Source organism: Leguminivora glycinivorella, chromosome 7 (genome assembly GCF_023078275.1).
Source record: "Leguminivora glycinivorella isolate SPB_JAAS2020 chromosome 7, LegGlyc_1.1, whole genome shotgun sequence".
NCBI lineage: Eukaryota > Metazoa > Arthropoda > Insecta > Lepidoptera > Tortricidae > Leguminivora > Leguminivora glycinivorella.
In genome coordinates, this window is record NC_062977.1 from 4,382,941 (window position 1) to 4,489,976 (window position 107,036).

Sequence of the window (107,036 nt, forward strand, 5' to 3'; positions counted from 1 at the left end):
GTCCTTTTGTATCATACCTTTACATCGGAAAGGGACAGATTATTAGCGGCTTGTTAACTTTAGCAAACGTTTATGAATATGAGGGTGAGTTTGTATTTTAAAATTGTCCGAGCAGAATTGAATACTTATACAAATTTGTACCTAACTAAATACAAAAGGTAGGTATTATATCTATGTTACCTTTTGTGCTGTCTCGAGGCAAAGTAAGTACAAAATTATTAAAAGCGTCTTGAGTTTTCGTAAACTGTAATTTCAAGATTTAAATACGTGTGACTTTTTTTTTAATTCTCAAAAGGTGTTGTTCAATGCTTAATATTTTCAGACAGCTCTTATAACAAGTACATTGAAGGCCTTGGAGTTAATGAGAGTAGATGAGGGTGGCAAAGGAGGAACCGTCATAAACATCTCCTCAATCGCTGCGCTGTCGCAATCTCATTGGGTGCCCATATATTTTGGCACGAAGGCCGCTGTTCTACAGTTCAGTAACTGCATTGGAGTAAGTGCTTAAATAGGCATAGGTAACACAATGCCAATGTGTATAACAATTGATATTACATACTCAATATTTAACCGAAACAGGGATAGTATGAAAAGCAAGGGACTTGAGATATAAATGGTGTTTACCCTAGTTGAATATTCTGATTTTCATTTTAAATCTGATTGGAAGCCGAAGCTAAAAAATGTAATGATACTTATATGGTTATTATGTATTTATTTTTCCTTAAGACAGTGTGCAGTCTCATAAGTATTGTGCATAAATGTGGAGGTAGGGAAATAATCAAAATGTTGTAAATCATTTTAACCTACTCGTAGTTTTGTGAATTAAATTATGAGAAAAAAAGTAATTTACCGTTATGTTTGAACATTTATTGATTACTATAATTACTAGAAATTGTTCAAATACCTTAAACTAATTAATAGAATGTAATTAACACATAACACACGGTTTTCTCTAACTAAAAATATTTTTCCAGAAAGAGGATTACTTCATACAAACCGGCGTGCGAGTGGTGACGGTGTGCTTCGGAGCCACGGCCACCGAGCTGGTCAAAGATACCAAGCTGGGGTCTCTCGACAAACACATCACGTCAAAGATCATGGCTGATGCGTTTGAAGCTAAATTATATTATCAGAAGTAAGTAAGCTTATAGAAGATAAACATAATTTTGACATGTAGCAAATTTATAGTGTAATTTTTATCATGAAATAAAGAAATCTAATCTAATCTATCTATTTAAAAGGAAAATACATTACAGATTTTATATTTTCTACCGTACTGCCGTGTCATGACTAATTGATGTAACTACAGATACATCAATTAGTGGTAACAAGGCTATATCGTATTTTTTTGGTCATATTTATCTACCCATGTCTACGGTAGTGAAAAAGAACGCCTGAAAGAAACAAATAGCATTATGAATATCCTACGGATAACTGTATCCGTAGTCACTAAGTCCCATGGTAATCTCAAGAAGGTTATTTTGTGTATGTACAAAAATACGTAAAATACAAAACACCCATGACTCAGGATTCCTGAACCAGGAAAAAGTACATATGTATATCTATAATTATGCTCATTACTTACAGAAATAAATGCTCTTTACTGAACCTGAAGCCAAAAGTATAATCGTTGACGATCGCTCCGTAGCATATTGTTACTTGTCTCTATTCCTCTTCGTATTAGTGCGATAGTACCAGTTGTGTATTATTCGCCACAGAGCCTTAACGACTATATGTATTCATGACTATGTACACGCCTTGGTATTCGAACACAAGACAAGCTTTACAGGTACAATCACTGGGTAGTCAATTACAAGGCTGAATAAGCAGGTCTGCCTTTTGTACTTGACCTCTAGAAGAGTGTTGTATGCATCATAGATGTCAGACCTCCGTTTGACTTTTGATCCTTTTAATATGTCTCCCAGGTTCCAAGGAACCTGAGATTGCCAGGATGAAAAGTGTTGCCATTCCCTCTACCACCCCCTTGAATATACCCTACAAAATCAGTTTTCTTGGAGTCTACGAGACTAATTTCAAGGATCAGAAGTCTAACTGCGGTCTTACATTTATGAATACTACACTTCTGGAGATCCAGGGTTAAGTGTAAATTTTCTTTTGTGCAATAGAGTTTAAATAAATAAATAATTTCCAGAGCAGAGTCGGCAGCAGCGGGCGTAGTGTCGGCGTACAAGCAAGCGGTCAGTGGCAGCACATGGCTGGCCACACGCGACCTGCCTGTGAGAGACATCACCGACAACGTCAACCGCGCCTACCAGATCCTTGGCGAATTCAACTAGCATTTACTGAACTATAAACAAGGTGCAGAGCAGACCTGTCGCTTGGGATATCACCGATGACGTCGTCCGCGCCTATCAGATCCTTGGCGATTTCAACTAGGATTAGGTGCTAAAGTATAAACAAGGCCCAGCCGGCCTAGCCGAAATGACAATCGTTGACGCTAGATGCCGATCGAAACGTAGTGTGGCTCTGTCCGGCCAATACGGAAGAATAGCGATATTATTACGATAATAAGGGTTTTTGAATTTGGCTATACGTACCCGAAGCAGACCTGCCCGCCATGGATAACACCGATAACATCGTCCGTGCATACCAGGTCCTTGGCGAATTCAACTAGCTCTTTACGGCGAATATTTAGAATAAATAATAATTATAACACTAAGACCACCCCCTTTCTTCCCGTGGGTGTCGTAGAAGGCGACTGTGGGATATGGGTTAAATTGTGGCGTAGGCGCGAGGCTGGCAACCTGTCACTGCAATGTCACAGTTTCGTTTTCAGTCAACCCCTTATTTGCCAAGAGTGGCACTGAAACTCGAGTAGTTTCATGTGCTCTGCCTACCCCTTCATGGGACACAGGCGTGATTGTATGTATGTATGTATGTATAACACTAAGAAAACAAAACTTATTTCGTTTGTTTTTTCATTACTGATCGGAGCCTACTTCCATTGTTAAGTAATTTCTTTTTTCTAGCATCATTCCAGAGTCCGCTTTTGGCAACGTATATCAGGATTTGAAATAACAGTAACAGTATTTTATGATGTGTAATTAATTATATGACAATATGACAGTTTTGTACAGTGAACTCTGTGATATGAATAAATATGCAAAATACGTATTTCATTGAAAGCTCTCATCAACCATGGTTGAAGGTCCTTGGTATGATACAAGGTTCCGGTATGATACGTAAATAAAATTCCCGGCATATGGATATAGGTTGTGGTTCCATTTTTATCACAACTCAGGTCTTATGATGGTATCCTGGAGAAATCAAGGGAACTTTTCAAATCTTAAAGGCCACGCTGTAACATGAGTAAACCGAATAATTTTAACAGCGTATTCTTGATCAAATTTGAAGATTAATATTTCGTAATTTATAAACGTTTCAAAGTAGAAGCATAATACTTAATCATGAATTTCGTGTAAGTATGTACAAAAAAAATTGCTTTTCCCTCAAGCAAAATAGGTTGCCTGTTTACTTGCTTATATTTTTGCACATCATCAAGATTACCATCATAATATTCATAATATACCTACTTATTACTTATTTATCAAATGCCTACCTAATGTGTGATCTCGTATCTCTAACGTATATTTTACGTCATATCCAGCAAAATAACAAAGAATCACAAACACAAAACATTTTAATGCAATAAGATTGAAAAAAATCTACAAAAATGTCGTATACAGGCTGCTTGGTATCTGAATACAAAATCGAAAATAAGCTATTGCTGCAGATGCAGATGCCTAAAACTGGTCTGCTATTCGGATCATAGCGGCACGGGTCGAACTATTCCCTCATAAATCTAATTCTGGCCTCTAGGATATACTTAGTAATAAATTATAATATCTCGTGTGCTGCATGTACAGCAAGTATGTCATACGCCTTCCTAATATCTGCGGTGATATCTTTGACGGGCTCGTCTCGTGTGGCTAACCAGGTACTGCCGCTCACTCCGTGTTTGTAGGCTTCTATAATTCCTTTGGCTGCTGATTCCATTCTGAAATTACAACAAATCAAGTTTCATTATTATTTAGGAAAATGAGACTTATAACAAATTATAAATTTTGGCGGAATCTAAATTCATTTTAGCACTTAGAAACTTACGAAAGTATTGTATATATTCATGCCGTATAGCATATTCATGCCATCTACATATTTAATTAATAGTATTAATACTATAAACTGTATTAATTTTGTATACCTGTAATATAACCAGGGCCCGTAACTTTCATGCCGATGACATCAATTTGACGTCACGCTGCATATAGGATGATTCAAATAGTTTTATTGTAATAAATTATCATTATTCATTAATCAATTTTTATCACGTACAAATTACTTCAAAAGTAAGCTATTCATCCGTGGAATAATTAATACCTACTTGATACATGAAACGAAAAGGAAACAATATGTTTTGTTTTAATAATTTATTCAAATATGGTAACAAACATATTTAATAAAATGAATGTAAAAAATAAACAAATAATTTAATTTACTTTTCACGTATCAAGTAGGTATTAATTATTTCACGTATGAATAGATTAGTTTTGAAGTCATGATTAAAATTATTGATGAATAATGATTAATTATCAAATAAAACTCTTGGATCATCCTATATGCAGCGTGACGTCAAATTTATGTCATTGGCATGAAAGTTACGGGCCCTAATATAACCCTTAAGTCTTTTTCTTCTTCTTACCCTTATCTCACGTTACGTGGGGTCGGTACAACTCGTCTTCCTCTTCCTTTCCTCTCTATCTTTTGTCATTTCAGCACTCACTTCCTTCTTTCTTATATCCTATAATTAAGAATAAGCATTCAAGCTCTGAAAACTTAATTTAAAGATAGTTAGAACTTGCTTCTGTAATTTCATAACGGGAAATAACTCCTCATATTGCGCGTCGAAGTATTTGTCAAAGCGGCCTGTCTTCTGCGGCTTGAGTAGCCCCGTATCGGTAACGCCTAGACATACAGTAATGACCCGTACGCCTGACCTGCTATAATGCTCCTCCATCTGGAAAAGGTTGTGGGTTTTAGTGTTATTTTAAAATGGAAATATGCCTTTTTTATTTTGAAGAACGCGCTTTTACCCTAAGATGCCATTTCCTTCATTGAAACTTAGGGTTTTGCTCAGACTTGTCATATGACTTCTCTACGTCATCGACCATAACGGGAGAGTTGCCTATACGAGTAGTATTTTTTGATTTTCGGGCAAACAAAGAGGCCCTTGATGACGCCTGCTCACATAAACTAATCATCTCCGATTCTGTAATCAAGCATGATTGGCAATTGTTCAGCTTATGGCAAATTTAGTTTAAATAATTTACGACGTCAATCCTAATCCATAGCAGTCAGATAAAAATGGGATATGTTCACTCACTCCAAGGCAGTTGCTGAATTGCAGGACCGCGCTTTTGGTAGCCCAGTAGACGGGCAGCGTTGGCTGCTGGCACAAAGCGACCACAGACGAGATGTTGATGATTGTGCCGCCATTACCCCCCTCATCGAGGCGCATCATTTCTAGGGCTCTAAGAGAATTGGTTACTAGGGCCATCTGAAATTATGGTTGGTCAAGTTAACAATATTAGTCCGGGCTCGATAGTATCTCGCGAGCAAGAGTATCAGGACAGGCTATCTCCTCTTCTCTTCCTTCTGGAAAGGGACTGGTTGTCTATCTTACTTATCTTAGCCGTAACGTGTTAGATCAACTGATGGGTTTATGGAGGATAAAATATTAGGGTGTTCCAGAAGTAAAGAGACAGTTGCGCCGTTGTGTTAGTTTCAAGCATGTACACCTCTGTTATCCTACATTTCTTTCGTATCCAGGTTATTAATAATAATAATATATTGTAGCCAATAAACCTGATCATAATAGATCGATCGCAACGCCGGGCCGTGCTCGTCGACATCACCATCCCCCATGATGAGAATCTCGTGAAAGCCGAGAAGGACAAGTCCAGTAAGTACCTAGACTTGGCTTACGAGATAACCGCCATGTGGGATGTTGATTCGACGATCATTGTCCCGTTAGTCGTTTCAGCGAACGGTCTCATAGCGAAGAGTCTCGACTAACATCTCGAGAGACTCTCGCTAGGTGGTTGGATCAAGGGTCAGATGCAGAAGGCGGTGATCTTGGACACGGCGCGGATAGTCCGACGGTTCCTCTCTCTGCAGCCCTAACCACCGGCAGCTTGGACCCTAGGTTAGGTTTTTTATAATGTGTTTATATATTTTGTATTGTTTTGTATGTGGTTTTGTATTTTACTTTTATAAAAAAGCCTAGCCTAAGAATTGAAATGAATAAAGAGAAAAATAATAATAATATGCCCGCAGGGCAGCTTGTGGCGAGCTGTTGGGGAGTGACGACCCCACGGACCCGAGTGTTCCCGAGAGTCGGTCAGGGTCTCCGTCTCCGGCGTGTCTTCGCCGGCCGGAGTGGAATCCCAAGGGGACCCGAAGGACTCTCAGCTCTGGCGTGCCTTCATTGGGTGTCCAGAGAGGAACGTCTGAGCTGTCGCTCCAGGGGTGGAAGTGTTAAAGGGCATAACGCCGCGAGTAACTTCGGAGAAAGAGCAGCACCACCTCTCGACACCCCTGAGCTACTCATGCCGGTGTTGCGCCTGGCCGTCTCTACGATGGCGAATCAGGTGCCCATCTACCGAGTGGCAAGTCACCGCCTGCCTAGATAACTTGTGCCAACAGTGTTATGGCAGGTGTCCGATTTCTTTCTGCAATAGCCCAGTCTTTTTTCCACCCAAACTTAAACCATAGACCAGTATTCTATCCATATTATTTACAATAGTTTCCAATGCCTGTTGAAACCGATTCACGGGTATCTATTCATGTACCTGTGAATGGGTTCCAGCAGGCGCTCTACATGACATCAAATATCTCCAAACGGCCTCTACGTGTTGGATCTATATCCCCACGCACGCCTTATAAATGACCGGGCTCGAAAGACCCGAGACTTTAAAAACGGAGAAACACATAATAATAATAATAATTGGCGTAGGGATGTGACGACCCCATCGCCCATTGGTTTTACCAGTGCAATCAGTCAACGCAGGGCAGCTTGTGGCGAGCTGTTGGGGAACAGCGACCCCACGTACCCGAGTGCTCCTGGGGAGTTCTGTTACCCGTAAGGCGGGTGGGTGGGACAGTACTCTCTACCTCTGGCTTGCCTTGGCTGGCCGTCCAGAGTGGAGTCGTTAGGGCTACATGCCCCAGGGGTGGAAGTGAAAATTTGCATAAGACGCGAGTTGGTACAGTGGCTTAACAGCCACTGGGCGGAAAGCGGTGTACACCTCTCGACACCCTTGAGTTCTCACACCGGTGTTGCCCTTGAGCCATCTTGGATGTCGCTTTTTGTGGGGGCCCATCTTGTGGGGACGAGTCACCGTCTGCCGGAAATAAAATTGGATACCGTTTTATTAGGCAGGCGTCCGGTTTTTTATCCATAGCCCAGTATTTAGTCCATCACTTTCATAAAAATAGACCAGTTCATTTTAGATTCCATTAACTCTCAAATAGTCCTTACACCCTGGCGGGTGTTGCCGCTGCGTGTGTCCCATGATACGGGCAAGGGCAACATCCGCTCGGTGTACCCCTTACATTTCATTAAAGTGTCGAAAGGGCCTCTACGTGTTGGCTTCGGCCCCGCGCACGCCTCCCAAAGGTCCGGAATACCATTGTTCCGTGATGGGAAAGACATAATAATAATATGGTTATGGTTTCAGCGAACGGTCTCATAGCGAAGAGTCTCGACCAACATCTCGAGACTCTCGCTAGGTGGTTGGATCAAGGGTCAGATGCAGAAGGCGGTGATCTTGGACACGGCGCGGATAGTCCGACGGTTCCTCTCTCTGCAGCCCTAACCACCGGCAGCTTGGGCCCTGCCCCGGTGCTGGCGGCACCCTAGGTTAGGTTTTTTATAATGTGTTTATATATTTTGTATTGTTTTGTATGTGGTTTTGTATTTTACTTTTATAATCATATTATAACAAACCTAGCCTAAGAATCAAAATGAATAAAGAGAATAATAATAAAATGCTTTAATTGCACACTACAAAAATAAAACATAAATGAAAACGGTTACAAAGTGGTAGGTAACAACAGGCGGTGTTATCGCTAAAACAGCGGTCTCTTACAGACAACCTTCAGATAGTCGAGTGGCGATAGGAGAGAAGATAACGGGTGGTGCAAAAGAGAGAGACGGAAGAGGAAATTAAATCAAATTAGTATAATATAATACATAAACTACAAATCAAATAAGATAGAAATAGAGATATAAATTAAATAGTTATTATGATGGCGATACAATTATAAAAGTTAGGCTTCAAAATAAAACCATCCAAGGTTAATAAACAATAAGTTAGTAAACAGTATACACACGAAACTAAACTAAAACCAAAACTAAACCAAATAAATATTTGGTTATGTCAAAGGCCGAACTAACGACATAACGATATTGTTGGTTATGGCTTTAATCCTAGATCCAACCGAATTAGCAAAATTTAATATCAGATCTAGATTAGTACTCACCACATTGAGAGATATTTCCTTCTTATACGTCTGCCAGCTGTCATTCATGATAGCAGCATTGTTGATAAGCAAGTCGACGTGGCCATGCTTGTTCTTGACCTCGGCCATGATCCCCAGGAATACTTCTTCATCAGTGACGTCACAGAAATGGAACGTAACTTTGTCGGGTCCGTACTTCGCGTTCAATTCGCCTTGGAAAACTTCACCTGCTTCTTTGGCTATGTCGAGGATGGCTACATGCTGAAATATACGATTCTGATTGTTAAGTAGGGAAATATAGTCACGGACTCGGAAAATGACACTTTTTTAAATATTTGCCAGTGAAACATCGCAAAATCAATTGTGTACATTGAGACTCTAGGCAAGCTAACAGGATGAATTTTTTGGCGCCTTCTAAATATAAATACATATTATTTTTAAGACTGTCCCGGTACGAAGAAAAAACTAATACATGAATTATATGTTACCTTCACTTCTTCATCCATCAGTTGCCTTACAACTCCTGAACCGACGCCGGAGGCCCCGCCAGTGATCAACACTACCTTGTTTTTAAAATTATGCATTTTGTTCTTTGAGTTTTTGTTGATCCTATCACTATCACAAACAACTTCAAAGATTCCAAATACGAAAAGAAAAAAAAGTCGCTCGCCGTCGCTGTCGAGATGGCACTGCCGAAGTGGCGCTAGCGCTGATTGCTCTGCCGTCCTATCACTAAAACTGCTCGAAGCTGCATATTACCAGTTTTCATTTGGAGAAATATTCTAAAATAGGAAAGAATTCCCCATCGGCTGGTCTTGGAATCATATTTTTATCATGTTTAGTTACCGAGATACAGAGTCGACATACCTCGCTAAGTGCACTATTTTATAACCCTTTCCAATAGTATAAAACCGCAAACCCACATTTGTCTTCTATAACTTATATTAAAGCGCTTAGCGGTTGTTTATCTTCATATTTTTATTACACGATACATAACTAAAACAAACAACCGCTAAGCGCTTTAATATAAGTTATAGAAGACAAATGTGGGTTTGCGGTTTTATACTATTGGAAAGGGTTATAAAATAGTGCACTTAGCGAGGTATGTCGACTCTGTATCTTCATATTTTTATTACACGATACATAACTAAAACAACGTTACTTGACATAACCTTCATAAATTCCCATTAAAGCCGTTTAATTCCGTTAAAATACTACGCTTAAACATGGCTAACGTCCTTTAACCGTGTATTTAAAGACTTTCATTATAATTTCGGTTACAAATACATCACTAAAACCTAGTTACTGCGCTTTACGGTGAATTTATTACTAAAAAATATTCATAATGCGACACTGAAACAGGACAAACCAGCAAAGCTACGCTAAAACCCCGCTAGTTGTAAAAGTATACAGCAGGTTGTGCGAAGGCTGTAATGACCGATGAATGAACATTTTCTCCTTAAAATGTTAAGAAACCGAAGGTAAGTGTTGAATATCTTTGTTTTAAAGTTTTTTTCAAGCACTACTTGCGTTTTGCTTACGTATTATCACACGTCTGCCGCAACAAGTAAACCTAGCTCGTAAGTTATTCTATCAAAATATTCGATCGCGAGCCCAGTTAAAACTATTGTGTACAAATAAAGCGTAAACAAAAAAGTAAATTGCAAAGAAATTACATTGTACCATCCTATTGCTATGTAGACATTGCCATAGCCACATACATTTTGTAAGCATTTATTTACCTTACAATGTTTTAGTACCTATGTATAAGATAAGATAAGATAGATAAAATATCATTTATTGTATAATTAATTATAGGTTTACATAATGGGTGATATTTTAGTAGGTATTTAGGTGGTATCACTATAATTTGCCTGTCAGGCGTACAATATTTGTTTACTTAAATCTAGATTAACTATTTACAATTCTATTTACAATATATGCTTAAACTAAACCTTACGCCAGTGAGAGGGAAAAAATATGTAGTGTACCTATACAAAGTGAGCTCTTGTATTAAAGCGTTGTATAGAAATCTATACTGAAAAAATCATTTATAGTGTAAGGCATCCTTTTTTTAACAGTTTTTTTAAATTATGTATGTATGGATTACTTGCGCAACATTATATTACCGTCAAGCTGATTTAATAATGCACACTTTACAGTCAAAATCAAACTAATAAATGTTATTTCTTTTAGGCTTGCTACGAACTCCAGAATACAAACGATAATAGAGATCTGCGAATTAAATAAATACCGAAAAACCGACCACAAGTCATCGCACCAGCAGCAAGTTTAAGAAATGTAGAACAGAAGGGGATTGCTAAACTCGATCTTTACCAAGGAAAATTCTATCGCTGTGTATTGTTTCAAGAATTTTTAACATTGATACCTCAGAATTCTTTGCCTAACTTAGCCACGTCGAACGTTTCTGCTTTAATTTTCAATGCTGACTAAAATACATCGAATTTAAAACTTCCTTTTACTGGTCCAAGCTAAAACCGTTGCTGACGATCATCGAATTTGGTTTATCCTTCGTTGTAACAGACTCGATCAACGTTTATTTTTTTAATAATTCGTAAAATGTTTCACATTTTGATATGTATAAGGAAAGAAGATTTTTGACCATTCCGTCGCAGCCGCATTAAAAGCGATGACTCAAAAGAAGAAGAATTTTATACCTAGCATGTAAAATTACAATATAATAATATGTATTATCCAAAATAAAACTTTATCTTGATTTATCCGCTCCAATACAAACAACAAATTCATACAAACAACAGAGGAACAGACTTAAATTCAACCTAGTTAATACAATTTTAAGCTACGATGCACCTGATTTACCTGCAAAAAGAAATAACATTTATTAGTTTGATTTTGACTGTAAAATGTGCATTATTAAATCAGCTTGACGGTAATATAATGTTGCGCAAGTAATCCATACATACAAATTAAAAAAAACCTATAACACAAGTGTTAAAAAAAGGATGCCTTACACTATAAATGATTTTTTCAATATAGATTTCTATACAACGCTTTAATACAAGAGCTCACTTTGTATAGGTACACTACATATTTTTTCCCTCTCACTGGCGTAAGGTTTAGTTTAAGCATATATTGTAAATAGAATTGTAAATAGTTAATCTAGATTTAAGTAAACAAATATTGTACGCCTGACAGGCAAATTATAGTGATACCACCTAAATACCTACTAAAATATCACCCATTATGTAAACCTATAATGCGCTAGGCCAGACGACCGGTCTGGCCTAGCGCGTAGTGACCCTGCCTGCTACGCCGCGGTCCCGGGTTCGAATCCCGGTAAGGGCATTTATTTGTGTGATGAGCACAGATATTTGTTCCTGAGTCATGGATGTTTTCTATGTATATAAGTATTTGTACATATATTATGTATATCGTTGTCTGTACCTGCAACACAAGCCATATTGTTGAGCTTACCGTGGGGCTCAGTCAATCTGTGTAAGAATGTCCTATAATATTTATTAATATTTATTTATTTATTATTATAATTATACCATAAATGATATTTTATCTATCTTATCTTATACATAGGTACTAAAACATTGTAAGGTAAATAAATGCTTACAAAATGTATGTGGCTATGGCAATGTCTACATAGCAATAAGATGGTACAATGTAATTTCTTTGCAATTAACTTTTTTTGTTTACGCTTTATTTGTACACAATAGTTTAGCGTAGCTTTAGCGTAGCTTTGCTGGTTTGTCCTGTTTCAGTGTCGCATTATGAATATTTTTTAGTAATAAATTCACCGTAAAGCGCAGTAACTAGGTTTTAGTGATGTATTTGTAACCGAAATTACAATGAAAGTCTTTAAATACACGGTTAAAGGACGTTAGCCATGTTTAAGCGTAGTATTTTATTTAAAAAAGTGAATGTTATGAAATGTAATAACGGAATTAAACGGCTTTAATGGGAATTTATGAAGCTTATGTCAAGTAACGTTGTTTTAGTTATGTATCGTATAATAAAAATATAAAGATAAACAACCGCTAAGCGCTTTAATATAAGTTATAGAAGACAAATGTGGGTTTGCGGTTTTATACTATTGGAAAGGGTTATAAAATAGTGCACTTAGCGAGGTATGTCGACTCTGTATCTCGGTAACTAAACATGATAAAAATATGATTCCAAGACCAGCCGATGGGGAATTCTTTCCTATTTTAGAATATTTCTCCGAATGAAAACTGGTAACGCTTTATGCCGATGATACGAGCATCTTTTACAGTGCAACATGTATTGAAGAAATCATGATAAATGTACAAAACGATTTAGATATTTTAAATGATTGGTTTCAGTCTAATCTACTTACCATAAACATCTCCAAAACAAACTTTGTAATTTTCTCTGCAATTAATAAAAAAATTAACGATTTTTCTCCACCAAAGCTAAACTTTCGTCTCTGACGGGGGCCCTCCGAAATATTGCACGATGTTTACCACGTAAAGTTAAATTCCTCATCTACAACTCCCTAGCTAAGCCACATATTGACTACTTAATTGAGGTGTGGGGCACCGCCGCTAAAACGAATTTAAATTAAATCCAAATAGCTCAAAACAAACTAGTTAAAACCATATTTCACTATAATTACCTCACATCTACTGAAAAAATTTATACTGAAACTAAAATAATGAATGTCACCCAAACATATATTTACCTAACTTGTCTACTAATACGAAAAATTTTAGAAAAACGGATACATACACAAATATCGTTCGTAAAAAAAAACCAATTTCAAATCGGATAAAAAAACTTCGAAATGCAAATAATCTAGTCTTACTTCAACACAGGTCCACCTACGGAAAGAGAAGTTTAGTCTATGAAGGGGCTCAAATATATAACAAGTTACCAAGAGACATTCGAGAATTAGAATCCATTAACCGTTTCAAAAAATACCTAAAGTACCACATAATAAATAATGTAAAACTTGTTAAATGATTTACCCTATTAAAATTATAAACTTTATGCCAAATAGTATTACCTAAATAAATAAACATTTAAAGCTACCACAAATATTAAATTATTACTATGCTACCTTACTCAATAAGTTTATTTATAGAAGCATGTAAGATATTAATTAGTTATTAAATATTGGCCCTTTACACCAGATAAAACAAAAAATTAAACTAAAAAAAATTAAAAAATATATTAAATAAACATATAAAAAAAATTGCAATAAATATAACATTCAAACTAAGTCAAAACACAAACACACCTAAACATAAAATAGATTACTACTTAAAATTTTACTACCACGAATATTAAATCAATATACTTACATAAATAAGCTTGTTGAATTTACAACAATTTATAAGTATATGAATATTTATCAAAGCATGCTAGATATATATTTATATATATATAGGCCCGTTACGCCTAAAAAAGAATTAATTACGTAATATATACATATTAAAAATTTAATAAGAAATTAACAATATAAAAATACTAGCCTCAAATATACTAAAAACTACATTTTATTAAATTTAAATTATTGTTACATTAAGTATACGATTAATTAAAAAAAAAAACAAAAAAATATGCACGCGAAATATAATAAAGAAGTAAAACTTTAAATGAACCTTTATATGTAACCATAATCAATTTAAAATAAGTAACCAAAAAATTAAAAGTTTGTACGCTCACTCTGCCGATGCCGCATCCATCACAATGATACGTTAATGTACGCCGGCGCCTTATCGCCGAGCGCTCGGCGCTGAGCCGCTGCACAACAACTAAACTTGTTCGCATGTCGCTTTTTAAAATTACCTACATATGTGTCGATTTTATATTAAATATTGAATTGTTATTTAAGGAATAACTTAATTAAGCACTGTGCGTTGAACTAGAATTAAGTTAAGTAGTAAGATATTATCATGTAAGTGAATTTGTAATTCTTATGGGAATAAATAATCTTTAACCGTAAAACTGGTAATATGCAGCTTCGAGCGGTTTTAGTGATAGGACGGCAGTTATGCGTTTGCGCCAGTTTTATTTTACACGGTAACCACCCTGGCCGTGTCAGTTCTTATCAGTTTGTTTTAGTGCTTTTTGAAACTGCGGCATAATGGACATTGGCCATGACCGCTAATGCGATGGTCCCGGGTTCGAATCCCGGTAAGAGAATTTATTTGTGTGATGAGCACAGATTATTGTTCCTGAGTATTGGGACTATTCTATGTGTAAATATTATTATTATTTTACATATATCTTTGGCACTGTGTCTGTATTCACAGCTGTGTTGTTGACTGTACGCAAGCTTGACAAGCTTGAGCTTACCGCGGGACTCTGTCAATCTCTGTAAGGGAGCCCTATAATATTGATAGTTATTTATATATTTATACTCATACGCAAGTTAAATAAATATATATTGTATTTTGTAATCTAATCATTGTCTAATCTAAATTTGACGATCCGGCCCCTAATATCAACTACAATACTACTTTTACTATTTATTATATTAGTAATGAATAGATAAAGATATTCATAAAAAATGAAAAAATATCTTTCTCGATGAAATAAAAAAGTTGATCAACCCAAATTCACCAGAAACTTGTCGAACCGATGTTACAATTAATTTCTATGAGTATATGTACTTAATACCATCGAATTTTTACAATGACGCGTGATAGTTATGCTATTCCTGTACCGTCACACTCAGTACAAAAACTACCGAGGTAGACTAAAGTAGCATATCTCATACGAAGGCTTCTGAGAAAATGAGTACGATAGCAAAAAATGCATTACATAATGTAATTTAGAGCTTAGTTTCAAATGCACTGGAAATTACTGACACACAGAACGGCAATGAGTGCACGTATAATATTGACACAAGTGAAACAGAACCAACATTCTGTTAGTATTAGGTTTATTTCGTTGCGAAGATGTCGTATGAGTGGCGGAATAAAGTGGTAATGATCACCGGGGCCGCAAACGGCATAGGAGCTTGTGTGGTGAAGTTGGTGTTGGAAGAGGGTGCTAAGGTACGTTGGCACGTATTTTGTTGCTAAGATGTCGTATGAGTGGTGGAATAAAGTAGTGATGATCACCGGGGCCGCAAACGGCATAGGAGCTTGTGCGGTGAGGTTGGTATTGGAAGAGGGGACTAAGGTACGTAGAAATAGGCAAATATTTCGCTGCTAAGATGTCGCATGAGTGGTGGAATAAAGAGCATGAGTGGTGGAATGAAGTGGTGTTGATCACCGGGGCCGCAAACGGCATAGGAGCTTGTGTGGTGAGGTTGGTGCTCGAAGAGGGGGCTAAGGTATGTAGACATAGGCAAATATTTCGCTGCTAAGATGTCGTATGAGTGGTGGAATAAAGAGCATGAGTGGTGGAATAAAGAGCATGAGTGGTGGAATGAAGTGTTGTTGATCACCGGGGCCGCAAACGGCATAGGAGCTTGTGTGGTGAGGTTGGTGCTCGAAGAGGGGGCTAAGGTAAGTAGACATAGGCAAATATTTCGCTGCTAAGATGTCGCATGAGTGGTGGAATAAAGAGCATGAGTGGTGGAATGAAGTGGTGTTGATCACCGGGGCCGCAAACGGCATAGGAGCTTGTGCGGTGAGGTTGGTGTTGGAAGAGGGGGCTAAGGTACGTATACATAGGCAAATATTTCGCTGCTAAGCTGTCGTATGAGTGGTGGAATAAAGTAGTGATGATCACCGGGGCCGCAAACGGCATAGGAGCTTGAGTGGTGAGGTTGGTGCTCGAAGAGGGGGTTAAAGTACGTAGACATAGACAAATATTTCGCTGCTAAGATGATATAAATGAGTGGTGGAATAAAGTGGTGATGATCACTGGGGCCGCAAACGGCATAGGAGCTTGGTGCTCGAAGAGGGGGCTAAGGTAAGGACATGGCAAATATTTCGCTGCTAAGATGTCGCATGAGTGGTGGAATAAAGAGCATGAGTGGTGGAATGAAGTGGTGTTGATCACCGGGGCCGCAAACGGCATAGGAGCTTGTGCGGTGAGGTTGGTGTTGGAAGAGGGGGCTAAGGTACGTATACATAGGCAAATATTTCGCTGCTAAGCTGTCGTATGAGTGGTGGAATAAAGTAGTGATGATCACCGGGGCCGCAAACGGCATAGGAGCTTGAGTGGTGAGGTTGGTGCTCGAAGAGGGGGTTAAAGTACGTAGACATAGACAAATATTTCGCTGCTAAGATGATATAAATGAGTGGTGGAATAAAGTGGTGATGATCACTGGGGCCGCAAACGGCATAGGAGCTTGAGTGGTGAGGTTGGTGCTCGAAGAGGGGGCTAAGGTACGTTGGCAGTTAGGCATGCATATAACATACTATGATCAATATATTTTTCCCCTCACTAGCTCGGAAACACGTGTTTTGTCGTTTAATACCAGCGGGTAAAAACGCATTTTATCCACTAGTGGGTAAAGTAATTTGACCTTGTATAAAGTTAAAATAACAGCTTTAAAATTGATGAAAGTAGGCGAATCTAGTAATAAAGATGATTTACTACCCGTGGAACTGCTGGAAGCAGTGATAAACGCATTTTTTGCGTTGTAGTTTCCTCGCTATAATGAGGGGAAAAGTTTTGTGTTACACTCGGGCGCAAATGTATTATACTTCTCGTGTGTTAAAATACAACTTTGCCCCCTTGTATAACAAATAACTATCAATGTTGTGTAGTAATTAATAAAAATAAATTGTTTTCTATATTTAAACCGTACTTACTCGTACCACAGTATAATAAAGAATACTATCGTACAGTATGGCCACTCCCGCTCCCCGCTGAAAGTGCCGCCCACCACCTCTCGGTTACCTCACAGTTACCGCCTGTCAAGAACTCGAACAGTTGTCCTGTCATGTTTCACTCATACAAGCATAGTATTTACGCGTTCAGTTCACCCACACGAGCTTAGACTGTGTGCTGCGCCTCTTTCATATGATCGCCAGTGTCCGAGGTGTGCTCGTACATACAAAAAACAATTTATATAATAATTACAGTTTATTATTCTTAAAATTACAAAACGTGACTTAATTGCGTAAAACTATGTTTTTAAACCAACCTCCGATGTAAAAATCGTGTGTAAAAATCGTGAATGTTTAAATCAGTGTTACAGTTTATTACTCCATAAATATGTACTCTACAAATTACTACATTAAAATGAAGGTTTAAAAGCAATTTTTGTACTAAACAAAGTATTTACATTTAACAAAAAATATTTTGAAGTACCTAGTTTCAAGTTTCATGCGCACATTTTTGCCTGATTTAATGAAATTAAATATTTTTGTTTGCTTATAACGGTTCACTATTATCTGGCAGAAACTTTTTACGCATATATTTGATTCGTATAATAATACTTATATAATAGTTCTTGGCAGAAGTCACGTTTGGCAGAAACACCTTACACAGAATATGCTTTGGCATAAATCATTCCGCAGATTTTTGTAATACCGTTTTGTCTGTTGTCATAATGTTTTATGAGCATAATAGTATTGCTGCATAATAGTATATCTGCAAAAGTATTGTTCGACTAGCGAACAATACTTTTGCAGATAATATTTGTGCATACTATTTACGCGGCATAAAGTTGCAATTTACTATTCGATAGCGAGTTGGATGTGTTGGGGATGCAAGATACCTAACACTCCTCCTCGCTTCGCTCGTCGTCGTACCTAACGGTGACTCTGGGGCAGTTTTTCTTTTTTGATAGCGTGTAATAATTCTGCTAATGTAATATTATGCTATAAGATTATTATGGTACACACAATTATGATATATCAAAGTCGACCAAAGTAATGTTCTGTAAAACAATATTCTGCCAAATGTGTCTTATGCGTGGTAGTAATAATGCCAACTAAGTTTTCTGCAAAATTACCATTCGACTGAAAGTGTTTCTGCGAAACATGTTATGCGACGTGTGATTCGGACTACTCCACTGAATACGCTTACCATTTATAACCGGTGGTGGACACTCTATTTAATAATGCAAACATTGTAAAACATGGAAAAAATAGACCAGTTACATTTTCCCCCCAGTCGAAATTTGCCCCGATGTACCTATTATTTATATTATTTATGTTTCGTCTACAGCACATTGCCATTCTTGACGTAGACGAGACGTCTGGGAATCTTCTCCAAGATGAGCTTAACACGAAGTATGGATTCGGCAAGACAAGGTTCTACTATTGTGACGTGACAAATGACGATCAGCTGATCGCCGCATTCCACTCACTGTTGGAAGAAAAAGGGAACATTGATGTGGTCATCAACAACGCGGCAATTATGAATGATAAAGTTTATAGGAAGGAAATCGAAATTAACCTGGTAAGTAGGAAGGTACTTACTTCGTTCTGTAGGTAGAGATCGTTTCACGAAAGCTGGCACGAATTGAAATAACAAAACTATGATTGTATGAATGACACCTGTACGAGTTTAGCTTTCTTCTCTTCTGTTAGTTGATGTGGGTCAAATGTTTTTGAAGATAAATGTGCGTGACGCACACTTTTCGATATCTGATTGGATTGAAATTTTGCATTACTTAATATCGAGTGACAATATATATCCACTCTCTGTACAAATTTAACATTACCTAAATATATTACAATAATTTATATTATTTCTTATTTAAGAAGTTCAACGACTTTTCTTAAAGTTAATTATTAAGTTTATGTAATTGAGAGACTTTTGATCCCACAGACAAACTCGTTCCGTTCCAGAGTTTTGTGGGACTATATGTTAGATATGTTTGACACTGTATTTTAATAACAATAAATAATAATAAAATAATAAACTCAGTTGCTTTTGGCAGCTCTAGTTACCAGCTGTCATCTTTATTTTACTTGACAATAGAGGCCATTGAATATTTTAAAGCAATTGAGTGGATATTAAGATGATGGAGCTGAACTAATGACGACTCTTTCGATGGAGACTCTTTCATAAACATAATAAACTCCATGTTTTTTTTTGGTTACCTACTTAGAATAATTTTGTTCAGTTTTCATTGACTATGGAAAGAAAGTACAGTCAGTGGCAAAAGATTGTACCTCCCAAAGCTATTACTTTTGTCAAAATGACGGGTCTGTATTCTTTCCAGACTTCATTAGTAACAAGCACATTGAAAGCATTGGAGCTGATGAGAGTAGACGAAGGCGGCAAAGGAGGAACTATCGTCAACGTCTCCTCAACAGCAGCGCTTCTACAATCTTCCTTGATGCCTGTATATTTTGGCACTAAAGCTGCAGTGTTACAGTTCAGTAACTGTATCGGGGTAAGTTTTTAAACACAATTACATATGTATATCGTTGTCCGTGTACCCACAACAAAAGTTTTCTGGAACTTACTGTGGGAGTCAGTCAATCTGTGTAAGAAGGGTAAATATCGATTTATTTAATATAATACTAATGTGTAAGAATGTCTTATAATGTTTATTTATATGTATATTATTCGGTTATTTGTCTCGATAGTTTATGAAACTCAGCTGCTCGTACCCGACTAGCATAAGGCACTGGTCCTACCGCGAGCTAGTAAGCTATGAGCTATCAGCTCAATTTTGACCGGTATATTTACTTTTCAATTTGTAGAATTGGAATATTTAAAGTTATTTTTGAGTACTGAGTATTAATACTTTCAGTATAGAAGTAAGTAGTTAATGTATTAGTTATACACGTCCAATTCTTACACAACGACGGTCGTTGTGTAAGAATTGGACGTGTATAACTAACCCATGAAAAATAAAAAAGGAAATGGAAACGTGTTTTAAGTTTAACAAGTTATTTACTTGCAGAAAGAAAAATACTTTACAAAAACGGGCGTACGAGTGTTGACCGTATGTTTTGGACCTACAACCACTGAGCTAGTCAAGCCTACCAAACTGGGCTCTTTGGATAAAAACGTTACTCCAGAGATTCTCGCGGGCGCACTGGCTACAAAAATCCACCAGAAGTGAGATTTCATTACTTAGATCCACATTTGGTTATTGCTTTCATACTCAAAAATATGTACCTGTTATAGATCAGCCATTTCAGATGTCTGCAGCTGGTAACATTGGACAAGCTTGTACCTTAATATTATCAACCAGTCATATTGTCATTATGCCCACAGCCCACCTTTTGATATAAAATTTGAATATTCTTCTTTGACATGCTATTTCTGTGGGCTTTGCCAAACGCGGATAATATTATCATATGATCGTTGTTTGTGCTAGAAAAAAAAAACATTGTGTCTATATTCTATACATTCTGAGCCCTCCAATATTATTCAAACAAAATAATTTTCAGGATAGAGTCGGCGGCGGCGGGTTTAGTGGCGGCGTATAAGCGAGGAGCCAGCGGCAGCACGTGGTTGGCTACCCGCGATTTGCCCGTTAAGGACATCACCGACAACGTCGTACGCGCATACCAGATTCTTGGAGAATTCAATTAAATTGTACTGATATTGCAATGAGGTGCAGAGTACGGGCGTACGCGTCTGTATGTCTACAAAAGCACCTGTAAAAGCATGTTGAAGTGTCTCCGACTAGAAAAACTTATAATTTAAGATAAGTATTAAAGTATAATTATATTAATATGATGATAAAATAAGACAAATACAATTCTAATTACTTCAAGGTGGTGCTCAGGGTCTGATGATGGAGCCAGATGGTGGTCACCAATACCAATGAACAATATGACTATACAACTTCGTGGTTTACATGTCATTCTAGCATTTTCACTTTCACATTTCAAGTGCATATACCACGAGTATAGGTTTTCGGGTGTGCTGATTTAAAAATTAATGACCGATTTGGAATCTGACATTGCTGACTGTCACTTTGACACAAAAGTCGTCATGGGTGTCGTAAAATAGGTTTTAGGGGTGCTGATTCCAAAATTAATGGCCAATGTGGAATCTGACATTGCTGACTGTCACTTTGACACAAAAGTCGTCATGGGTGTCGTCAAATAGGTTTGCGGGGGTGCTGATTCCAAAATTAATGAACAATGTGGAATCTGACATTGCTGACTGTCACTTTGACACAAAAGTCGTCATGGGTGTCGTAAAATAGGTTTTAGGGGTGCTGATTCCAAAATTAATGACCAATGTGGAATCTGACATTGCTGACTGTCACTTTGACACAAAAGTCGTCATGGGTGTCGTCAAATAGGTTTGCGGGGGTGCTGATTCCAAAATTAATGAACAATGTGGAATCTGACATTGCTGACTGTCACTTTGACACAAAAGTCGTCATGGGTGTCGTAAAATTGGTTTTAGGGGTGCTGATTCCAAAATTAATGACCAATGTGGAATCTAACATTGCTGACTGCCACTTTGACACAAAAGTCATCATGGGTGTCGTAAAATAGGTTTTAGGGGTGCTGATTCCAAAAATAATGACTAATGTGGAATCTAACATTGCTGACTGTCACTTTGACACAAAAGTCGTCATGGGTGTCGTCAAATAGGTTTCCGGAGGTGCTGATTTGAAAATTAATGACCGATTTGGAATCTTGACATTGCTGACTGTCACTTTGACACAAAAGTCGTCATGGGTGTCTTCAAAAAGGTTTCCGGGGTGCTGATTCCAAAATTAACGACTATTTTGGAATCTCACAGTGCTAATTGTAATTTTGACACAAAAGGAATCATGGGTGTAGTCAAATAGTTTTTAGGGGGCACTGATTCCAAAATTAATGAAATGATTTAAAAAGTAATGACCGATTTGGAACCTGACATTGCACAGTAAGTAAGTAAGTAAGTAAATATTCTTTATTGCACCATTTTACATGTTATATGTATACAGAATGTTTACAGTACCCCTGGAAAGGAAACCTATTTGACGACACCCATAACGACTTTTATGTCAAAGTGACAGTCAGCAATGTCAGATTCCAAATTGATCATTAATATTGAGATCAGTACCCATGAAAACCTATTTGAAGACACCATGATCACTTTTGTGTCAAAGTGACAGTCAACACTGTCAGATTCCAAATTGGTCATTAGTTTTCAAACACCTCCGGATACCTATTTGACGACACCCATGACGACTTTTGTGTCAAAGTGACAGTCAGCAATGTCAGATTCCAAATTGGTCACTAATTTTGGAATCAGCACCCCCTAAAACCTATTTTACGACACCCATGACGACTTTTGTGTCAAAGTGACAGTCAGCAATGTCAGATTGAACATTGGTCATTAATTTTGGAATCAGCACCCCTAAAACCTATTTTACGACACCCATGACGACTTTTGTGTCAGAGTGACAGTCAGCAATGTCAGATTGAACATTGGTCATTAATTTTGGAATCAGCACCCCTAAAACCTATTTTACGACACCCATGACGACTTTTGTGTCAGAGTGACAGTCAGCAATGTCAGATTGAACATTGGTCATTAATTTTGGAATCAGCACCCCCTAAAACCTATTTTACGACACCCATGACGACTTTTGTGTCAAAGTGACAGTCAGCAATGTCAGATTCCACATTGGTCATTAATTTTGGAATCAGCACCCCCTAAAACCTATTTTACGACACCCATGACGACTTTTGTGTCAAAGTGACAGTCAGCAATGTCAGATTCCAAATTGGTCATTAATTTTGGAATCAGCAGCCCCTAAAACCTATTTTACGACACCCATGACGACTTTTGTGTCAGAGTGACAGTCAGTAATGTCAGATTGAACATTAGTCATTAATTTTGGAATCAGCACCTCCTAAACCTATTTTACGACACCCATGACGACTTTTGTGTCAAAGTGACAGTCAGCAATGTCAGATTCCACATTGGTCATTAATTTTGGAATCAGCACCCCCTAAAACCTATTTTACGACACCCATGACGACTTTTGTGTCAAAGTGACAGTCAGCAATGTCAGATTCCAAATTGGTCATTCATTTTGGAATCAGCACCCCCTAAAACCTATTTTACGACACCCATGACGACTTTTGTGTCAGAGTGACAGTCAGCAATGTCAGATTGAACATTAGTCATTAATTTTGGAATCAGCACCTCCTAAAACCTATTTTACGACACCCATGACGACTTTTGTGTCAAAGTGACAGTCAGCAATCTGAGGTACTACATATTCGTAATCTGAAAGTAATCAAGTCAATAATTTCAGTTATTTTGAATCGACTATGATTCCGAATTATTGGTAATAGTAATGATTGTATAGATGATTAGTGATTCCTTTACATGTAATGGTAATTTACCGTTTCACTTGATTACATTACAAGTAATCTGACACCCAGTAGTGTCAGATTACAAAGTAAAATCAAGTAATCGTGTAATCCGGAATCGATTACGATTTCCCCATCTCTGGGTTTAGTTATATGGTTCATTGGTACTGGTGACCACCATCTGACTCCATCATCAGACCCTGAGTACCACCTCTTGTCAAAGGTCTTGTTGAGACGAACCCAACGAGCCTAAACACGAAGTCGTTTACTTACATGGTTCACTGGTACTGGTGACCACCTTCTGGCTCCATCATCAGATCCCGAGTACCATCTTGATGTGTCTTATCATCTTGACCGTATTGTAATTTTCACATTTTTATCATCACAATGTTGTAATACTTTAACATTTAAACATAACAAAGTATTACAAAAGCAAATATTTACGGATCTAGGATCAAACTCGTTGGTCGCTGTTTACACACACACAATGCGAGGATAGCCCGTGTAGAAACAAGGCGTCCGACCCACACAACAATAAATATTCTCGACGTTTGCGATGAAAACTCGGAGACCAAAGCGACATACGTCTTACCTCCTCGAGCTCCGGCGCGGCACTGAAATCGCAGGCGTCCGTCGCCGGTAAAATAGCGACAGGAAGGCTAGTTTTCAAAAAATTGGCAAAAAATCATGATAAAATATTATAACGACAAATGGATAACAGCAGTTTAAGCACATTGTGCAGATTATTTATATACTAAAATAACTTCGATAACATGTAGATTTTCGGAGAAATGATCACTTGTTTCGATGTATTTTCAAGACAAAATTGAGTTCGTTTTACTTTCAATTTCTCAATTTCAAAGGATTAAATGATAAATATTGTTTAATGGGCCTTAAGTACAAGATATTTGGAACTTAAATTTATCTCATTTATGAGAGTGATCTTATCAAATTGTACATAATAAGAGCTCCGAATTCTGTGCTTCACGCGGTTTTTCCTAAACTAGCATCAGAAAAACAATCATTACTAATTGAAAAAGCTTTTTTTTTCATATGTTTTTTATTTAACCGACAGTTAATAAGATGTTCTAACTGAAACAAGTACTTTCACTGTCTTTTAGTATGAGTAAAGTGTACAATTTTGTCGATAAATATTGTGCATTTTACAATATATCGCCTTTTTTTGTCATAGCGCTCTTAAGTGTAATGAGTAGGTACAGTGTTGTTGAAAAAATAAATAAGTTGGCATATCTGTAGTTATATATATATCGCATAGGTATTTACGATTGTTGGCGATAACCTTATAATCCTTACATGATGAATATAATTTTTCAGTATAAATTCGTCCGTAAATCAGTAATTTAATAAACGTGAATATGTATACAACTAAGTGTTTTGCTCAGGCCAACACCATCCTTTCTCATGATTCATGATTACTTTATTTTATAGATTTCATTCTACATTTATCTGGCTGGGTCAAAAAACAAAAATTACAATATGTAACTAAAAATACTGAAAGTTGTTCAGTTTAATTAAATAAATACTGGTAAAAGTTTTTTATTTATCGCCATATCTACCGATTTATGATAGCAACATTCCAATTTAAATAATTACGTAGCTGTAGAAAGTATTAAATTGATTAAATAACAAACCATATATACTGCAAGGAAAACATTTTTAGACACATTTAAACCTGACGCTTCAAATAAATTAGAGGGCCCACTCAGGAAAAATGTTTCCCTAAAACCTCAAGCAGAAACGAATTACGCGGGCACTACACAGGGGCAATATGTTGAGTTTATTTTGAATACACCCGGCGTTCGACAGCCACTTCAATAGCGATTGGAAAAATTACCTGCGCATTACGTGTGGAGTCGATTTGCGTCTTAATTTTGGTGAATTTTGGAGATACGGCCCGAGGGTGAAGGTTGTAGTAGGTAACTCGGTTTTTAGATGACAATTATTTTTTTCTCCTGTATCAGGTGAAATTTGCAAAAATTAAGGAACTACCTACTCGTGATGGTGTGTTTTCGACATCTATTCAAGTATCTAGTTACTTTATAAAAAATACTAGTACCTACCTAAATATGCGTTTCACCCTTTCGTAGTTACTCTTGCACTGATTTGCACTAAACTAACTGAGAAGTGGAACACAATTCCTGCAAATCTAGTCCAATTAGACATGATGATGACGATGATCAGATCCTGTTGTCCCTCATCAGGGGTATAAGGCTCTTAGGAAGGATATAAACTGTTCCCGGTCGTCAGCGGCCTCCTCCAGGCGCCAAAATGACATGGATAACTTTAAATCGAGATTGAATAGGTAATAGATCTCTTAGTTTAAGACCTTTTATGCCCCATTCTATACGCTTCCGATCAATTCAATGGATATTGTGGTTAAATGTTATTTTCCAATAAAATAAAGTAGCAACTAAGTATACGTGTCTAGAATTTCTTCTATAAAATTTTACTTTAAGTACGAGGATCCCAAACTGCTGTTTGATGTAAGTATACGCTGACCAGTGACATAGTAACCTTTTGTGCAACAGCTGGGGCCAGTAACAAGCCTAACGCACTGAAGTAGCCTCAAGAAACCTCTTTGTACTGAAGTGACCAAGTATTCAGTACGACTAAAGACGAACTTAAAAATGTAATTTACTGATTCACATTTTGTGTTTTTATCTTTTATTTTAATGTCGATTTATTGACTGCATTGTTGTTTTTAGAATGATGTATCTAATCACTTTATTAGTGTGAGTATAAAAAAATATTAGGTGTATTTTATAAAATAAATACTGTCTTACCTTGATAGTAATAAATATAATAAATAGTTGTTTTGTTTACACAGTTGGCGTACAGGGGTTATAAGTAGTATCAGGTCACAAATTATTTTGTTTCCAATTGAACATTATTATCCATCACTATTTCAATTTGTTTTATATTAGCAAAACACTTTAAACGTACTTAAGTAATTGAGGATAACTTATTTGTACCCAATGCACACATTCGACAAAATCGCGAGTTATAAACTGGCACTGACACTGACAATTATAATATACTTATCAAATGTAAAATAAATACCAGTGCTTACTAAATATTGCTTACTAAATATGTGCATGTAAATAAAGAGGTTTTTTTAATATTGCCTACATCTAAAAAGGTTGTTGAAAGTCTTTTACATATGGTAATTTTCTATGAAGGACAAAATATGTAAATTAACTGAAAATTTAAGTCCAATATTCTCTTCCTATTCAAGGGACCTCTAACAAAAGGTACGGGTATCTACCTAGAAAGTCGTCCGCGTGGTCACCTTACTTATACCATAAGTACATAACGTCTGTCCTAAGAGGATCAGTACTCTGTTCACTCTAAGCAGCTTTAAACAGAGGACATACTTCACCCACAAACTATCCTTGAGATTGCGTATATTGGAAATAGTTTGATGCTACTTGAATTTGGCCGGTAATACCTCTAACGGTTTCAAAATGCCATTTTGAGTAGAGTTGAAATATTTGTGGACTCAATAACGTAGGCGATAGTAAGTTTTCAACGTGGCATTAAAATAGGGATTCACTGGTTCCTTGCCGAAATCGTTTTACAGAACGGGTAGTAATTTTACACTTGAAGGAAGTTAAACACGCGTATTCGTCTCAGCTGCCCCCGACTATTATAATGGAAACCAATGTGGTGTTGACTTATTTAAGGGACCATTATTATTCAATTTAGTAGTTAGACCAAGTACATATTCGATTGATCTAATGAACTAACATAAGAGCCCAGAGTTGCCAGACCTTCCTTATTTTCTCAAGGATGAAACTTTGTGATAGTGTAGAGTTCGTATCGACGTTTAATATCTGCATATTACCTAGTTCGGCCCGCCGGCCATGTTTTTTGCTATGAGTAAAAAAAAACACTAACTTGCTTTTAATTCTCAAGGCTGATTTTTATGTATGTGTTAGAAAAGACTGCAAGGATTTGATAATCATCATTTCTGGACCATTTCCGCCGGTCTATCTAAGTTACCTCAATTTCTCAAGCTAATGCTGCCGGCGTAAATGGTTAGGAAATGATGATTATCAATTCCTTACAGTATTTTCTAACACGTATTTAAAAATCAGCCTTGAGAATTAAAGACAAGTTAGTGTTTTTTAAAAAAAAAAACTTAGAAAAAAAATGGGCGACGGGCCGAACTAGGTAATATATGCTGACATTAAATGTCGATACGAACTTTACATTATCCCAAAGTTTCATCCTTGAGAGAATGAGGAAGGTCTGGCGGCTTTGGGCTTTTAGTCCACAATTATTATTATTATAGCTAAACCTTGAGCACAGTATAATAAAGAGTACTATCGTACAGTATGGCCACTCCCGCTCCCCGTTGAAAATGCCGCCCACCCCCTCTCGGTTACCTCACAGTTACCGCCTGTCAAAAACGCGAACAGTCGACCTGTCATATGTCACTCATACAAGCTTGGTACGCGTTTGCCTACACGAGCTTAGAATGTGTGCTTAGGAACGCGCCTCTTTCATATATTTGATCGCCAGTGTCCGAGGTGTGCCTTGAGTCAACCTATACAAGATATAATAACATCGGTGTAAACCTTTTTTTTACATACCAAAAACAACTTTTTAATTGTTGACATTTTATAATTTTACGTTTAACATCAACCGTCAATCATGGTTTATCGGCTCTTCATATTCCTATAGTTACAATTATTATTTTTTAGCCTTATTTTTAAATAATTTTATAAAATCACAATCATGGCGATGGCAGAAAAGAAAAACGAGTACCCAGTGTCGGTGGAGGCCGATAGGCGTTTGCTGGCCTTCGACTCTTGGGAAGACTACTTGGACTCCTTGATTGAGATAGCAGATTTGAGGAACCTCAGGAGTATAACGACCTCCCGGACTGTTGCTGCTTTGGGTTACAGGTAACAGCTTCTATTCTATAGTATGTAGAAATATAATATTCTAGGGTGAAAAATGTAATTTTCACCACACCAACTGGTAAAGGCTTACTTTTTTCTTCGAAAAAAGATTCTTCGAGAAACGGGTAGGTATCTTACACAGATCAATTTAGCGCCAAACTAAACAAATTTTGTATGTCACTGAAAGTTGTATACTGGAGGCAAATAGTAAACCATAGGTACAAACCATAGTAGTCAGGGACCAAACGACCTCTTTTACAAAAAGTCGTCGACATCTCTTCTAAATACCTAAAACAGGTATGGATGTGTTCCTCGTTATCTCCAGATTACGAATTGACCTGTTTTAGTTTAAGGAGGGGGGACGGGTTGAGAAAAAGGGGGAGAAAGCTGGCGGCCGACCATCATAGATATTTATTCACATCTCGAGTCCTATGCCACCAATCTGTTCGTGCAAGGTGTCGTTTGAAAGCTTATTAAACCTACTTTAATTGTTTTTAAATAACTATACTCATAAAAGTAACCGTTTACGAAATATTTGAAAATATGTGTTTTTTTATCGCGCATTAATTGCACAAGTACTAGAAAAAATGCGTCTAACTCAATAAACAATAACTTTACCGCAATTGATGTTATTATAAAATTTTCGCGTCTATTCATGCTCTTTCTAAAAATATAAGTTTCATTGGTATATGATAATATATAACCATGTAATTACGAATTTGGTTTAGCAGGAGTCACTCTGCCCGGTCGCAGAAATGGGCGCTGACCGTAGTAAAGTATTCAATATTTTTCAGGCCCTATTTTACGGATCCATATGCGAGAGGTATCGTTTCAAAGCTAATTAAACCTACTATATTTTTTTATAAATAACTATAATCATAAAGGTAGCTGTTTAGAAAATATTTGAAAATATGTGTTTTATAGACCATGAGTCGCACAAGTACCTACTGGTAAAAAATGCTTCTTAATCAATAAACAACAACTTTCCGGAATTTATGTTAGTATAAGATTTACGCGGAATTTTGTGTGCTTTCTAATAACATAAGTTTTATTGGTGTATGATATTATATAACCAAGTAATTACAAATATGGTTAAGTAGGGGCCACAGCGCCCGGCCACGTATGGATGCTGACCGTCACCAAATTTTTTTCAGATCCTATTTTATTTAACAGGAATCTTTTGAAAGCATATTATGCGTACTATCATTGGTTCTCAATAATTTTAGTTGTAACTGTAGTAGCTAACAAAATATTTGAAAATATGCATTGGAACCGATGTAAGTAAAACATGCTTCTAGCTCAATAAATTATATTTTTTCCGCAATTGATATAATAACAAAATAAACGGCGAAATGTATGACCTTTTCAAATAATAAGTTTTGTCAGTATTGTATAAAGAATTAATGTTAATTTATCCATCATACTCACTGCGCACCGTCATATACATGGATGACCATTTTCGTTGCCGTTTTCATAATTTTTAAGATTGTATCTTGGTGCATGACCAATAAACAATAACTTTACCGCAAATAATGTTATGATAAGATTTACAGGACATTTCATATGCTTTCTAAAAATAATATAAGTTTTATTGATGTATGATATTATACAACCAAGTAATTACGAATTTGGTTTAGCAGGTGTCACTGCACCCCCGTGACGTAAATAGGTGCTAACCGTCGCCTAATTTTATGTATTTCTCAGATCCTATTTTAGCGATCAATTTGTGAGAGGTATCATTTGAAAGCATATTATGCGTACTATCGTTACTTTTTAATAATGTTAGTCGTAATTGTAGAAGTTTACAAAATATTTGACAATATGTGTATTTTTACTGTATATGAATAGCATTCGCACTGATACGAGTGAAACATGCTTCTAGCTCAATAAGTTATATTTTTCCGCAATTGATATAATAACGAAATGAACCGCAAAATGTATGGCCTTTACAAAAAATGAGTTTTGTTAGATTTGCTTAAACAATTAATGTTAATTTGTCCACCATACCCACTGCGCACGGTCAATCGTCATATAAACGGATGTCCACCGCCGTTGCCTTAATTTCTTCATCATTTTACAGATTTTATTTTACTGATCAATTAAGTATATAAGTAAATTCGATACGTGATAGATTATATTTATTATGAATATACGATTAGTGAAATAAAATCTGAAAAATCATGAAAAAAGGCAACGACGGTGGACATCCATTTATATGATGGTGCGCAGTAGGTGAGCTGAACAAATTCAAATTAATTGTTCATGCAATACAAACCAAACTTATTTTTTGTGTAAGTCATACATTTTCCGTTTATTTTGTTATTATTTCAATTGCGGAAAACTATAATTTATTGAGCTAGAAGCGTGTCTTATCAATGCCAATGCTATTCATGCACAGTAAAATACACATATTACTAATCAAATATTTTGTAAACTTCTACAGTTTCGACTTCAAATATTAGAAATAAAGATAGTACGCATAATATGCTTTCAAATGATACCTCTCACAAATTTATCAGTAAAATAGGATCTGAGTAACGTAGAAAATTTGGCGACGTCAGTCAGCACCCAATATCGTGACAGGGCGCAGTGACACTTGCTAAACCAAATTCGTAATTACTTGGTCATATATAATCATACACCAATAAAACTTATATTTCTAGAAAGCGCATGAAATTTCGCGTAAATTTTATAATAACATTAATTGCGGTAAAGTTATGGTTTATTAAGTTAGAAGCATTTTTTATCTGTATATGTGCAACTCGTGCTCGAAAAAAAACCCATGTTTTCAAATATTTTGTGAACAGCTACCTTTATAACTATAGTTATTCAAAAATAATTATAGTAGGTTTAATTTTCTTTCAAACGATACCTCTTACATATGGATCCGTAAAATAAGAACTTAAAAATATTGAATACTTTACTACGGTCAGCGCTCATTTTTATGCGACCGGCGGAGTGACCACTACGAAACAAAATTCGTAATTTAATGGTTATATTATCACTTACCAATAAAACTTATATTTTTAGAAAGCTCATGAATAGTCGCGTAAATTTTATAATAACATCAATTGCGGTAACGTTATTGTTTATTGACTTAGAAGCATTTTTTACCAGTACTTGTGCGATTCATGCTCGATAAAAAACACATATTTTCAAATATTATGTAAACAGCTACCTTAAATACTATAGTTATGTGTAAACAATTATAGTAGGTTTAATTATCTTTCAAACGATACCTCTCACATATGGATCCGTAAAATAAGACCTCAAAAATATTGAATACTTTACTACGGTCAGCGCCCGTTTATGCGACCTGGAGGATAACCCCTGCCAAACAAAATTCTTAATTATATGGTTATATATTATCATATACCAATGAAACTTATATTTTTAGAAAGAACATGAATAGACGCGAAAATTTTATAATAACATCAATTGCGGTAAAGTTATTGTTTATTGAGTTAGACGCATTTTTTACTAGTACTTGTGCAATTCATGCGCGATAAAAAAACACATATTTTCAAATATTTCCTAAACGGTTACTTTTATGAGCATAGTTATTTGAAAACAATTAAAGTAAGTTTAATAAGCTTTCAAATGACACCTCGCACGAACAGATTGGTGCCATAGGACTCGAGATGTGAATAAATATCTATGATGGTCGGTCGCCATCTTTCCCCCCCTTTTTCTCGACCCGTCCCCCCCTCCTTAAACTAAAACAGGTCAATTCGTAATCTGGAGAGAACGAGGAACATATCCATACCTGTTTTAGGTATTTAGAAGAGATGTCGACGAAAATCGTGAAGGAGACGACTTGTGGCCAAATTGGCTCTAGACTATAGGAACGGATGGTCAACTTTATATGTTACTGAGTTAATAACGACTAGGCTAAATCGGCCAAACCTGACAAAAAATTCATAGTTATTTGTGAAATTGAAAAACGAGCAAGTGAAAGGATTCTATAGTTGAACCACGAGCGAAGCGAGTGGTTTGAGAATAGAATCCTGAACTTGCGAGTTTTTTAACACACGAGAAGTAAAATACATTTGCACCCGAGTGTAACACAAAACTTTTCCCCTCACTAAAGCGAGGAAACTAGAACGCAAAAAATGCGTTTATCACTGCTTTCAGTAGTTCCACAGGTGGTAAATCATCTTTATTACTAGATTCACCTACTTTTATCAATTTTAAAGCAGTTAATTTGACTTTATTCAAGGTCAAATTACTTTACCCACTAGTGGATAAAATGCGTTTTTACCCGCTGGTATTAAAGGACAAAACACGTGTTTCCGAGCTAGTGAGGGGAAAACATACTTAATTATAAATGCTATTTCATTTTTATTATTAGGTTCAGAATACGCGGTATTTGAATAAATATTATTAACACGTTGATTGCTACCATTTAGTTATAGAAAAACATAAATTCGTAATTTATTGCTAAAAACTGATGTGTTGCATTATATTTCAGAAGGCGCTTTGGAACGAATCTATTAAAGTATTTTTGTTAAATTCACTTTAAACCTAAACCTTTTAAAACGTTGAAGTAATCTAAAGAAATAAATTGAGGCAAATATCCGTTTTTATTCTCAGAGCTAATGGCGACACCTTGTCCGAGAAAGAGTTCAACCAGCGCCGCGCATTTATCCATGAGATCGTATACCCGACGGTGAAACCGTATGTGCTGGCTAGCGAGGGAGCTGATGTCAGTGACCCCTTCAACCGGGAGCTTGCAGTACGGGAGAGAGCTAACCGCCTTGGGATATTGCAGGTGACATTTGTAGCATGATGCATTAGGTAGTACACTCGACAGTGAAGCCGTATGAGCTGGCTAGCGAGGGAGCTGATGTCAGTGACCCCTTCAACGGCAGCTGGTATTCCGAGAGAGAGCTAAACGTCTTGGGATATAGCAGGTGACTGTTAGGCCCTTGGTTTTTCTGGCCCATCACATGCGACCGGCGGCGTCTGGATTGTGCGTCGCATGCCTGTGCCACACGCCGTCGATCCCGGATGCTTGGGTTTTTTGGCTCTCAATCACCCTAGAGGTTTTGGTAGTCACGTTATGCCCGTTTTTTGAACTGCTGCGTTGTGCTCTGAGCACAATAAACGCAAAAATACGTACATTGTTACTGTTAGAGGAAAAAGTTGATAAAATATCGATTTTATCAAAAAAAGGAAACAGCCACAAGAAGGAAATTCAAAAACCGGAAAAAAGAAGGTGCTATTTTTAACCTGGTTCTCAAACACCTGCAGTGCAGTGAAGTAAATTTACTAAGTAGAAATAGATATAAATCGACGAAAACTGCAGCTTGTGGTTGTTGTCTTCGCCATGTTTCACAGGATAGCTAACTCGAAAATAAATAATTCTCCGAACCTTTCCTTCCGTTATAGAACATTCTGTCAAATTATGAAATAAATAAAAATAAATAAATAAATATTATAGGACATTCTTACACAGATTGACTGAGGCCCACGGCTGAGGCTTTATTAATTTCCTTTTGTCATTCCACAGTCCATAATATTCATCCGACATTTCACGAGGGGCGGTTTCGAGATCTCCGGTTATATCGACTACGCGCACCGGCTTATATCGGAGAACTGGGTGCCCTTCTTCAGGGCCAACAAGATGCTGTGGCCTCGGGATAGTGACCTGGGCTACTACCACTGGCGGCATGGCACTGTTCGAAGCAATATGAGCAGGAATTATAAGGTAAGTGAGTTGGAGCTCCACCAGGAATTCAAAGGTAAGAGAGCTGAATGCAAGTTTTTGTAGCGTGAACAAGTTTTATGTTTGTGACAGTTTGTGAAGACATGATCATGTGTCACGCTTTTGGTAGGTACCTACTTGTACTGAAGTAGGTAAGTTTTGCGGTATTTAAATTTGTTCTTAATTCAAATTAGTTACTAAATTATAAACTAATCACATATGGTCATATTTTAATTTCAATGCAACTAGTAGGTACTATAAATGCTCTAATGAAAAACCTTTTAGATAGTAAGAATTTATAAAAGGAACATTTAGGAGGTAAATAATAGTTAAATATAAGACACAAAGATCTTCAAAGCAAGCTTTTGTACGTTATTGCTTTGTTTTCGTTTAATTCAAGGATAAAATAACCTTTCGTTTGCTCATGGAACGCAACTATTTCAACAACGTAATTGCACATTAATTATTCTCAATGGAATACACTCGCACGAAGAATAACATTTAGGAGTTTTTTTTCAATGCGTTAAAATTGTTTTTAATCGGGCCATTTCTCAAAATTTTGGCACCGACAGGTGAAAGTTTTTTTTTTTAATGTCGCATTAAAAAAAAAAAATTGTAGGGATCGTTTGAATGCGTCTCAAGCATTTCAAAAATGTCAAAGGCACCGATATCAATTAGTTATTTTAGAAGTTATGATCGATTAAAATTCAGGTGAACGACATCATGATCAGGTGAAGGATAAATATACACAGGTTATCGACAACAGCAGCAGGTTAACGACAAATTAGTACAAATTTGTATTCATGACACATTTGACAAGTTAACGACAAGCGTCGCTAACCTGCGTCCGTAGTCGATTACCTGTAGTTTGGTGGTCATTCACCTGATATGGACGTCATTCACCTGCCCATCAGCATTATAATAGTTTTTTACCGCCGCCCAAATCTCAAGGAAGGGGGTTCTCAATTCGTCAGTATTTTTTTATTTTATATGTTCATTACTCGATATCTCCGTCGATCGCCCCTCGTAATGGTTCATATGGCTTATGACAAGTGATCGACATGTCGGTTTCCTGTCACTGAGTCGTTCACCTGGCTTTATCGCACAGGTGAAGGACACACACCGCAAAAAAGCAACAATCCTTTGAGAAATGCAGCCTAAACTGATATAACAGTAATACTTTTCTCATTTAACGCACAAAACAAATATTGAAGGTGTAAAAAAGTATTATCTATATAATATAAAGCTACAACCCGACTGACATTTTTCAAAAAATAGGCAGAAGGGGGATTTGAAGGTGGCAGTGTTTGGTGTGGTCGTATAGAGTTTGGTCCTGCGACCCCGGATAGATCAGACCGTCGGTCTACCGGTTCCGGGTAAAAAAATGTTGGGCGGCCTGGCCAAACGGCTGTACTTAGCCGGGGAGTGTTCGACCAAATGTCATAGAGGACCCTGGGCAGTTTTTGACGCCGCCATTTTTTTTTCAAAATGGCCGACTTTTTTTTTTGACGATTTTTCAAATTTATCGTGGAGTGCTCAAATTTTGATCGTAGAATCTCCAAGCGGCCTTGATTCGAATGAAATAAAAAAAAATTGAAAAGTGCCATAAATGTGGGAAAACTGGCCACTTTTATTTTGTATGGCAACTTTTAAACCGTAAGAGATAGCCGGGGGGTGCTCGACCAAATGTCATACAGGTATCCGAGTAGAAAAAAGTTGCATTAAAAAAAAATCAAAATGGCCGACTTTTTTTTTTGAAAATTTTCAAAATGGTCCTAGCGCAATGAGATTAGGCACACGGGTGGACGGTCGCGCTAAGATTAGTATTCAAAAAGAAAATTTTGAAAAATTCAAAATGGCGGCCTTTGAGGGCCAATTGAAATTTGAATGGAGGTTTTTCTTTTAATTACCATAGCTCCGTAACGGTACAAAGAAGTGAAAAGTGCTCAAACAAATGTTATACAGTCACCCGAGGTCCATCGAATGGCATTAAAAAAAAATCAAAATGGCCGACTTTTTTTTTTGAAAAATTTCATAATGGTCCGAGCGCGCTGAAATTTTGCACACGGGTAGATAGCCACCCCAAGATTAGTATACAAAAAGAAAATTTTGAAAAATTCAAAATGGCGCCCTTTGAAGGCCAATTGAAATTTGTATGGAGGTCCTTTTTTTAAATCCCCATAGCTCCGTAACGGTAGGGAAAAGGTTAATAGTGCTTGAACTAATGTTGTACAATTATCTGAGGTCCATCGAATGGCATTTACAAAATTTCAAAATGGCCGACTTTGAAAATTTTTTTTTTTATTTTCGGTCCGAGCGCGTTCAAATTTGGCACGTGGTAAGAACGGGGGCCAAAAATAGAAATGAGAAAAAAAAAATTTGGAAAAGTCAAAAACGGTGGCGAGAGGGGACAAAGTCAAATTTCCCTACCAGTTTGTATGGAGGTTTTTTTTTAAATCCCCATAGCTCCGTAACGGTAGGAAAAAGGTTAATAGTGCTTAAACTAATGTTGTACAGTTATCTGAGGTCCATTGAATGGCATTTACAAAATTTCAAAATGGCCGACTTTGAAATTTTTTTTTTTATTTTCGGTCCGAGCGCGTTCAAATTTGGCACGTGGTAAGAGCGGGGGCCAAAAATAGAAATGAGAAAAAAAATTTTTGGAAAAGTCAAAAACGGCGGCGAGAGGGGACAAAGTCAAATTTCCCTACCAGCCTGAGGGAGCGTTCTACAGCCCGACGGTCATTGCTCCGGTCCAAGTTCCGAGCTGCGTACAGACAGTGCTCCCAAGCAAGAAAATATACGTAAAAGTGTCTAAAAAGCGACGCGGCGGGCCGGAGGCCGCAGGCCGGAGGTCCAACTTCCCTACAAATCCTACAATCCCCACAGTAACTACGCGGAGGGCCGAAGGCCGGAGCGTGTCTGACAGGCTCCCAAGTATGCGAAGGCCGCAGGCCGAGCTGCGGGCAGAGTGCTCCCAAGCACGCGAAGGCCGCAGGCCGAGCTGCGTGCAGACTGTGCTCCCAAGAAAACAATAACAAAAAGTATCTAAATAAGCGAAACGGCGGGCCAAAGGCCCGACGCGGAGCTTCGAAACCCAGCGAAGGCCGAAGGCCGAGCTCCGCGTAGGGCCGAAGGCCCGGAGCGTCCCTGATCGGCTCGCCGGCGGACCGGGAAGTTGGAGTTTAAACACGACCCAATAGTAAAAGTGTCTTAGAGAAGCGAAACGACGGGCCGGAGGCCGCAGGCCGCAGGCCCGTCGTGAGCTTCTCAAGACACTTTTACTATTGGGTCGTGTTTAAGCTCCAACTTCCCTACAACCCCCACAGAAAGCCCCCGCGGAGGGCCGAAGGCCCGGAGCGTGTCTGACAGGCTCCCAAGCACGCGAAGGCCGCAGGCCGAGCTGCGGGCAGAGAGTGCTTCCAAGCAGACAAAGGCTAAAGCAAAAAAGCAAACAAGTAAAGCAAAAAACAAACAAGCTAAGCAAAGAAACAAAAAAGCAAAAAAGCAAAGCAAAAAAACAAACAAGCAAAGCAAAAAAAAAACAAAAAAGCAACAAGAAAGACCGCGGGGCCCTCGGGCCCCGCGCACCTTTAAAGTTCAAGTTCCGAGCTGCGTACAGACAGTGCTCCCAAGCAAGAAAATATACGTAAAAGTGTCTAAAAACCGGCGGGCCGGAGGCCGCAGGCCGGAGGTCCAACTTCCCTACAAATCTTACAATCCCCACAGTAACTACGCGGAGGGCCGAAGGCCCGGAACGTGTCTGACAGGCTCCCAAGTACGCGAAGGCCGCAGGCCGAGCTGCGGGCAGAGTGCTCCAAGCACGCGAAGGCCGCAGGCCGAGCTGCGTGCAGACTGTGCTCCCAAGAAAACAATAACAAAAAGTATCTTAACAAGCGAAGCGGCGGGCCGAAGGCCCGACGCGGAGCTTCGAAACCCAGCGAAGGCCGAAGGCCGAGCTCCGCGTAGGGCCGAAGGCCCGGAGCGTCCCTGATCGGCTCGCCGGCGGACCGGGAAGTTGGAGCTTAAACACGACCCAATAGTAAAAGTGTCTTAGAGAAGCGAAACGTCGTGAGCTTCTCAAGACACTTTTACTATTGGGTCGTGTTTAAGCTCCAACTTCCCTACAACCCCCACAGTAACTACGCGGAGGGCCGAAGGCCCGGAGCGTGTCTGACAGGCTCCCAAGCACGCGAGGCCGCAGGCCGAGCTGCGAGCAGAGAGTGCTCCCAAGCACGCAAAGGCTAAAGCAAAAAAGCAAACAAGCAAAGCAATAAATCAAAAAAGCATAGCTCAAAAACAAAAAGCAAAAGCAAAACACAAAAACAAAAAGCAAAAGCATAAGCAAAACACGAAGAGCAAAGCACAAAAACAAAAAAAGAACACCGCGGGGCCCTCGGGCCCCGCGCACCTTTAAAAAACTAGTTACGATTGGTAAATTTATCATTATTGTCGTCACCCTGTCCCAAAAAGTCGTTGACTTGCCTATTTTAGCCAGGTGAACGATGCACAGGTGACCGATAAAATGCCAGTTATTTCGCCAAAACTAAAAAAGTATTTGCCGAACGAACTAAACAAATAGGTGCCTAAAAATTAAGCAAAGAAATACGAAACATATGTTACAGTTAATGCAGTATCTCAAACAATAACCAAATTATGATTGACAGAATAACGACTATTACAAACTCCCGTTCGAGGTAATTAAAATTTTCTATTTTCTAATCAAGGCGTAGTGAGCACGTGCCGTTGCTTGCAGGTGATGGCCGATACTGGCGGCTTCGATTCATGCGGGGTGGGGCGGCAGAGGTGGAGTAGGGATCGCAGTGATCGCACAGTGCTTGCGAGTTTGTCTCGACAGGTCAACGACAAAAACGGCCGTAACTTTAAAGCCAAATAACTTGGAGCATAAGTGTAATATTATTATCAGATAGTCTAGTTTTAAAAGTTAAGGATATATGCAAATAAAATACAGCAATAAAGGTAAGTAAAGTTAATAATTTGTGTACTTTTAACAACTCGAAACATGAGTACTCCGCGTTGGGACACGGAAGGTGAACGACAAAACTTAGTTACAATTATTATTTATTTCATTAATATAAAATAAATCGATTTCAAAGCATCAGGCCTCTATGTAAAAACTGTCTTTTAATATGTATTGATAATTTATTTATGAAGATATTGTATACTAAAAAAAAAAGTTCTAACATAAACGTACTGACAGGTGGGGGTGGCAAAATTTTGAGAAATGACCTAAAACACATTCACAGATATTTCGGTTTCATCATCATCAACATCATCATACTTTCCTGGCCGATTTCGACCACGGCGACTGTTTAAGACTGGTTATTAGAGCGACGTTCATGAGCTCTCAAGTGACTGACATGCCCTATTTTTCATTATACCTAAGATATGAACTGGACTCGTCCTTTTTAGCCTGTAATGGACCCGGAAAAAGGGCTGCTCTTCCAAAACCGACACGACCACAAGATCATCTGCCCTGACCCTCAGCAGGACCCTGGGCAAAACACCATGAAGCAGAGGATCTTCTCCCCGAGATACACACAAATCGAGATCTACGATCATGTTGTCAGGAGAAAGAGTTAAACAAAGGGTTACTCGGTACAGTTTTATTCTTAATAAAAAAATGTATATTCCCCAAACTACACAGGCTTATCAGAAATAATTCTAAAGGTATACAAATAAATAATCTAACATTTAAATTAGTTTTATCTCTAAAATACTAAAGTTTCCTTTGTGTCTTTGATAACAATGTTCACGAAATGACTCTTCACTTATTCATGCGGGATTTTCTATCAACTTTGTATATTTAAGTAGGTTAGGTACAGTCAACCAATTGGAACCCCAGGCCACAAAGTCAAAATGACAAGCAGTAAGAGATTTCTTACAATCTGATTTATAACGTCACTATGACATAGTTCTACGGTGGCCTAGGGTTCCATTTGGTTGACTGTACCTACAGCTACGCAAGGTAGGTAGGTCTTAAATTTTTTGCTGTTACACATAATATATGCCACGTACAGCCCTTATTCTAAATTTCGCGTCTAAATGACACCATTGGAGACAAAAGGGCTACCTGTGTTCAAACAGCCAGGTAAAACATGACTGGGCACATTGAATTTGCCCAGAAACTTTTTTGAAGACGGTCTAAGGCCTAGGTACTTTACAACTGGGACCGACTTATGTAGTTTTGTCACGTAGGCTGTTTCGAGTACATTGCTACGCACATACGTGCTATTGTCTGTGTACATAATGAATGATCTGTGAGTGATGTTAGATACACAATGTGTAGGTATGTTGAAACTGTTAAAGTACTTATTGGGCTTGTGTCACGCTTTTCAGTCATTGCCATAAATAAAGCGCTTAAATAAATATTAATCTTAGTAAATGTTCCTTAATGATTTTAAATGATAAAATACTAATTTAAATAACTAAATAGAGATTTTAACTACAGTACGACATGTCTGATGTACCTACTCAAATTATGAATATTATAATTTCAATAAATTCAATCACAGAACTATTAATTTGTGCGAAGTATTATAATCAAAAATATTTAATTGGAGACATTTCAATGTAATTAAATGTATACTTTTTTTATTATAAAGTATTTAATACTGTTTTAAACACTATTTATAAAACGAATTCCAACAATAAAATAGGAGTAAAATAAACTTAACAATTATATTATAAAATCTACATTTTGTTGGTCCATCAATGAATTTTGTCGATGCTGGCACAGTAGGATGTACCTTTGTCTTGCCAACATGCCCCGTGGAAAAGGAAGACGCGAATTGATCGATACTAAATCTTATTATACAATATATATAGAGGTATATAACCTATTATTTTTATAAATACCTATAAATTAGTAGGTAATGGTAAGACAGTACCAATCTAGCCTAAATATGTCTATAGGTACCTAAATGCATCCTACTATTTTAAAACTAAATATTCAATGTATATAATAAGTAAGTTATAAATTATTCACTTATAACAATGTGGATTTTGCGACATGTTAGTTAAAATAGGCAGGTTAATGTTGTACCTTAACTAGGTAATTTTAAGATTGAGATTGTCCTGATTCCAGTCGGGTTCTTCGAGCGGTTTCTCTAGAAGCATTCTTCACTTCTGCCGTGCGTAGAACGATGCCAAATATGTCTTCATGATATCGGTTATCGTCCTGAAATGATTACGGAATTTATACTAAGAGAAAAAATTGCATTTACGGAAAATACGGGCGCGATTAAATGCAGTGTGAAAACATCAGAGACCGTTTGATACTCATACTCATACTCATACTCATATATAAAATATTTAAGTTTGATTGAAACTATAGCGATAGGTATATCCAACGTAATTTATTTAGGTACAGGTAAAAAATAAACGCATATACCTATATTCGTGTATATACAAGACCTTAATGTACAGGCAATTAAGTCACTATAGGTACAAATTTTTCAAACGTATTGTATATTTTTATTAATGACTGTACTGAAACAGGCATGTAGTTAATCACTGAGAGATTCTATGGAAAATTTTAAAGTTTATTTTCAGTGCATGTTTTTATTAAAATCTAGCCTTTTACCACGGCTTCGCCCGCTTATTAATCTAATCTTGTTTTCCTAAACAAACTTTGGACCCCCATTTCACCCCTTAGGCAGTTTTCACATTATTCGATCCGATATCGGATGTCGGAAGGATTTCAATGGAAAAAATCCAAGATGGCGCCTGTAATGTATGGGATATCGGTCCGACATCCGATATCGGATCGGATAATGTGAAAACGCGCTTAGGAGGTGAATTTTGAAAAAATCTTTCTTAGTGCTCCGCTACAATTTATAAGGAACCCATGTGCCAAATTTTGAATCTCTAGGACTAACGGTTTCGGCTAATGCGTTGATATGTCAGTCAGTCAGTCTGTCAGTTTCTTCTTTTATATATTTAGATTTCGACTTAGAATTTAAAGCAAAATGGCAAAAATGATATCCGTCATGAAATTCCAGCATAAATCCTAAAAAAGAAGAACTCGCTTTACATCATTTGAAGTTTATACGACTCGGCACTAAAGTGTTATTATAAAACTGTACTTAAAGAATGCGCGTAAAATGTACTTTTATAACTCACCATTAAGCTCATTATGAAATGTTCAGCCTCGAGTTCTGAAAAGTTAGTGTGCTGTTGCAGTATCTGTTTTAATGTCTGTTGCACTTCTTCGGCCATCTTGCAGTCTCCACACACATAGAAGTGTCCGCCTTCTTCCATGAGCATTCTGGTTATTGCTTGACCCTCCTCTCTTAAGTGGTCTTGGACGTATTTCTGCAATTGAAAAATTGTTGACGTTTAAAAGGACCCATGAAACTCCGGCAGGGCTAACACATGATTCGGAGGGCGCCGTGGTGAATGACATACATCGATCCCAGCGAGCCGTCACCAACGGCAAAGAGGATGAAACGCCGGGAGTGGGTTTAGTCCGAGCGGCGAGTCCCACACATCGAGCGTAACTGCATTCCCACTCCGTCAAAAAAGGGCTAACACATGATTGGGGTGAGCTACCCGTCGTTACGAGTATGTCTTTAATACAATTAGAAAAAGTTAATCGCGCCAATCAAGTGCAGTGCAGGGGTCCACGTAGCCAAACTTTTAAAAACTCGTTCTTTAAGATTAAGATTTTCATTTTTGATAGACGGTATCAACACATCTCGGACACTGGCGATCAAATATATGAAAGAGCCGCGTTCCTAGCACACATTCTAAGCTCGTGTACGTGAACGCGTACCATGCTTGTATGAGTGAGATATGACAGGTCGATTGTTCGCATTTGTGACAGGCGGTAACTGTCAGGTAACCGAAGGGGTGGGTGGCACTTTCAGCGGGGAGCGGGAGTGGCCATACTGTACGACAGTACTCTTTATTATACTGTGGTATCAATGAGAACTTCATGCTCGTCTGATTTAAGAAGTCTTTACTCTTAGAATATCACATTTGTATTCAAGAATATTGATTGAAATGAAAATAAGTGATTTGTGATATATTTATGGACGGATAGATTTGTTTAGGGTAGTCTATTTATACTGTGGAAAATATCTAATGACATAAATAATCCTATTTGCCTTTCAGAAGTCTATTTTGGGGTTCTAAATAGCATTCATTTGAATGGCGCGAGCGTGACTTAGGCATTTTGTGTCAAGCGACGGTTTTAACTATGTTATTTTATTAATTACCGAATCACTGTTACCGTTTTACACGCAAGCCTGTCTCCAAATGGAAACTAATATGGGTGTTTGTTATTGTTATACATTGTTGGTGCGAGGCAACATGTAGGGCAATCATGGTCGCGCGATAGATGATAAAACATCGGGCCGTCCTTATCGCACTTACAAATAGTGCGATAGGGACGGCCTGCTATTTTATTATTTATCGCGTGACCATAATTTCCTGCCAGATCACCCACGAGGAAGATAAAGAGTATCAAAATGTAAAATAATCACATAATAACAAAAAAAAGTCAAGTAGGTACCTTGTCCTCCTTTTTTTCTCGTGAAAGAGCTAAGAAAACTCTGTTAAGAGTTCCTTCTCTGATAGCCTGCTCTTTTTCGACTCTGTATATGTCCATCCCTTTTGTTCGACACCCGAAGAATAGCCAAACTGGTCCGATCGTCTCCTTTTTAGCTAGTTCCTTTATTTGGTATTTTCTGTGATGCCAGAATCCTCTCAGTGGGGCGACACCGGAACCGGGCCCAATCAGGATTAGGGGTACCGATAAACTCTTTGGCAAATGGAAGGTTGGTGCACTGTAAGTAAAATCATTGTTAACATAGTTTAAAGTAGTGCTTCTTTTTTGTTATGGTGAAACTACAACTAGTTGTGGCGAGCACTGGATGATACGCGCACTATGGCGCAGGTTTGTATGTCGTTGCTGTGTCACGTTAATGAGTGAATTACTTATTCAAAAGATATTATCTAGACGTTTTGTTTTTTTATTTAATACTAGTTTTTGCCCGCGGCTTCGCTTGCGTTAGAAAGAGACAAAAAGTGGCCCATGTCACTCTCCATCCCTTCAACTATCTCCACTTAAAAAATCACGTTAATTCGACGCTCCGTTTTTCCGTGAAAGACGGACAAACAAACAGACACACACACTTTCCCATTTATAATATTAGTATGGCTGTTAATACTGTTTTTCTACTCCCGTGTTGTTATTCGTCATTTACCGTGTCGTGCATAGATCGTTAAAACCCTACATAAAAGATGCCCGCCCCCGGCCGGCGCCCCGCGTACCCACGCATACGATTTAGCTCTTACAGCATTGTTAGGTAACCGTTAAGGGATATAGCGGGCCGCGGGGCGCCGGCCGGGGGCGGGCGGCGGCGCGGGGGAGTGCGAGCGACAGGGTGAGTGCAGAAACATTGCAGAGGACAAGTCAAAATACTTGTAGGAAACAGTGCGAATTTCACGAAAGTTATTCTAGAAAACTATTCAAAAGTATGTGCATGGTCGTAGAAAAAATATTGTATGCAACGGTGTTTAACTGAGTCAAAAAATACTCGTGGCGTCTTAATAACAATTTTCGGCTTCGCCTCAAATTGTTACCCACGCCACTCGTCTTTTTTGACCTCCTTTAAACGCCTGTTGCATAAAATACTATAGTTAATTTGTCTCGACTGGAGTTCCGATTTTGTTTTATTACAATTATTACAATAATAACTGTGTGAAGGAAACACTTCTGAGTTACACCGAAAAATATATTATTGCTCGTCCAAAGAATATCGCAATTCCCGACTTTCACACTGGTCACCCCTTCTGAACTGAACACCTGCATGGAATCCAAAAGAACACTCGCAAAAGGACAGACAAAACACAAAAATATCAATTTAAGCGAGCCAACCGCTATATTTGGAGAATTTGTCAGCGTAAAAATAACACCCTTTTGGCCTGAGGAGCCCGTGTTGTGGTTCGCCCAAATAGAAGGCAATTCGGGCTATCGAAAATTATAACTTAAACTAAATTTAATTAAGCTATCGCCGACCTTGATCAACAAACTTGTAAAGAAGTAAAAGATTTACCCCCTTATTCATAAACGTACACTAAAGTTATCAAGCCGATAAAGTGCGTTTGTCCTGTTCCGACGTACTGGTGTGATAGAAAGGGACAAACGAACTTTATCGGCTTGATAACTTTAGTGTACGTTTATGAATAAGGGGGAAAATTATTTCGCCTCCAACCGACAGTAAATATAAAAAACTCAAAGAAGAAATGTGGCAGCTTCCAAAGGTAAGGAAGTCAAACAACTGCTTCTGCAAATAGGAGAGCGCAAGCCATTTCAGTTTCTAAGACATCTAACTTGGGGGGGGGGACCGAAATTATCTGAAGACCTATTACTGACAACGTACAGACTTAGTATTGCCGTTCAAACAAATGCTTCCCTTTACTTATTACCAGACCTGGCAGACGCAGTTAAAGATATCACACCGGCCACTCCACCGGCCAATCCACCTGGCTCAGCCATTTTGGAAATGGAAAACAAAATTGTTGAATTAAGGAACTCATGCAACCGTTCCGGAGTCAAGGAACGTCAGCGTAGTAAATCCACTCGACGACATTCATCGTCTTGTTATCAAAAGTTTCCCTTTTGCTGGTTCCACGCCAAATTTGGTATAAATGCTTCTAGATGCGATAAACCAACTTGCCGGGCAGTCAGTAATGGCGACAGACGATTGACCCAGTTCTTCAGGTCGCCTGTTTGTGACTTGTAGCAAATTCTGCATTTTGCCCTGCAGCCAGCTTCCAAAGGCCCGCAACCGATACTAGAAAGAACCGAAAAAGTATTTAAACTCACGATGAAAGCCCGTGACGGTAACGATTGACCGCCTGAAGCCAATATATATTAGAAGATGGAAATCGTCCTAGAGAACCTGCTGGCTGAAATAAGGTTGACGCTGTGAACGACAATAGAAAGGTTATCCGAAATCGTTCCGGCCGAAGCACTCGCCCACTGGAAGGGAGCCATGTGGCGAGCACTGACTGATGCGCGCACCGTTGCGCTGGCCTCTCTGTCGTTGCTCAGTCATGTCAATTAATGAATTACCTATTCAGAACTTTCTATCTTAAATCGTTGTATTTAATATGTTAATAATGTTAGTTAATTTTTCGTAGGTGGAGTTAGGTATTATTTAATGGCCGAATGTTGTTGTATTACAATAATAAAAAAAAGTATGGAGGTATCCTTAGAACAGGTAAAGTAAAATTTAAAAAATGTTGTATACATGTAAAACATCGAACAAAGCTTACCGTCTTGCAAAAACGAAAATTTCATCTTTGTTTTCTCTGAGATTCTTTAAATAGTTTGAGCAAACTCCATAATGAACTGGACCTGTACCATCTGAAATATGACAAGAAATTATTTAATAAATTCTATCAGCTGATATTATTATAGTAGTTTAAGTGCTATTGTTGTCGGTTAATAAGGACTTACTTCGAACTTTGTAAAACACGATAGCCACAGTGAGATGGACATGTTTCGGGTGCGCCAGGGGTGACGAGGAAATAGAATAGAATCTTGGTTGCAAGGCAGGGAGAAGCGCTGCTAAAAGTGAACCCTGTGGCTTGCACGATGGAAACTCCTCCAAAACTTCTCCTAGATGAGGCACATGGAAATGCTTCCATTCGTCATATTTCTCAGAGTCCTGAAAAATAAAAGGATTTAATTTAAACGAGAAATAAAGAAACACAATTTGAACAAAAAATTGGTTTTTATCGTCTATTGCAAACCCAGAGAGACAGCGTTTTTGGCGGCTGAATAGAGCCATGCAAGACTAACACAGGCCCGCCAAGAGATAGTTGCGTAGGATGGCACTGAAAATGTTTCCTCGTTGGGTTTCATTTCTGTTGTGCAGAGTGCGAGAGATCAAACTATCAAAAGTATTGCGACTTTCCACAACACGATTGTGCCTTTCCATTCGCTGATCTGCGAGTCTCTCCCACTACTCCCAGTCCTAATTTAAAATGTCTTACCTGAATTAGCTCATTTATTCTCAAAATATCTTTTTCATCAGTACAAGCTTTAGCTAAGTACTTCAGAACAGTTGTTGAAGGTGGAGTTGTTATGTCTAGAAATCGAGTAAACATATCTCTGATAGACAGTGCTGGTATACGTTCATGTTTCTCCCACGTCTTTGACGAACCTATAAAATGCATCTTGATTAGTGAAAAATAAGTATAAATCTTATTTTAATATGTATCTTTATCGAGTTAACGTGCGGTCTTACCAAGAGGTGAAAGGGTTTCTTTCATAACTTGTAGTTGTACAGGAACGTCGAAATCTGTTTCTTTAAGTCTTTTCAACACTGAGTTTACAACTTCTTCACGATTGCAAGGCAGAACACCAAGATGATCTCCTGGGTCGTATTTGATTTCATCCTGTAAAGATCAGAAAATGATATTATTTATAGAAATACTTTTGTCTAATTTTAATTGATCTACTTATAAAGTGAATGGACGTACTCTTGGTTGCATATCTACAAATATAGTTTCTCGGTCTTCAGTGTGATCGCCTAGTCGTTTAACTTTCTTGACCATACTAGGAATGATTTGCCTCTTGTAGGTACTCTCCAGGGCCTGTTTCAAAGGCACTTCAGTAGACGGTTTTCCAAATCTGACGGTTTCTTCCGTTAGCGGCAGCTTTGAGATTGCGTTTCTGGCATCCATTAGCATGTTTTCTTCGACGCAGAATGTCTCGGCAGCAACCTATAATATGTTTTTAGAAAAAAATATAACAAGGAAGCTATATGAGTTGGGATTGTCAAAACATCATGGGTCATTAAATTTCATTACTTGAAACATTATTATCTTTTTTTTTTCTTTTTATATACAAAAAGTTATACCTGGAAGATTTTAGAAGACCAAGCGCGGAATTCTTGTTCTTGGGCAAACATTTCATCACCGGTAGCAAGTTCCAAGATCCTTTCTCCTCCCAAATCTCCCAAAACTCTGTCGACAGTTTTGCCAAAGTTTGCAAACTTGGGATATGCGCTGGATCCCAGACCAAACACCGCAAAACTGACATTGCTCAATGGGCCAAGGTGCTCGATAGAAGATTCTCCGGTAGTACCTGTATGCAAAAATGGAAAAATTAAAAAGTAATCCGTGCAGTTGAAGTAACACTTTCAGTAAAGGCTTTTTTGCTGTAAGAACTCTGTAAATAACACTTATTTAAGTGTAAGTGTAAAAATAAAATAAGTGTAAGTGTAAAATGATAACTAATTTTATTTTTAAATTTTACTGTACACATCTCTGACATACCTACTTATACTAATTATTATTGTTTATTTAATACTAAGTACTATGAATGTATGAAACCATGACAATGTATAATCAATACAAATAAAAAATATGAATATGAATATAAAAATATTCGTACTCAAATAATATTTCGTTTTTATACATTAATGATAGACGACGAAATGGAGCTGTGGTATTGTCGGTAACTGGTTGAATGTTCGCGAGTGGAAGAAGTAATCAGTAATTATTTAAATTTTAACTTCTGATTAGCAGAAACGTCTGCAATCGATGATCGATGTAATTATCTATTTTGCTTTCTAAAAACTATACTTACTTCTGTTGGATTCCACGCGCGAAAGAGGCACTTTGAATGGTGGAGGTGACATAACGCTGTTAGTTCTCATTAGAGATTTTGGTGTTGGTGTCCTGAAACTGCACAAAAAAAATTAGAATGTATGGATCAGATCCCCGTAGCCTATAGACGCCTATAAACAATTACCAATGTGTTGATTACATTAACACTGCGCACCTTTATTTACTTATTTAAACTTTATTGCACATTACAAAAAAGTACAAATGGACGACTTAATGCCAGATGGCATTCTCTACCAGTCAACCAAGGGCTAAACCGAAAGATCAAGTTGGTGCAGGTGAGCTTTTTGGCTGAAGTTAATTTCTTAGAGAAATTGATTGTATTTGACCAAAAAACTCTTCCCTTAAAGTTAACGGAATTCAATAAAAACATGGTGTATAAGGTGGAGTTTTCCAGTTGTGCTCTGTTCTAAATGTATTTAATATTGGGCCATTTATTTTAAAACATTATACGAATATTTACCCTGGGCTTGGAGCACCTTGAGAGCCGTCTGAATGATGTAGCTCATTTTCCATGTTTTGCATTTGGAAAAGATGATCTATGAAATCCTGTAAAATAGATGATAAACGTTTAATTCTTATTAAATGGTTTTTAAAACTACTTGTTTATACTGCATTCATTTTTTTTTATGGGATAGGAGGCAAACGAGCAGACAGGTCGCCTGATGGTAAGCGATCACCGCCGCCCATGGACACCCGAAACACCAGAGGTAAATATAAGGTAATTTTTTTGTAAATATCATATCATTTCCATATAAAATGAAAAGTATGACTTGAATAAATTTATTACTTTCACTTAAAGCAAATGAGTCAACTTACTCAAGTTAGTTAAGTTCCATATGCCATGACACATGCACCGTTTTGAACCTGAGTTGCTCAACTCTTCCCTTCCCTTCTTACTCATCATTATTCGCTTGCTCTTATTCCATTTAATATCTGGGCGACCGAGCTTCGCTCGGTTCTATTTTAATATATCACGTCTTTAGATAAAAAAAAAACTCTTATAAATACAAAAACAAAAAAAAGACAAAAAACAAAAATTTAATTTCTGACCGGGATTCGAAACCCTGACACCTACGATCTATCTGCGTACATTAGACCGACCTCGTGCGACTGAGCTAAGCGGAATCGATGCGCGCGCGGCGAAATTAAGGACCATATTTTACGTTTACAAATGCGAAAGAAAAACTCATGAAAACTCGAAAATTCGCGTTTTCCGGGATCTAAGGCTACGCTAGATCGATTTTTCACCCCCGAAAACCCCCACAAAACAAATTTCAGCGAAATCGTTAGAGCGGTTTCCGAGATCGTCGGTATATATAAATAAATAAATAAATAAATAAATAAATATACAAGAATTGCTCGTTTAATAGTATAAGATTTGGCGTCGGCGCAGCATGTCATTCTCTTCCATACGACGACGACCGGTCTGGCGCAGTCGGTAGTGACCCTGCCTGCTCCGCCGTGGTCTCGGGATCGAATCCCGGTAAGGGCATTTATGTGATGAGCACAGATATTTGTTCCCGAGTCATGGATGTTTTCTATGTATATATAAGTATTTATATATTATACATATATCGTTGTCTGAGTACCCACAACACAAGCCTTCTTGAGCTTACCGTGGGCCTCAGTCAATCTGTGTTAGAATGTCCTATAAAAAAATATCTCTATCGCCTGTCATCTCATTATCCACTTGCTTTCGAATCATATCATCTTTCACATAGTCCATAAATAAAAAATAAAATAAAATAAAAAGTCATTTATTGTCGCAAATAATTTTAAGGTACAATTACTTAAGTATTTATTTCTATCATGCAACTAAGAGTAAGCTACGCTATGATACAGTACAATCATGTCTTGTTCTATATTAGCTATGATCACAACTTTGAGGACTAAAATAACTAAGTAACTACCAATAGTTAAATACTAGGTGCGACAATAGGCTCGAGACTCAGCTTGTGCCGCGAGTCTAGTGACTGCACAGCGCTGTTTTTCAGCCCGTACCTATTTCTTTGAGTGTATGAAAAAAAAAGAATTGCTAGCTATCAGGGGTATAATGACTTCTAACCCGCGTTAACATTTGAATAGCTGCTCACAGGAGTTAAAATAACAATTTATAATAAGTACTAATAGCAATTTAATTTTTAAATTTTTGCCCATAAAGTTTTACATTGTGTGAATAGTACTAGTATTAGTATTAACCCTTAAATGCATGATTCTTCTTTTAATGAGAAATTAATGTATGTGATAGACAATGTTTTTTTAATCCCATCCATCTTTTCTAATACCCCTTTTTACTAGACCCACGGAATTAGAATTATGATAGCATGTATACCTATGTCGATTTCATTAAAAAAAAGGCTAGCGGGATATTATTCAATTTGACATAGATTTTACTAAAAGTATAGTATATGTCATACCTGGCCATTCGCAGGAGGCTCTCCATTGCCAAATGTTGAGGTCACTATCAAAATAAGTGTTTCATGTTCAATGGAGAACATGTCATACTCATCCATTGCGAAGACCTAAAAAAAAAAACGAATTATATGAGCGGTTCACGATCTATTTTGTTTTTATTGCATAGGTTTGGGTTTAGTTGAAATTGAGTTTTTTTTGTATTGTAGGTATTTAATTTGCTATTTAAAATGAATAAATGTGAGTGTGCACGGGAAAACGTCCCACTTTGTCGATTGCTATAAAGCCGCTTTGTCAGTTTATTCCATCGATCTAACGATGGTTTATTCATATAAAGATACAAGTAAATCTCGCCTTAATACATAGTAACCGACAAAGTGGGACGTTTTACTAAACACACTCACAAATGATCATGGCCCTATGAGGAGTTCCTTAGTAACATAGTTCAAATTGTTTTGAATTATCTAATTCTTAAAATGAGACCATGTCATCAAAAAAATGTCGAGACCTTATATTTATTGAACTTTTTACTGTCGTAGTCCGATATATACATATAAAACACGATAGTGTGTTTTCTGATTTTGCCGAAGACATAAATAAGATAACTCTTCGTATAACTTCGTAACGGTGGCGGCACGAGTACGCTCGTAGAAAATTTCTAAGCGGTTAAAAGGTTCATAGTTTTTAGCTCTTTAGTATTCAGTTTACCTTAAGTGCACCTTGAGTTAGTTGTAAGTAATGTCATCTTCAGAATAAGGCTTCCGAACAGACAATTCCACGAGTCGATGTTACCTATTTATAATTTCAAGCCTCGTTCACGGAGAACTAATCAATTTGCAACAGTTTGCAAATTAGCGCCAACTCACCTGAGCGTTAAAAGCGTGTCCAAACATGGTCCCCAATTCTTTGGCATACTGTTCAGATTTGCCTGTCTCTGTGGCATAGAGGATGGTGACCTTGACGCGACGAGACAGCGCGGTGGTGAACAGTTTGGAGGTGAACTTGACGGCTCGTGCTATTTGCTTGAAGTGGAATTTTCTATGAGGCTTTTCGCCTGATTTTTCCCAATTGTATTTCTTCCACGCATCAATCTAGAAATTAAAAAAAAACCAGATTCATCTCCAATACCCAAAGGTTGTCTGGAAGAGATCGCTCTTAAGCGATAAGACCCTGTTGTTACCTCTGTTTAATTGTTTCTTGTGCATTACTTGTAAACTATGTGAGGTGTGCAATAAAGAGTATTGTATTGTTATGCATTAATGTAAATGACGGTTAAAAAACCTGACACCCAAAGGGATAGGCAGAGCACATAAAACTACTCAAAAATTTCAGCGCCACTCTTGGCAAATAAGGGATTAAATGAAAACGAAACTGTGACATTGCAGTGGCAGGTTGCCAGCGTCTCGCCCACGCCACAATTTAACCCATACCCAACAGTTGACTTTTACGAGACCCACGAGAAGAAAGAGGTGGTGAAATTCTTAACCCGAAGTAAACAATATTTAATTCGCATTGAAAAAGGGCCATCTTACCTGATACTCATAAGACGGTTTCATGTAATAATTAGCCATTTCTTGATGATAAACTTGTGTTAGAGATGATGACATTGGCGGAACAATCCAAACCCAGTCAGCTGGACAACCTCCCCTGAAAATACAAACAATTATATAATACTAGCTCTTGCCCGCGGCTTTGCTCAGGTTAGAAAGAGACAAAAAGTAGCCTATGTCACTCTCCATCACTTCAACTATCTCCATTTCAAAAATCACGACAATTCGTAGCTCCGTTTTGCCGTGAAAGACAGACAAACAAACAGACACACACACTTTCCCATTTATAATATTAGTATGGACTAGCCTTTTCCCGCGGCTTCGCCCGCGTTGTAATCTATTTTTTCATATAAACTGTGGACCCCCATTTCACCGCCTTAGGAGGTGATCCTTTCTTAGTGCTCCTCTACACCTTTTAGGCACTGGTCCCACCGCAAGCTAGTAAACTATGAGCTATCGGCTATAAAAACGAACAAGAGATAATCACTCTCGTGTAAATAAAAGAGACACGGCGATGTTTATAGTTACTCGCCCAGCGGTGAGCTATCAATATCGCCGTGTCTCTTTTATTTTCACGGCAGTGCTTATCGTTTGTTCGTTTTTATAACCGATAGCTCATAGCTTACTAGCTCGCGGTGGGACCAGTGCCTTAAGGAATCTACGTGCCAAATTTGGAATCTCTAGGACCAGCGGTTTCGGCTGTGCGTTGATATGTCAGTCAGTCAGTCAGGTTCTTCTTTTATATATTTAGATATACCTTAACAAAATTCGGAAATGTCATGCTTTCCTTACTGAAATATAAAGTACAGCGATACGCAGCAAATACGGCGATTTTCTAAGACGAGTAAACTCTGACCACATTAACTTATACTCTGTACCTACTTAAAAAGGTATTAAAAAAACGTAAACATATAATTTGTACTTTTTCGGGTAGTTACAACATTTCTTGGTTAACCAACTAAATACAAGCCCAAGCGCAACCTGTTTTTAACACCCGACGCAAAAACGACGGGGTGTTATAAGTTTGACATGTCTGGCTGTCTGTCTGTCTGTCTGTCTGTCTGTCTGTGTGTGGCATCGTAGCTCCCGAACGGATGAACCGATTGAGATTTAGTTTTTTTTGTTTGAAAGTGGAGATATTCGGGAGTGTTCTTAGTCATGTTTCATGAAAATCAGCCCACTATGTCGGGGGTTTTTCAAATTTTAATTTTGTGGTTAAGTTATTAGCCTCCTTATTTATACGTGTAATATTTTAATTTACCAATAGTTGCTCTAAGGAATCTCATTAAGGGTAGATTTTGTTTACATTTATTTAAATAACTGAAGATACAGACTATATCAGTAAGCATTTAAGCCGTTTAGTCTGATTTACACTAATGGCGACATCTGATCTGAGTGCTTAAAAAATAACCTACCTAGCCTTATTTTCGTTTTCCAAATGCTTCATGAACTGCTCAGAAGCAGAGTGGTGGTCCACTATGGACACGACGTCCCTGTGGAAACTGTGCAGCACGGCTTTGTTGATCTCCACCACTGCCTGGTCCTTCCAGAGAGATACAGCCGAGGTAGTCTCGAGCCCCATTTTTAGTGCTACTTTCTGAAGAATAAAAAATTTACACTAAAGTGACATATAAGCCACGATTAACGATAAACCTGCCTAGTTTAGAAGTCGATTGCTGTTCGTCGTTAGTTTTCAAAATAAATAATTTAATTTTACTACAAGCAGTTCGGTCCTACGTGGTCCTACCCAATAATTGCTATCTAAATCTCGGGTTCCCTTTATCTTGCAGAATATCGATTGTCCGAAATACATTTGGCATAGCAGCTTTCGCAGAAACATTTTTACCCGAATGATACTTTTGCATAATTGTACAAATAGCATAACTGTCATATCATATCGCATATCATTAATTTGGCAGAATTCTGGATAGCAGAATACTAATATTGTCGATTTTAATATAGCAGAATTGTATATAGTATACATTACATTTCACCGAATTAGTAATAGCATACTGCTAATATCGTCGACTTTAATTTTGCAGCATTTTATGTCGCATAATACTCATGTTTCTGACTGTAATTTTGCACCGAATAGACGTTCCGCCGAATTTATTTTGTCATGTTGCCAGAAATGTACATTAGGTTAGAACCCCCATCCAGACAAAATACTCACACGACACGGAAATCTTATATGTCACAGAGTCGGTTTAGGTGAGACGACGAGCGAAGCGAGGAGTAGCGTGTTAGGTTGACAGTGAGTAAACTAGAAAACCCTTTTAAGTGTAAAAAATAAATAAAACATAAGTGACATTATTCTGCGCATCAACATTATGCCAATTCTGCCTAAGAGAATTGTGCGAAATGACAGTATGCCAAGTCAATAGAATGCGACACAAATTTCGACAAAACAATTAATAGATTATACGACTATTATACAATTTACCATTATGCCATTGTATTACTCTGCCTTAAATAATTCTGCAAAATGACAGTATGCCAAGAAATTTACGCAAAAAGTCATTCTGCGAAAAGAGGATTCTGCCAAGCGTTGTTATGCGAAGGTAAAATATGACAAAAAAAATTATGCAAGATAATGGTAATCCCTAAATCTCCAGTAACGTTAGTCCCTCCTATAGCCCAATACTTGTCTGGTGAAATCCGGATTACTTAAAATCTTAAAATCTTATTAAATTTACATTCTTAGCTAGCTTCTGTTCTCATGATTTAAAAGCATCGAATAATAAAAGCACTTGAATTGTGAAAGAAGTGTCTGAAACCCGCACGTAGAAAGAGTCTGTTTAGCAGTGGACGCGAATACTACTGGCCTTAGCGTCTATTTCAGACTATTTATGGTGCAATGTCCGAGAAACATCGCTTTTGGTGGCTAAAACAGATCTATTCACGAAAGAGGCCGTGAGCAATAGACGCGAACATTCCGAGAAAAAAGTGTATAAAAGCATACTCACTTCCAACACATTAAGACGGTTGGCGTCACAGAAGTTGCGGCACCCGATCTCAGTGCCCATGTACCAGCCGTTGAAGGCCGTGGCAGTGAACTCGATGCCGCCACAGTCCAGTCGCATGTTGGCGACGGCGGGCAGCGCGTACCAGCGGAGGCCGAGCTCCTTGAACCAGTCGAATCTGAGAAACGATATAATAGAATGTATTTACAAATAAATGCTTTAACATCTAAATATTATGGATTCGGCTGTCATTGGCAACTCTACCAAAAAGGAGTATTACATGTCTTGTCTACTTAAATGCGGGAGGAGCTTTTACCCAGCTGTGAGGCAATATAGGCTCTTAATTAATAGGTACTCGTACATATGGATCGTGGTGCAGTAAAAAAGGTCCCGTTAATGACTCAATTTCAATTATCTATTGTAAATATTGTAATTATAGTCATTGGTGGCCTTGGTGGGCTAGTGTAATCTTGCATTGTGCCACTTCTTATACACTTTTACAAAGACTTTCCTCGCTTGAACTTTGAGTAAAAAAATTGCACGTCGAAAGAAATACAAGCATACGTATTGCTGAGATAAGTGGACTGGAAGTCCGTTCTGGGGCCCATTTCTCGAAGCTACAAGTTACAATTTACAAGCGGTAGTCAATGTCTAAAATGACAAGTTGAAAAGAGACTTACGCTTGTAACTTGTAACTTTCAGTTTTGAGAAATAGGCCCCATGTCTGATTTCGTTAACTTAACCCCTCGTATGCGGCCTGTCAATTTTAGTCTTTGAAATAGTGACCTTGACATTTAAAGCAATAGATTAAAATTCCCACGCACGGATCCGTGTCGAGGGGTTAATCGTTTTATACGTAAATTAAGATTGCCGTAATTTATCACTATTTTTAGAAGAATTTACAAAAGAGATATTAAAATGCACAGATTGTCTTCTAGAAACATGGCGAAGCATATTCTTGTGAGTGTCGTTGAACTTCAAATGTTATTCCTTGGGATATGATAGACGCAATATCTCTTTCTTTATCGTAGGTAATGTCTCACGTAGCACAGTAAACTTTAGAATAAAGATCGTAAAATTCAGTGTTTGAATGGAGACCGTGTTGAGCTTTCCAGTTAGTAGGTATGTTAGGTAGGTAGATACCTATGATTCGTATGTATTTATTTATGTAAATTATAGTAGCGTACCTGTAACTTGTTATGTTGTCTACGTTAAGTACTCGCAATACAAATGTAAAATATCTTTAAAAAAGTTCTGGGTGACCAAAACTTACAAATGTTTCAAATCAGCGGCTTAAACACATTTACCCTTAAATACATGACCTTGACAAAGATTTATTCAAATTTGAATTTTGACATGCTGTCATTAGAGTCAAAAATAGATGAATATATACATCACTATGCATTTAAGGGTTAACAGTTCAGTCGGTATGTACAGTCGACTAAAAAGAGATGTATCCCCTAATGTAATGTATGTATGTGTAAGAGATGCATGTGTCACCTTATTACAATGCAATAAGGTGAAAAAGTGATACATCTCTTTGTAGTCATAGATTTATATATTATTAAGCTAGATTGAGTTGTTAGGCCAAAAAGTGTGTCCACGTGAGAGGGTAAAGTTGGGGCTGGTGTCCCTCTCGCACTTATTGCCGCTGTCAAAATCATTTGAATGACATCACCACTGTCATTCTTTGGGGATACCAATCAATATTCAAAGTTACTACCAAATCTACTAATACCCAATTATAGGTTTTTTTTAATTGCGCTAATCTTTGGTTTTATGGCTTCATAATAATGACTTACCAATTCGTTACAAGGTATACCGTATCTTTGCCTCTATATAATACAAAAATAATTTAAGAAGTTTATAAATTTAGTTATCATATAGGTAAAAATACTACTATTATAGTAATCTCTTTAACACTGGTCACACGTGCGAGAGGGACACCAGCCCCGACTTTGACCCTCTCATGTGGACACACTTTTACTAGTCTGATAAGAACGCCTTTCTGCACCGGTGATAAAGTTCAATTTAGTATGACAAAAAAAGTGTGAGCTCAGTCCCTATTGAAAGTCCATGTTTGTAGTCGACCCTACATAGGTAAAGTTTGTATCTAAGGCACGCCAGTGGGGCACATCGGGCAATCTGCCGTGCGGTTCGCGGAAGGGTTCGAGAGTGATTCCTTGCGGGATAATGTCAGACGTCCGGTTAATGAAAGCTTGCAACTTGTCATGTTGCGTTATATTGGTATAGTTGTTAAAATAAAATTTTGATCCTCATTTATTAAATGAGATAACATTTCAGAAAAATGAGACGGGTCAGAATATATGAGTACCCCATACAAAAGCATTATCGTTTTATCAATACGATTGTATTTACGGATCCCTTTCTTTGACATAATTATCGAAAGTCACAGTGTAATGGTTGTCAGGTTATCATTAGTCATAATTCTGAAACGGTTAATTTTCAGGGTCTTCATCATCTTATGTGAAATTAAAACAACCCTGGAAAGTAACGGGTTTCTGAGAAAAACCGAAATGTGGACAAAGGATACATTATGACTTAAGACTTTATGGGAACCAATAGATACCCGTATATTTATCTATACACATAGCTGGGCACCGTTAATCAAATAGTTAACTTCGTTAATCGCTAATCCGTTACTAAAAAAGTTAACTTCGTTAATCGTTAAAGCGATACATTTCGACAAATTTAACGTAAGTTAAAGTTAATCGTTAATCCGTTAACACGTGAAAAAAATTGAACTTTTCTTTAAATATTTAGTTGCATCAGTATCCACTATAACGTATTATATTTTTGTAAAAGGCCGAAGTACAGCTAGCCTATTGAACTCTAGGCTGCACGTGGAAGGCAGTGATCGCCTGAGCTAACTGCCAAGAGCTGTGTCAGGAGAGATGCTGGCGGTGACGGGACTGTTGTGGCACTTTGGGCGGTAGAGGCTAGGGAAGCGAATGTGGTCGTAAATAGGGCTCGAATTTGTACACTACAACAGTCGCCATGGTAAAGCTTAGGATTCACCGAATCAAAGTTAGTAAAAGCAAATCCACATGAAGAATACTTTTTTAGGTAATATTTCGGACTTTTAGTAATCGACATCGGTAAAACCTAGGATTTACCGGCAAATCATAGGATTTGCCGTACTTCGGGCTTTTATAGTAGCGTTCAGAACGTGTTTTTCGCAGCGCAGATGGCGCCTGTGCCCTACTAGATTAACGATTAACGGACTCGGAGAAATTTAACGGAAGTTAACGAGTCCGTTAACATTTTTTCAAGTTAACTTAAAAGTTAATCCGTTAATCGAAATGTTAACTTCGTTAATTAACGATTAACGGATTAACGAGTTAATGCCCAGCTATGTCTATACATAAGTGTATATCGTCGCCTAGTGACCTTAGTTTAAGATATGGTATATGTAATATGTACTCCAATTTGTATTTATTTATACATATGTGCATATAGCCATACAAATACATATACCTACAATTAAAGATGTAACACGCATACTTCTAAATACTGTAGGTAAAGATTTGTTTACAGTATGATACCTACGCTATGATACGCGAAATTCCTGTAAAAAACAACATCTACAAAATTAGTTCTTGATTCATTATTCTAACGCCAATTTTAATTAGCTAGTTTGTTTACGTACGCGTATCCCGTGTGTCATCACGTCGTCATTGCGCCTACGTTTGACATCAATACGTAATGGCTTACACATCAACCATACCATACCATCAGATATATCGGAACAAAATATCTAGGTGCCCAAAATATCTAAACACGTGCCTTGACAATTACAGCGGATCTAGCCAAAATGTCAATCGTTGGCGCTAGACGCCGATCGAAACCACCGAAACGCAGCTGGCTCTGTCGCGCTAATACGGCACAGCGACCAACGTAGCGTGTTTAGATAATTGTGAGGGCTTTGACCGATCCGATATATCTTATGGATTATAGGTATTGACTGTAGAACAATGACGTTTCCCTTTGCCATCATTGATCCATAAAATATTACTTATTACTTCTCGGTAGTGTGATATTATATTACACTATGAATATCTTCCTACACAGCAGCAAATTATCATTTAATATTTCTGTCTTATTAGTTGGAAAAATTAGGTAACAAGTTGGTAATTACCTATTACTGTTTAAAATATGGGTGGGTAGGGTCATTATTTCAATGCATGAAACTGTGTTCAGACTTGATGTACAGAAAAGTATACGTATTAAATGATATATTATTAACTTTACGTGTTTATTTTGTTAATACTATTATTGTCCAATAATGTTTTTTAGAATATTGTAAGATATTTTTCTGAAATTTCCGATTTACGTAATAAACATCACGCTACGTGGTCAGTTCGGATGAGACATCGTCTACTGCTCACTACTGTTAAAAATACATATTTAGCAAAAACGCAATGTTAACTGTATATACTTATGTGGATACTTCCTGTTCTTCCTGTTGGCTATATATAAAACAAAAGCACAAAAAATACAGCAATGATGAATATCAATATTGACATGATTTAATTTGTTCCTAAAACCATCATCACTTTCGTGGTCACTCATATTTAGTAATATTTTTGGCAAAAAAACTGGTCACATCGAAGTATTTATACGTTTTTTAAATATTAGCAACACCGATACTCTGCGTCAAAAATTTGGTAAATAGTTGGACACCGATGACGGACATCATTTATGAGTAATAAAATAATATTGTATCTTGTCAAGTCTGTGTCAAAGATCGTGCGTCACTTTTGTTGACTTAAGTTTAGGTAAGTGTTTAATTATTAAATTATATTAATATGCTTAATTCATGCTTTCTGGGGTTAATTTACACGTCGATCATGTAATTCCGTTATAACTTAAAAACTATTCAGTATAAATCCGTTAAAACAGACTATCGTCACTTTCGTGGTCGTCACTTTCGTGATCCGTCACTTTCGTGGTCAAAAGTCACTTTCGTGGTCTGACACGAAAGTGACTTTTGACCACGAAAATGATGCATCGGGAGATGAATTTGTTAAATTTAATTATTTAATTAAAGTTCTTTGTAAGTTATATGCTTCTAATACTTTGATATGTGTGACACCTATATGTAGAAATAGTACGAAGTGGTAAATATTAGTATTTTGGTGATTTAATTTATAAAATAAGTTTTACAGTTCAATTATGCCAAAATGTCTGAAAAAATTTAAACGGATGCCAATGTCATTCATAGCAGAAGTAAGGTAGTTAGCCAGAGAAAGATATTAAATAAGAAAAGGAAATGGATTATTATTAAAAAAAAATACCGTTTAAATACCATAGCTGTGTTCACGAGAAGATAATTATTTCTCGTGAACAAAGCTATGCGAAAAAACTGGAGGGATCGAGCTAAACGTTACAGGGATAGAGTAAAGCAAAACAAGGCAAATATACTAAAAGAATTATTAGAGAAGAAAGTTCAAGTGAAATATCAACATAACCCGTCCCCTTCGCGCACGTCTGCGGGTAAGAAAGCGACTCTTAAAAATCGCAGAAAATTAAAACACGATTATGTCGATTATTTAGGAAGAAAGGTGCAAATATTAGACACTAGATTGGCAAATTTAAATGACAGATAAGAGAAAAAAAAACAATATAAAAGAGCAAAGAAAAGCTTGAAAAAGGAAATAATATGAAGATCAAAACAAGGTTCCAAGGAAAAACGAAATCGATTAGTAAACTTAGATTAAAGAAGACATAGTTAAGTTTTATTTAGAAGACATCGATATCTGTAGATATCTGCTGGCAAAAAAGAGACGATAGCAAAAAATAAGCTTATTAAACAAATACACCGTAAAGTTTTGGAACAATGCGATCACAGGAAAACGTTTACTCGGAAAAACCTTATTCGAAAATCATCTAAGTGACAATTCAACAGAAAGTCTGGATGTTTGATATGAAAGTGTACAACATACATACTATACCGATCTAAAAATAATAGGTATCACATTTAAAACAATATTTGTTTCAATTACAGTGATTAAATTCAGACGTTAAGGCGTAGACTAAATTGGGTAACTAAAGTGATGATTTGAATTCGTCACTTTCGTGAGCAAGTTATTTTTATTTTTTTTAATGAACGTGCAATGTTTATGTCAAGTTCATTGCTACCTGACTGATTGCAATCGATGGTTCCTAAATCAGGTAGGTGTAATTTATGTTGGTTGTGACTGACAAATGATTCACAGTTATTTACTTCTGTTTCATATTAAAAATTACGATTAAACAAATAAACAATAAAATAGTTATAAAGGGCATATTTTTTCCTGTACAGTTTCCATAGGCTGGTGTCTAGTTATGTTATGTAGGTAGGTAGTATAGTTTTTGATACTATATGCATTTAAGGGTTTATTTAAATATGGGGATATGCACGAAGCGCTTTGCTTCTTCTTTTCTTATGTGCACTACCAAGGAGAGGAATTCCTTGGCGGCAGCTATATTTCCGAGCTCATATAACCCGGAAACCTTCAAATCTAGGATGAATAGGCATCTTCTGGGCGAGCTCACTCCATCGTAGGCCACGTCTTTGCCTTTGGCTAGTCTGTGGCCAAGAGTAAGCTCATTTATAATTCTAAAAAAAAGTACGTTCTTGTACTTACTCAGGATGTTCCATATGGACTTCCAATACAATATCTCGGGGTATGTCGAAAAACTCTGGCTCCTTGCCGTCAGCCTGCAGAACCAGCGGCAGAACGTCCCACATCGTGTACGGCGGCTTCCATCCCAGCTTTATGCAGATCTAGATAAATAAAAAAAAAAAAACATTCAGTCGAATTGAGAACCTCCTCCTTTTTTGAAGTCGGTTAAAAAATGTGTTTCATCAACACTTTTATAAAATTAGAAACTGAAATATGGATATCATACAATAAACAAAAAGTGACTATTTTGGCCGGTTCCAAAATTGCCATAAGGTACAGCGGGGCAAATCTCGACTGGGGGCAATTGTAACTGATCCATTTTTTCCATTATTACACTATGATGTTGAGTTCTACACGTATCCACTGAACACGACTACCATTATATATAACCGGTGGACACTATATTTAATAATGCAAACATTGTAAAACATGGAAAAAATGGACCAGTTACTTTGGCCCCCCAGTCGAGATTTGCCCCGCTGTACCTAATTCATGGAATGTTTTAGGCACTTTGTTTTTCAGTGAAAAAAAGTGCGATATAAATAATGAAGGTATAAACGGTCTAATTATATAATACTGTTAAAAGTTCATAATATCAAATATCATGGGAACTACTGATAACCATGCACGTGAAATGCACACTAAAATCACTGGTCAGACGATGCAAAGCCGACAAAATGAAAATCCCTATTTCGGTTCATTTCCTAATTCCGAACCACATCGGCTAGGAAATGACCACGTCGATTAGATCACATCCGTGAATTTGACTCGTCTACAGCCGCATCTAATCGACCTATCATTTGCCGGCTCTTCTTTTATCCTGGTTAACAATGTATGTATCTAGCCTACATTTTTTAGTAGTCTATTATACCTATTTAAAAGATCTGCCTGTCGGATTCACAGATAAATGAGACAAACAATGTATTCCTGTAACATGTAGCATTCTTCATCAAATATGTTTAATTGTTCATCGTTTTGTTTTTTATGAAGTACTAGCTTTTGCCCGCGGCTTCGCTCGCGTTAGAGGGAGGAGGAAAAAGTAGCTTATGTCACTCTCCATCCTTTCAACTATCTCCACTTAAAAAATCATGTCAATTCGCCGCTCCGTTTTGCCGTGAAAGACGGAAAAACAAACAGACACACACACTTTCCCATTTATAATATTAGTATGGATTTAAAATAATATTGATGTACTGATTAAGCTGTTTTATTTTTCTGCCAGAAAAGTTTGTAACTACCTATATTTTTCATGTTCGAGTGTTGGTATTATGTCATCGAAAAATTTGCTTTGTATGACATATTATATTACAATACTTACATGTGTGTACTCCGTGTGAGTCTGACCAGGGTCGCCAAAGACTGTCCCATCTTCTTGCATGTAATTCTTATAGTTGATGAGCTGTGGGCTCCATATTCTATAGTTGTCAGCCGTACGTTAAGATTTTTTTTTCATAGACATAGTCCGAGTTTTTTACTTACACATTTGTGAATTTAAATCTGCCAGAGTCGCCCAACTCGCCCAAGATAGTTCCGTCTTCTTGCACGTAGCCTGCGTAGTTGAGGAGCTGTGGGTTCCATATCCTGTAGTCATTGTGGCCGTCTGTGCGTTACGGGAATATGTTTGACAGACTTGTCCCCGAGTGTTACTTACATTTGTGAACTCGACTCTGCCAGGGTCACCCAAGACGGTTCCGTCTTCTTGAACGTACCCCGCGTAGTTGAGGAGCTGTGGGTTCCATATCCTGTAGTCATGTTTGCCGTCCGTGCGTTGCGGGAAAATTGTGATTGCCGATCTGTTGACAAATGAATTATATTTTTGATTATAATTTAAATGGCATAAAGTACGCCAGTTTTACGTCCATGTATTTGTTCGAAAGTGTCATATTTAACCCTTTATTTGGCAGGGCTAAAAAATGTTCAAATTGCTTTATCTGACAAATTTTCTGAAATGTAGGGTCAAAAATAGGTCAGTAAAAATTACTAAAAAAAATCTAATGTTTTCAGTTTTCATGAAAACCGATGTATATCACAGTATACAGTGCCAAAGTAATGAAGTGTTATGTATGTTCGGCAATGTATATTAGGATAGACAATGCCAAATATGGGTCAATAGAATTTAAATAAAAAGAAAGAAATAAATTCACTTTTTATTTCATTTGTATATCAAAAATCAAATCGCAGTATACAAAAATCAAACCATACATAGATTATTTTGTATGGAAACTAAAAAACAATTTCTAGGATTCTTCTCTTTAACAAAAATAGCCTAAAATTTAATGCAAAAAACAGTCTTCAACTTTTGGCAATATTCACAGCACCCTATGTCATTTTCAGTGAATATGAAATGTCCAACATGGTGAATCGTCTGCAGTTAAATCTTCGAACTCATCATCTTTTTCTTCAATAGAAGCTGCATGTTGAAATGGGGCTTTTGACCATGTGTAACTAAGGACAAACTTTTTCAGTCTTTTTGGCCTACAGGAAACTGCGGATCGATTTTTGAATTTCGAACGCACGAATTCGCCGTTCGAAAGTCTGTGGAAACGACGTAATGCTATTTTTGAAAAAAGGACGGCTAGTAATTGTAAAACTAGTGGTAATGACCACTCGTTTTCCATTTTATTAGTAGAATTTAAATCGCTAGTAGTGGAGATATTATTGAACGAATTTCACAAAATCGATTGGCCACGATTCAAAAATCGGCCCCCTGGTGCAATTTGTTTCTTGGCCCTTGTTTTTTTTGTTCCTCGCGTGTTGAGTTTTGACGATGTTGGCGTTGTAGTAACAGATGGCAGAGATGGTAACGAAGAAATTGATGAGATATTAAAATAGTCGGGTTCTCGTGTGGACAAAGGACAAATTTCTCGGATTATTGGGGTCAAAGGAACAATTTTCCTCTTTTACTCGTTATTATTATTACTATCACCCTCATCACCGGAGCTAGAACTACAAAGCAGGTTCAAGCGTTCGTAAGAAGAGTCAAGAGAAGACGTTGAAGAGGAAAGTTCGGGCGAAGAAAACATCCTAAGATAAGTCAAGCTCTCTTTCGTCATCAGAATTGTCACTTGTCTTAGAAGGGGCATTTTTGTTAGGAATGAGGGCTAAAAATTTAGCAGATCTTATTTAGACTACATGCTGTTGACAAGCAAAAAAATCTAAATTAAACTAATTCCATAAATTGCACAAACTTGGCAAAGTATATTACAATATACATAGAAATAAAACGTATTTCGTAGTGAAATTGGCAATGTTTATCACAGTAAACACACACCTCTTATGGTAGTTGGACGTATACTTGGCATTGTATATTGTGATATACAAACAGAATTAAACGGCCACCGACGATGCAAAAGCAATACAATCGGTATACAAATCATAGTAAACATACAAAAATATATCTATCAACCTGCTCGATCTACTTTTTAACTATATACACTGTTAAAAACATGAAAAAAAAACAGTAAAAACCTTGCGCTTCGGCGGCAGTTTCCGTCAATCGGCCATTTTGGATAAAACTGACAGTTAAAAGTGTTGCCACAACTTTGTAATAATTTTCTACCGAATACGTGCAGCTTGAGTCAATATTATTTGCTATTAAAAATAATTTAAAGTACTTAATAACTTCTGTAGATTTATTTTTTGTTAGTGTATATCCCAATAAACAAAATCAAATAAAGGGTTAACTAATACCTATATTACAAATTAAATACATCGTTTATAGCTATAACTTACCAAAATAACATCTACTTGCATTGATAAAAAGAATGAAATCACCTTTAAATAAAGTGGTTACACGCATGCAATAAGTATTATAGGGTACATAGCCAAATACACAAATACTTACGATAATATCGTTTTTGTAGCTATCTATCTCTATCGCGCGTATTGGCGCGACAGAATCAGACTACGTTTCGAGCGGCGTTTAGCGTCAATGATTGCCATTTCGGCTAGGTCGACACAATTTGATACTATCACATTTTTTTATCTAAGCATGGCGTTTTATCATGATCACCGTTCGGCATCTTTGAAGTGATTTGTGAGATCTGACATCGGATCCGATGAATGGAGTTCTTACCGAATATTTCCTTTATTCGTAGCGTATTTGATATGAGTACAAAGCGCCTCGAACATTCCTTTTGCAGTTGTTACTTCTCTACAGTCGAAGACCTGTAAAAATGAATGTTTTGTAATTTTAAAATGCTTCATGATAATAATAAAGAAAAAAATGTCAGGTGGGCTTAGGGTTGCAAAAAAAACGGTTTTTTTTCTGCTTTAAAAAAAACATGAAAAAAAACCGTGAAAAAAAACAGTTTTTTTTCTGGAGTATGTTTTTTTTTCTAAAGTATGAAATCTCAATATTTGCAAAGTAGTTAATACTTTTATACGGTTTTTTAAACTTAATGTTAACTATTAAACGAATTTAATCAAATAACTTTAATTTCTGGTCTTATAAAAGTAACATTTACGAAATCTGTATTTGGTAGTTATCACTATTTACTGTTGGCAACACCACCGCCTCTCCACGCTACACGCAGCATCGGGGATTCCCCAATAAACGTTTGTATACTGAATGTTAATTGAATTAAAATGTACGTTATTGTTATTGAAACACGTTACAACTCACGAAAAACCGTTATTGTCGTATTATTTGTTCATCTGAAAAAAACCATATTTAGAAAAAAAACCAGGGTGCTCGGTTTTATTTCATGTTTTTTTTATAATTCTGAAAAAAAAAAACATTTGGTTTTTTTTCTATTTACAACCCTAGGTGGGCTAAGACTAATAATATTAGTTCATTATATTCGGGACCAACAATATCGCATTGAATTGTGGACAATGTTTTGGATTATTTTTGACCTTTATTGTAATTCTGTAAGTTTGTCTATCTTAGCTAGTGGAACGATCCTCTCATCTACTTTAAAGTTAACTAACTAAGAGATCCCTTATAGAGATAAGCTCGCCTTTGTATCTCTATTCCTACAAATTGTATATAAACTGTTGTACACAATCAAGTGATTATTACTACTACTACTACTATGTACTACATTTTCTCTAAAAGTTGTTCCCTATACGTTAGTTTCGCCACTCTTGCCCAGTTTGTGCAGTCAACAGCAGATATATTGGAGCGGTAAAGGTACTCAGAAATATCTGAACACGCCTTTATTGTCAAGGTATAGATATTTTTGAACGCCCCGTGGCCCATTTCTCGAAGCTACAGGTTACAATTTACAAGTGGTAGTCAATGTCTAATATGACATGTTGGAAAGAGACTTCCACTTGTAACTTGTAACTTGTGTTGTTTTAGTTTTGATAAATGGGTCCCTTTTTTCTCGAAGCTACAAGTTACAATTTACGAGTGGTAGTCAATGTTTAATATGACATGCTGGAAAGAGACTTCCACTTGTAACTTGTAACTTGTGTTGTTTTAGTTTTGATAAATGGGCCCCTTTATTTCTCGAAGCTACAAGTTACAATTTACAAGTGGTAGTCAATGTCTAATATGACATGTTGGAAAGAGACTTCCGCTTGTAACTTTCAGTTTTAAGAAATGGCCCCCCGGTCGCTCCGATAATCTGATGGCAACTGTATGTAAGTTAAAACATTTTCCCCTCACTAGCTCGGAAACACGTGTTTTGTCCTTTAATACCAGCGGGTAAAAACGCATTTTATCCACTAGTGGGTAAAGTAATTTGACCTTGAATAAAGTCAAATTAACTGCTTTAAAATTGATAAAAGTAGGTGAATCTAGTAATAAAGATGATTTACCACCTGTGGAACTACTGGCAGCAGTGATAAACGCATTTTTTGCGTTGTAGTTTCCTCGCTATAGTGAGGGGAAAAGTTTTGTGTTACACTCGGGTGCAAATGTATTTTACTTCTCGTGTGTTAAAAAACTCGCAAGTTCCGGATTCTATTCTCGAACCACTCGCTTCGCTCGTGGTTCAACTAGAGAATCCTTTCACTTGCTCGTTTTTCAATTCCACACTCGGCGTTAAAATACAATTTTGCCCCCTTGTATAACAAATAACTATTACAATCTACATAATGTTCCATTTTAACCTCACGCGAGACAAAATGGCGTCCCATCTCAGGCTCGTTATAAGTTGTCGTTGGTCTTTAACTTTGTAATCCTAATTAAAAGTTTACATGTGTTCTCTGTGGTTAACTTATACATATTATGAAAGAGTAGATGCATATTTTTTACGGTTTCATTTAAGCGCGCGCGTAAATGTATACTTTAAAATAACACTAAATAACAACACATGTAATAATAAATAGAGTCAATCAGAAACATTCCTTTATATAAAAAGTTAGTGCATGTTCAAATAAAGAACTAAGTGTTTATCATAATAATATTTTGATTTTTTAAGGTAAATTGTGTATACTCTTACTCTTTTCTCACTTGTCTATTTTACAAAATGCACGTAACTTTGCATTTTGCAATTTTTCCAGATGGCTTTAAAAATTTAAATAGATTCCATCTTCACCCCCAAGCAATTCTTGACACTACTTGTATTCAAACTGCGCTCCAGTTGAACGAAAACCTATAGAATGTATGACATAAGCACTTGGATAGGCCTTTTTCATTTGGATGAAAAAGCTGTAGTGATACCATCAGCGCTCCATTATTTCTTCTCTGAGTGCAGATTGCCTCTCTAAATTCTCCAGGTAGCTAGGTGACGTTCCTGGGCATTTTCGCGAGAAGAAGCATCAATCATATTTTTTCTAAGATAGGTAAATTTTATGTTTTTCATACTCAGAAAGACGAGCCCTTTCGATCTAGGACAAAAAATGGTCCCAAAATTATCTATTATTTTGCGTACCTACTTTCCACATTGTAACCGCTGTTGAAAAATGGTAACGAAGTAAAAAAAAATTGGGGCCTTTTTTTCCTAGTAGGATCGAAAGGGTTCGTGATTCTGAGTAAGAAAAACATTAAATTTACCTATCTTAGAAAAAAAATAAGCTTTTTGTATTCTTCTCGCGAAAATGCCCACCTACACAAAGACACGCCATTAAAACAATCCCATTTTGAAATCCCTACAGAAATTTACATTTTAAATGTTACCTTGTTTATGTCCAAGAAAAATCGGCGCCAGTCAAAACAAGACACGACTGGAATGTTTTGAAAATCAGGTTTTTGTAAATTATGAATGACAGCGATAAAATTATCCACATTACGTGATATACCGAGCTACAAACAGACTGAAATCTAATTACGTTTTGTACTCTCGTTATTCCTGTAGATAAGAAAAAGATCTGTTACGCAGTGGCTTGCGTGGGCGACGCGACGGTCGCGCGATGGACGCGCGACTGCGATGCGACGCAAGCCACGGCGTTACTTCGTCTCTACATCGAATATTACGATCATCAGACGGTATGAATGTTTAGGTATACTTATACTAACATTTATGCTGTAACTGGCTTGTGCCCGCGACTTCGCTCGCGTTAAAGTCGAAAATTGCCGAATGCTCCATACAAACGTCCAACCCCCACTTTGGGAAAGTGGTGGGTTAGAAAGAGATAAATGCCTATGTCACTCTCCATCTCTTCAACTATCTCCACTTAAAAATCACGTCAATTGGTATATTATCCCTTATAAAGGCTCACGTCTACCCAGTTGCCATGATTTGCGGTTCATGTGGTCCCAGGTCCCTCAGAACCCTTCGTTACTTGGAACGCCGTTCAAAGCGTTCATCGAGCCTGATTAGAAAATAACAGGTTCGACATACATCCAATAAATTTTATAGATTTGACTTTATGAAAAATGTTTGAATGTTTTTTTCTCTTGAATCAATTAACCCTAACGTCTTTGTTACTGTTTTTCAACGACGATTTGACACGGGACTGACAAAGCTCATACAAAAAAAGCGTACCCTTAAAATGTATGGGACTTTTAGGCTTAAAACTAGATGGCGCTGTTTCGCAGCCTGGAAGTGGCCAAAATCGTATAAACCCCAAATATTTTCGTGGAAATTTAAGGCATCTTAATTAGATATCAGTGTACCTCTAGAAAGTCAACTAACATTTTAAAATATGAAATGAAAGCAATTAGTTTTATTAGTCACCTGTGTTTTATCCCTTAATAAAAAACAATCAAACCTGCAACTTTTTCCACTGTATCCTGCCAATGCATCGCGTCGCGTTTCGCCACGCCAACTTTGTCGCGTACACCAGTTCGGGGCTCTTCAAATTGTACGTGCCCTTTCCATCCAGCTCTGCCTTAACTTCCTGCAGCCTGGCCGTGTGCGCACTAGTATTTTCTCTGCAAAAACATATCATCATTAGGGATGTACTGACTAGCGCCGATCAGTCAGGAAAGCCCGGCGACATTGCTGGCGATTAGTCGGCAAAAAAGTCGATTAGTCGGCACTTTTTAAGTGATAGTAAAACAGTACAAAATAAATTAAAGGCTTGTACCAAAACGGCCAAACTGCCAAACCGGTTGTTGTTAAAAATGAAAAATGTATGTTAATATTCTCATAGACATTTTAATCTGTAATGAAGGCGAGGCGCAAACGAAGGGCCAAAATATTGTTTAAAAATTCTAGTGAAATTAGTCGAAAATTATGTTCGGGCCAATTTAGTTAGCGCTTGGGTAGCCGATTAGCTGATTAGTGTAATCGGCTAATCGGCCACCCAAGCGCCGGCTAGTCCGTAGTCGGCCTTGTCGGCCAAATCAATAGTCGGCACATCCCTAATCATCATTCCTAAACTCCAAACTTAAATCTTGTACACATCATTTTAAAGTTGAAATGTGAATAACGTGGCAAACGGTTTCATAAAATGCATTTTTTTACTATGCAAATAGTAGCTTTTCCGGAACGTTTCGCACTGTTTCTTTTAAGTTTTTGCTTTTATCTTTAACAGTGTTTTAATGGAAAAAAGCTTGGGAAAATAATTTTAACGTACGTTATTCTCTTGCTCTCAATTTAATATTGAAATAGCTAACGTGTGACACATTTACAAATTATGCACACATGGATGCGTGACTGCATATGGGACACCATTCAGAGTAGATATTGCACTAGGATGCTCCATCGTACAAAAAATAATTTAAGCTGCGAGATGGTAACTGCCAATCTAAGTTGCCGGTGGGTTGCCGCGCCGGTGCAAATGTTATTGACCTATAAAACGTCAGCGTTGTATGTTGTATTCATTCAACATTGAGACAGTCATTTTCTTAAATTGTATAGGCGATGGTACATCGTGTTTCAAAAAAGTTGTCACTAATTACATTATAATATGATGTGCTTGAAATGAATGAGATTCATCCCTATGTCTTGACGGAATCTTGTTGTTGTTACGTTCTACAGGTGTTAGTTGATATTACTGCGGCTCAGCATTGTCAGAGTTTTTACCTTCGTATAGACGCGTAGTATTCCTTGAAGAACTTTTCTGCGTCGCAAAAGATCTCTTCAGGGGTGCGCACGACGTCCGGTCGCGGGATGTCGATGACGCTGCCCGAGCAAACGACGCGGGTGCAGCGGGAATCCTGGAAATTATCAAATAAATAAATAAATATTATAGGACATTATTACACAGATTGACTTAGCCCCACGGTAAGCTCAAGAACGCTTGTATTGTGGGTACGACGATATTATATAATATACAAATACTTATATATTACATAGACCCGTCCATGACAGGAACAAATGAGGAACAAATATCTGTGCTCATCACACAAATAAATGCCCTTACCGGGATTCGAAACCAGGACCGCGGCTCAGCAGGCAGGGTCACTACCGACTGAGCCAGACCGGTCGTCAAACACGTCTGTGTTAATACATGATTTTATCGATTACATCGGCTATCCTCCTAAAGCCGTCCATTTAGAATGATTTAAAATACCATAAAAAGAATAAACTAAATTCGAATTTTGAACTACAATGGGGTTGCAAGTTCCAAATTCAGCACTGCAGTAAATGAGTCTGGGTCTAAGGCACTGGTCCCACCGCAAGCTAGTAAGCTATGAGCTATCGGATATAAAAACGAACAAAAGATAATCACTATAAGTAGTATTTAAGAAATGAAATTAATGACTTGTAAATGCATATTTTATCTTTTACCAATAAATTACTGTTCAATGTATCAATGTATCACTCCCGTGCAAATAAAAGAGACACGGCGATGTTTATAGTTACTCGCCCAGCGGTGAACTATCAAAATCGCCGTGTCCATACAAAAAGAATTGCGGACGATAAATTCGGCGAGGGTTTGGTGCAACCGATGCTTAGAGCACACCTCGGACACTGGCGATCAAATATATGAAAGAGGCGCATTCCTAGCACACAGTCTAAGCTCGTGTAGGTGAACGCGTACTATGCTTGTATGAGTGAAATATGACAGGTCGACTGTTCGCGTTTTTGACAGGCCGTAACTGTGAGGTAACGGAGAGGGGGTGGGCGACGCTTTCAGCGGGGAGCGGGAGTGGCCATACTGTACGATAGTACTCTATAACATACTGTGGTAAGGGTCTTAAGAGGATATTCTTAGAGTAAGGCAGTGGTGAGAAACTTATCCCTTCGAGTGAACTCTACTTTTGTCAGCCCAAACAACTTTCTGAGCTACGTCTCTTTGCGTGTGCAACCAGATGAGAAAAACTTCACGATCCTATGCCAACTCTAAATAGCGGAAAGGGACCGCGAGTTCGCGGCCCATTCAGATGGTACTTTGTATATATAGTGCGGCGCGGCGGCAATAGAATTCAATGTACAGTCCCTGCACGCGAAAGCATGAAACTCCGTTTGTTAATGTATAGGTAATAATTTAGAATGGCGGCATTTTGTGAACATCAAAGGAGTGAGCCTTCTGTACTTGTACTATTATATATTCTGTGGTGCAACTACAGATGAGAAAAATACTTAAAATTATGACAACTCTAAATAGCGGAAAGGGACTAGTTACTTTGACTATATGTTGATAGGTACTTTGTATATATGCCAAAGCACTTTAGCTGTGTTTGTCTACCATTTACTATTTTCCTCTCTCAGTTATTTTAAGGTTAGCTGGAGGAGATCCCTTAAAGAGATAACCTCTCCTTTGTACATAATCATTATATTTATTCACTGTACTTGTAATTTGTTCTGTGAATTAAAGTGTTTACTACTACTACTACTACTACTACTAGTCAAGTCGTTCTTGAATAATCGGTGTCAAATTTTAGAGACTGTACTTTTTTTTTCTGTACTTCTACTATTATTAATTGTGTGGAAGGTTTAGTCAGATAGATATATACGTAGGCAAGGACCTGTAAAGGAATGTTTTAATTGAGAAATTATCAACTTGTCTATGAATAGCCGACAGCTGATCAATTATCGCTCCCTTTGCATCGCACGCCATACTTAACTCAATCTCGCAAAAACGACAGAAAAACACGGACCTGTCGGACCTTGATACAATTATTCGTAGATCCATTGTGATCTTTTTTGTTGAGATTACTGCTACCCACGTTGATAAGTTCTATTGAACTGTATATTCATTTTCCTACTCATCGACTTTAATCTGTCAATTAGGACACCACAGACTAAACTATAGGTGCTTACTTTTCAGTGTTAGATAGTCTTTGACACTAAGTCAACTATAATATTTCATTACAGTTCACTTTTAGTTAACTGTAATAATTTCAAAAATATAACTTCATACAAGTTCTATACTAATTTGCGATACCTGGCAAATTTATCTGCATCTGAAACACATTTTTTTTATCTATCGCGTTATCGACCAATCACAGACGGTTATTACAATTGGTTGCCAAGTAATTCGATGTTGATACGACGGTGAACGACGCCATTAACATTAATTTTAAATTGAATTATGATATTTTTCGTCCATTGATGATGAAGATGATGACTCGTAGAAAAATTATTGTATACAATAGTGATATAATTAAGCTTTTCACTCTCGTACAATACTATTAGGCCACTCAGCAAGCTTCGTGGCCTAAACATGGTACTCGACTGAAAATCTTTATATTATATAAAAAAATACTATTACGAATATTAAAATCATTCATCATTGTGTTCATTTCATTTGCGGCTCACTGAGCTCATTTATACGAACATGCTCAAGTAAAACGGTAAAACTCGTCGGTTCTTTAGGCATAAACGATATTTTTGACATATAGTGGAAGTAGTTTAGCGAAAAAATCCACCCAGCTATCGAAATGAAAAACTTTTTATATTGATAGAAAATTTAAATTTATTATTATTTTTTTGTGGGTTGGATCCTTTTCTTTAAACTATGTCCGCGTATCCATAGTATTTAGATCTAATTTTAAAGTTCGAGCCGGAAGTAAGTTTACTTCATGCACACATATATTATTCACAGATCTACAATACTGAAGCTATATCATTTACATAAAATCAAAGCACACAAGGAATCTGTTCCAGTATAACGGTATAACCACCCTACCGCAATGATCACGGCCCATCATTACAACAATACGTCACGCACACATTACCGCGATACATGTCTCATTGAAGGGCTTGATTACACGCGTAGTCGGACACAATGCCGGACCCCTATCGATAAGTGATTACGGGTAATGCAAATCTAGGATACGATGGTGTAATGTAAATAGATTTGTGGAATACATACCAAGTGTCCCGGAAACCAAAGGGACTGATAGGATGTCTCATTAGTTATGGTATTAAGCAAAGGCCGTAGCAGGATAAGTGCGTTTTCACATTATCCGATCCGATATCGGATGTCGGACCATTATCCCATACATTACAGGCGCCATCTTGGATTTTTTCTATTGAAATCCTTCCGACATCCGATATCGGATCGGATAATGTGAAAACGCACTAAGGGAACAAAAAATGCCCTTTATGATTATGGTTTTTTTTTCTATAGTTACTTACACTTAGTAGTACGATTGTGCAAAGTTTTGTTGAAAAATTCCCAGTGGTTCAGACAGCAGAAAAAAAAATCCAAATTCATGAAATATGACTTTTCTCTAAAATAATATATAACTTTATCATACAATCTTTTTTTGATTTTGGTTAACTAAATAGTACTTATAACCTGGAAAAAAATTGAGTCTCCAACTATAATATTTCTGCAAAAAGTACTTAAGTCAACATTTCAAATTTTTTTTTTTTTAGTTTCTGAAGGAGCGACCACTCTAAGTGATACTTCTAAAAAAGCCTTATTTAATGATCTGTCAGTCATATAATTTTGACAGTTAAAATCGAAAAGCAACAGTGTCAAAATTAAAAAATAATGTTGGTCGGATTTTGTTACATTTTATTGTTATACCGTTCTAGTTAACAGCGCCAAATAACTTAAAAATTTATTTCCTGGTTGAATGTGTAAAAATAAAACAAATTTTCGACAATATTGGCTTTGAAAACATATACAGGGTATATTTTGATAGTGGGTCAGTGAGTGTAGCTACCAGATCCCAACAGTGTAGTTTAAGTGCGTTTTCACATTATCCGATCCGATATCGGATGTCGGACTGATATCTCATACATTACAGGCGCCATATTGGATTTCTTCCATTGAAATCCTACCGACATCCGACATCGGATCGGATAGTGTAAAAACGGACTAAGGGTATAGAGATAATGGGCAATGGGCATCTTGTAGGACTGCATGTAAATACCTATCTACAAAGTGCATAAAGTACTTACAGCTTTACAGCTTTTTCGAAACGTACCTAAATTAATATTAAATGCAATATAGTATGTCGATTACATTTTAATCTCCTAGTTAAAAGCATTTTGTGGTAACACGCACCGCGAACAAAAAGCAGATAACGTTGATTATGTTGTTGTTGGTATAATGATTACCTTCGCCATGGCACTGATATATTTTAACATATTTTATGCACAATGTTCTATTAAGATGTCAAATCTGGGAGTAGATTTATCGCCTATGATATCAGCTTGGTGAAACTGAGTAGATAATTTAGAAAGATAATGAGCTAATGACGTAGATTTAAGACTTACATTGTCTCTAATTAGTAAATAGATGCTTTACATATAGGTATCCACTTTTAAATAAGTTACAGCGGGGTAAATATTGACTGGGGGGCCATTATAACTGAAACATTTTTTCTATTATTACACTATTAAGTTGCGGTCCACATGTATCCACTCAACACGCGTGCCATATATAACCAGTGGATGTTCAATTTGATAATGCAAACATTGTAAAACATGAAAAAAAATGGATCAGTTGCATTTGTCCCCCAGTCGAAATTATCCCGCTGTACCTTACTATGGTCACGTACCTATTTTAGACGGTCTAGCACAACTTGCGCTCTAGAACGCAAGTCCATACTTGAAGTCGACCTTGATGTATGGATTTACGTACGAGAACGCTTCGGCCTAAACCGCCAGTTGCATTTGTTGTGTTGTGTACAATGTACAAAAATATACATGAATCTTAGATAATGCATTATATGCATATACAATACAGTAGGTAAAAAACGTGCCAATATTTTTTTATACTTATTATTGAAAATATAATAAGCAACCAACCAGTATATGTCTTCTATAAGTCTGACTTCATTGTCACATAACCTAAATAATTATAACGCCATAAATATTTTCACAAATTGCTCTAACCTTTTCTCTGTTACTTGAGAAGTTGCGACTAAGAAACAAGTAACTTACTTGTGTCTAGAAATTAATTACCGACTTGCGCTATGCTAAAAGAAGTTTATTATTAGATGGAAGTAAAGGGCGGACTGGTTCCCAGCTCTTTTATTTATCTTGCCCTTAAACTTGATAGCCACCAAACTACAAAGAGATGGTTAAACTGTTCAACATCCTGCCCATACAACCATTTCAGTCGCAAAATCTTCAAATCAGTAACTAACTGTCAAATGTGACATAACGCGTGGTAACGGCGTGCAAACAATGCGACCGGATTGATACAATAACAAAATGTAGTCGTCGTGTGCACTCGTTACGGTAACAAAATGTGTACGAATTTGTGGCTGTCAATGTCACTGTCAGAATGACTTTTAACGACACTTTATTAGTCGACGTTTGCACACATAACGGTAACAACATGTGGACGAATTTGTGGCTGTCATTGTCACTGTCAGAACGGTTTCTGACAGTGACATTGACAGAATTTGTACACACATGTGTAGGTCTGATTACCGAACTGCTCCTAAACCACTGTATCCGCAAATGACAATCTGAAATACGAAGGTTTCTCAAACTGTCTTGTGAAGTTGTGGACTGGTTGCTTTGAATCATTTAAATATGAGCGAATTAAATAATAATAAACGACGACGACCATTTAAGCACTCTTCGACATTTTATAGAAATGTGGGAAAGTTAAGAAAAGTGCAGAATGATACAAATAGATAAGCACTTTATAGTTACTTAATGTATTAAATATATAATTTTTAATTCTTATTGATAAAAATGAAGTGTAGTGTTGCTTTACACAATAAAAGTAGGAATCAAATGAAATTGAGTATTTACTGTGATATTAATAGAATTTCTGTTGCGCAATGATAGTTTTTTTCAGTACAGATGCTGCTTTTTTTAACGCAGTAGTGCGAGCAAATCAAGCAATGATTCATTTCTTGTCTGGTCGAAACTCTTAGCTTAGATTTAGGTACTGAAAATCGTCGTACGATACACGTGCGAAAAGGACATTCACAACTCGTGTCGATTTAAAACACTCCCTTCGTTTGTGTATTAATTTATTGCTACTCGTATCGATTTTCCTCTTTTCCGCACTCGTATCTACAAGTATTTTGTTTGGGTTACAAAAAAAACACATTATTTACTCTACTACGTTTTATTTATGTCTCTTTAACATTACAAATTTGTAGACACTTATCTATACAAAAATCTTGATAAAAGAAGTACAGATCGCTGAAATGAATGTTGATAGTAATATTAATGAAGACTACTTCAACAAGTGTCAATTGTGAAATGCCGCACAATACTAGTTGCTCTATAGAAGACCATAATAATATGATCCCCGATCCTTTTCAACTTCAACCCAGCAGCTCGGTACGCACGTTACAATTTTTTTTTAATCTTCTTTAGTGAGGGCAACTGAGTACGACGGCATATTTAATTGTTTATAAAGTTTGAGGATACCTGAAAAAAATGAATACAAGAAGCCATTCTGCTTTCGGTCACGCGTGTACGCTGCGACCATTTTGCGACCGTTTGTTGACCGTTTGGTGACCGTTTGGCGACTGTTTTTTACATGGAATATTACCATCTTAATCCATATTTTAACAACTTTATTGGTTTTCTAGGCATTATTTTTATTATTTCAGTATAGTATATGCACCAGAGCACTAAAACTTCACCAATCAATATACATAACACGCAAACACCGAGTAGTCAATAATATTATTACTGGTTAAACTGAGGTAAATTGATGGCGCGTTGATAAATTTAGACTTATTTTATGAAATCACTCGAGCAATTTAATTGGCCATGGTAATTAGCCCACATTATATTACAAATGCAATCAATATTTATCTTTAACAAATTCTTACGCCATTACATTTTAATGTCAAATGATTTTATTTCTTTTTTACTTTGACGTCTCTGACAGTCGCCATTTGAAAAGAATGAAATGAACGAATGATTTTGGGAAAGTAGTCGCCAAACGGTAACAATGTGTGCACGCGTAGTGCACACTTCTGTCACTTCTGTGACCATTTGTGCCTGTTACCAATCGTCCCCATTTGGGTCGCCGCGACTAAACGTCGACAGTACTGCGACTAAGCATTGAGACCCGAAGACCTGTGTGTACACAAAATAGGAGGATTTGCGTAGGAACGGCGACCGATTATGGTTATATGGGTGGTATAAATTGTAATTAATATGTACATTGTTAAGGTTCCAGTCACGGTTTAAGTTATTGTTGCGACCAATTCAGCATAAACTTGTCTGTATTAAGCATAATAAAAACGTGTACCTACTGGTTTCGATGGCATAAACGCCGGTGGTCTAGCGACAAGAGCGTGCGACTTTTAATTCGTAGGTCGCGGGTTCGAATCCCGGCTGTAGGTGCGAGAGTAATTAAGTACTTTTTCGGAACTTATGTGCGAAATGTCATTTGATATTTGCCAGTCGCTTTTCGGCGGAGGAAAACATCGTGAGAGAACCGGACTAACTCCAGCAAGGTCTAGTTACCCTTCGGGTTCGAAGGTCAGATGGCAGTCGCTTTCGTAAAACTAGTGCCTTAATCTTAAAAACGGACCCCAGACTCCCATGGGACTTTCATGAGCTATGGTGAATTTTGGGATAACGCAAGGAGAGGAGGATGTTGTGTGCTATTAAGCTTTGACTATACATAATACTAGTATGTTCTGGAAACGAATTCATGACGTAGAGACTTCCATGATTATCAATTTCCTTCATTGAAGGTCCTAGGCATCTGTGTCCTTCAAAACTACAAACGGTCTGTACCTGGGGTCACACACATTTTCATTTCCAAATATGCACTATCAGATAAAGTTCGTTGTCACAATTATACTACGTTTCCCATTAATGTTCCTGTGAATGTACTCTGATACAATTTCACTGAGAAATTCTGAGTAGATTATGTATGCTCCAAATACCTTTAGAAACGTTTTGCCATGGAATTAATTTTACCTTTACCTCTGAATGTCAAGGCAAAATTATTCCTAGTACTAAGACTTGAGTATAAAGTACTATCTCTATACGTCTATTTCCAGTTCCATAAACTTCGTCTAATTTCTTAGAAATAGCTCAGTTCCTCAAACGTCAGAATTACAATGCGGGCAGGTACTGCCTAATTAAAATCGCTATTTTTTAATTAACCATATATCAAGACTAACACAAGGCGAACGACTTGTCATCGATCTAATTTTAAATGAGGTCCGGGTGAGGAAATTTCACAGAGTTTCTTATCTTGATCGAATTAGAAGGCGTTTAGACGCATTCGAATTTAAATTTTGAACTTGTTTTGATATTGATATTAATATGAAATTATCGGCAGATCATTTTGAATGTGTGTCAAGTAAGTTCCACTGAAGATATAGCGAAGATGACAATCGTTGATGAAAATAGTCACATATCTTTTCATATTTATCGGCATCAGCATCATCGCGATACGATTTTCTTTCCGTACAGTTAGTTTCCCAGACAAACTTCCCCTGCACAGTTTAATATCAAATACCTAATTATCAATCGAAATCATATTTTTAAACGTGGAATGCCGCTCATTGTTCAACTTATACTGTTGCGCGGACGCAGGGTATTTCCCGTATCCGTCTCGAGCCTGCCGCTGATTGGCTGATCGCTGACTTCACGTCATGCGCTGACTCCGTTACTCCGAACTTGGTACTCTTGACATTGGAAACAAAACCTGTTGCCCAGAAATAATACTTACTAAAAAAGTATATATGACGTATAACTATGTATTGTATAATATAAATCAAATTTAATGTGGTATCAATATAGTCCACATCAACTTCGATAACGGCGACCTCAGCAATCAAGGGGCTTTCCTCTTAAGAGCTCATATGGGTGGCCACTGTGGCCAGGCCGAACTTGCTCTTTGGCCGTCATCGTCTTGTGGTTAGGACCCTATCAATATAGCGTATGTTAACATACATGTCTATGTTAGAACTGGTGAAATATTATCTAACTTCATGTACTTATCGTTATGTCCCGAAGTTATAGGACCGAAAACCTTTCATTAGGTTGAATTTTAGACTGCAGAATATTCCTTTTTTTACCAGTGTGATAAATCTTATTATCCACATGCATCAATAAGTTAATTAAGTATTCACAACGTGTTAATGATGTAGGTAATAAATAATATACTTGTGAACTATTTTATAGTGGTTTTAAATAAGCCATTAGTGGCTTATGAATAAAGATGGACTTACTGTTTATAATATTTGCATATTCGCATACACAAATTAATAAACTTCTGGTATATTTTAGCGATTAATCTGATTTCTTAAAAATAGATTGATTAAGTTCTCACATAGATTAAATTTGTTTTTGGAAACTAGTCGGAAATCCGTTAGGAATCGAATAAACATCTCAATAAATGTGTCATAGCTACTTATAGTACTTATGGTTTTATGTTAAATTCATCTTAATGGTATTTTAGTTTACTTGTGTGGTGTTTAAAAACCCAGTAGCCGGTTCATCATGTAACGCAGGTTCAATAACCAGACGTCGTGACGACGTGATTATGACCCTCAAAAGAGCGGTCCAAGTAGAACGTAGCTTTGTTATCAAAAGGCTGAATATTGCTATCACTCGGGCGTCGATACAACTCGATTCCCTACGGCTAAAATTCTCCAGTATCTGTGGAAGTTCATACAAAACAGATCCCGAAAACCCCTGCGGCTTTATCAACGAAAATTTTCACGCCACGCCACTGCTACGTACTCAGGGCCTGTTGATTAGTGACACACGATACGCAACTCTGTCTTGCGTATGATAAGAGTTTTGTAGGAGTCTGAGAGGGCGTTTGAATGCGTCAGGACACTCAGTGTCTAGGTTGCAGTTTTAATGCTATCCGTCTGTAACTACCTGCCTGCTTCCCTGGGTGCCTTTCGATTTTACTGTACTGTCATGTAAACGTGTTTTACTAATAAATAATGTTCAATACGACCGATACGACCTTCAAACCTTCAAGAAAAGAGCGTACACCCATCTTAAAGGCCATGCAGCAACGCACCTCCAACACCTCTGGTGTTTCGGGTGTCCATGGGTGGCAGTGATCGCTTACCATCAGGCGCCCTGCCTGTTCGTTTGCCTCCTATCCCATAAAAAAAATGCAGTTTGCTTATACGTCTGTATCGGCCCGTAAACTTCTAATTCTTAGTTGATATTGCCTTAATTTAGATTTTATGTGATTGAAATTAAAGTATTTGCTACCTATATACCTAAGTATACCTAATAATCTTTGACCATTAAAATTTTTGAGAACAAAAAACAGAAAGGAGTTTGCTGCAAGAAGTTATTTTAATAACTTCTGTCAATACTACACATACATCTAAAGAACCTCAAGGGCCAATTTTCTGCCCTTCATTAAGGTTACACTTGGGTTACACGTAACAAATTGCCAGAGATTAGTAAATAAGAACAGTGCAGTCTGTGTCATTTTTAATTTTATTAACATATTATTTTCTACTAACGAGTCTGGATTTTGCTGGTTATAGTTTTGTTACTGAGACCTTCATGGTCGAAACTATAGCTCTTTTAAATAACTATCAACAATAAAGTTAACAAATATCAAATCTACTAAAAACTAAATACCGCATTTCCCCGCTGTATTTACCTATTGCGAAACTTAAACGTTGTCTCTGGTCACCCGAGGTCTGTTTGATCCATACTTACTAATATTATAAATGGGAAAGTCTGTTTGTTTGTCCGTCTTACACGGCAAAACGGAGCGACGAATTGCCGTGATTTTTTAGGTGCAGATAGTTGAAGGGATAGAGAGTGACATAGGCTACTTTTTGTCTCTTTCTAATACGAGCGAAGCCGCGGGCAAAAGCTAGTATTAAATAAACCCTCTTTTAAATAATCAAGATGTTAAGGAAAGTAGATTATACGTCAGACCACGTTTGTGACGGCGAGATAACTTGTGGACTCTTTTTGAGAGGCGGGCCAGACATTGCACTTAACAGAAAATAGTGGAGAAAGAAGGAACTTTTTCCCCTCACTAGCTCGGAAACACGTGTTTTGTCCTTTAATACCAGCGGGTAAAAACGCATTTTATCCACTAGTGGGTCAAGTAATTTGACCTTGAATAAAGACAAATTAACTGCTGTAAAATTGATAAAAGTAGGTAAATCTAGTGATAAAGATGATTTACCACCTGTGGAAGTACTGGAAGCAGTGATAAACGCTTTTTTTGCGTTGTAGTTTCCTCGCTATAGTGAGGGGAAAAGTTTTGTGTTACACTCGGGTGCAAATGTATTTTACTTCTCGTGTGTTATAAAACTCGCAAGTTCAGGATTCTATTCTCGAACCACTCGCTTCGCTCGTGGTTCAACTATAGAATCCTTTCACTTGCTCGTTTTTCAATTCCACACTCGGCGTTAAAATACAACTTTGCCCCCTTGTATAACAAATAACTATTCCTAGTAGAGCGACACAGATTGGGCCCTACATAAATAAATATATGCAGACCAAATCCAACTCGTCGAAGGCGGTTTGAATTTAACGGAGGTTGTAGTCTGCATATCACAGGAGAGAGGTACAGCGGGCGGATACAACTCCCACCCGCTCTCTCTCTCTTTCTCTCTCTCTCTCTTCTCAGCATATTTGCGACCATTGCTGAACATATATGCCTCTTTCATGGATTTCCATTCCGTTCTATATGCGGCGGTTCTGTGCCAGGTCAACCCTGCCGTCTTTTTTATGTGTTTTGACGTCCCACCCGCTATTTTAGGAAAACTCAGAGACTAAGCGCCCACCAAACACCTGAAAGCTTGGAATTGACCGTCTTAATTCTTTACACGTGTGTGGTATCTGGCATAACGATGATAAAGTACTTTTAGGCGTCGTCTGACGGCCGTGAGAACTTCACGTGTTAATTTAATAACAAAGCGGGCCTGTACCAAACGATCGGGTTGAATACGCATGAGTTTCAGAACCGCTTGTTAGTGAGTTATTATTAATTTATTGGTACGAGGAATTCGCACGTGGGTAGGTACAGACACACCTCGGACACTGGCGATCAAATATATGAAAGAGGCGCGTTCCTAGCACACGGTTTAAGCTCGTGTAGGTGAACGCGTACTATGCTTGTATGAGTAAAATATGACAGGTCGACTGTTCGCGTTTTTGACAGGCGGTAACTGTGAGGTAACCGAGAGGGGGTGGGCAGCACTTTCAGCGGGGAGCAGTAGTGGCCATACTGTACGACAGTACTCTTTATTATTCTGTGGTACAGACGGTTGGAGATTTTGAGTAAAATGCCTGGCGATTATTTTGTAAAGTGATAAGTACAAAAATAACTGTTAAATGCTTTAATGAAAAGCCTCTCATAGCTACAAGAGAAACAAGTTGAAATCGATTTGCTTTTTGTATGTCCGGATGCTCTCCTTTAGAAGTCGCAATTCACAACTGATTCTTGTGATTTTTTGTGACCAGATTCTATGATTAATTATTTTTATGTCGATCCAGTTTATCGAATTTTGTATACTTAATGAGATTTTTTTCATAATGGCCAATAGCAAATATACGAGCATTTAAGACCAATGTGAGTTGACTGTGATAATGTTTTGCAGCCAATCTGTCGGTAGGAAATTCCGAGGTATGATTTCATGCTGAATAGGAGGTTTAATAGAAACAAAAAATATTGACTATAGATACTATACTTATTACAAAAAGTTTTGATTCTAAAATGTACATAACACAAAAGTTTAAACATATAATACGCTTTAATTGATATCAATTGCTCGTATTAATCTAATGATTAGAGCACCGAATAGTGGCATTGTGATTTGTTCCCTTGCCTTGACACAGAATCAGTACAATGGAACTGTAAAGCATCACAAGTTACAGTGTTGTTAAAAATGCACATTTAAATATTAAGCCTTAATTTTTTTCATTATTATGTACCTATGCCACATGACGCTCGATACAGAACCAAAATGTTATTAATTTATATTATACTAGCTTTTCCCCGCGGCATCGCTCGCGTTAGAAAGAGACAAAAAGTAGCCTATGTCACTCTTTATCATTTCAACTATCTCCATTTAAAAAATTACGACAATTTGTCGCTCCGTTTTGCCGTGAAGGACGAACAAACAAACAAACACAAACACTTTCCCATTTATAATATTAGTATGGATCTTATTATTATGAATTAGGGTCGGTTTCACCAAACCGACAGTCACCGAATTTAGCGTCAGCAATTTTTTTGTATGGGAATTTCCACAGTTTTTTGATGTGTGACGCTGATATGTCTGTTGACTGTGGTTGATGCAACTGGCCCTAAATGGGACTCTCCAACTACCGTTATCTGATTTGAGATATGTATGAACAAGGATGACATCAAAATGTAAAAAGCGCTAGTCATAGTGATATCCAAGTTTTTGGAGTCTGATTTGTCATTGCCTTTAATTTAGAAACTTTAAGTATCTATCTTTTTCTAGTCGTATTACGAAGTCCAAACTTTAGTCCAACACAAAAATGAATAGCGTTAAAACACTGTTCCAAAAGCTCTTAACTGATTGTTCCTAACTATACGTATATTTAAAATGTATCCTGCAAAACTGTCCTATAAACTGTCCTTACCTACTTACGCTCAATAAAAAGTATGACAATTTCTATTAGAATTGACACAAAGTTATTCTTTATTTGGGCAGTTCTAACGTCTTTACAAAGGGTTTTCCCAAACCTATCGACGCGAAATCGGTCATCGCTGAACGTACTAACGAGCGATTTTTAGTCAGCGAAAGCCTACGGCGGCGTCGATAAATTTGGGGACACCATAAGCATACATCCCGACACATGAACAAAACATGCATAATGCACCGGGCACTCTCAGTTCACTTTGAGTGCAACCAATCCGCTTTCCACAACCTGCAGTCCATAATGTACACACGACACAGTTTAGGCACCTCTCACGCTATGGCTTTGGACAGGTGGCATGTGTAGACGGAATAGGTGTCCAACTGAAACCCAATATCAGCAGTTCTCGAAAGTTTGTACAAAAATTAAGAAAAAAGTTTAATTTGTTTTTATTACTTATTCCTATTTTGTTACCAAGATTTTTTTTATGAATTGAGATTTTAGTAAGTTTTATTTCGTCATTAAGGTTCTCTAGTATCGATATTTTCTTAATTATAAAATTTATCCTGTATATATCGTACGAAAGTCGACTTATATTACTAAATGTTGGTAACAAAATAGGATCAATTAAAATTTGCTGACGTGGCTATAAGTACAAAGTATTCGGGAACTACTCATATAACGATTCTTATGCAGTTCTGATATAGCTAGTTACATGTATGTGTATCATTAAATATATTTATTATTCAATAAGTATTAATATTCAATAAAAAAAAAAATAACAATAAAAAAAATATGTTGTGTAGAAACCATTTTACAAAATTTGTTACAGATCAGCATAAAGTTCATTTTGGCGTTTGAATTGTTCATTTATATGATATAGGCAATAGGCATGATAGCCATTTCATCGAATAACCTAAAACATTTTGTTTACCTTTATGTTCTTGTTCAGCCAGATTCGAATATACCTACTGTGCCAGCCAAAGCGCTAAATATACCGCAACTCATCTTTGTTAGGTACCATAAAAACGAAGATGCTGCCTGTACTATGTATTTAGAAGCGAACTGCAGTTTTATATAAAATGCCAATCAAGTTTTAAATTAGTAGTTACCTAAAGTTGCGTTTTCACTTAGTGTTCTGAACAGTTCTGAGCGAGCAGTCGTTTGTTCGTGCACCGATAAAGGTACGGAAGTCAGTGTTTTCATCTTAGAACTGTAATTTCATTAAATTTATCTTTTTAATTTATTTTAGGTACTACTAGTTTTTTCCCCGGCTTCGCTCGCATTAGAAAGAGACAAAAAGTAGCCTTAGATGTCACTCTCCATCCCTTCAACTATCTTAGCCTAAAAAACCACGTCAATTCGTCGCTCCGTTTTGCCGTGAAAGACGCAAACAAACAGACACACACTTTCCCATTTATCCCATTTATATTAGTATCGATTCTATGGAAATATTTTGAAATGTGAATTGATTTTTTTACATGCAGAGCAACGTCTCAAAATAATCACAATATGAGCTCTCTAATACAATGTCAAAATGACATTTAACCACATAAACATGTCCATGTAAACATACCATTTTAGGTCACGATACTAATAAGTAGTTTTGCATGATTATTTCCTCCAAACGCTGGACAAATGTTTGATTGTTATGATAACGTCGAAAATGTTTCGTGTGCGTAGAATATGAATTATCATTTAGACGACACTCATAGGCATGAATATTTTTGAGATGCGTTTTGGTGAAAGGGACCCATATAATTTCGGTATTCTTTTTACGTACTCATGTAATCACAGCAGCAAATTGGCAGGCTCTTGATGCCCAATCTAATCTTAATCCACCACTTTAGCATAGAACGCTTATGAATACTTATAAAGTAAACACTGTCTATGAAAGCAACGAAAACAGAGAGTGCCTTCTGAAAGAGACACGTTGCTGCGTTACCAAACATTTATTCTTAATATGACAGTTTCTTACATAATTATATTCTATAAAAACCTATCGTTATCTAGTTTCCGTCTGTAACAACGACATCTATTGGGAAATTAAGTAAATAAACTAAACAATATTACATATCGGCTCGTATTGATCTTCTGTGACCAAATTAAACTTTTTCTATGAAAATATGAAAATATTTTAATTCGTATAATAAGTATGAATAAATGTCATAGGATAGGAACCATCCTTTTTAGGGTTCCGTAGTCAACTAGGAACCCTTATAGTTTCGCCATGTCTGTCTGTCCGTCCGTCCGTCCGTCCGTCCGTCCGTCCGTCCGTCCGTCCGTCCGTCCGTCCGTCCGTCCGTCCGTCCGTCCGCGGATAATCTCAGTAACCGTAAGCACTAGAAAGCTGAAATTTGGTACCAATATGTATATCAATCACGCCAACAAAGTGCAAAAATAAAAAATGGCAAAATATGTTTTATTAGGGTACCCCCCTACATGTAAAGTGGGGATTGATATTTTTTTTCATTCCAACCCCAACGTGTGATATATTGTTGGATAGGTATTGAAAAATGAATAAGGGTTTACTAAGATCGTTTTTTGATAAGATTAATATTTTCGGAAATAATCGCTCCTAAAGGAAAAAAAAGTGCGTCCCCCCCCCCTCTAACTTTTGAACAATATGTTTAAAAAATATGAAAAAAATCACAAAAGTAGAACTTTATAAAGACTTTCTAGGAAAATCGTTTTGAACTTGATAGGTTCAGGAGTTTTTGAGAAAAATACGAAAAACTACGGGACCCTACACTGAGCGTGGCCCGACATGCTCTTGGCCGGTTTTTTACCGGACATATGCCTAGAACGCTCGGTCATCCGGTCACGTTGGCGTCACACGGTCATGGATATTTGATCAATTCGTAAAGATTTATGGCGCCCTGTGGCCATTTCTGCAGGGCTAGCACATGATTGGCGCGAGATAGTCACTCACCAGTAGCCATATATTCAAAAACAAATTGAAAATTTTCTTGTTAGAGAAGTGCTATTATTCCGTGGAAGAGCTATAAATAGATTAAATTGGACATACCAAATCCTAGATTAAATTATTGTAACATTGACATACCTAATTCAATATAATCGAATTATATATTTTTTACTATTCAATTGTAAATTCTATTTATTCTCTTGATATTACTTTATGTTTTAATGTAATATTGTAAATTGATTGCATGTTAGTTTTAAGTAGTTTACCTATAATTAATTTAATATTGTTACAAATACAATGTAATATTGTTTCATGAATAAATAACTAACAACTATCAACTATCAACTGTCATTAAGTAATTAAATTAGAAGAATAACTGATCTATATCGCGGCGATATACTGTCGCGCTAATCATGTGTTGAGGCATTCAAACCACTGCTGAGGTAATAAAACAGTAAAGTTCCGATAGGTACCCAACCATGTTAATAATATCTACATAATTAGGTACCTATAATCGAGTGATACCATGTTGCAGCGATGTTTATATAGAGTCCTATGCAATCAGGGGTCAATATTAAATGTCTTGTCGAATGTACCTATTTTATAAATACTGGTTCGCCATGCAGATCTCTTTGATAGATTGTGCATAAAAGCCAAACATTTATTTAAACATTATTTTTATGTGGATAGAGTTGACTTTCGGGTGCTTTTAAAACAAGACGTCGTGACTATTCGACGTGTCTTGTTGTTTTACTCTTTAGTTGGTATACTTAATTGTTTTCATTACAATGTGAACTTTACCACATGTCAGAAGGGTTGGAGGTGCGTTGCCGGCCTTTAAGATGGGTGTACGCTCTTTTCTTGAAAGTTTGAAGGTCGTATCTGTCCGGAAATACCGCAGGCGACAGTTCATTCCACAGGTTAAAAAAATGCTTAGTGGATAAAAAATCAAAAAAATATTTGAATGAAAATGATGACAATATGCTAGAAAATTATTATACCTAGATAGGTTACATATGTTATCGTTAAGTACCTATGATGGTGTGAAATAAATTGATATTGTATTGATCCTGAGCCGGTTTTTATTATCATGAAATATTTAAGCAAATAGAAAAGCTATTTACTAGAATATACTCAATATTTTATGTTCAATCCGACTGTATAAAACTACACTTTATGCACAGTCGTTAATATTTTTGCGTATTTATTCACAAACTGAGTACCTACTCGGTATATTTGTACTGTTCATGAATGAATAGGTTCATCGCTAGACAGCTTGATTAATTGACTTTTCGGGTTAGCGATAGATGATTGCGTTAAATAATTTTCAACCTTCGGCCTATATTAATCTCCTTTATTGACTTATGTAATTATCTTTTCAGAGAGCTAGGAAGTACGTTGACCTTAAAATATAGATTGGGGCGGAAAAAGCTATAAATATTGATTTTATTTAACCAAAAAAATTGTTTTTAAAATCAGTTATGTTATGAGTATTATTATTTAGCTAACTACCCATACTAGAGTGCGGACTACTCTTTCGAAAATCAAATGTTCAAAGTACGAAATTCCGAAAGACACATCACCGAAAATCGAGATTGCTAAATGTACAAAATTCCGAAACATGGACGTCCTAAAAATTAATTAAACTATGTAATTTATCAAAATGATCTGCTTAAAGAAAATTATATAGGTATTAGATAATTGCTTACATTATTCTATCTTTTAGTGAAAGCCTTTCTTTTATAATTGTGTGATATACTGTGTTCTTATTCTTAAAGAAATAAATAAATATATCGATCTTGAATGTAGCATCCATTATATCAGAAATCTGTTTAATTAGAATATTTACAGTTTAATATAATTATGAGCAGGGCCCGTAACTTTCATGCCGATGACATCAATTTGACGTCACGCTACATATAGGATGATTCAAATAGTTCTATTGTAATAATTAATCATTATTAATTAATCAATTTAATCGTTTACAAATGACTTCAAAACTTTCCTCGGGCTTTGCATTCGGTCACAGAAAATTGGTATGTAGAAATTACAAACTGTTTCGCTAGGTCGTCCTTCTCGATTGACCATCATTTCAGCTATTCATACGTGGAATAATTAATACCTACTCGATACGTGAAACGAAAAGTTTTGTTTTATAATTTATTGAAATATGGTACAAAACTGTTTAGTTAAATGTATGTATAGAAAATAAACAAATAATTTATTTACTTTTCAAGTATCAAGTATTTCAAGTACCACTCATTTCTCATATATATGTTTTATTTGGAAACGGCTGGGAGAGGGTTAAAATTGAAGACTGATATGAATAGAGGTCAAAAATTGTAGGTCCAGAAAAATATGGATTTTCGTCTCCGACTCCTGGGTCAAAAAATGTTGGACGGCCTGGCCAAACGGTGGGGGTTAGGTGGGGGGTGCCCGACCAAATGTCATAGAGGACCCTGGGCAGTTTTGGAGGCCGCCATTTTTTTTTCAAAATGGCCGACTTTTTTTTTTGACCAAATTTCAAATTCATCCTAGAGATTTGAAATTTTGGTCAAAGAATCTCTGGGGGGCCCTGATTTCAAAAATAAAAAAAAAATTTGAAAAATGCTACAAATGCGAAAAATTTGGCCACTTTTTTTTTGTATGGCAACTTTTAAACGGTAGGAGATAGCTGGGGGGTGCTCGACCAAATGTCATACAGGAGCCCGAGTAGAAAAAAGTTGCATCAAAAAAAATTATTTCACGTATGAATAGATTAGTTTTGAAGTCATGATTAAAATGATGTATGAATAATGATTAATTATTAAATAAAACTCTGAATCACCTATATGCAGCGGGACGTCAAATTTATGTCATCGGCATGAAAGTTACGGGCCCTGATTATGAGTCTTCAATCGTCTTTAGAAATGTAAATCGGACCTAAATCTACAAAGCTTAAAAATAACTATGCAACTGATTACCCAATGTCATCCGTGACATACTTAATGTTTTTTTAAGAACTTTGTGCCTTATGTGAAGATTATTATAAATAAAATAGTCGCAAATGACCGCGGTAGTCAGTAAAGATCAGTATTCGACATCTGCCTTATTATCATATCATTATTACCTTACTAATTATCATTATAGTCTGCTCATCAGTGACAGATTATGATAGATAAACATTGGCGTTTAAGACATTTTAAACCAATTAGAGCCATCAACAACTTTGCTTAGCGCGGAATGTGTCCATCACAGCATGTATCAGCATCATTGCAATTGAAGTCAATTGGAAGGATCTATATCGGAATCCCTAAAGTTTTTTGAACTATTTTTACATTGCCTAATATTTTTTGGCATAATGATCATTTGGCCTAATTTAAATGTCTTAATATTGTTTCGCCTAACGCCGTTAAACCCACTTTTTTAGAAGCGATTCGGATTTGTGTGAGGTCACGGTTCTAACCTAACCTAAACCTACCTTTCTAACAGCGAATCGGTTCTGGGTAATGTCGTTTTTGGGGCAAAATTTAAATTATGCCAAATGATCGTTAGGCCAAAAGAGCGTTAGGCATTTCATAATTCGGCCAAATGAGTTAGGCCAAGTGATTTTCGAACAAACGTTATTAGGGATTCCGAGGGAGACCCCAATTGGAATCCTGGTTTACACGGTGATCGAGGTCGTTAAATGAAAACTTATTACTTGAATCTTCTCTGGGAGAGATCACTAGCGATAAGACCGTCTATTTTTAACTCTGTAATATTTTGTTTCTGTAATATTTGCTCGTGTTGCATGTTGAGGTAGGTATGCAATATGGAGTATTAGTATTATATTTGCCTATTTTATTTGGCTTATTTCTAATTTACGTTACCTTACGAGGTCAACAATATGGAGTAATTTTGATGGTAAAAAAATTGTTCCATTCAAAGAAAAATAACAAATTTCAGTCGAGAAAAGATGAGAAATACCTTTTTAAATTAAATTTACGGGGATGGAAAAGACAATTAGGCCTGTACTTACACATTATTTTTGTAAACATTTTACCTAGTACATTTAAAAACATTAAATCTGACGACACCAGACTTCGTTATGCTCCTTAAAAATTGACATTAATTGACTCTGACTTTGATAGAGCTAGTTGACCTCTGCCGGAAATAATAAGCCTATTTTTATCGCTTCTATACATCCAAAATATAATTTTGTTCGCATTTTATCTGATGGTGAAATTACCTGTGAGTGCTGATAAGGGTTTACATGTATTGATGATAAATTGTCACAAAGGCTTGTATTGTTGACATAAGGCATGTAATTTAGTATTGTGATAAGGTCTTTGAAAGTGAAAATTCCTAATGCGGGTTGACGGATCTAAAGGGAAAAATAATTAACAGTCAAAAACATAAACCGTCATGGTTCGATCAAAGAGATCCGATATATTAGAGCATATATTTCTAATTATCCCGAAAACAGTTTTGTTGCCGACATATTAAAGGCTTTAACATCGGCTACAGTAAGTGAGTTTTTGAATTGGTTGAGAAGGTTTTTGAAGGGAATACGTTTGAGGACTTTGAGGTCCGGCGCAGGATTTCTGATAATGAACAAAAGTCGTGAGATTGCTTTGGAGTTTTTGTTTTCAAACAATGAATTCGATTGGTTCATTGGTGTGTTAACAATGCTTTTATAATACAGATAGATACTTTAGGATATGCTACAAATCTAATAAATACGTACCTGTTCTATTTGACGACCGGTATGGCCTAGCGCGTAGTGACCCTGCCTGCTAAGCCGCGGTCCTGGGTTCGAATCCCGGTACGGGCATTTATTTGTGTGATGAGCACAGATATTTGTTCCTGAGTTATGGATGTTTTCTATGTATATAAGTATTTGTATATTATATATATCGTTGTCTGAGTACCCACAACACAAGCCTTCTTGAGCTTACCGTGGGACTCGGTCAATTTGTGTAAGAATGTCCTATAATATTTATTTATTTATTTTATTTTATTTATTTAATTGGACATTATTCCATATTTGGGAGTTGTATATTATATTTCCTTAAAATTACGAGCTGACCCATTAAAAAAAAATAAAGCTTTTATAACCTATTTACATCTGTCATTTATTTTAGTATAGGTATCGTTAGACATATGTACGTACCTACCATATTATTTACTCCCTCTTACCACTGAAGGTTATTCTACAACACAAGCTTAGTCATTAAAATGTATTGTCAATATTATTTGAAATGACATAATGTGTGTGCGGAACAAATTATGTCGAGCGCCGATGTTTACTGATTACTATTGTCATTTGCGACATTGATAAATAATATTTTGCATAAAAAATAGTGATTAAAAATCGCTAAGTACGCCAATAACGACATTGCCTCATTCGTTGCGGAGTAATTTTGAAAAGCTTTTTGATCTCAATGAGCTGGATAGTACCAGAAGGCCTACTGCAAATTAAGTTCAGAGATTAAGGGTATTTTTCTCAGCCACTTTATTTTCCTTCTACTGAAATGGATCAAAAGAGAAAAGGGGAACAGATATCCGCATTTTGTGGAGTTCGGTTCTAAATTGCAGGACAGTGAGCCAATGTCACAGCTGATACTTAGATTATTTTTACCATCTCAACTTTAAATATATTTTACCAGATTACTTCTAAATATATTGATGAAGGATCATGAATATCTTTAATATAAGTTCAAGTTTGGACAAGTTTAACCACCTTGTTAAACATTTTAGTAGAACGAAGATGGAACACCTAATACCTAATTGTACTAAATAATTTATTAGAATAGCAAAGGAATAATTATCCTGTTTGCTATGAGATTACGTAACTGTTAGCTATTCCATGTTATAATGGAATAGTTACTCAAAGTCGGTTGGAACTAGTTTAGTCTTTACTTTAATACAGAACTTGTGGGAGCCAGATTCTGTTTTGACAATTTTGATATGACTTTCATCGGATTTTGACAAGCCTTTGCAAGTTTTGCAACTAAGGTTGTTTTGATTGAGGTAAGTATTACCACATCTCGGACACTGGCGATATATGAAAGTGGCGCGTTCCTAACACACAGTCTGGAGTGGCCATACTGTACGATAGTACTCTTTTTTATACTGTGGTAATACGCACATCACATTAATAGGCAAATGCTGAGTTTAATACGCGGATCGAGCGCATCGAGTAAAACGAGCGGGTCCACGCGGACGACAACATGAACTTCATACAAATTGGTTGTACGGAACTCTCCGTGCGATTGGCCCGTATTACACTAAAACCAGCCAAATTCGTATCAAAACCCCCAGTAGACCATACTATTATGTACTTACTGCCATTCTTACTTGTACTCAAAATTGTTTGATAATGCAGTCGTTTGTTTTGTAATTTGTTACCTACCTTTTACGTGTTACGTACCTATCTTTGTTAATAAAATTGTGTTAGTGCGTTACTGTATTCACAAACCTTTGTACTATTTCCATTGTTAAGTACCTTTAATTTAATATCATTGTTACCTTGCGCTGTACAGAGTGGGGCCTGTAACAAAGGCGAAGAATTGAACTGTAGGCTATTCTCCTTATACTGATCAACATTTGTTCAGTGACTTTTAAAAATTATGAAGTCTTTAAATTTTTAATTTTTCATACAAAATAAATATTAGCTTCAATGTACGCCATTATTGTTGTCATTGACGTTGTCTGTCACACTTTAGACTTAACAGAATTCGCAATACATTACCTCTTAGAAAAAACTTTCAAGGGTGATAAAAATCAAAATACAAGTTATTTTTAAAAGTCGCCGAACAAATGTTGATCAGTATAAGGAGAATAGCCTAGAGTTCAATTATTCGCCTTTGTTACAGGCCCCACTCTGTATACTGTAGATTTAAGTTAAATCTAGTAATCGGTGGACAATGTTGTTGGTCTCACACCTTACTATTGTTAACATTGTAATTCTCTATAACCTTGCGTGTTACTGTTTGTTGTCCCAAAAAAAATAAAAAAAATAGACTAGTCTGGCTGCCATGAGATGAGTTTATACATTTTATAATAATTGAATGAACAATTGAACAACTTCTCCAAACGATTACAGGAATCAAAGCTTACATATATTTTCAGCGATGCATTCTAAAATGTCATGCTATAGGTACTGAATGTACTTCTGTGTTGACTTTGCCTTAGCCTCCGGTAATCTATGAAAACATTTTTATAGATGTTCAGCACGTAAATAATACATTAGTGGACAACGGCTTCCCGTCATTATAAACTTTGATCATAATATTCGTAATGCCGAAATGCGGGCTTTAAAAAGTAATGTTGTTTTTTTAAACGTTTTTAATATTACGCGTAGGTACTTTTGCGAGTAACGTCAATACGGATAAGTGTGTCATAACATAAGGAAAAGTATGTCTGGCCTTCACATTTCTCCTTTTTACTCAAAGTCACATGTGTTTTTGCGAGTTCGTGCTTTTGCAACTTGCTACTCGCGGTTAGTGGTAAACGTATGAACTCTCAATAAACACTTATCATTTGTTTAAATAGGCTCAATGTGAAAGCCAGCACACTTCTCCTTATGACACACTTACCCGTATTGACCTTACTTTTATGTCTGTTTGCACTTTTTTATATTATGTGTAGTTTTAGTTGTAATTCGACTTGAAGAGACCTTATACATCTCTAATAAATTATAGTAGCGTTATATATTAGGTAAAATTAGTACTGTATCAATTGTAATTTAAATTCAAATATAAACGTTATCTTAAAATGTATGTGACGTGTAAAAGTACCCCTGTGGCCTATTTGCTGAATATTTTTTTTGAATTTTGAATTTACTGAGTTTTCAGCAGATACGCTATTCAGATTAGAAATGCTTCTCAGAATGAATATGGAAAAACACTTTTTTTATTCAGGCGACCAGTCATCCTTTTCCGCACGAATGACTTGAGACACGTAACTGTATTTTTAGTTGTTGTTATTTTGTTTCTTGATACGTAACTTGGAGAGCGAGTAAGTATGTTAAAAGTTTACTTTTATTTCAAGTTCTTCGTAGTTGTTTGTTATTTCTGATGCAACATGAATAGTAACCCCCTTATTCATAAACGTACTCTAAAGTTATCAAGCCGATAAAGTTCGTTTGTCTTTTTCTATCAGGCAAATACGCCGGAAAGGGACAAACGAACTTTATCGGCTTGATAATTTTATAGTACGTTTATTAATAACAGGGTTAAAATGTCAGAACATGTTAAAATTATTTTGATGACAATGAGCGCATTGAGATACAAAACAATGAGATCTTGATAATTTTTAAAACAAATAGAAATCTTATTAAAATCGTTCATGGATTATGCTGATTTTGATAATATTTTGTGTAGATAGTCTTATTTAAATTGCATAAAATTGTTAAAGAAACTACATAACGGGTTATTAGTAAGTCATGCTAGTTTAAAGTCATAGACTGTTTTATTGCTTCATACATCGTTTCACACCCCTCCGCGAATTACTCATCAAGTAAATGTTAAGAGATGTTTTGAGTCAAACACACCTACATATTTTTGTTGGAAATAAAAAATAAAAAAAAGCCTAAAATGTTGTAACAGGAGAGTATAGCAACAGAAATCTCATATGGGACAGAGCCCAGTTAGGTGCGACGACGAGCGAAGTGAGGAAGCGTGTTAGGTTGACCGTGAGCTAACCGAAACCAACTTTTAGAACCATAGTACTATATTAATAAGAGAATATTTAATGATATATTAATAAGAGATATATTAATTTCAATTGCCATGTAATACTTACATGGCAATTGAAATTAATTTTTCCGAGGAGTACCAATTCTCAATAAAGTTAATCATGACGCTAAATAACAACACCGTACACATTTTAAACTACATAAACTTTTGATGTTTATTCTATTTATGTGTTACCCTATGAATGGAAGCCCTAGTTTGACGCCTGCTTATTTTGGAAAAAAGTGAAGGTTAGTTTCCTAATTAACTGCATCTTCATACCCTCTTATGTCCTAACTGAACCTCTACCGAGAGTCTCAATTTTTAGAATATGTGACCAACTCCATACCATTTACGTTACACGTGTAATTTTTAGTTCTAGTGAGGAACCATCTGGAGCTCAGTTAAATTTCTCCATACAGTGAATGTTATTCTCCATGGCGTTTACTTGTGGCATTTACATTTATTTTATTATTTTGACGACCGGTCTAGCGCAGTCGGTGGTGACCCTGCCTGATGCGCCGCGGTCCCAGGTTCGAATCCCGGTAAGGGCATTTATTTGTGTGATGAGCACAGATATTTGTTCCTGAGTCATGGATGTTTTCTTATAATGTTTATTTATTTTATTTATTTACTATATCCAGAGAGTACCTTAGGTAGGTACTCTATATCGTCAAAACTTGTGGTGTAGGCTAGTATTTTAATGTGCTCGATTTTCTACTTAAAATACTTATGTTGGTTGTACCTATGTACTAGTTTTGTATTCAATAAATCATTACCTATAAGTAGTTTACCAACTTCTTTATTTAGAAAAAAAAATTCTAATGTAATGTCTCATGACTAATAGTTATTGATGTACCGACGGAAACATTCCAAAGTTGCGAAATTTTCAACATAGAACAATTCTGAAACTTTAAGTTTGGTATGGAGATTGAAACTTTTCCTTTCATAGATTTAAATTTCTTGTGAAACTTTCATGAAATTTCCAAGAACCTTTTAATTTTTCTGGAAAGTTTTCGCAACTTGCACATTAGAACTAATAGTCCTAGTATTGGGTTATGTATTGGTACAGCTATGCTTTAAAATAAAGTGTATGCATTCTGTATAATATTATGTTTGCCTAATGAATAACGCCCACTTCTTCATCTATTACTTATAGTGACAAGAAAATAGGTAGTATTACTTCACCAACATAATGAAATATAACTAACGTTTTAGATAGGTAAATAACTACCTACGAGTACCTATGCTGAAGCACACATTAATCGGTAATGGAAATATTTCATCTAGTTGTAAAAATAAAGATAATATTTACCTGTTAGGGAAAACCTATTTTTAACTAAGTTTCGTTTTATTTAGGTCATAGAAATATGCACGTAAACATTAGACTAAAATTTAAAAAACTACAGCTACAGATTTTTATTCATTTTGTGTTTAGTTACTAACTCCCTTATTCATAAACGTTCACTAAAGTTATCCAGCCGATAAAGTTCGTTGGTCCCTTTCCGACGTATTGGTGCGATAGAAAAGGACAAACTAACCTTAAGTTTATGAATAAGGGGGGTCATAGTATTCATAATTACTGTTGGCTTCTTCATTGAATGTGTGGTCCTTTCAGTAGTTTACCTTCTACATAATAATATGTCAAACTAAATTATAGTTCATGACACAAGATAGTTGTATTTTACAAAAAAATATTTTTAATTTCTCTACAAATCATCAGTTATCACTAGTTTTTATAAATATAAATAAAGTATTAAATTAGTGAAAAAAAAATTTTTTTTTCTACAAATACTCGTACTGAGCATGAACCACTATTTCTGAATACGTATTACAATTGTAACAATACATCAGAAAATAGCCTTCATAAATTAAATAGTGATTTCGTAAATACTAACTATAGATGCATATACAAAATAAAGTCAAATTTTGAATAGGAAACCTAAACTTATACCATCGCAATACCGAATTGGTGCATGTCAAATATTGTTCCTGACATAAACTAGTTCGCGTTAAATATGACACAGCCCACAGATTTGACAAGTCGATAATGACAATGTGATTAACCACAATGATTAGCGTTACATCATCTTCTGATGGCCGGCGGCGGTGACCGTTTTTTATAGATTTTCGGTATGTTTCGTCATGGCTAAATATATTTTATGATCTGTTATTACACGAATCAACAGGTCGGTGATTTGCGGGAGTTTGACACGCTAGTTTTTTTGGGAAAAAAAGTAGAGCTAACCGGAATTGGATCACACCGACAGTAGATGAATACATTTTTTGATAAACTTTTTTGTTTTATGATTTGTTTATTGTATACATTCAAATTAAAATTTAAAGAATCTTATAATTCTAGACTAGTCTACGGTTTGTTCATTCTAGGTCTTAAGCAATTTATTTCAAGTTTCCACGAAATTCGGGCATTCTGACATAATGTTGCGGGTAAGTAGTTTGTTCCAGAAAAAAAAACATTAATATAAATAAGAGATTATTTTAAAAACGTTCACAAACCTTTTAACTGAGAAAAAGATTCTCGATTCCTTTTGTTTTCATTTTTAATGTTTGTTATCTTTATCTCAGATAACTGTGGTTGCTTAAATATATATATATTTTTTATACCTAATGGAGCGTTTGTTCAATGCAGTTCAGAGGTTTTAACCGAATATCCTGAAAACACCGGGTTGAATTTTTTCTCGGTAGGCTCTTCTAACTTTTCGTTAAATACGAGTATATATAGCATCTTCTTTAGTTTTTAAAACTTTTAGTTTTTATTTTTTAAATGTTAATGAGACTTATTTAAAACACAGTGGAATTTTTTAATAAAATTGTGTTGATTTGTTATCTACATCTACATGTATCTCATAATTCTTATAAGTTGAATTCAGTTACCCTAATAGTAACATGCGCTCATAAAACCTGTATATTCGTCACAATATAAACATACTCAGACCAAAATTCTATTTAAATTATTTAGCGCCTGACACTTGTCATACTAATGTCCAAGTTATTTGTAAAATAAATTAACATGTTTACAATACATACCATACATATCTACAAGTTTTTTGCTGGCTTTCCCATACAATAAAATGATCTCACCGGTCTAACGAGATTGCACTGGTGTTTACTTAAGTGTTGTGATTTAAAAGTTTTTTTTCTAACAAATCTTGTTTATAACAATTAAGGGCAGTTACATAGTATACTTAGTCAGGAAATTTCTTAGATATGTCAACATATTAAGAAAACATGTGTCGCTTAACTTCAAATCCATTCTGCTTTAAGGTTGAATATATCAAAAAAATTAATATGATCTGAAAGATAATCAACCTTACAGCAGAATGGATCTACCAAAGTTTGAAGTTAAGTAACACATTGTGGTAATAGGTGTCAAAATCCGTACATAACTCGTGTTCCTTTTTACACATATACCATTTTTAAATAAAATAAAAATAAGTAGTTTCATTGCAATATTTAGAATACTTACAATAAGAGCGATATCATTTTCCCTGGTGTGCAGTGTGTCTAGAGTCTGCAAGGAGCTGTCCAAATAGTTCCGGAGCTTCATTGGATGGTTCAATTTCACACGCAAATTTCTCTTTTCATTCACACTTTCCGCACTGTTACCACTAAACGGACAAACCGCGGGAATATGATTCCCGTTAACAACAGGTTCCATTTTGTTATTTGATTTTTTAATTGGTTTCAAAGTCTCTTTTTCCGAATCATGCAGGGCTAAGTGACCCTTACCACAGCAAAGTAATGGATTTGACATTTATTGAGACACCACTCGCACGTGGGAATTTCTTAAACTGAAAGATGTTTGACTCGGTCATAGTATATATGCTTGCCGGCGTCCGGAGCCATACTGAGTGGACGTTGTCTCGGCAACGCCGTCATTATAAACAGCGCAAAAAATATCAACAAGTTGTAACGTCACTGGCTACGTAGTGCTCGATAGAACTGCTTGGGAACTTTAACAGGATCGTGAAAAAGCTACTAAAGTTAGTAAAATAATCATAATTTGATATTCTACTTAAGAGATCGTCAGTTATAAATTGTTTAATATTTTCTTCTACATGACTCCTGCGCAGCTTTTCTAGTTTGAAGTTAAATAATTCGCGATGTTTTGTGGATTCTATTCGGACGGCTAAATATGTTAAGATCCGTGTTATTTTTATGTCCTCTTTTTAAAGCACATAATTCATATTGTAATTATTGACTTTATATTTGGTTGTAAACTATTTAATGCTAATAGCCAATGAATTTATTTCATTTATTGAAAAAAGTAAGACATTGACTTTGTCATAAATTACATTTATACCAACGGGAAATAAAATGGTGTCTTAGACTACTCCTATGTTTGTGTGTTAGTCTCCCAATTGTCGCTATAAACGATCTCTTCTTGACAACCTTTGTGTAACGGAATTATATAATAATAATTATGTAATTAATGAGATTTAAATTGGACCTAACACGCATGTTTAATTAAAAAAGTCTAGAGAGTTAGATTTGACAAAGTTCGCGTCAAAGATTGGTATTGCATCATTGAAAAGCCTAAGTAATAAGGACACTAGCACGCCACGATTCTAGAGCCTTTACGACTACCATGATAACGTTTTGTTCTCGTCCATCAGAATCGGGCCACAATCGTGTTTGACTGAGATAATGATAATCTTTACAGATTGGTGGGAGATGATACCTGATTTCCTTCTGATAATGATTTATTATGAATTTACAGTTATCAAATAAGGCCGTTGAACTATGAATATGCGGGCCGATAAGAATAGAAAACGCCCGCAAGTTATGTTCGGAAGAATTCGAGCAGCATTTGTTTTGACAATTTGTCATTGCAAATGTATGTGAATGTATTTCTGATTGTGATTCATTAGATACGATTTCATTTGTTCAGTACCAGTACTATTATAGTACATTCTAAGCAGTAATTTTGACTCTTTATAATATCTATATTATTTAATAACATTATTTTTTGGTTATCATTTTTAAGAAGTAACTTTTTTACAAATAAAATATTATTTTTATTATGATGGTCACAATAAAATTAGCGAAATGAACAAAATTATAATATCCTGACGGATGACAATAATATAAGAGCGATAGAACGAGGTTACCTTTTATTTACTACTGCGGAAATATTTGGCTACTTGGCAGGCCTTCTGAGTGTATTCGATTGTGTAAACATTTGTAATTCTGTGTATCATAAAGAGATTAAGATCTGCACGGGAAGCATGGTCGCACGATAGACAATAAAATATCAGGCCGTCCCTATCGCACTTACAAATAGTGCGATAGGGACGGCCTGCTATTTTATCGTCTATCGCGCGACCATGCTTCCCGTGCTGACCTTCTAAGACAAACAACAAGCTATTATTTTTGATACCTAATTATGATACTAATTATCACAAATTTCATAAATATAGTTCTGTGCTAATGATGCCTGATGAATGCCAGGAGATGTTGAAAATATCAAATAATATAATAGAAAACACGGGTAAAAATTGTTTATAATACTTTAAATATTAATAAATTCAGCATACAATTAGGCTTGTTATTTATAGTGTAAATGTAACACTGAGATGTAAATAGTCTTCATTGGAATTGGGCAATATTTGCGCTATGGCAACTGAAACTAATTCGAATTAATTTTAATACTTAAATGTAATTTTTAAATCTTTTTAGGGTTCCGTAGTCAACTAGGAACCCTTATAGTTTCGCCATGTCTGTCTGTCCGTCCGTCCGTCCGTCCGTCCGCGGATAATCTCAGTAACCGTAAGCACTAGAAAGCTGAAATTTGGTACCAATATGTATATCAATCACGCCAACAAAGTGCAAAAATAAAAAATGGAAAATAATGTTTTATTAGGGTACCCCCCCTACATGTAAAGTGGGGGCTGATATTTTTTTTCATTCCAACCCCAACGTGTGATATATTGTTGGATAGGTATTTAAAAATGAATAAGGGTTTACTAAGATGTTTTTTTGATAATATTAATATTTTCGGAAATAATCGCTCCTAAAGGGACAAATAGTGCGTCCCCCCCCCTCTAACTTTCGAACCATATGTTTAAAAAATATGAAAAAAATCACAAAAGGAGAACTTTATAAAGACTTTCTAGGAAAATTGTTTTGAACTTGATAGGTTCAGTAGTTTTTGAGAAAAATACGGAAAACTACGGAACCCTACACTGAGCGTGGCCCGACACGCTCTTGGCCGGTTTTTTTTAATGTTTAAATCATGTATTTTCTTCACATATAGTGTCATTGGAATTCTCTTCCATTATCTTATTTCTTTAACCCTTTAACCACCGTAGTCGGATATACAAAACAAACAATATCCCGCTCATTTCACCGGTCTGAGAAATAATATCTAATCTTCGTATAATTTTCATACTCCCGGTGCGGTGGTGACACGAGCACGATTCGATGAAAATAATAAGCGGTAATAAGGTTCATTCTTTCTCCTATGTTTAGATCACAACAGAACTGTCAGCTAGTGAGTTACATCTTACAAAGACTGGAACGTCTTCAATAATAAGTCCCCAGGGAAAATCCCGATTCAGAATATGAACTAATTAACGCAACGGATGGCCTTGTGGTGTTGAGAAAAACGGGTTTCCTTATTTTTTACCTTAAAGGCATGAATAACTGAATACAAGACTTCCTGAGCGTTAGTTTCATAGTTTTCCTGTAAATATGTATGTAGACCATATTTTTTTTCATGAGATAGGAGGTCGCCTGATGGTAAAGGATACTATTTTAAAGACAAAAATAAAACAAAATCTAACGAGTGACCAGAAATAGTATGAATAATTATTATGAAATGAATAGTAAAGTAAAATGCATCGGGGGCATTGTGCGTAAGCTATATATATAGCACTGCACTAGCCTTACGTACTATATGTCCGATGCTACTTTGCGGCATTCAATAGTACCTTGCAGCATGGTGTTTTTCGTTTTAACTAAATAAAATCAAATCAAAATCAGAATCAAAAACATTTATTCAGTACACAGGGGCACTTTAAGATGTCAACATTTACACTAAATAATATGGATTCAACAAAATTAAAAAGCTACTATAATAGCTACTACTAGCTAGTACTATAAACAGTCTAGATATTGATTTTATATTTTCGCTAAGTGCTCTTTTTATTGTTGTTCATTAGGAGTATGTAAATTGTAACTTATAAATTTGGTAGTTATGTAGGTACCTAATGTTAAAATTGGAACAGGTAACTTAATATAAACGCTCCAGGTAAGACAATAAAACAATATCAGTATTTTCGAATATGAAGGAACTTTATTTGATCAATTACAGACAAATGTATTGAAATTCAAGTTTTATACTCGACAGCGTAACATGTTTAGTAGTCTTTATTATTTCGAATAGTGCATAATTATTTTTAACATTTGCGTGATATGATTTAGACAGTAACATTATTCGTGCACTCTATTATAAGATATGAACTCAGTTATTTGTAAATATCCCGTTATTACAATAATAAGATATAATTAGGATCTTTATTTTAATATAGAAATATTAGGTATCAGAAAAAGATTTTATTTGTATATTAAATTCTTGGAACATGAATAATAGAAAATATTAATACATTTCTTACAACTAGTTTACAAGATCACAAATTCAACACTCACACCTAGCGTAAAAGGACAGAACAAGTTTTGGAATACCACAGAATGGAGACAAATCGTCGCAAATATTAAAATTGGTTAATTTTCACTGCCATGTGAAAATAAATACCAAAAGTAGTCAGAACCTACCAGGCCCCGTAGCCGAATGGCATTTCTGCGACGCGAAACGAAAACGAAACGCCGCGAAAGGTAGTCTGGCTCTGGCGCGCCAATACGCAAGAGCGATAGAGATAGATATCTACGAGTTTCTTTTCGTGAGCGTTTGTGCCATTCGGCTACGTGACCTGGAACTATTGAATTACGTAAGTTTTCACGTAATAAGTAGTGATAAACATAAGGTTTTCGGCAATGACCATTTTTGATAATGTTCAACACCTGTAGCTATTAAACAGTATTATTATTTAAAGTTATAAAATACTTTATTCGAATTAAAAATATTATTATTTAAAGTTATAAAATACTTTATTCGATCAATTAATAATATACAGAGTGTAACAAAAATGGTGGTGATCCGTTTAAGGGCGTACTCAGTATCGTATTCTTATCAGGAAAAAGTAGAAGAAAATTTTTTTTTCGCTAAAAAATTTTCACTTTTGTATGAGCCGGGCCGCGCGAATCGGTCGATCTCCATACAAAGATAAAAAAATTTTTTGCGAAAAAAAATTTTTATCCTACTTTTTCCTGATGAGAATACGATACTGAATACGCCCTTAAACGGATCACCACCATTTTTGTTACACCCTGTATTGAGTTTGCGACATAATATTATGAAAATAAGCCCCGACTGCTGAAATAATGTACAATTAAAATATATAACTTAACTTACTTTTATTTACATAGTAATTTATAAATTAATGTAATAATATGTACAAAACTTAAAAACTATTAAGACCTGCTTAAAATATAAGTATCGTTGTATTATTCTATCTACGGAGAAAAGATGAAAAATAGATATTCAATATTCTAAATGAAATGCAAGCATAGTACACTGTATATTGGACACAATATTAGCTTGAGACACTTTTTATTACATTGAAATATTACTGATACGTACTATTTCTATCAGCTTCATTATAATGTAGAGTAGTAGTTAGCTTTTTAAAGAACATAGAAAATATAATGCATTGTGCGTTATTTATTTAGAGACACCCTGCTTTACTTAATTCCAAAATACTACAATTTCACTTAGAAAAATGGAAACTGGTCTTTTATTGCTACAATTAGCAAACAAAGTGACAAACACGTGAATTGCAAATAATAAGGTAAATTATAATGCAAATAGGATTTTTACCCTAGTATATTTCTCATTTTGCACAACCTATTTATATAGAGATCATTGGAACGTTTGGCCAAAACTTGTTATTTTAGATGTTTATTTATAGTATTTACCTATATTTAATTGACTTTGCAAATCAAAACTTAAGCTTATCTGATAGCAGCAGAAAAATGAAATAAACGTGCGTATACAAATTCTTCTATTAATTTGAGATCAGGCGGGCAAGCATGGTGGTCCTGTTCGCACTTTCAGTAAGTACGAAAGGGATACACAGACGCGATAAGCTATATTACTCTATCGTTCTTGTCCACCTGACTATCAGCGTTTTATAACAGTCCTATTAGGATCATCAAAAATTGTGTAAGTAAAAAAAAAACTATCTACCTAGAAACGGTAAAAGATTTTTCTTTAGAAACTCATCTTTTGGAGTTGGAAATGATCAAATCATACAATACGAGTAGTAGATATATAAAAATTGTAAGGACGCCAAAGCAGAATAAACGTTTTTTGCGACGTCTAAGCTCTCATAAATTATTAATGCTATCAGATTTAGCCATTTTATAGACACCCTTATAAGTCATGTTTTACATTGTATTGTATCTATGG

General features: G+C 36.4%; 5 protein-coding genes across 8 annotated transcripts in view; 3 read left to right on the plus strand and 2 right to left on the minus strand.

The window, feature by feature from the left end:
• Window positions 1-2,682, plus strand: part of LOC125227856 (15-hydroxyprostaglandin dehydrogenase [NAD(+)]-like) — a 4,168-nt gene extending 1,486 nt beyond the window's left edge. The window contains exons 3-5 of the mRNA XM_048132234.1: window positions 323-496; window positions 975-1,135; window positions 2,153-2,682. Of these exons, the coding sequence (XP_047988191.1) occupies window positions 323-496; window positions 975-1,135; window positions 2,153-2,297 (480 nt within the window). The 3' untranslated portion in view covers window positions 2,298-2,682. The remainder of the gene's footprint in view (window positions 1-322; window positions 497-974; window positions 1,136-2,152) is intronic.
• A 360-nt stretch (window positions 2,683-3,042) lies between these two features.
• Window positions 3,043-9,278, minus strand: LOC125227855 (15-hydroxyprostaglandin dehydrogenase [NAD(+)]-like). 2 transcript variants are annotated; one of them, XM_048132233.1, is made up of 5 exons: window positions 9,030-9,272; window positions 8,563-8,802; window positions 5,402-5,575; window positions 4,881-5,035; window positions 3,043-4,018 (listed from the first exon to the last, which is right to left on the minus strand). In XM_048132233.1, the coding sequence occupies exons 1-5, from the start codon at window positions 9,123-9,125 to the stop codon at window positions 3,859-3,861; spliced, it is 825 nt and encodes a 274-aa protein (XP_047988190.1). In that variant the 5' UTR covers window positions 9,126-9,272; the 3' UTR covers window positions 3,043-3,858. The 2 variants fall into 2 exon arrangements, 1 of the variants encoding a protein (XP_047988190.1); XR_007177226.1 differs by having other exon boundaries at window positions 3,970-4,018; window positions 4,721-5,035; window positions 9,030-9,278.
• Window positions 9,279-14,501: 5,223 nt separating this feature from the next.
• On the plus strand, window positions 14,502-21,075 carry LOC125227859 (15-hydroxyprostaglandin dehydrogenase [NAD(+)]-like). 3 transcript variants are annotated; one of them, XM_048132237.1, is made up of 6 exons: window positions 14,737-14,756; window positions 15,435-15,557; window positions 18,634-18,867; window positions 19,637-19,810; window positions 20,327-20,484; window positions 20,820-21,075. In XM_048132237.1, the coding sequence occupies exons 2-6, from the start codon at window positions 15,459-15,461 to the stop codon at window positions 20,962-20,964; spliced, it is 810 nt and encodes a 269-aa protein (XP_047988194.1). In that variant the 5' UTR covers window positions 14,737-14,756; window positions 15,435-15,458; the 3' UTR covers window positions 20,965-21,075. The 3 variants fall into 3 exon arrangements, with proteins under 3 accessions (XP_047988193.1, XP_047988195.1, XP_047988194.1); XM_048132236.1 differs by lacking the exon at window positions 15,435-15,557 and having other exon boundaries at window positions 14,502-14,756; XM_048132238.1 differs by lacking the exons at window positions 14,737-14,756; window positions 15,435-15,557 and adding an exon at window positions 14,516-14,691.
• Window positions 21,076-28,387: 7,312 nt separating this feature from the next.
• Window positions 28,388-39,950, plus strand: LOC125227861 (cilia- and flagella-associated protein 299-like). Its single transcript, XM_048132241.1, has 4 exons — window positions 28,388-28,633; window positions 33,224-33,401; window positions 34,143-34,340; window positions 39,771-39,950. Exons 1-4 carry the CDS (start codon window positions 28,464-28,466, stop codon window positions 39,939-39,941), a joined length of 717 nt encoding a protein of 238 aa, XP_047988198.1. The 5' UTR covers window positions 28,388-28,463; the 3' UTR covers window positions 39,942-39,950.
• On the minus strand, window positions 39,950-101,343 carry LOC125227844 (nitric oxide synthase-like). Its single transcript, XM_048132218.1, has 22 exons — window positions 100,974-101,343; window positions 71,987-72,120; window positions 70,728-70,890; window positions 66,700-66,791; window positions 64,276-64,417; window positions 62,586-62,725; window positions 55,939-56,113; window positions 54,388-54,569; window positions 52,955-53,069; window positions 52,289-52,513; window positions 51,428-51,532; window positions 49,471-49,556; window positions 48,970-49,067; window positions 48,239-48,465; window positions 47,859-48,101; window positions 47,624-47,774; window positions 47,370-47,539; window positions 46,831-47,041; window positions 46,647-46,737; window positions 43,876-44,149; window positions 42,483-42,674; window positions 39,950-41,538 (listed from the first exon to the last, which is right to left on the minus strand). Exons 1-22 carry the CDS (start codon window positions 101,259-101,261, stop codon window positions 41,419-41,421), a joined length of 3,624 nt encoding a protein of 1,207 aa, XP_047988175.1. The 5' UTR covers window positions 101,262-101,343; the 3' UTR covers window positions 39,950-41,418.
• Between the last annotated feature and the right edge of the window lie 5,693 nt (window positions 101,344-107,036).

Coding starts and splice junctions, on each gene's coding strand:
- LOC125227855 (XM_048132233.1), bottom strand. CDS start 9,125: ATGCATAATTTTAAAAACAAGGTAGTGTTGATCACTGGCGGGGCCTCC. Junction 8,803..9,029: donor TGATGGATGAAGAAGTGAAG/GTAACATATAAT, acceptor CGTATATTTCAG/CATGTAGCCATCCTCGACAT. Junction 4,019..4,880: donor CCCGTTATGAAATTACAGAA/GCAAGTTCTAAC, acceptor TTGTAATTTCAG/AATGGAATCAGCAGCCAAAG.
- LOC125227861 (XM_048132241.1), top strand. CDS start 28,464: ATGGCGATGGCAGAAAAGAAAAACGAGTACCCAGTGTCGGTGGAGGCC. Junction 28,634..33,223: donor GTTGCTGCTTTGGGTTACAG/GTAACAGCTTCT, acceptor TTTTATTCTCAG/AGCTAATGGCGACACCTTGT. Junction 33,402..34,142: donor ACCGCCTTGGGATATTGCAG/GTGACATTTGTA, acceptor GTCATTCCACAG/TCCATAATATTCATCCGACA.
- LOC125227859 (XM_048132236.1), top strand. CDS start 14,655: ATGACCGCTAATGCGATGGTCCCGGGTTCGAATCCCGGTAAGAGAATT. Junction 18,868..19,636: donor AGGAAATCGAAATTAACCTG/GTAAGTAGGAAG, acceptor TATTCTTTCCAG/ACTTCATTAGTAACAAGCAC. Junction 19,811..20,326: donor AGTTCAGTAACTGTATCGGG/GTAAGTTTTTAA, acceptor ATTTACTTGCAG/AAAGAAAAATACTTTACAAA.
- LOC125227844 (XM_048132218.1), bottom strand. CDS start 101,261: ATGTCAAATCCATTACTTTGCTGTGGTAAGGGTCACTTAGCCCTGCAT. Junction 72,121..100,973: donor AAAATGATATCGCTCTTATT/GTAAGTATTCTA, acceptor GATAATTTCCAG/GATTCCCGCTGCACCCGCGT. Junction 44,150..46,646: donor ATTTTCGTTTTTGCAAGACG/GTAAGCTTTGTT, acceptor TTTTACTTACAG/TGCACCAACCTTCCATTTGC.